Raw genomic sequence first — 111,067 nt, 5'->3', positions numbered from 1 at the left:
AACCATTGAAATGGACACCAGTTTTCCTATGTGACACCGCAAGAGCTGACATCGACCATTTTTTTAAATTTAAATTTTTTAATGCTTTAATTTTTCTTTTCTTTTTCCTTTTCTTCTCTTTTCCTTCATTTCTTTCTTTGTCTTTTTTTAACTATGGCCGGCAAAGGCCGTCAAGCCCTCACCAGCCACGAGAGAGGATCCAAGCTCTTGCCCGCCTCGCCAAGAACTAAGCGAGGCCGAGCGAGGGCCATCTCACTAGTCATAGAAAAAGAAAAGTAAACAAGGCAATCAAAAGGGAAAAAAAAGAAACAATTAATAATAATTAATATAAAATTTTGAAATTAAGTTATAGTATTATCAAAAATTCTTCACGTCAGCGATTTTTGGCTAAACTTGACTAGATGGACTCAAATGGTAAAATATGAAAAGGTTTAAGACTAAATTGGTATAAGTATAATATATTTATGACTTTTTTTCCCAAATTATATCATAAAAGCATATTTGTTCCTACTATAGTAAGTCTGCTATGCTGCTTTTCTCCCCAGGTGATAAACATGATCGTGATTTTGAGAAAATCTGGGCAGAAGCTCGAAGGAAAATCTGAAGACATGCCTGGACACACATAAAGCATGATCGTTCTACCTACAGTATCAACTTTTTTGATTGGTTGTCAAACTCACAATTATATAAGAAATAGCTCCAAAAGTACGTGTTTATGTTATAAAACACCATGTGATCACACGTAACTGTGGACGAAAAAGATATAATACAAGTAATAAATAAATAATGGTTAAAGTAAAAAATAATTGTCAACTATTTCTTTAATCTCTCATTTTTCATTTTAGGATGATCGACATTACCTACAAAAAACTTATCAAAAAATTTTACAAACAATTATTTGTTTGTACATACAAGTTGCAATGCATTTTCTGGTTTTTTTTTTCAATTATAATTAAGGAGAAGAGAACTTACCCATATATGAAACGCACAGCAAAAGCCTAATAACTATATCCGGAGAAATCGCCAAGGAAAAATCCAAATCCTTGTCTATCTTGACTCACATTCACTTTGAAGTTTAAGTCAATAAGTTATAGGCCAATTAAGATATATGAACTACTCAACACTGTATCAATTCTTCAGGGTATAAATTTTTTAACACAACTCACACATGTGCCATAATAATCTTCTCCTCATGTTTGAGCTTAGTATTAGGTCTACTCCCATTTTATTCATGTATCATTCGCATCAAGAGGTCTCAATTTGAACCTCTACTTTGTTGCGTGTGAGAACCGCAACAATAATACACATGTTCATTATTGGTATCTTTTTATAGACATAACCATGAAGATTGCTATCAGAATAATGCAGACGTTCATTATTGGTATCTTTTCACAGACCAAACCATGAAGGTTGCAATCAGACCGCATTGCAACACCACAACACTCTCCTTCATCACATGTTTTTTTTTTTGCCAGATCGAAACATGAAGTTGGCCCATAAAACCTATAAGTCACGAAATTCATTCCTTGAGCTATTCACCACACGTTGAAATAGATTGTGGGCTCACTATTCTACCATCGACTTTGATACCATATATTGGGAGCACGCAGCAAAAACTCATTAACTTCACCAAGAAGTCCAACAAGAGGAAACCAAGTCTTTGTCTATTAACATGTAATTGAACCCGCTTTTACTGAAAATTATTCTACACCATACCAATTACCCAATGTGAGACTTTGATAACACGTCACAAGTACATCTCAACAATACTTGCCATAATGAAAAGAACCACTTTACATTATCAAAGCATTTATGGTAATGGTTCCATCTAAAAATAACAAGATTGTGAACTCATTTATCAAGAATATAATAAAAATTAAAGATAGACAAACCAATTGACGTACTTTTCTCGATTGATTGATGCTGAAGCAATCATGCTTAGCTGGCTGCTTAATTAAATAGATCTATAACAATCATTTGAGGATTAAATAATGTTGATAAGTTTTCTCTGAACATTGATTAATCCATTGCTAGTTTTTACATGCGCTCATTTTACTTTTAAGATAGTTCTTGTAGCTAACAGTATCACCTAGAGGAGGTAAATAGGTGATTTTAAAAAACTTGATAAACTAATGTAGAATCTTAACTATCAAGTTCGGATTCAAATCAAAGTCTGAACAAAAACAATAATAGAATTATATTCAAGTGTGCACAGTAAACTATCATATGCAGTAAGTAAGAGTTAAGAGATAGAAGATTTTGCACATGATATTTATAGTAGTTTCGCTTAGATCAAGTATACGTCCACTCTCCACGTTGATAGCCTACTAGCTAGATTTTACTAATCAATCAATCAGATGTTACAAAGAGTGATGATACTCGAGCTAATATATCACACTATCTCACATTTAATCACTCTAACAAAACCTCTCAAGGATTACAGCTTATTATAGCTCAAGAAAGACAAGTATAAGATCGAAGCTCTCTTTAGACTTTGGAATTTTAGATTCTGGGTTCTCTCCTTCAGCTTCTCGGGCTCTTTTTATGTTCCTCCACTTCCAGTCTACCCGTTGAACAGTCTCGGAAGATTAATATTCAATCAACTCGTTGGAAAGAATTGGCAAAAGAAGATTAAGTAGCCATTGAGAAATGTGATCAAAATCGCCTCTTGATTCAGTCACCTATATAATCAAATCTAAGTTTTCATAAGTTTAATTCTTCTTTTGTAAATAATTCTCGTCTTTGCCAATCGGTCGGGATGTCTTGCAATAAGATTTCCTTCATGAGACAATCTTCATGATTGATGCTTTTCAAGATTGAAATCCAAGTTAGATTACTGACCGTAAAAATAGAAACAAATTTCGAGACAATCTAAGTCTTAAAATTAGTAGTCTATGGTTGAGTCTAAATATGAGTCTTACTCCGAGTCTGAATACTTCTTGATAGACGTCAAATGTAGATCATTTGTTTGAGTCTGAATGCTTCTTGATTTTGAGGAAATTAAATGCCTTGAAGAAGGTCGTATTCTAATTTCTTATCAATAAAATATCCATGCGACATTTAAGATGATATCTACGAAGATATTGCTTTAGACCATAGTTGCATATATAATTCAACTCATAGAGTTTGAAAGCATAGACAACATCGAAATATACTTCTTTCTCAAGTATCACATGCAAACAAATACTCTGAGCATTTATCAAATTCGGATAATGTTTTGTCATCTTCAAAATCTGTTAGGAAGTATTCCCAACAAAAGTATAATAACTTCTATTTACTAAACATATTTAGTGTCATCATTTCAGGGATTAGATGAGCTAGACCAATTGAAATGGCTTAAATTAATCAAGAAGGAGGTGAATTGGATGTTGGAGGATTTTTAAACTCTTTCATGCAAACCAGTTATAGAGGATGAAACAACAGTTTTAGAAGAAATATGTTATGCAATTTCTATTAACAGAAAAGTAAAGAGAGTAAAGGATAGAAGAGATTGCTAATCAATTTATAATGGTTTAACCTCTCTACTTGGCCTACTCTGCTCTTCCAAATCTAAAAGCTCAACATAAGCGTAACCTTTGAAACCTTTGACTGCATTTAAAGAGTGAATTTATCTCAGCACAAGGCACTGTAGCTTAAACTGTTAGTACATACACTTTCACGGAGTTCACTCTATGCTCAAAGCACTCTTTACAAAGATTACTATAACACTCTCTCATATAATTACAATCAAAATCACAAGATTTTTCTCAAAGAATAAGCAAGAGAAGTAATAACAAGCATTGAGAGAGTTTTGACTCTTATATATAGCCCTCAAAATTTTCTCAATATGTCGGAGCCGTCAAATAGGTCAAAGTAGCCATTGCAAGGTCTATTTTTTGCTCACGATGTTACCTGAAGTTAGTTAAAATGCGATAATTAAAATGCAATAATTTCTAACCGCCATGTCTTAGGAAAATATAATTACGATAATAATCTTGCTTCTAGTCTTTAGCTACGAGTAAAGTATTGCGATAGCTAGCAGTTGAGGAATTCATAAGGCTAGGGATAAATTTGAGTAATAAATTATAATTATAAGCTGTCAATGGCGATGGTAATTTTGCAAAATATGTACGAAAAAATGCTGTTGTCTCCATGCTTTGCACAAATTCTGTCCAAAATATAAAGTGCAATAGGTTTAGGATTATTTGATTAATTCTCTCGTTAAATTTGTCACATGCTTTGTTAGTCTAACTAATAGCTAAGCATTAGCGTATGGAAATGGGCTTAAGACATGAAATGCCATCCATAATCTCTTGTCTATGGAAGATATCAATCAAGAATATATCATAAATAAGCGCAAACGAAACAAAGTAACACTATCACTCAAACTAGTCCTTCCTTATGTTCATATCTCGGGAAGAAATTTGAAGAAAGTACCATAATGCAAGTTTGTCGCCAAGGGATTATATCTCTGACTTGTGTCCTTGAAGGATGCGGATGCCTACCCTCGAGTATGTTCAGTGATCGACCTCAACAAGTTCCCCCGAAGGTCCTCCATTCCCACCTTCATTTGGTAGAGCTCTTCTAGGGGAGCTTCCCACCATGCCACATCGCCTTTTCCTTAGGTCAGGCGCTTCGACACTTCGCCTCGTGCCTTCTCAGCTTCGATTTGATTAATGAGCTCATCGTGTTGTTGGTTGAACTCGTTAAACTGGGCTTGGCGATAGGACTTGAACAAAGCATGAACCTCTAATTGGGCGGAGGGTTTCGGTTGAGAATTCGATCGGCGATTATATTGATGGATGGATGAGCAAAAGACAAGGATTTTCCATTAGGAGAGAGTGCTACAAGTAGCACCTCCCGCTCCATAGCGGGTCACAAGCTCGCTTGCTTTTCGTAGATACTGGATCTATGCTTTGAAAATGCTGTAAGCCTCCGATTGTCATTTTCGATTTGTTTCATCTCCCTTCTTTGACTCCCTCTTGTTTGTCTTCCTGCCATATTCAAAGAGAATGTAATCTAAGACAAAAGCAAACAAGTAAATTGTGATATCGGTTAATGCAGAGACAATAGAGAGGAATGCAAGTATGTGTACGTGAATATGAATGTCAATTTTAGCAAGAGCAGTTACGCGATAATCTCTTCCGGCTGTCACCTTCTGTAAGAAACATAAAATAACAGTAGGTTATTTATTGTTGTGGCTATAGATATCTTAACCATGATTTAGATACCGCTTTTATATTAGGAAAAAGAACCAAAAAAGTCACAAACGAATTGCAATTATGTCAATTCAGTCCTAAATTTTTCAATTGTGCCAATCTAATACTAAACATTTTCACATTTTGCCCAATGAGTCTATCCGGCAGATTTTGACTGAAAATTGCTGACGTCGATGCCAATCATCTTACGCGGCATAACTGGCGCTAATGTGGACATTTTTAATATTTTTTAATAATTTTTTCAATATAATTTTTTCTTTACTTATTTTGTTATTGAATTTTTTTTTTTTTCCGTTCACTTTGGGCGGCGAGGGTCGCCGGCTACCCTCGCCGGCCATTGGGCAAGGGCCAACAGGCTCAGAACCAGCCGTTGCCCTCACCGTCGGCCAAAGAGGCCGTGATAGCTTAGAAGACCCTCGCCTCGGTCAGAGGAGCCGCAACCCTCGCCAGTCAAAAAGAAAGGGAAAAAAAATGACAATAATTACAAAGATAATAAAAAAAAGTATAACTTTTTAATAGGGTCCCTAGTTTGCCACTATTATGAGGAAGTGATAGAGACATCTTGACACTTGAGAAAATAATATATATTTCTTGTTGCTAACTTGCTAATAGTTATTCTCTGTCCGCTCCAACGGCTCGGGTTCTCTTCCTAGTTATTACATTATTTTCTATGTCAGTCTTATTAATGATTTTGCATATGCACGCTTGTCCTACAAAATTCGATCTTGTATTCCATCCAAACTATTTTCTAAATGGGTCAAGCTATTCTTTTTTTTTTTTTTTGGGTTCATAGTTTCTCTTGGATCTGTAGTTCATCGAGTGACGAGACAATTGTATGACTCTCGCGAGATGTGAGTTCAATCTTTCGTCAGTCCTTTCTCTTCAATGTATCATTGATGTGTACGAAGGAGTCCGCTTCGCGTGACTAATTTTTAAAGGCGCGTGGATGGCTGAAATTTTTAATATGTGCACCCAAGCGCTTTATCGATGGTAATGACACAAATAGTCTCCGAACTTTTGCCGATTGTACAATGCGATCCGTGAACTTTTAACTTATTCAATGTGATTGTTGAACTTTTAGTGTATGTTCAATTTAGACTCTGAACTATATAAAAATATTCAATATTATTTTTAAATTTAATATAATGGAAGAATAACATTGGACATTTTCATCTCTGCTATGGATGCGAGCACCAGCTTTATTTGTTTCACCCCACGACAACCGCCGTCTCTCTCTCTTTCAATGTGCGAAGTGGACAAGCTCAGATCAACATCTGCCACCTTGACTTGTTGGAACCCTTGCATAAATTAGCTACAATCGTTCTGAGCAGGTCTCCACAATCAATTGCGATCAACAGACCCTTTCGGATAACCATGGTGGTCCTGGGCGTTTGCTTTGACCCACTCCCCCCGGCCATAGGAGGCCACATTGGATCATTGCGGATGGTTACAGGAGGAGCAAGGCCAATCTCTTAGAAGATGAGCAAGCCGTCTCGGATTGAAGACCACATTCCCAAACACCATGCTTGGTCTTAGGTAGAACCGTCAAACACCGCGTCGGGCTTGGATTGAAAATGTTATGGTCTAAGCTGAACCATTTAACCTGATCTAATCAATTTCCATACAATACAAATCTAGCGACTCATACTCAATCCAACCAATATCCGACCTGACCTATGTTACTAAGATACTTGTATATTTAACCAAATTGAGAAAAACTTATAATTCAATTGAGCTGAGAGAGTGGAGTGAGCGAGCGCACGGTAGAATGAGGGCGTGCGAGAGAAGATAGAGCATCCAAATGAGTTGGGTCTAAATAAGTTGTAAATCCATTCTGAACCCACTTATGATCCATTTACTGAATGTAACTAACTCATACAACAACCCAAACTATCAAATATCGGTTAAGAAATTGGGTCTATAACCCATTTTGACAGGCCTATTCCGAAGTTTGTACCTATCATTAGCATTCAAAACACTCTCATTTAGCACCACGCGTCCCCTTTCGTCAAGAGGACCGGCCGAGCAAACAGAATAAAACATGGAATAAGCAGGCCTCAACCGGCCTCGTCGGAGGACTAAACACAGAATGAATTCCTCACACCACGTGCAGAGAGCATGTTAGGACTGAACATAGGATAATAACAAGTTATTATAATTTTCACAATTTTTGTCTTCTTTCTTGAAAACTGTCTTTCCTGATAAAATCAAGCACACTAGCGCCAAAAGTCCGCGACACATAAGCCAATACGTCACACTCGCACAAACGGTAGAAAAAAGTACTTGTTAGGATCTTTTCATGTCAGCCGAACGCCTTCGTGTTATCTCAAATCTCAATTCATGATTTATTTAATTAATCATGGTCATTGTCGGCCATAATTACAATCCCAGGTAAGCACCCTTTCCGTGAGCGTTCCGCTACCATTGTGCCAATTGAAGTATTAACTAATAAGAAGAAAATTATCGGCACGACATCAAGGAAAAAATATCAAAATATTTCTAGACTTATTACATCTATACTAATTCAGTTTTAAATTTTTTCATTTGGCTAATATAGTCATAATTTTTTGACAATTTATCAACATAATACATCCACTCAATTGTGCCTGGAAATTGCCGACGTGGTCGTTAGCCGCTCTATGTGGCACCTTAAGTGCTGATGTGGATAATTTTTTCAATTTTTTTTAAAATTGAACTTTTTTAGATTTTAAAAGTACTTGTTTACTTCTTTTCTTTTTTATTTCTTTGTTGAGGCTGGAGAGGGCTCGACGACCCTCGCCGGCCACTAGGTTTGCAAGCCTTCGTCGACCAGTGTTGAGGTTCACGGCCCTCACCGGCCGCAATAAGGTGATCCTTGCTTGTGGCCGTTGAGGGTGACCTTGCCCAAGTAGGTCGAGGGCCGCCCCTTGCATAGCCCTTTCCGGCATCGTTAGTGGTCGCCATAGCTTGAGACCGGCCACCAGCAAAAAGGAAAGGATGACAAAAGAAAAAAAAATCGAGAAAAAAACTCAAACTTTTTTAAATAGTTGTTCACGTTAGCGCCGACCCTCCAAATAGGACGGTCGATGGTGATTGGGCTGCCATGTCATCGTTTTACAATCAAAATTGACTAGAAAGATTATACTGACACATTATCAAAGGGTTTAAGGTTGAATTGAGACAATTGAAAGATTTAGAACCGAGTTGGTACACGTGCGATATGTTTAAGAATTTTTTTTTTTTATAATTTTATCAAATATAAAGAGAAGAACACTTTACCATTTGAACTTTATCGGTAGAGTTAGTGCTATATGATAAAAGGAAAGATTCAAAATTCAAAATTTAAATGCATAAGAGAAACAATAGATACATTGATTTATGTATTTGTCCTAACTAATTGAGGGTATTTCGGGAAAGAAAAATATGATAATTGTTGTGATTGATGATAATTATGCAGGTACAATGTTCAGACATTTCATAGGACAGGGACAGGAAGAGGATAATGCTAGTAGAATGGCTGTCTCCGTCAATACCTCCCACCTAAACATCACAATCAAAACAAGACATACACAACAAAAAAATCATCCCCCCACTAATTATATATGCCGACCCATGAAGCAAGGCAAATTAGTCAATGCCTCCTTGTTTTTCAGCTTAATTTTCCATCTGATGAGATGTTTGTTGATTACTTTAAGGTTGTGGCCTGAGATCGAGTTGAGATGATCGATTCACGTTCGATGATATCCGGCAATTTCATTGTCAATCGCTCGGTGGCCTTTTCAATGACATGTCGTGTCTTTGAACAAAACATTAAATTGGTCTCTCTCGATTTCGATTTTATAAAGTTTACTAGTTCTTTTCTGTAGTCGTGTCATGCACGCAATCCGTAAGATCACTTCTTTAATTTACATCCCGTTTTGCATCATCCACCACACGCATGTGACATAACTTAGGGTGATCAATTTTTAGGACAAGTCGATTATCTGCCAAGAACCGAGAACCTATCTTTTGATGCTTGGTTTCAAAAGATTGGAATTAACCTGAAAATCAGACCGGTTGAATCGGAACCGATAGTTCCGACCTTGAAGCAGAAATTGGAATTAGTCCTACGCCGAATCTAGGTTTGCCGAGTGGGGAACCAAACAGATTATCCCTAAACCTGAGCTTGAACCGATCAATCTAGGCCGGTTCGATCCAGATCCGATGCTCACCCCTATTTTAACCCCTTGAAGTGCAACTCCCTGTATAGTGAAAAAATCATCAGGAGAAAATGCGCCCAGGTGATAGGTCTTTAAATTCGAAGCTTGAGTGAGAAGAGACAACTAGTGCAAGCAATCTGAGTGTAGAATAAAATTTGCAAATAAGCGTTTTTGGTAATGCCCATACACAATCTTTTTTTAGGCATGCATAATGACCATTTTATAAAGCTACATAATTTTTATTCTACATATTTAAATACGACACTCTTTAAATATTCCATTTTTATTTTGTAGGGGTGTACAAAGGAATCAATAACCTCCCGAAACAGGACAGAACCCGCCGATTCTCGGCTCCAAAAAATTAAAACTGGTGGGTACCGGTCCGATTTCCCGTTTCAAGTGTGGAACCACCTATTCGGACTAGATCGCTAATATAGTATATATCATTTAATTCGTAATTTTTTAAAAATGAAATATTTTAAATCCCTAATTCGAAGCTCGCTTATCTCGTTTCAAGCTCTCACCTCGATCTTTCCATTTTCGTATCTTGACTCACGGCCTTAACTCCCATCGACTCATAGCCACGCCTCCGGCCTTTCATAGCTTCCCTCGTTTGGTCCCCTCTGTTTGCTTGGTGGGATCGGATCGGCGATCCAGTTCCAAGTGGATCCATGAAAGTAGCGGCAATTCTCAAATTTCAATTTTTCGGAATCGGATTTTAGTGGACGGTTTTCGATTCTAGGGTGGGAATCGCCCATTCGGACCATGCTTACTCCTAGTTATATGTGGGGTTTTTTTTTTTTTTTTTTCGGGTCGAGATTGTTATTATGCGGTTGAGGTGTACAGCAAAGCCTCCCAAAATCCGATTACCCAAAAAAATCTATAAATTGATTCCCCTCTTAAAAAAACCCTAGAAATCTATGCGGGATTGTTTGTTCCATAAACAGAATCCCAAGATTATCAATTTAAAACAGAGAAGAGAACGGGAAAAAAATTTAACAAAAAAGACAGCGGACGCGCACTCAGTTGATGATTCTCCATCTCCTCCTCGTCTCCGCCGCTTCGTCCTCCTTTCTCCCTGTTTCCTGGGTCGCGGTCATTTTTATTCCGCGGCACGTAAAGAACATCTGTGAATGTGAAAGGTACTTTGCCCTGTTTTCCAACTTCGATTTCTTGAAGCTGATGATTTTCTCTTTGCTTTTGCGGCAAGTTTTTTTCACCATCGTTTTCTTTTCATCTTAAAAAAAAAAAGTGGGTTCTCGTTAAATTTTGTTTTTTCGTTGAATTTTCGTCACTCGCGGTGACTTCATCAAACCCATGTCAAAGGTTTGATTTTTCTTCCAAAAACGATAACAGAAATGAACTGTTTTGTGCGTGTTTTTTTCTGATGTATCTGGGAACAGGTATGTGTACGTAAAATACAGGCTACTGTCGTGACTTTCTGTGGCCGCAAGTTTTCTTGTGGGTTTCGCGGAAGGGGGTTGTTCTTTCCAAAAGCTTCGAACGGGGATTTCTGAAATTTCTGGAAGAACCTGATCCAATCTTGACGTAATTGCGTGTTCTTCGAGAAGGGTTTCACTTTCGTTGTTGAATTTGGGGATTCGCGCGTGGCTTCGTCAGCTCAATTCGTTTGCGATTGGTGGAGGGTTCTGGTATATTTAGGAGGTGTTGTGCGGTTTGTTCGAAGTGGGCAATGTTTGGGGCTCCTTGAAGCTGATTCATTGAGGCTTTTGGTTGTTTGGGAATTAGAGCATTTCATATTGTTTTGCTTGACGGTGATGTGCTCTGAACACCTGGGGGTTCTTTAATTTAGAGCTAAATTAGAGATTCCCAGGTGCAGATTCATTATCTGGGTTTTTGTTCTTGCGCGAGATAGTGTGATTGAGAGTTTGGGTGGAGGAGCAGAAGGTGGGGTCTGTTTGGCAGCTCTGGTTGTTGTGTAGTTCTGATTTCGAGAGTGTTGGTGGCATTTGCAATGGACGACTCGCCGAGCGGCTCGAATTCGCTGCCACCATTCCTGATGAAGACTTACGAGATGGTTGATGACCCCTCCACTGACCCGGTGGTCTCGTGGAGTCAAACCAACAAGAGCTTCATTGTGTGGAATCCGCCGGAGTTTGCACGGGATATGCTGCCGAGATACTTCAAGCACAACAATTTTTCCAGCTTTATTAGACAGCTAAATACATATGTAAGCTGAGACCTTTCTACTTGCATTTCTGCTTGCTCGTCTTCTGAAGCCATTTGGCTTTCTAGGGAATGATCATTCATTTGTATAACTCGCGATAAATGTGCATTTCACTTTTGGACAGGGTTTTAGGAAGATTGATCCAGAACGATGGGAATTTGCCAACGATGATTTTATAAGAGGTCAGCCGCAGCTTATGAAGAACATCCATCGCCGGAAACCTGTCCACAGCCATTCCCTTCAGAATCTCCAAAATCAGGGAAGTTCTTCTCCTTTAACTGAAGCGGAGAGACAAGGACTGAAGGAAGAGGTAGAAAGGCTTAAAAGCGACAAGGAATCACTTCAGTTGGAACTACAGATGCATGAAGAAGAGAGGAAGGGCTTTGAACTGCAGATGCAGAATTTGAAGGAGCGGTTTTTGAAAATGGAAGAACGACAGAAGAATATGGTGTCTGACTTAGGTAATGTTCTGCAGAAACCTCGCCTCGCCTTTAATTTGTTGCTTGAGTCGGAGTTTAACGATAAGAAGAGGAGATTGCCTCGAATTGGTTACTTTCATGATGAGGGACATGGTGAGGATAATCAAGCTGGGACTCCCCAATCTTTGACGAGAGAAAACATTGATGGAGCTTCATCCTTACCATCGATACTGGATTTATATGATCAGTTGGAATCATCTCTCACAATCTGGGAAAACATTGCGCGTGATGTTTCTGAAAACTTAATTCAGCGCAACTCAACCCTAGACTTTGATGAGACTACTAGTTGTGCTGATAGCCCTGCTATATCCTGCATTCAGTTGAATATTGACGCACAGCCTAGATCACCCACGATTGACATGAATTCAGAGCCCGCTACTGCTACTGTTTTCGAGCCTGTCTTGGCTACTACTTCCGAGCCAACTTCGACTGTTGCTTCTGAGCTAGTTTCTTCTAAAGAACATGCCGCATCTGCAGCTCCTAATGCGCCAGCAGGGGCTAATGATGTCTTCTGGGAGCAATTCTTGACAGAGAATCCGGGTTCCTCTGATGTTCAGGAAGTTCAGTCTGATAGAAAGGATACTGATGGCAGAAGGAATGAGAGCAAACCTGCTGATCACGGCAGGTTTTGGTGGAGTCCAAAGAACGTAAATAATCTAGCAGAACAATTGGGGCATCTTACCCCAGCCGAAAGTACTTGATGTTGGTCGATCGTATTTTCGGGTATTGATGGCTCAGTGAGGGCGTTGTAATATAATAGTTATGGTATGTTGGGTCTTCCAATAAATAGGTAATACATAGTTAGGGCGGCAGGTTCGCTGCAATAACGTTGATGAGGTCTCTCTTGATTATTTGTCCATCAGAGTTTTGTAGCATTTTGTTTTGTTCCAGTTAACATAGTTATATGAGGGTTGTGATCTCCCACACAGTGTTACATGACAGTGGTACTGACTTTCATTATGCATCTTTTGAGGAGTTACCCATGATTTCTCGCGTTTTTGCTTTATTGCAAATAATGTTATGCCCTATGCGGGTGCTTACTTTGCATATGAATCTTAAGGAAAAAGGGGAACACTCTTTCAGCTGTAGATTGTATCAAGAGCTCTGCAGATCAGGCTTCTGTAGTTTCATTGCTGCCTTTCTGTTGTCATTACTCAGCTAAAAACATCACCATATTGTCTTTGACTCAAATAAGCTGAGGCATTATGTTTCCCTATAGAATATGATGGTCTCTGTCCTGCTCAAGAATAGCTAAATGGGAGGCAGTTGGACATAAGGAAAGAGAGAGAAATACAGGGAACCTTCTCGCTCCAATTTGTTTTTTCCTCCATTTGGTTACTGGCCTGGGGTAGATTTTATGCCGATATGGGATTAGCCCAATGCCCAAAGGCAGACATGCATTCGTTGCCCGTATTTCGTCAGGAAATTTGGGGTCGGGATCACAATCGTGTCCTCTGTGCTCTGGCGGATGTGCACCTACGCTTGCATAGAGAATAGTCTTGAAGTTCCCTCTATAGTTTGTGTTGTGCTTTTCCATCACATATCTGCAGCACTTAGATAGAAAACGCAGAACACTGAAGCATGATATGCTGAAGAACGTGTCCATGATCCAGGTTCTTGTTGGCTCCAATGTGTCGAGATCATCAAGTACACTGCGTTTGGTCGGAGAGATTCAGAGGAAATAAGGAAGGGAATTGAAGGGGGTGATTTCAGTCTCATGTTATTTGGTCTGTTTTAGTGGAGGAAATAGGAAGAGATTGGGAATTTCCATCTTAGTCTCTTCTAATCTCTCCTAGTTAATATTATTGGGTACGTATTAAATCACTTCCCAAGTGGTTTTCCCAGTGATTGGTCAAACCATTTTGCCTATTTTTGCTGGTTGTTTTGGCATTAGTGTGCCTTTTTATGTTTGATGTGAAGAAGAAGACATGAGTTATGTGAGCTTTCAATGTATCATCTTCAGTAATTGAACTTTTGGTTCTGGAGTTGATTAGCTCTGGCACTCGGTGCGTTGCGTTGAGCCTTCCGAAAAGAGCTGATGCTGCAGATCCGAACTGAAAACTCATTAAGCTCGAGCACGAGATTTGACTGCTGCAAGAATTCAAGCCGATGCTCATTTGACAAATCCTGCACTAGAAGCCAGATTTGATGATGTGAGCAATTTGTCGACATATTATCAGCATTTTGTTCTGAGATAAGTGAAGGTCAATGTTAGATTCTCGACAAGAGAATATTTTCATTCCAGAAGGAATAAGGAATGTGCTATGCAAAGATGGCCACCCTTATCTTCAGACCAAGCATCAATCGACGAAAGAAAATAGCAATTTATCTTTTTACAGACTAATCGAAAGCATCTCAAGAGAATAATCAGGATAATCCGAGCGCCGGACTCTAGTCATCGTTTTCTAAAGATCGGAAAATCAGGAAAATGTTTTTCTTCGCGAAACAGAAGGTCCCCCCCTGAGAAGTGTGTCCTGACAGTAAAAGTTCAAACATTCGATGTCCAAAGAAAATTAACATGGTTTAACTATTTTTATCTAGTCAATAATTTATACAAGAAAAACGTGTAAGAAATCAAATTAACTTATCATGGAGGTACATAGCGTACCCTCGTTTAGATAGATAGATTGAGTTAACCTAAAATTTTGCTTTTGGTATTAAAAAGTTATCAATCAGGCCTGTTAGATTTGAGGTCAAGCTCTTCCACGAGGATTCTAGGAACTTGAAGGAAGGTTTTAAGTCCAAACAAAACTTTAAAAAGAGATTATTTCAAGTTGCCCTAACTGGATAAATCTTTTATTTTTTATTTATTTTAGGTTAAGTAATCCTATCAAAAGGGTGAGTCATGCCGGATTTAAATCGAGTCGAAAATAGTCTAATCGAAATTAACCCATTGAACGTGTTTTACTCATTTCAATGTGATACAAATCTAGTGATCCGTACCGGATGCGACTCATAACCGACCCGACCCATATTGCTAAAATGCTTCTGTAGTTAACTCAATCTAGGAAAACTTAAACCCAAATGAGAGCGGGGGGTGAGAGAGAACAAGATCGAATAAGCGCGCTAAAGAACCATAGAGGGGAGTTGGATCGAAGTATGTCGTGAACCCATTTAATACATATATTATTTTGGGTTCCATAACTAACCCATATAACAGGATCACGAATTGCATCTATGACCCGTTTTAACAGGCCATTTTCTAAGAAATTTTCACGAATCAAAATGTCGAGACATCTAGAAAAAAATGGAGTTTTAATGCAAACATATACAACTATGTGAAAACGCAAAACTTTGTGTAGGGAGCCCATCGACTTTCAAGTTTTGTTGTCTAATATTGCCCTAATCTTCTTGGATTTCCTGGACAGTATGGCCCCTACTGGCGCCACGTGTATTTGCAATCTGATTTCGTCTTTGTAAATCCCGATACTCATTTCCGTCCGCTTCGCAACATGATCTGGCGAGATGCTTTGAGAATTTCGTCTATTTGAGAAATACTTTCAGAACTAGCTCTCCTTTCTAATAATTCTAAAAAAAATAAAAATAAAAATAAAAACGAGGCCGGCTAAAGAAACCTTTCTAGGAAACTCAAAAGTGAATCAGGACATGTTTCCTCTCTCAAACATGTCCTCATCGGCTGCGATGATGATTAGTCAAAGTGAAGGAGACTTTCATTGATCGGGGTGCTTTGAGAGAGGAAACTCTGAGGCAAAAATACTCGCGAGAATGGACATGGGAAAGAGCTCCGAGTCCGGAACGAGCGGCGGTGAGTCGTCGGAGATTGACTACGAGGTCTTCTTGAGTTTTAGAGGGCCGGACACTCACCACAAATACTTTGATCTCGATTTTTTTACGATTCTTAATGGTTGCGTATGAAATTATAGATAACTGCTGTGTGTCCAGCTCATTACAAATCTTGTTAGTTCTGGCCATTAGTTGATTGGGTCGAGCGCCGTTTACCGACGCCCGTGCTCCGGGACTTGGTTATTTCACTTCATGTTTTGGGTTGGCTAAAAATAGTTTCTTTGTCGGCTAAACAAATTCGTCGATTTTGACCCAAAAAAAAAAAATTTGTCGACAGGAAGCTTTCAGCACCTAGCGGAGATAGACAGCCCCTCGCTTCGTCTCGCTCGGACTCTTTTAGCAGATCAAAAGTCAGAGACTTGGGCATCTTATTATCGGGTCGACACTGATTCAATTTTTGGCAAAAACAACATTTGGCGAATATATTATCTGGGGAGACACTATTTACTTATCTGGGAATATATCCTCACGGGAGATCATTTATGTCAACATTATTTGTTGTTCCACGTGAACTTTGATGTATAGAGTAAAGATGTTGGGGGTGTAACGAGAGGAGGCGAGCATATTCCGGTTCCCTCAAGAACCGTGGACCACCAATCTGGTTTGGTTTCCGGGCGGTCCAATGAAACCGGGTAAAATGAAAATAAAAAGTAAAACTAAAACAAAACTGGGAAAAGGATATGAGGGTCTAGATCATCCTAGATGCTGAGGATTATATATGAGAATTTTATGAGAAAAGAAAGCTGAATGTTGAATGCAACAAGACCAACAACAGGGAGAGAGAGAGAGAGAAAGAGAGAGAAGGTGAGTAACTCAAAAGCGTCCCCATCGACCGCCCTTTTCACTAGATTAGTTCCGAGCCAGGTAATAATGATGACTTGTGCATGTCTTGCAGTTTTTCCTAGCTACTCAGGAGAAATTCCATAAAGAGGCAGATGAGCAATACTGGAAGGCCATAGGAGAGCTGATCCCTCACGAGGTTCCAAAAATTGAAAAGAGGCGAGGGAAGAAGGAACATGAGAAAAAGCCAGGAATCACTGTGGCCCAGGGTCCGAAGCCCGGAAAGCCTTAAAAATTAAAAATATAATTTCGTCGGTTCGGGTGAGCGGTTCATTGATCCAGTTCCCCCTAGAACCTAGAACGCAGCTGCCGGTCACTTGGTTTCACCTTGAGAAACTAGGGACCAGACCGGTGACCTTAAGAATAGGACCAAACCCGTCGATCCGAGCGGTCCATTTTTGCTTATCCCCGGTAACGAGGTCTACACTCTCAAGCCGCCAGAGAATTTTTATAATTTGAGCTCGTATTTTGTTGGTAATTTGGACTTGAGCCTAAAAATAGCTACTTGCTTTATACAATCGTTTTTTTTTAATTGAGAGTTGTAATCGAGAGTATGAGGTGCTAATTGGAGTAAAATTATATATAGGATGTAACCCTAGTTTGAGGGAGAATCGGGATAAATCTTATATCTCAATTTCTATTTCTCGCTTTTATTCTTTACTTTGTTATGTTTGTGTGTCGAATCCTACCCGAAAAGACTATTTCATGTGATGCCAACACAAAGCAATCATTCATTGTGCCACATTTATAAGCATAAGTACTATCTATGTTACAAATCTTGTTATAACAAGGGCCACAACGGCCCATGATTAGGATTAGGATTAGGATTCTAAGAATAAACGAACTCCGTTAAAATGCCCTCTCCCACACACATTGTCACACCTCCGCGGTGGCATGCAGAAGCAGGTTGCTGTGGAGGTTTCTTGATTGTAGATTAGGAAGATTGAGCAACAATTACTACAAAAATCTTAAATTTATTGTACTTGTGCTAATTCATATTTAACCCCTTTAATTGTGCAAATTTAGTTCCTAACTTTTTCATGTTTTGTCAATTGAATCCATCCGAACAATTTTTGCTGAAAATTGCTGACGTGAATGCAGGTCATTCTATATGGCACAGCCACGGGAAGGGAGTGCAGCCCCTCGGTCAAATTTTGTGAGGGCGCATGACCCCTCATCCAAATCGGGAACAAGCGAGGACACAACAGCCCTTGTCTGATCTGTTTAAATCAAGCAAGGGTTGGGGTACCCTCGACTATGGCAGGAGACCATTGCCGGCCCACAATAATAATAATAAAAAAGGTAAGGAAAAGAAAAGAAAAGAAAAGGAAAAAAAATCAAAATATCATTGAAATTTTATTATCTCCGTCATCGCCGGTCATGCTATGTAAGACAAGTGGTATCCATGGATCTTCTTCTACATTGATTGGTGGACTCAATTGACAAAATATGAAAATTTTTAGGACCAAATTTGTATAGTTGAATGATTATGATTGAATTGAAACAAGTGAAATAGGCTTAAGATTTTTTTTTTATATAATTTTTTCGAAAAATTGGTATGGGATGTTTCTAAAATCCCACAAGGGTCACGTGACATGCGTTTGTCATCACATTATTAAACTAGCGCAAGCTCTTTCCTCAACACATCTGGCCAATTCATAACCAAACTACAGTCGCATCGTGAGGAGCTTAAAGACTCGTCCCTCATAGCAAATTAGTTTTGGCTACAGTGAGAGTTGGAGGTGGCCCGAGCCAATCACAAGCACAACATAAGAAAAAAAGGCAGGGAAAGGAAAAAAAAACAAAAATAAAAATATTAACATTAACATTAATATTAATATTAATATATTATTAAAAATTATTTGCATTAGTACCGGTGATACCACGCTAGCATCGGCGAGTAAAATGGACTGAATTAATATAATTGTAAGAGGTTGATGACTCAACTTGTAAAAAAAAAGGCTTAAGATCAAATCAACACAATTATAAAATTTGAGACTTTTTTTTTATAATTCTCCCTAATTTTTAGGCGCTTTCACAAGTTGAAAAGAATCTCATTATAGTCATATCAACATATTATCATTAATTAATGTTATTTGGTAGCAAGTTATTATTACAACCGGTACTTTTCGTGTCCGGCGTGGACACACAAGATTGAGCAGGAAAATTTCCAGCAGTTGTCTGAATTTGATGGTCGGCGTTATTAAGGATTATTCGACTAAAGGGAAAGTTCTAGGAAAGAGGCTTCAAGCGCGATTCGGACGAAAGTCCGTATTGACTCCGCGGTCTATTTCTTAAGGCAAAAAATGGTTGGCATTATTCGAAGACTGTTCAACCAGAGAAAGTTTTAGGAGAGAGGCCTTAAGCCCTAAGTAGTATCGATACTAAAGCAGAGCAAATCGGACCACTCGAATCGGGACCGTCCGGATAAGATCGGGGCTGGTGGTCCGGTTCCCGGTTCTAGAGGGAGCGGTCCGGTTCCCGGTTCTAGGGTTTGCCAGGATCGGACCGCCTGCACCGGACAGATCAAAAATTTTTTTTTTTAATCAAGAAAACTCCATCCGTATGGAGTTTTTTCGATCTTGCCTTTTTAGTCCCCAAACGAAATCTCCATCTCGATCTTGCCTTAGCTAGTTCCCGGCCCATTTTTTACTCGAAAGGAGATCGTTTACGCTTAAATCCCACGTGCATTTTGGAAACAATCTTGTAAAAAGTTCTCAGCTTTACCTTGAAAGACCCGTTTCAGGGAATGAACTCGAAATTTTTTGTATGTCCAACCTCTATATTTGCTGGACTGGGACCGTCCAGGAATGGTTCAAATTTTTTTTTTGACATGTGTTCAATCCAATGAAACCGTCCGAGAACCGGACCAAACTAGGAATCGATCACCCCTAATCGATACGGACACACAACACGACACTACACGTCATTTATAAAAAAAATAGAGAGTTCCGATATATTATGACACGTTGTATATTAATTATATATTTTAATATATATGTCAACAATTTTTTTTTGGCATTTTAATAACCTTCGAATCAACCGATAGTGATGATATTGGATTGCAAAAGAATAGATATCGATCATTTTCAAAGTATTTATGCAGAAAATATGATAAAATGTATTTCGGTGTGAAAATATTACAATAATGTTAATAAAAAAAAAACCCCTCAGTTTTTAGGAAATTATTTTACTTTTATAGAATTCTAAATAAAAAATACACAGTACTTCCGCCCACAACCCCACCGGCGCTCTTTCTCTCGTCAAACTTGCAGAGAATCCTCTGCATCTTTCATCTCTTTCTCTCTCCACCGATTTGGACTCCATCGGCCGGCGAAACCAAGCTTCCCTTGCCTCTCCCCACCCACTTGGATTCCACCGGCCGGCGACAACCGGGCTTGGAACTTCCGAGTTCGTCTGCCGTTTCGTTCTTCGGGGAGCCTCCGCGCACGCTGTCGCTCGTGTTCATTTCGTCTCTGCTTTTCTCATTTCTCAGGCGAAACCCGGATCTGGTGAACCTTTTCGTTGAGGGGTCTGCCGTTTCACGCCCTCCTCTCCACCACCGCCTCGGATCTGGCTCAGCGCTCCACCGTCGCTGTCCTCACCGTCCCCGACGCTTACCTCACCTCCTCCAACCTCACGCCTCACGCGCCGGCTCTCCCCCACCTCCCTCGCCGACGTCCTCCTCGAGTTCCTCTTCTCCTTCTCCTCCGGACTCGCGTGTCGTCAGCGAGTCCGGGTCGTTGACCGCGTGTCCGGACGCCTCCGAGCGTGTCGGACGCGTGTCGACGACTCAGTCTGTGTTTTATGCAAACATAAGGTGAGCGTTCCTTTCATTGATCAGAAGGTGCTTTTGGAGAGGAAACTCTCAAGACAAAACACTTGCGAGAATGGATGTGGGAAAGAGCTCGGAGGCTGAAAGAGGTGGTGGTGAGTCGTCAGTGATTGACTATGAGGTTTTCTTGAGTTTCAGAGGGCCGGACACTCGCCAAGGATTCACAGATTGCCTTTATCAGGCTATGCTAGAGGCGAACATCCGTGTTTTCTTTGACGAGGAAGAGCTACACGTCGGTAAAGCAATAGCTAATGAGCTACCGAAGGCCATCGAAAAGTCGAAGATCTATGTACCCATCTTCTCTAAAGGTTATGCGTCTAGTCCGTGGTGCCTTCGCGAGCTTGCGGACATGGTAGAGTGCACGAAATCCAAACCATCCGAGAAGGAGATTATGCCAATCTTCTACGACGTGGAACCTAACGATGTTAAGCTCAGGTCTCAACTATATGTCGGCGCTCTGAAGAATCATGAGAAGAAGTTTGACAGCCAGACGATCCTAAAGTGGGCGGATGCCCTCAAAAGTGCAGCCAAAATCAGAGGATGGGAGTTGAAAAAGCAAGGGTATGTAATGTAGGTGTCCTGAAGTACTTTGTTTTGGACTTTCATTACGTAGAGAAACTCTAATAAGATCTCGTTTAGGCAGTTTAAAATTGAATGAATACCATCTGCGATCTGGAAACTAATCAAAATTCGTGTGCTTGGGAGTCCCTGATGACTAAACAAACCATTCATCTACTAAACGGTATTAGCCATGTTGATTGCAACCACTTGCTGAGTTTCTTGAGGTTATCTTTTACGATTTCGACTTGGATGATTCACTAATGTGGCAGGTACTGGAAATTCACGAAATCGGTGATACGAGAGATTGTGATGAAGCTGAAGACAAAAGACAAATATGTCGCCGAGCATTTGGTCGGAATGGAGGATCGAGTGGAAGCCGTTTTGAAGTTGTTGGACGTGGACTCGGGGGGCAAGCGCTTTGTGCTAATCCATGGAATGGGCGGAATTGGCAAAACGACTCTTGCTAAGGATGTGTTCAACAAACTAAATTCTCTCTTTAGTCATTGCTGCTTCTTGGGAAACGTCCGGGAATCGTTAGTCAGCGTTGGCCTCGTAAATTTACAGAAACAACTATTGTCTAACACGTTAGGTTCGGCCTTTCAAGACGACATAAACGATGTCGACGATGGGATCAAGGTGATTGCGAGGCGACTTTCTAATAGGAAACTCTTCATTGTTCTCGATGATGTGGATGATGAGGAGCAACTCGAGAAACTAGCCATCAAGTGGATAGCGTTTGGCTCGGGAAGCAGAGTTATTTTGACAACTAGGAACAAAAGCATCGTCGAAGCTGACCAAACTTTGGAGTACGAAGTAAAGCCGTTGAATTCCATTCAATCAGTTGAGCTTTTTAGTAGACATGCTTTTGGAAGAAATCCTCCTCCAGATGATTGTGTCAGTCTATCGAGACAAGTAGTTTCTATGACCGGAGGACTTCCGTTGGCTCTCGAAGTCGTAGGCTCATTACTTCGTCGGCAAAACAAAGCATCGTGGATAGATGTGCTGGACAAACTGAAGGAAATACCTCATGAGAAGGTCCAGGACAAGCTGAAGATCAGCTACAATGCCCTGAGTCACGAGCAAAAACAGATCTTTCTCGACATAGCCTGTCTCTTTGTGAACAAAGACAAGGCGAATGCTTTCTACATGTGGAAAGATTGTAGGTTTTTTCCGGATTATTCGATTCAAGTCCTTATCTGCATGTCCTTAATAAAGATAACTGATGACAACACGTTCTGGATGCACGACCAACTAAGAGATCTCGGGAGGAAAATTGTACGTGGAGATACAGGGCTGGTGGATCCAAGAAAGCAGAGCAGGTTGTGGGTTAACGAGACGGCCAATGATATCATAAGAACAGAAGAGGTGAACGATATGTTTGGTCATCGAATTCTAGACTTTTCTCAATATTTATGAATTAGGAGGCCCTTTTATGAGAGAGAGTTTGAAATCTTTTCTTAATTTACTCTTTTGCTACTTTACCATTGAATGGCAGAGAAAGGAGGCCATTGAAGCAGTCCGCTTATATGGATATGAATCAGCAGCCTATACGAGCGAAGAGTTCGCAAGGCTTCCAAACATAAGGTTCCTCGATTTATCATGGGGAGGATTAGATGGAGACTTTGAGAATCTGCTTTCAGAGTTGAGATACATGTCCTGGCATTTTTGTCGTCGAGAGCTGTTGGCCATCAATTTCCACCCGAGCAATCTTGTAGTTCTCGACCTGTCTTGGGGTTCCATCACGGAGGACTGGGCTGGATGGAGTCAAATCAAGGTACCATCCATTGCTATATTTGTTTGTCTTATCTCCATTGAATTGTCTCACGCATTCATTATGTTTTTAACTGAGACTGACTATACCGTAGCTATATATAGGCCACAACCTTTAGGAAATAAAACGGGTCATGAATGGATTAATCAAGGCCATTCCACCAGCAAAACTAAGCTGTTCTTGTAATCCAGGCCCTTTACAATTATTGTATTGATAAAACGTATAGGTGGATACAGGGAAAATTTTCAAAAAAGTCCTAAACCTATTGCACTTTTGTCAATTCAGTCTTAAACCTTTTAGTTTTGTCAATTCAATCCCAAATATTTTTTTTTGTACCAATTCAGTCCTAAATTTTTTTTGTTCCAATTTAATCACAAACCTTTTGCATTTATGCCAATCCAATCCATTGGGTAAATTTTGGCCCGTCGGTGTTCACGTGACGCCGACGTTGCAATTTTTAATAATATTTTAATATTTTCTTCAATTTTTCTCTTTTTTCTCTTTTCTTCATTTTTCCTTTTTGTTTTGGGTCTTCTCCTTCCTCCAGCCATGGTCCTCTCCTTCCTCTAGCCATGGAGTCGCCGACCAGTGGAGTACATAGCCAGCGGACCATTGGTGCTGCCGCCGGGAGAGGCTGAGCCACATAGGCTGTAGGGGTGCTGCTGGCCTGCCAGCACCGCTGTCGCTGGGCGAGCTCAGCCTTGCACAGTGACGGCGATGCCAGCTAGATCTAGGCGAGCTCGCGCAACCATGGCGTTGCATGGGCGAGGCCGAGCTTGCTCTGCAGATTATCTCTTTCACTCACCTTCGTCTCAATCCTACTCTCTCCTCTTAGATATTCGAACTTGTTCTTCACTCGCAAAATCCAAATTCGGAACCGCAATTTGTAACTCCACATCTTGCGAGCTCCTCCTTCGTCGCTGCTTCGGATATCTCGAGCTTTTCCTTCGATAGTTTCAGCTACGTTTTCTTTCTTTCTTTCTTTCTTTCCTTCTTTCCTTGGGTTTTGCCGCTATTTATTTGCCCAACTCATGTTCGATTCTCTCCAAAATTCTTCTATTCAGAGGCTGCTTCATAGAATATGGCTTCCACTTCTTCAATGTCTGGAGGAAGAAGATGAACCGAAAAAAAAAAAAAATTCAAAAAAAAATAATAATAATAAACCATTAAAATTGCTCCGTTAGCATTGGTCGGTGTCCACATCAGTAATTTCTAGTAAAAATTAGCTAAGAGGACTACAATGGCACAAATGCAAAAGCTTTAGGACTGAATTGGTATAAAAAAGAGGTTTAGGATTGAATTAGCCTAAATGCAAAATGTTTATGACTGAATTGACAAAATTAAAATGTTTAGGACTGAATTGACAAAAGTACAATAGGTTTAGTACATTTTTGACAATTTTCTCGATAGATATATGTGGATCAGGTTGGATATGTGTTAGTGCCAGATGAACGTATCTATGTGGATTAAGTGAGGAAAAAACCCCATTACATCTAAGTTCCAGCACAACCATTTATTGCCTCTGGATTTGCACGGAATTCTCCCTTTACTCTCTTTTAGCTATTGTAACAGGTTGCCAAGAAGCTTAAAGTTCTGAATCTCTCACATTGCAGCCGCATGACGAGGACGCCAGACTTGTCTGATTATTTGAGTTTAGAGAGATTGATCCTTAACGATTGCACAAGCCTGGTTGAGGTTGATGGTTCCTTCCAAAAGCTTAAGTGCCTGATTTACTTCAATGTGGGCTGGTGTACAAGTCTTAGGAAGTTGCCTGAAGGAATCGAAAGACTAGAGAAGCTCGAGTACTTGTATTTCGGCCATTGCAAAAAGTTGAGGAAGCTGCATGAATCATTTGCGAGAGTGGCCTCATTGGTAGAGTTGGATCTCTCATATACGGCTATCACAATATTACCGGACTTCATCGGTAACCAAAAGAGCTTGTCAGTACTTAATCTAGGACATACAGGAATCGATTGTCTTCCTTGGTCTATCGTCAACCTGCGGGAACTTCAGTCTCTCGTTCTAGCGTATACTAAAATAAGGGAACTCCCCTACTCGATTGGTAACTTGGAATCGCTGCTCAAGTTGGACGTATCGGGAACACAATGTCTACAGTTGCCCAAATCCATTGGAGACCTAAGTAGATTAAAAGTCCTCGACATTTCGTATTCTTGGATAAGGGAGCTACCCCGGAGCACTGTCGAACTAAAAGAGTTGGAAGAGCTGCATGCCCAGAAATGCTGGGATTTAGAGTGGGAAATTCCCGAGGGCATTTGGAAATTGTCACTTTTGAGGGTTCTTAACTTGGAATTTACCCCTATTATAAATGTTCCGGAGACGATCAAACTACTTCCTCGCTTAGAGAAATTGGGATTATGCGGTTGCTTCGAACTCGAAGTAATGCCCGAGCTTCCCACAAGTTTGATAAGCCTAAGTTTGGGATCGAGTTCGCTGCGGTGGGTCCCGGATCTCTCAAACCTAACGAAATTGGTGGATTTGAACTATGGTGGTCAAGATGAGAACTGTCGGCCTTTGTTCTTCCAAGATGGTCAATGCCGACAATCCCTCGGGGTCCTTTTACCGTCCGTGTCAACATTGTCATTGAAATATCATGGATCCATAACCAGTTTATTTTTGCATTGCAACTTGAGAAATTTGACACGTTTGAGCATTTATCAATGTTGGTGGAAGGAAGTTCAACTCGATGGGCTTGAACAGTTGGTTGAATTCAAAGTTGAGGGATTAGAATTCCTCGAGGGAATTGCGGGTCTTTCGAGTTTGAAGCGGTTGAAGCTGTTGAGGCTGTTCAATTGCCTAAATCTAACCACGATCCAAGGTCTTGGTTCAGTGGAGTCGTTGGAAGAATTGAGCTTCATAAATTGTCCTAAGATTACAAGTTTGGATGACCTATCGGATTTGAAAAAGCTGGAGTTCTTGAACTTTGAAGAATGCGAAGAGCTTCAGGCAGTTAAGGGGCTCGATGAGCTAGAGAATCTGAAAGATTTGATCTTGATCAGTTGCAGATCATTGAGAGGTTTCCCTGACGTTCTCAAGTGGAAAGTACCAGACGAGTGCTCCCTGACTATTGAGGAGTGCCCAAATTTAGGAGATGAATCGTTTGGCGACAGAGTCAGCGCGTACAAGCAACGGAAAGTCCAGGAACAAAGAGGGACAAAACGAAAGAGGAGTGCAAGACGAGGCGGTCCCGGCCCTTCTCGCCAGCTCGCGTGATTCCTGGATCTCCACAATTTCTCAGCTTGCCCAGAATTCTTCCTGTGTTATGGTCAATTGACTTTGGTTTTGCAGCTGTTTATACTCCTCGATCGGGTTTTGTTTTGCCCATTTTCCCCAGTAATGCAGCTGTGTTGACTCATGTTGATAATGAGGATACTGGCAAATGTGGTATAGGCTCATGTTGATAAAGAGTCATTCGTTTAATGACGGTGAAGTAACCGAATTCATAGATGTTTCTGATGAAGCTCTCTCATCGTTTGCAACTAGACAAGAGAAGACACCGTGATGAGGGACATGGCGAAGATAATCAAGCTGGGATCCCCAAACTTGGACGAGAGAAAACATCGATGGAGCTTCTTCCTTACCGTCGATATTGGATTTATATGATCAATTGGAATCATCGCTCACCATCTGGGAAAACATTGCGCATGATGTTTCTGAAGACTTTATTCAATGCATCTCGTACATAATTCGTGATTTTTTTTAAGAATAAAAAAAAATTCATCATCTGAAACTCGCTTATTTCGTCTCTCAAACTCTTACTCTTATCTCTACCTCTGCTCTCTCTGGTCGTTGACTCTTAGTGCCTCAGTCTCACATCGATCTCTTCATTAGAGGAGTTATGAACAAAAACGAAGATTGGACAGTTCAAATCGCTCACTCAGTTGCCATCTTTGTATTGTGGATGAGGGAAGTCGCTCTGTCTAAATAGGCCGTTTGCCGACTCTTAGCAGAAAATGTCCAAGAAAAGCCGATTCATTAAAACATTCAGACCAAAAGCAATACATTTCGGCAGCACTTCATCAAGCGATAATGAGTTGCCTGCTCCATTTTCATGCTAATAGAACGAAAACAAAGAAAATTGAGTCACTAGGTTCATATGCCATACCGCTTCACATGACAAAAGCACGAAACTGGAAAGAAAACTCCAGATTTTCACATCTAAATTAGAATAGGCAGACTTTGTTACCAATCAAACCACAGGCAAGGAGCGAAGCCCACCGGGACTAATACTGCAATTTCCTCAACATCTGTCAAAAGTCAAGTCTACCAGAAGCGGAGCCCACCGGGAGTAAAAGCGAAGCGACGCGGACTGGTTGCGCGGTTTAGGAGTTGACGTAGACTCGACCATACGAAGACCACGCAACTTGGGAAAGTCATTCGACCAAAACCGAGGGAAAGTACGGGAGCCTTTCTTTATCAGGTGGCTCTGAGAGAGAGAGGAAACCCTCAGGCGAAAATACTTTGTGAGAATGGACATGGGAAAGAGCTGGGAGGCCGGAAGGAGTGGCGGTGCGTCGTCGGTCACTGACTTCGAGGTCTTCTTGAGCTTCAGAGGGCCGGACACTCGCCAAGGTTTCACGGATTGCCTTTACCACGCTATGCTAGACGCGAACATCCGTGTTTTCTTGGACGAGGAAGAGCTCCACGTCGGTAAAGAAATAGCCGATGAGCTACCGACGGCCATTGAGAAGTCGAGGATCTACGTACCCATCTTCTCTAAAGGTTATGCTTCGAGCGCGTGGTGCCTTCGCGAGCTCGCGCACATGGTGGAGCGCAGGAAATCCAAACCATCCGAGAAGGAGATCATGCCGATTTTCCACGACGTGGGATCTGACGATGTTAAGCTCAAGTCTCCACTTTACGTCGGCGCTTTGGATGAGCACGAGAAGAAATATGGCTGCCAGACGAGGGCAGAGTGGGAGGATGTCCTCAAAAGCGTTTCCAGAATCAAAGGATGGGAGCTGAAAAGCCAAGGGTACGTATGTGTCCATTGACCTCCCTGTTTCGGGACTTTCACTATATACCCAAGCATGGATAAGATCTCGTTTAGGCGGTTTGAAATTCTCTCTCTTTGGTAAGTCGGGAGGGTGTGAGGGGATTGGGTTAATAAATACAAGGAGTATGTCTTTTGTAATTTCTGTGTTTTTCCTCTAATTCTTTCATTTGTAGATCTAATTTATCCATCTTTGTGTTTATCACCCGTTGGAAGTGTCAGTAGTTTGATTGCAAATCACTTCCTGAATGTCATGAGATTATCCTTCACAATTTCGACTTAGATGATTCGCTAATGAGGCCTGGCAGGTACTGGGAATTCATTAAATTGGTGGTACGAGAGATTTCGATGAAGCTGAAGACAAAAGACAAACACGTCGCCGAGCATTTAGTTGGGATGGATGATCCAGTGGAAACCGTTCTAAACTTGTTGGACGTGGACTCAGGGGGCGTGCGGTTTTTACTAATCCACGGAATGGGGGGAATCGGTAAAACGACTCTTGCTCAGCTTGTGTTCAACAAGCTGAATTCCCTCTTCAGTCATTGCTGCTTCCTGGAAAATGTCCGGGAATCCTCCTCACACAGCTCCGGACTTGTAACTTTACAGGAACGATTATTATCTGACACGATTGGTTCAGGCTTTCACTACGGAATTAACGATGTCAACAATGGGATCAACACGATTAAACAACGACTTTTTAACAAGAAGGTTTTCATCGTCCTTGACGATGTGGATGATGAAGAGCAACTTGAGAAACTAGCCATGAAGCATGTTTCGTTTGGCTCGGGAAGCAGAGTTATTTTGACAACCAGGAACAGAAGCATCATAGAAGCCGACCAAACTTTGGAGTACGAAGTGAAGCAATTGGATTCCATTCAATCACTCGAGCTTTTCAGCAGACATGCTTTTGGAAGGGATTCTCCTCCAGATGATTTCGTTGATCTTTCGAGACAAGTAGTTTCTACGACTGGAGGACTTCCGTTGGCTCTCGAAGTGGTAGGCTCATTACTTCGTTGGCAAAGCAAAGCATCATGGATAGATGTGCTGGACAAACTGAAGGAAATACCTGATGAGAAGGTCCAGGACAAGCTGAAGATCAGCTACAATGCCCTGAGACTCGAGGAAAAACAGATCTTTCTCGATATCGCCTGCTTATTTGTAGACGAAGACAAGACGAATGCATTTTACATGTGGAAAGATTGTAGGTTCTTCCCGGACTGTTCGATTTCAGTCCTTGTCTACATGTCCTTGATAAAGATAACTGGTGACAACAAATTCTGGATGCACGACCAACCGAGAGATCTCGGTAGGCAAATCGTATATGGAGACAAGAGGCCGGTGGATCCAAGCAAGCAGAGCAGGGTGTGGGTTCCTGAGACGGCTGATAAGATCATAAGAACCGAAGAGGTGAAAAGATATGTTTGAGCATTCAGTTCTAAACTTTTCTCAATATTCCATTTATTGATTAGGAGCCCTTTTTTTTTTCGATCGAGAGAGAGAGAGAGATCGAAAACACTTTTCATTTGCTCTTATACTACTTTACCATTGAATGGCAGAGAAAGAAGGCCATTGAAGCAGTATGCTTAAGAAGAGGAACCTATACGGGCAAAGAGTTTTCAAGGCTTCCAAACATAAGGTTCCTCAAATTATTTGGGGGACATTTAGATGGAGACTTTCAGAATCAACTTTCAGAGTTAAGGTGCCTGTCCTGGTATCGGTTTGATAAACACATTGAACAGTTCTTGGCCATCAATTTCCATCCAAGCAATCTTGTAGTTCTCAACGTGCCTGGTAGTTCCATCACGGAGGACTGGGCTGGATGGAGTCAAATCAAGGTACCATCCGTCGATATAAATGTTTATCTTTATCTCCATTGAGTTGTCTCACTTAATTTTTATGTTCTTAGTTAGAACTGAGTATACCATAACTATATAGGCAACAACCTATTGTACATAAAATGGCTCGTAAAGGGGTTAATCAAGTCCATTCCACAAGTAAAATTTGGCTGACTAAGCTGGTCGCGTAATCAAGGCCACTAAATTAGATTGTATGGACTATTGATATATAGGTGGATATATGTGGATCAGGTTGGATAGGTGTTAGTACTTGATGAACGGTTCTATGTGGGTTAAATGAGGAAAAATTAAATCTAAGTTCCAGCGCAACCATTTATTGCCTCTAAATTGGCAAGCTATTGTAACAGGTTGCCAAGAAGCTTAAAGTTCTGGATCTCACACGCTGCTACCGCATGACTAGGACTCCAGACTTCTCTCATTACTTGAGTTTGGAGAGATTGATCCTTAAAGATTGCAAAGGTCTGATTGAAGTTGATGGTTCCCTTGAAAAGCTTAAGTGCCTGATTTACTTCAATGCGCATGGGTGTGAATATCTTAGGGAGTTGCCAGAAGGAATCGGAGGGTTAGAGAAGCTCGAGTACTTGGATTTAGGCTATTGCAGAAAATTGAGGAAGCTGCCTGAATCATTCGTGAGAGTGGCATCACTGGTAGAGTTGGATCTCACACGTACGGCTATCACTAGATTACCCGACTCCATTGGTAACCAAAAGCGCTTGTCGGTACTTAAACTGGAAGGTGTAGAAATCGATGAACTTCCCGATTCTATCGGCAATCTATGGGAACTGAAGTTTCTCTTTCTATCGAGAACTAAAATAAAGGTACTTCCTGTCTCGATTGGGAACTTGGAATCGCTACTCGAGTTGGATGTCTCGCATACAGAAATTGAGTGGTTACCCGAATCTATTGGAGGCTTGAGCAGATTGAAAGTCATCAAAATTTCGTGTTCTCCTATGAGGGAGTTACCTCAGAGCATTGTCGAGCTAAAAGAGCTAGAAGAGCTACATGCTGAGGATTGCCTGTATTTGGAGTGGGAAATTCCAGAGGGCATTTGGAAATTGCCGCTTTTGAGAGTTCTTCTCTTGGAATTTAGCCCTAGCAGAAGTGCTCTTGTGACGGTCAAACCACTTTCTCGCCTAGAGAAATTGTGGTTATACGATTGCGACAAACTCGAACTATTGCCTGAGCTTCCCACAAGTTTGACAAGCCTAAGCTTTGGATCAAGTTCGCTGCGGTGGGTCCCAGATCTCTCAAGCCTGACTAAATTGTCGGATTTGACCTATAGCGGTCACGATGAGAGCTATAGTCCTCTGTTCATCCAAGAGGGTCCATGCCGACAATCCCTCACGTTCCTTCCACCGTCTCTGTCATCGTTGTCGCTTCATTATCATGAATCCAAAACCAGTTTGTCATTCCGTGGCAGCTTCAGAAAATTGACGCGTCTGCACATTTATCACTGCCTTTGGAAGGAAGTTCAACTCGATGGGCTTGAGCAGTTGATTGAATTTGAAGTGGAAGGGGCAGAACTTCTCGAGGGATTCGCCGGTCTTTCGAGTCTGAAGAGGTTGAAGCTGTTGAGACTGATTGATTGCCCAAATCTGACTGCGATCCAAGGGCTTGGTTCAGTGGAGTCGTTGGAGCGACTGAATATAAACAGGTGTCCTAAGATTGGAAGTCTAGACGATCTATCGGATTTGAAAAAGCTGGAGTACTTGTCGATTTGGAGATGCCGTGAGCTCGTGGCCGTTAAGGGCCTGCGTGAACCAGAGACTCTCAAAAGACTTGAATTTAACAATCCCAGATTAGTGACAAGTTTCCCTGACGTATTCAATTCGACAGAACCAGCGAAGAGCTTGCGAATTGAATTCTTTTGTTCAAACATCGACGGTGCAGACCGCCATTATTTCTACTCCTTTCCTGGACGTCCAAGGCTGGTCTTCATCTATAATTTCGAGAATGAGCAGCTTCCCCAAAATTATTCTCGTATAGATCAAGCGGAGGAACGAAGTTTCCTAAGATCGTTGAGGAGAAGGCCGGCACGCCACATCCGTTCCTGAGCTGAATGCTCTTTATCAGTGTAAAAGCCCAGAGAAAAGGTAGCTTGCCACGAAATTGGATATCAAATCCCGTTTGGATTGGTTTTGGCCGAAAATCGCTAACGTGGACCACAACTGTCTTGCAGGGTATGACTCACGCTAACATGTACAATATTTTTCTTTTATTTTCTCAAATTTTCATTTTTTTTCTTTTCTTTTATTTTTTTTCATTTTCTTTTATTTTCTTTGTTTTTATTATAACTATGGCTCGCGATGTCGCCGGCTAGAGAGATAAGGGTGTCGGCTCTGGTTGGGATTTGGGCAAAGGCGCGGAGGCCTTCGCCTGTTGGGCGGTGACAGTCGCGATGCCATCGCCTAGTCTAGGCGAGGGTCACGACGCCCTGGCCGACCATATATGAGGGCCGCCATCCCACCGAACGGGTGGTGATTAAAACCGGAGATTTCTTTACTTCATCCCGACCCTCACCTTCGATAGCTAAACATTGATAGTTCTTTGGCAACATATAATCAGTCTCTTTTGAAGTAGCATGAGCCTATTTTCAAGCACAACATGCTTGGTTGTTCCCGAGCACTTCCACAAATTGAAAACAATCTCAATAGAATCATATCAGCAGGCTATCATTTATTAATCTTATCGACAATATTAGTAGCAAGTTATTCTTACTGACTTTGAGGACGAAGATTCGCACCAAAAGAAGAGGAACGTTTCGGCAATATTTCATTGAAAACCAGTTACTTGCTCTAATACCAAACTAATACAGTAAAGACGAATATTACTCAATCGCTAGATTTATATTATTGGGGTTATTCTACATCGGTTATGAAATGGCAATTGGTTATACGAACTAGGCTTAGACATCAAATCGTCACCACATCGGTAATCATCGATTTAAGGGCATCAATAAGATGGTTCACGACATGATTGGCGAAATCATTTTGGTCTTCCTCCAGCACCCTTTTAATGGTGGCTATCATAGTAGGGTCCGGCACCTGCTCTCTCCTTTGTCCGTGGCTGAGCTCTCTTGGTATATCACCCGGAACTCCACTCGGAAGAACATTGACATTATCCTAGCCATCATTCGACAATCGCTGAGGAGAATGACTCTCGCCGGTGATGCCAACCCGATTTCTATTTTTTGCCATAGCACTTCCTCAAATCGAACCACAAATAGTCCTATCGGGCGTGCCAAAAAGATGTTTCGCCGGAAATGGTCCGTGATGAAAGACCTTTCACCGAAAAGCTTAGAGCTCTCGTATTTATTGTTCGAACGGAGTCTTGTGACGATTATGAATAATCAGGAAGTAAAATAAATGTAAAACGATAAACAGGACGATAAAGGTAAATGCTTGATAAAATAAATTATAGAGCAAAAGATAAGTATTTGATTGTTGATTGATTGGCTCGTCACGTCTCTAACAATTCATAACCCGGTACAAGGTATAATCGTCACTTGCGGTTACTCACGTGCACTTTATCCTTAGATTGTCGGTTCGATTTTCGTAACTGCTCTCCTTATTCTTTAAACGGTTTAAAGTACTAACTTAACTGCTCCGCACAATTATCGCCGAGACGTACAGGCATCATGGTGTCGTTGACATTTCCATCCGGCCTGCTGTTGATTTACCGTGTTTTCGGCTACCAATGTGAGTCTTTTCGTGGGCCTTGCGACATCCAATGGGCTCCGCAATCATTTAAGGCCCAAATCGATTTTTGGTGTCAACACCAAGAATCGGACTGACTCCCTAGAAATTAGACCAAATTGACCGATCCGATAAGGATGGTTCCGATCCGATCAATTCCTTTTTCTTACCCTTACTTCAGACCTCTATTCCTAGAACTTTCCCTGGTTGAATGGTCTTTAATTTCTCCCGGTGGGCTCCGCTTCTGGTGGACTTGACTATCAAATAGTCGACTCTACGCCAACTCTAATTTATAGGCAAGTCGTTCTCAATGGATATCAAATATCCAGGAAATTACAGTGTTAGTCCTTGGTTTTCCCAAGATTTCATTTTCAGTCCCCAGCTGGCAGCTATGCTTTTTTTTTTTTTTTTTTTGGTTTTCCGAAGATTACATTTTTATTTTACTTCCTTAACTCTAGGAGTTTTTCAGATATTGTTTTCGCATTTAGGTGATATTTTTTAAATGGATTTAGATTTCTTTTACTTGGACAGAAATTTTCCAGCTTTATTGGCTAATTCGTATTCTAGATCTGTTTGTACTGGCTCTATCTTTTATGTTTTGGTTTTTCATTTTTTTTTTTAAATTTTGCGGTACTCGCACTTTGACTTTTTTTAATCTTAAGCAATTGAAACTCTCATATAGAAATGTCGACATGTATATTAACTTTCTAAAATTTGGATATGATGCGAGAATATGCATACGATGACTCGAATTGAATAGTCTAGAGAAAACCCGCAAGCGCGAGCTCATTCTTCAATACATCTAATGAAGTTCGTTTGTAAGAAAGTTTGGAACAATCTTAGAAAACCTACAATCTATAATATATCTAGCCAGTTCGTAAGAAAGTACAATCGCGATGTCAAGTGTAAAGACTCGCCGCTCATAGTGAGTTAGCTTTGGCTCCAGTGAGAGTTGAAGTAGTCCGAGCCTTATTACAAGCACGACATGCTTGGTAGTTTTCGAGCACCTTCACAAGTTTGAAAAGAATCTCATTATGATCATATCAACAGGTTATCATTAATTAATGTTAGTTGGTAGCAAGTTATTATTATGACTTACTAAAAACATTTGATTTTTCGGGTGACCTTGACGCAGCAAGAGAGCAAAAACTTGGAACAAATGATTCCAAAACTCAAAATTCTTATTCAATGATGCTCCCCAATTACGTAGACGGATATCCTATATAGCGATAGGACTCCTATTGGAAACCGAATAAGTAAAGATTACATCAAATAAACTGAATCTAATCTAATCAAATAGAATATTTAAAATAAGTAAAGATAACATCAAATAAACTAAATCTAATCTAATCAAACAGAATATTTAAAATTAAAGATAATTAAGAATTTCCTAAAACAGAAAAACTGCCGAGATTATTTCCGACGATCCCGATGATCACGTAATTCTAAATAATCGCACGCCAACTGTTCTACATCATCCCCTCCCTCTGCGGAAGAACTCGCCCTCGAGTTATGATCGGGATAGAGGGGAGTATCGGGAGAACGATACTCAAATAAGTCGGCCACATTAAACGTAGGAGAAATGGTGAGATCATCAGGGAGGTCAACCACATAAGCATTGTCGTTGATCTTCTTCAATATTCGGCAAGGACCAACCTTCTTGCGCTTCAATTTATTATAAGCACCAACAGGGAAACGCTCCTTTCGCAAAAAAAACATGACCTCATCGCCTACTTCAAAAATCTTCGCACGGCGCCGTTTATCAACATCTTCTTTATACTTTGAATTCGAAGCAGCTAATTGGCGAGTAACATCCGCTTGGACTTCCTGAATTTTGGTCGCCAAATGCTCTGCCGCAACACTATAGCCTGGAATCTTGGGCAAAGGAACTAAATCCAAAGTATGCTGTGGAGTACGCCCATAGATGATCTCAAAAGGAGATTTTCCAGTGGAACGGTTAACAGAGTTGTTGAATGCGAACTCAGCAGGAGCCAAATACCTATCCCACTGCTTAGGCACATCACTACAGAGGCATTGAATGATATCCGCCATAATACGGTTCACAACTTCGGTCTGACCGTCCGTTTGGGGATGAAAAGAGCTACTATATTGTAAATCCGTCCCAAACAAACGCCATAAAGTACGCCAAAAATGGCTTAGGAATTTCGTGTCACGATCAAAAGTGATGGTCTTTGGAACCCCATGCGGACGGACTACCTCACGAAAAAACAAACTTGCTACATGTGAAGCATCCGAAGTCTTCTTGCAAGGGATAAAGTGCGCCATCTTGGAGAACCGGTCAACCACCACGAATACAGAATCCACACCTCGCTGGGTGCGAGGAAGTCCCAACACGAAATCCATTGAGATATCAACCCACGGACCAGAAGGAACCGGCAAGGGGGTATAGAGGCCGGTGTTCTGAGAATGGCCCTTAGCCGTCCGGCAAATATAACACTTGGCGACAAATCGCCCCACATCACGCTTCGGTTGTGGCCAATAGTACCGTTCCTCCACTAAGGCTACAGTTTTATCACGGCCCAAATGTCCGCCAAGAGTACCTCCATGAAGCTCTCGAATAAGTTGTTCTCGCAAAGAACTTCGAGGAATACATAATCTATTGCCGAAAAATAGGAAACCGTCCCGAATTATCATATCACCATGGGAACCCGCTTCAGAACACTTCTCCCATATAACACCAAAATCATCATCCTCGGAATAAAGAGAACAGAGTTGATCAAAACCAACCACATCGGTGCGCATAGTCACAAGTGTCGTAGCACGTCGACCGAGTGCATCCGCCACTTTATTTAAGCGGCCTTCCTTATGACGAAGTACAAAATTAAACTGCTCCAGAAAGGAAACCCATCGTGCATGCATCCTATTCAAATGCTTCTGACTCTTAATGTATTTAAGAGCTTGATGATCGGTATTAAGAACAAACTCTTGCTGGTAAAGATAGGGCTGCCAATGCTTTATACCACGCACTACAGCATAATATTCTTGCTCATATGTAGACCAGTAACGACGAACTTCATTAAGCTTCTCACTAAAAAAAGCAACAGGCTTACCTTCTTGGGAAAGAATAGCGCCGATTCCTACACCCGAAGCATCGCGATCCAACTCGAACACTTTCTCAAAATCTGGAAGCATCAATACCGGGGCTGTTGAGAGCTTTTCTTTGATAAGTCGAAAGCTGGCCGAAGCTTCATCACCCCAATGGAATTTGCCTTTCTTTAAGCAATCGGTGATCGGGGCCATGATTGTACTGAAATTTCTAATAAAACGTCGGTAGAACGTCGGTAGAACGTCGCAAGGCCATGGAAACTTCGAGCCTCGCCAACATTCCGTGGAATTGGCCAATCACGAATCACTACCACCTTTTCTGCATCAACATGGAGACCATCCGCTCCAACAATAAAACCCAAGAAAAGAAGTCGCTCGGTCATGAAGCTGCACTTCTTCAAATTAATAAATAATTGATTTTTCTGCAAGGTCGCCAGAACATCCCTCAAGTGCTCTAAGTGATGTCGTTCGTCCGGACTATAAATGAGAATATCATCGAAGAAAACAACCACGAACTTGCCAATAAAAGGTTTAAGTACCCGAGTCATCAAACGCATAAAAGTACTAGGCGCGTTAGCGAGTCCAAACAGCATGACAAGCCATTCATACAAACCCGCACTCGTCTTAAAGGCTGTTTTCCACTCGTCGCCGGGACGAATGCGAACTTGGTGGTAGCCGCTTCGAAGGTCAATCTTCGTAAAGACCCGTGATCCAGCAAGTCTATCCAGCATATCATCAAGCCGGGGAATTGGAAATATGTACTTGATAGTTATCCGATTAATAGCACGGCTATCAACGCACATACGCATACTGCCATCTTTCTTCGGCGTGAGAAGTGCGGGTACGGCACAAGGACTTTTGCTCTCGCGTAAGAAACCTTTGCGGAGAAGCTCTCCCACCTGCTCTTGTAAATTCTGGTTCTCCTTTGGATTCATCCGGTAATGCGGCGAATTAGGGAGACTGGCACCCGGTAGAAAGTCAATCTCATGCTGGATATCCCTCAAAGGAGGTAATCGGTCGGGTAAATCATCCGGCATTACATCATAGAACGCCTTTAACAAAGGCTTAAGGGCTTCTGGAATACGAGCCACGGTCTGTTTGTCACCCTTCTCTACCAGCATGTACATCCCTTCACGTTTACAAATATTCAACATAACCCCCGCACGTTGCACAACACCGGAACCAGAACCCGAACCCCGTTTCTTTGGAGCCTGGGGAGTATCACCCCTCGGCTTCAACATGATTCTGATTTTATTCCATACAAAAGAATACGTGTTCTCCCTAGCTCGATGTGTAATATCCACGTCATACTGCCATGGTCGCCCTAATAACACATGACATGCATCCATTTCCACAACATCGCACATAATAGTATCATGATACGACTTTCCAATAGAAATAGGTAAACGACAGACATGTGTTACCTTAAGCTCGGGTCCTTTACGAATCCACCCGATTGTATAAGGCGTGGAATGTGGTTCCGTCTTCAACCGTAAGTGGTCCACTAAAGCCTTTGACACTATATTCTCGCAACTCCTGCTGTCAATTATAACATCGCATACCTTACCGTTTACAGTACAACGAGCGCGGAAAAGCTGATTTCTCTGGGTGTCTTCTATCCGCGGAGCAAGTAATAAACGACGAACAACACAATTCACTTGCTCGCCCACCTCATCTTCCACTTCTTCTTCGTCCACCCAATCTTCCTCATGCTCCTCCTCTTCATGCTCAATGATATTGGCCATTCTCCGAAGGGGACAATCGCTCGAACGATGGCCCAATTCGTTACACTTATAGCACCTGATCGGTTGCGGCTTGGCATAAGGATTACGGACGTTTGGAGCACGGTTATTTGCTGCGACCGGTTCCTTAGGTATTCCAGCAACACCTCCCGGCGCTCGGTTCATATCACCGATTTGCTGAGTTGAGGAACCCGAAGCATCGATCTGTTTCCCTTTTCCGAAAGATCCACGACCCGAATAATTGCTTCCACGAATACTAGGGCTAGTCCTCTCCAATTGCATCTCAATTTTTCGCGCCATCTCCTGGGCATCTTCAACAGAAAATACACGATGCAAAGAAACACGATCTTGAATATTCAATCGCAAGCCGTTTATGTACCAAGCGGTTTGTTGCACTTCCGATTCAGCTAGGTTATTGCGGGCGGAAAGTCGGAGGAACTCTTCCGTATAGGCTTGGGCTGTTCGGTTCGTCCGCTTGCAATTCCGAAATTGCTGGAACAGCAGCTGCTCATAATCGGTAGGGAGGAACCGGGACTTCAGCATCTGCTTCATGCGATTCCACGTTCGGACGGGAGCCTTTCCTTATCGACGTCGAGTTAATTGCATTTGCTCCCACCAAGCCGAGGCACCACCCTTCGGTTTGTACGCAACTAACTTAACTTGTCGATCCTCTTCAATCTCCATGGCGTCAAAGAATTTTTCAACTTCCCACAACCAATCCAGGAAATCTTCGATATTCAAATTCCCGTTAAAGGTTGGTAGATCTACCTTTAACTGATATTGCTCCGGATCCCGCCGATGTCCTCCATAGCGCCGACCTCCATGGACACGATCATTTTGAAATTCTCTATTCCGCCGTCCTCTTCGAATAGGCTCGTCTAGGAAATCTTCCTCGTCTTCTTCTTCCGAGTCTTCGACATAGTCTACCCGTCTATGTCGGATATTGGCCCCACGATCCACAACAACTTCGGGATCACGACCGACGGGAAGTCGATCGGCCGGAAGAACGCCAAGTGCGGGGTTTGTGGATAAACGCCGTATGGCTTCAAGGATTTCTTGAAACCTACGATCGGTTTGATCCACGAACCGGGTGAACTCAGCCCGTGTAATAGGCTCGCTTTCATGGCCCTCGAGAACGGGGAGATTAACGTTCGCGTTATTGACCATCGTCACAGGAGATGCCCGCTCCGATACCAAATGACACAGCAAGAGAGCAAAAACTTGGAACAAATGATTCCAAAACTCAAAAATCTTATTCAATGATGCTCCCCAATTACAGAGACGGATATCCTATATAGCGATAGGACTCCTATTGGAAACCGAATAAGTAAAGATAACATCAAATAAACTGAATCTAATCTAATCAAACAGAATATTTAAAATAAGTAAAGATAACATCAAATAAACTGAATCTAATCTAATCAAACAGAATATTTAAAATTAAAGATAATTAAGAATTTCCTAAAACAGAAAAACTGCCGAGATTATTTCCGACGATCCCGACGATCACGTAATTCTAAATAATCGCACGCCAACTGTTCTACATCGGACCTTCTCCTTCCGGTCCACATAATCTAGATTGATAGGATCATACGTAAGGCGTTTGACATAAGCATGTGTCCGAGCAACTTGAAGTGACAAGAAGTTTCCCTCAAGACTTGTCATACCACACAATAATTTCAAAAGCAAAAGAAAGGTTGTCTCATCCCCCCTCGCTAAAAATTAGGACAAATTGGTGTGCTTTAGCTTCAGACATGAATTCGGTCGGAAAATTGAGTTGGGAAACCCCGAATATTAGGAAAATTATAAAAAAAAAATCTTAAATTTATTATAATTATATCAATTCAATCATGTATGCTTTAACACACTCTTAACGAATAAATTTCATTTGATTGCATGTTGTTAACAAGGATCAGGGTACCCATCATATCCAAATAAGTAAACACCCTTAACGAAAAGTACCGGTTGTAATATGAAATTTGTTCTTTTGCCGGTGACATGATAGGTACCCTTAACCAATTTTTCTAGGCTCGCATGTTACCGATAAGTAAACACCATTCTTGTGGTATTCAAGTGAAGAGACGATCGACTCGAAGACTAGTTATCCTCGGATGATTTTCGAATTAGGCACAGTTATTTGTGAATGCTATATTTAACAAGTTTTTCATGTTGAACTCATGTGATGAACACAAAGTTTAGAAGTTGATTCCTATTGAGGAGCAATTGACCTTCTATTTAGATCATCACTTTCTTCTTTTCCGATTGAAGAACGATGACTTCCGAACCCTTTTCGGTATATCAGCCTGTCTTCTCTTCACACAATGTCAAAACTCTCGAACCCCAAAGTGACTTCTTGATCTATGAACAGACACAAGCTGGTGTTGACGTTCAAGTTCTGGGGGTCACATGAAATGAAATGGGGGTCTTCCAATTTATAGATGGGAGTTCAGGGTGGGTTGCTGGAGGCGGTTCTTGGATGGAATGGACGGCCATGGTTGATTGAAACGACATTGGTAGGAAAGTTGGAAGATTTTATCTTTAATATCTCATAGTATAATGGTTGGGAAACTGCGATGAAGCATAAGTGCTATTGTCCTCTGCTTTGAATTTGACCGTGAACACTTTGTTTCCAAGGTGCTGCGGTGCCGACCCACTGCTTTATCTTTTAGTTGATTAATATCAACTGTTACTCCCAAAGGAATCTCCCTGAAACAACAACTGAAAAAGCTCAAAAATGAATTAAAAAAACTCTCAACTTTCCAAAGAGGAATTTTTTTTTTACAAATCAAACCGTTCAAATTTATGATTGAATGCTACAAAACAACCTAGAGATCAGGGCCTTTTCGTCTGATCTTACAAAAAGGAAGAACAACTTTTTTTGCTATCTCGCCAGATTTTGCAATTCTACGCAAATTTTATAAAGTTCTGAAGAATTGTAGGCGAATGTACATGTCAACATTTTTGTATGAAAATTTCAATTGCTTTACACTTTTAGAAAGTCGAATACTTGCAAGTGCCACAACAAAATATAAAAATAAACCACTCCAAACAGATCTAGGAAACAAATTAGCTAATAAATCAGGCAAATTTACTGTTCAAGTAGAAATCTAATCATAAATCTATTAAAAACTATCGCCTTTCCAAAAAAAGATCTGAAAAACCCTCAAAGTTAAGAAAATAAGACAAGATTCCAATCTCGGTTTCTCGGTGCCCCTTCAAGAAATCAAGGGTTATATCCACAAAAAAAAAAATTACAAATCGGTGTATCTGTGTCACATTTACCCTAAACTAGCTTTTGTGTTACAAAAAACAAAAATCTCGAAGTTATATATCCACGCCACATTTAATTCACGGGGGGAATAGCTAGGGGGACCGATTACGCCATTCTATAATTCACGTATGTAGCAAAGGGGAGGAACTATTTCATTATTTGGAGACGAAATCATGTTAGACACAAAGGTAAGGGGTCTATACTTCTTTAGCTTGAAACTTCAAAGGGCAATAAAGGTGTGAAATTTGGAAACGAGAGGTAATTATACGCCTACCAGCCTGCTTAGACCCTCCCAAGCTCGAAGTGCAAATGGGCATGCGCCTTCTTTCTTGATCTCAACCTGTCTAGACCCAGCCGGATTATATATGTCAAAGTTTATACTTTCTTAATCATGAAAAAGATCATGATCGATCTTGGGCGGATTTTTAGGATCAACACGCCCGTTGATCTTCTGCTCACGCAATGTGTTGGTGAGGTCAATGATCGATTTTCAGTCGCATTAAGGTTAAGACAGATTGGCACCTTATTAAAAGAAAATATGATTGCTTATTTGAAGGCCACATTGGTGAATCGCACCTACATTATATATTCTCCACAAACCAACAACACATCACCAACAATATATATATATATATATACCATAGGTCTCTGGATCGATAGACACATGCATAAAATACAAATTAAAATCGAAGATGGATGAGGAGAATGATGAAAGTCTATAGAAGAAAACAAGATATGGAAGTCAATTACGTCTGAAATACAAAGAGTGTATTAAGTAACGTGTGAATTCTGTAGAGTCAAATAAGTCACAAATAGCAGTAACTAGTTCCCATATCAAAGTCATACATGTCAAAATAATTACAACATGTAAACAAATAGAATATATAAAAAGAAATAAAAGATAATGCATGTGAGGGTCAGGGGATCTTCAACCCAAGCTCAGGCTTCGTCGCTCAAGCTTTGGAGAATGTTCATCGCTCGGACAAGAAGTACTTAAACCTCAATTGTCTGGATGGGGCTCCCAGCCGGCATCACACGAGTAACTCCAAAGAAACAGAGCTTCACCCTTACTTGAATGTCAGAAATATGTCAAAGGGCATGAGATAAACCACCGGTAGGAGGCACGGCCTTCCGATTCTGGGGTATAGTCTAAAATGCAGAAAATAAACTGCAGAATATAAGAACACAGCTTTGAACACCACAAGTAGGAGGCAGAGCCTCCCGCGATCTGTGGGTATCGAGCTATAAATGTCAAAAATTCACAATGTATATTATAAAATCAGAAGAATACATCAAAAGATCCGTAGATCCGTGTCTAAAAACTCCAAAAACAGAAAGATCCGGAGTAGATCCGAGAAGAAAAGATCAAAATCAAAAACAGATCGGGGAAAAATCCGGGTACTTACTGGAAAATCTTCCGGGAAGTATGAGAGGGAGTCTTCAAGTCGAAAGGGTTAGCTCCTTACTAGGGTCGGCTAGGAAGGATGGTCGTCAAAAGGGTTAGAAAGGAGAGAGAAGGGTCCGAGCTCCCAAGGAGAAGAGGTTGAGAGAGGTTACGGAGAGGGGAGGAGGTGTTACGAGGGATTCCGAAAGATGTCCTTCGCAACGTCTCTCGCCTTATAAACACAAAAATTTACCGTAGCTACGGTGCTACAGTTTAAAAATTAAAGCCGCTACGATGTACATTGTACAGTGAATGTCTACAGTACAATGTACAATATACGGTAAAGTATACATCAAAATACTAAGAATCTGATGCCAAGTCTTCAGCATCTTCATCTTCTTGGTCTGCAACATCCGCCCGCTTGATTCCGGGCGGTATTCCGTAGCGATCGTCTTCATTGGTATTCCCACCGTGATGGGAATCTGCTTGGGAATTCCCGGAGTCTTCGTAGTCTTCAACAGCTTGTTTCATCATTTTCCAGAAATCACCTTCGGTAGATGCTCCGGCTAACTTAGAAACAGCTATCGATCTGTCATGAAGAAAGGTCGTATTTGTGGTAGGAGTGATGGACTTAATCTGTCGTGATTGAATCCATCTCTGTACACTTTCTATAGAACATTTTTCCCGAAAAGTGAAGCCATCCCACCATTTGACTTTAAATCTTCCGGAAAGAATCACAAAAGTAGACCCTGGGGCGCCTACTTGGTATTCAAAATCCCGGGCGAGGACCCGGGAGATACGAAAAGTGGCTGAGAAAAGAAGAAAAGCTGGGTAAATCTTTTCTTCCGGGGTCGGTGTATAGGAAGATTTAAGGGGTCGGTGTATAGGAAGATTTAAAAATTCGGTAAGACTCAAAAACATTTTGGGGTTTTTGAGGAAGGAGGTCGGTGAATGGTCCGAAATGATCCCACCACCGTATGAACCAAAATGGTAGGCTTGTGATGTCAAAATTGTCTTCAAAATAGAACAACCAAGTATGTGTTCCATTAAGGTTTTGTCTAAAAAATGCATTCCACCAAGCTTGCTGGTAGTCAAAATATGTGAAGGTAGGTCCGTGAGAAATTATCTCGGTAAGCTTGGCGTTGAACTTGATAGGAGTTCGGGGAGAAATGTCCCGGTCAGAAGGGTGAATGACCCTTGTAATTTTTGCGATCGAATAATTCACAACGTCGGGATTTTTATTATCAGCAAAATGTCCGAATTTTACTGATTCGATCCGTGTCAAAATCCTTTCATAAAATTCCACTGTCTTCAAATTGTCATGGGGAGTAAAATATTGGTTTTCACCAAACATTTTTCTTGCAAAAACAAAGGGGTCTTTGTGATAGAATCCTTTTTCAACTGTCAAAATTTTTTCTAAATGTCCGGGAAACCATTTAGATTTAGTCTTGGCAAATTTTTGAGGGGTAGGCGATGCCGGAATAACCACCTCGCTGGAAACATTTTTTGGTCTTAAAGGTGAAGGGGATTGTACCTCTTATGTAGTCAAAATTTCGAATCCCATCGCTGTCAAAAGTTCCGGCGGTATCATGGCCGGTTTGTCATAAGGTAGAGAAACAGATTTTGAGTCCGTGGGTCTAAGAAGTTTGGTTGAGGATGATTGTCCCGGTCCCGAGGTCATCTTAGGTTGAGGCTGTTGGGTCAAGGTTTTTTCCGAAGATTTGGTTGCCTCGAGCCAACTTCGGATTGGGGTCAATTTGGCTGGAACTATCCGAGTTTCTGGCTTGGCCGGAGCCTTACCTTTGTCTTTTCCGGGGGGCATGATGAAGGGTTTTTTCCCCGTAAAAATTCTCGGGTCGGGAAATCGGGAAGAGAGTTCGAATTTCCGTGTATGAATTCAATATCAAAGTCAAAAACAGATAAGATGGCTTGCCATCGTGCAAAAACCTGTTTAGAAGCAATATTTAAAATGTCTTTACGCAAAATGTCCTTTGCAGATTTGCAATCAATCCTCAGAAGAAATTTTTGATTTAAAAGGTCACCTTGAAACTTAGAAATGGAAAGAACAATGGCAAGAATTTCTTTTTTAATTGTGGAATAATTTTTCTGTGTATCATTCCAATGTTTAGAAATAAATTGCACAATCTGTTCTTTTCCTAAGTCATTCTTTTGTTTCAAAATTCCGCCATAGCCTGTGTCGGAGGCATCGGTTTCCACAATTTTAAAAGTAGAAGGATCAGCAAGATGTAAACAAGGTATTTCTTTGACCAGGGTTTTTATCTTGCGAACCGTGTCTGAATGCAAGTCTGTCCAAGGGACTGGATTTTTTCTTAGTCTCAAATGTAACGGTTTGCAAATGATATTAATATTAGGAATGAAATCAATAACATAATTCAAAGATCCAAGAAATCTTTGTAATTGAGTTTTGTCTTTAATTTCGTTTGGAAATTTCTCAGCAAATTGAATGGATCTCTCAATTGGTATGATAGTACCATGTTCAATGTAATGTCCAAGAAATCTGATCTTTGTCCGAAATAGCAAAATCTTTGTCGGGGAAAGAGCTAATCCATTTTGTCTGTAACCTTCAAAAATTGGTTGACATGTTTAAAATGGGAATCAATGTCAGAAGAGAAAACCAAAACATCATCAATGTAGACAATGATGTAATTGGAATAAGGATTAAAAATGTCATTCATAATTCTCTGGAATTCAGAGGGTGCATTCTTTAGTCCAAAAGGCATAACATTCCATTCAAATTGGTCAAAAGGAACAGTGAATGCTGTCTTATAACGGTCTTTCTCGGAAATTTGAATTTGCCAAAATCCAGATTTCATGTCGAATTTAGAAAATATCTTAGAACGGCATAATCTGTTCAAAAGGTCTTTTTTGTTGGGAATTGGATATCGAATCCATTTCAAAGCAGAGTTCAAAGGTTTATAATTCACAACAAGTCCGGGTACTCCACGCTCTAATTCCGCATTCTTATTGACGTAAAAAGCAGAACAACTCCATGGAGATTTACTTTTTCGAATTAATCCTTTTTGCAAAAGATCTTCAATTTCTTTTTTGCATAAAGTCAAAAGTTCAGAATTCATCTGTGTAGGTCTTGCCTTAGTCGGAATGTCTTTCTCGGAAAAATCGGGTTCATAAGGTAAATCAACAATATGACGCTTCCTATTCCGAAAAGCATTTGGGAGTGTGGAACAGACCTCTTTTTTCAACTTATTTTCCAAAAGAAGGATTTTCTGTTTTATATCGGGATGGACTATCCTTCGTTCAATCCTTTTATAATCCAGTTCTTCTTTTAAAAATAAGAGGTGAGATTCCTTATCTCCGATGAGACAATTAATCTCCTTGATAGACTGTTCCCGTAAAATATTCAAATTCCTCGTCCGAGGTTTAGAAATAAAATGGAAAATAATTTTATTTCCCAAAATGTCTGTCTCAATTCCTTCCCGAGTCACCATGAAAGGTTGAATTAGGTTGATAAAAGGGGTTCCCAAAATAACATTTTGTTTTAAGTTTTTGGCGAGTAAAAAGGATGTCTTTAAAGAAATGTTGTCTTTAATAATTAAAACTTCCGGAAGTTTGTAACGAATGTCTAAATATCCTCCCGGCGCAGTTTTCAAGGCTTCAGTGGTTTTGTCAAAATATTTAGTTGGAATTAATCCTTCACGAATACAGTTTAAGTCTGCTCCTGTGTCAAAAAGAGCAGTAGTGTTTAATTCAAAATCATGGATTTTAATAGTCACATTAATTATCCATTTTTTTGAAGTTACTTCAGAAAGTAAATGAAGAAAAGATGAAGGGTCTGTTTCTTCGCTTTCTTCAGATTCAGCTTTATTATTTGTCAAAATTTGTTTTTTAAATTCTAAAAATTCTTGATGTTGTTCAATTTGGTTGATTTTGAGAAAACAAATTTCCTTTTTTAATTCATTAATCTCAAATTGCAAGTCATTAGAATTTGTTGGTCTAGAAAATTGTTTCTTTCCTCTGTTTAAAATATTTGTCAAATTGTAAGGATTGTCAAAAGGTTTTGAAGTAGAAATTTTTGTTTTTTGAAAACGATTCATGGCTATCTCGAGAATCGAAAGGTTTTCAATTTTATCTAAAATCTCTTCTTCATCTTTAGTCAAAACACAAATATCCTTTGAATCCTTTTCGGGGTTCTCGGGCTCATCAATTTCTGAATCAAGAAGGTTGGCTAATTCATCAAATTGGAGGCCATCGTCATTATCCTCCGGTTCGGAGAAATCGGAGGTCTCGCTTTCAGAATCAATCATGAGTTGATTTAATTGGTCAAGGGCTTCCTCATCTAAATTCAACTCATTAATCTTTTTGAAAACTTTGCAGAATTTGCGAGTATGCCCCTTTTTCCCGCAATTGAAGCAAGTAAATTTAGAAAAGTCTCTTTTTGTTTCTTGTTTTTTATGGTCAAAATTTTTCTTTTTAGAAAATGTTTTGGGTCTTTTGGAAAAACTTTTCCTTTTCTTCTGGTCCGTCTTTTCAGGTGGACAATTTCCTTTACACTTTGGATTTTTCTTAGAAGAAAAGTCATAAGAAGGGTCATATTGTCTGCAAAAGTCTCCAAGTCCTTTGTTACCAAGAGATTTTTCTTTTTTAAGTTGTTTTTGCAACTTAATGTTATTACACATTTCAGAACCGGTCTTAAAAACATAAGAAACAAGTTCACCGTAAGAAATAATGTTAAAAGGAATTTCTTCGCCGAACCGCTCACGTATACGCTTTCGGACCTGATTTCCGATGAGGATAGGGAGATCGGCAAGGAATTTCTCTTTCCGAAATGGTTGGTTGCGATCTGGTCGGAGCAAAACACGTTGAAAAAACTCGTCTTTATATTGTCGGAATTCACCTAAGGATCTACACTTTAAGTTTGAAAGAAGATCCTGATTGTGATCTCGAACAACGTAAGGGTCACCAATGAAATGTTGAGAAATGGAATAGATCAAAGTTGAAACGGCGTCTTGGACCATTTGTCCTTGGTCATCAAAAACAGTTTGGCCATTTTCTTCGGTTTCAACAGCGTTTAAAATCTGGTTTCTTTGGTCTTCAGTGAGATAATTATCCCACCATCCTTTTAATGTGCTTGAAAAACCGGCTATAATCATAAAAGCAATTTGTTGATCGATCGTGTCTGGAATGGTCTTGTAAGTCGTAGCAAGCATAACCATCTGATTCAAAACTTGGATTAAATTAGCTTTAGAAACACCGTCAATGTTCCATTCGTAAATCGCGTCGGCAGAATATTTATTCTAGAATCTAGTCGAAGATTCTTCCTTGACGAGATCTGGTGGAGTTGCACGGGAATAATAAAGTTTCTGAGGTTCTTTCCAAGATATCCCGTTGATCCGAGGAGTATCTTCGGAATCTAAGGTAGAAATTTTTGGAGTGTCTGAAATTTCGGAAATTTGGTCACAATCTAAAACAGCAACTGCCTTAGGACTAGAAATTGTCAAAGGTTTTTCAACCTTAGGAGTACTCAAAATTGGTTGAGGGGTCTGAATATCTGTGGTCTTTTGTTTTCTTTCCTTTTCTCTTAAAAAGAAGTTTCTTTTTTGTTGAAGTGCTTCATAAAATTCTTCACTAAATTTTTTAGGCATTTCAAAATTCTTAAAAAGGGGTTGTTTTAAATTGAAAGAAGAAGAAGTCGAAGGACTGGAACTATCATGAATAGGTCCGGAAAGTGAACGGGAAGAAACCGTGGAATCGAGAGTCGTTTCGATCCTATTTAACTGTTCACCTATCGTGTAAATATGTTGATTTGAAAAATTATTCTATTCAATAATTTTTTTGAATTCCTTTTCTTGTCTGAAATCCTTGTCTTCGTCACAAGGTTTTTTGAAAGATGCTGAGGGGATAATCTGAGTCCTATAATCAATGTTGATTTTTCTCAAAGGAGGGTGATTAGATTCAATCTCATGACCATCGTCTAATCTCCATTTCAAAATTTTGTTAATGTTGAAAAGTTCCCTTTGTTCAAGGAAATAATTTTCAAACCAATCAAAGAAATACATATGTTCCCCTATTTGTCCTAGGAATTCATAGTACTGTTCTTTGATTTGTAAAACATGTTTTTTAAATTTGTCACAAAACCAGTTTCTGATTTCAGTGTTGGCTTCAGAATTAAATTCCTTGTTTAAAAGAATACGGTCTGGTTGAAAATCTTTTTCTAAAACAAAAACTTCAGAGTCTTCGTCTTGTTCCATCCGGGATGGAGTAGGTTCAGGAGATCCTGGGTCTTGCTGCTGATAGACGGGTCTTGCAATACCAGCACTCGTGTCTAGACCGCTAACGTTTAAGTCAGAATTTAAAGGAGGAGCACTTGGAGTTGTATGTCCTTGTGCTTGAGTAATGGGACCACCTTGACTGTTTCTTGGGATAGTAATAACAGGAGGTAGATTCGGTCTCAAATCTACAGATCTGCGAGAAGAAGAACTAGAAAAAGAAGGTCTTGAAGTAATATGGGATGAGAAGTCAAAAGATCTCCGAGGAAATTGGATAGTCACTCTTCCTTCGGGATGTTGGACAATGTTTGTCGGGTTCTCATTACGGATAATGGGACGCGGTATTGGGTTGTCAATTTCCCATTGTTCCGGTAGAACAACGTCATTCCAAGAAATGGATTTCGGAATTATGCAATTTGATTTTTTAATGTCGGTTGTCAAAAGAAGGGTTTCACCCTTTGGGGCTGAGTTTAAAGAGCGGACGTCAAAAGCCGAACTCATCGCTTTATAATGGACTTTATAGATAAGAGAAAGCGGAATCGATCCGTCGTCTATTGCGTAATTATGAGTCTTAATTTGTAAAACAAGTGACTTCAAAATGTTCTTGTCTCTTAAAGAAACTGAGAAATTAGGAAAACAAGTGAATTTTTGTGTTTATAAGGCGGACGAGAGACGTTGCGAAGGACATCTTTCGGAATCCCTCAGAACACCTCCTCCCCTCTCCGGAACCTCTCTCAACCTCTTCTCCTTGGGAGCTCGGACCCTTCTCTCTCCTTTCTAACCCTTTTGACGACCATCCTTCCTAGCCGACCCTAGTAAGGAGCTAACCCTTTCGACTTGAAGACTCCCTCTCATACTTCTTGGAAGATTTTCCAGTAAGTACCCGGATCTTTCCCCGATCTGTTTTTGATTTTGATCTTTTCTTCTCAGATCTACTCCGGATCTTTCTGTTTTTGGAGTTTTTAGACACGGATCTACGGATCTTTTGATGTATTCTTCTGATTTTATAATATACATTGTGAATTTTTGACATTTATAGCTCGATACCCACAGATCGCGAGAGGCTCTGCCTCCTACTTGTGGTGTTCAAAGCTGTGTTCTTATATTCTGCAGTTTATTTTCTGCATTTTAGACTATACCCCAGAATCGGAAGGCCGTGCCTCCTACTGGTGGTTTATCTCATGCCCTTTGACATATTTCTGACATTCAAGTAAGGGTGAAGCTCTGTTTCTTTGGAGTTACTCGTGTGATGCCGGCTGGGAGCCCCATCCGGACAATTGAGGTTTAAGTACTTCTTGTCCGAGCGATGAACATTCTCCAAAGCTTGAGCGACGAAGCCCGAGCTTGGGTTGAAGATCCCCTGACCCTCACATGCATTATCTTTTATTTCTTTTTATATATTCTATTTGTTTACATGTTGTAATTATTTTGACATGTATGACTTTGATATGGGAACTAGTTACTGCTATTTGTGACTTATTTGACTCTACGGAATTCACACGTTACTTAATACACTCTTTGTATTTCAGACGTAATTGACTTCCATATCTTGTTTTCTTCTATAGACTTTCATCATTCTCCTCATCCATCTTCGATTTTAATTTGTATTTTATGCATGTGTCTATCGATCCAGAGACCTATGGTATATATATATATATATATATATATATGATTGCTTATTTGAAGGCCACATTGGTGAATCGCACCTACATTATATATTCTCCACAAACCAACAACACATCACCAACAATATATATATATATATATATATATATATATATATATATATATATATATATATATATATATATATATAGATTAGTCTACACCAGAAACCAGGGATTCATCAATTACTTTCGACAACCTCCCACTAATTTCGTTTCTTCCGATTTAATTTTTACGTATGATGCTTATTCTATTGATGTAAAACAAGACAAGGCAACTGCCATGTGGCTCCCAATTTATTGGACCGACCACTTTAGAAAGAAGTGAGGATACCTGAATGCAGTCAACTAAAGACTTGAGTTATTTAAGAATATGAAAAATAAAAATAAAAATAAAAATACTCCAGACAGATCTAGGAAATAAATCACCTAATAAAACGAGAAATTTACGGTTCAAGTAAAAGAAATATAATCATAAATCTGTTTAAAATATATCGCCTCATTATAAAAATGGTATCTGAAAAAAAAAATTCCTAGAGTTGAGGAGATGAAATAAAGTTGCAATCTCAATCCCGTCAAAAACCAAAGCATAGCAAGGGACCAAAAATGAAACAGTCGAAACACTAAGGACTGATATTGCAATTTCCACTGAGAACGAAACTTGCATGTTGTGAATTAGTCAAAAGTCAACTCTACAAGGGGTGCAGCCCACCACTAATCATGCCATGTTAGGGTTGATTTGTTTTTGGTCGAAATGTTAGGGTTGATGTATCTAGGAAAAGGGGAGACATTATTCCATTATTTGGCGAAAACATTATCTGGGGAAGTGGGGAGGCATTATTTCAGGTAAACTATAACTAACGTTATCCTATATCTTAGTCCTAAATATATCTCTAACACCACACTTAAACGTCTAGATGGATATGTCTTGGTGAAGATGTAAGTACTCTAATCAGCGAATGCAGTGGATACAAGTCGAAAACAACATGACAAACGTGGTATTAGATAAAATGACAGTCGACTTCAATGTGTTTAGTGCATTCATGAAAAACATCACTCTACGCTATTTGGATAGCATTGCAATTGTCGCAATGGATGATTGTATTGCTGTTATAGCGCACTCTCAAGTCTTCCAGTAGTCATTGCAACCATAATAACATTGATGCCGTATCAATAATAGCCCGATATTCTATTTCTATACTAGAGCGAGTGACAGTGGTTTGTTTCTTGGTATGCCATGAGGTAAGTGAGTTGCCAAAAAATAAAAAGTAGTTGCTCATAGTGTAGCAAAGGACCAGAAAAAAAAAAATTAGTGTACCAAAGATCATGAGGGTCACTGACTTAGTTAGCATCAGAATAAGCTGTCAACTCCAAAATACTATGGGTAGAAAAGTGAAGGCCACTAAAATATTGTACTCTTGATGGAGCGAAGAATTCAAAGGACTGCAACAAATGAGTCACATTGGGCGCAGTCATGTACTGTCAAACAATATGAACAACACAGGCAATGTCAGGTCCAAGCAACAGTGAAATATACAAGATTGCTGATCAATTGTCGATAAAGTATAGGATTTGAAAAAGGAGTCTCATTTTGGCATCAAATTTGACATTGGTCTCAATAGGAGTTGTAACGACTTTATTGTCGGCGAGTCCTACTCGAGAAAGAAGATTATTAGCTTATTTTGCTTGTGAAATATAATAATCGAAGGATTACTTGCTGCCACGCTGAATTACAAGGGAGTGTACGGAGCCAGTATACGATAAATACTAAAGCAAGGGATAGGATAGATAAATAGGTTGAAGCCTTCCAATAGCTACCAATGCCAGGAGGCAGATCAAGATTCATGGGAACTAGAAACTTTTCCGATCTCAGCATACATATGTGAAAGCAGAACTAGCGTGTAAGGTGCGTAGCGGTCATTAATTCCTCAAAAGGAATTGAATCATCCGGATGCTACAAATCGTCTGTTATAGAATTCTCTGCTAATCTTATCTTCCTCTTTTTTCTCTTGATTGAAGACAGAAGCAATAGCCTTTTTACCTCTTAAGGCAACGAGTGCACTACTAGGTTATGCAAATAAAATCAATTACCATTCTATGCGATAAATGCTTCAAGCCTAAAAGGTACCCAAGTCGCCCAAGTCTTTCATTTCAAACTGTTGACTAAAATATTGCTTGAGTTTTGAAATGCTAATTTGACCATACTAAGGGTGTCAAGGGTCGGGTTTCCGTGATACTCGACTCAACCCGAAACATTAGAGGAATATGCTTTGCCCGACCCGAACTGGCCTGAAACATTCTAGAAAATAACCCAAAGCAGTTGCAGGATGGGGTAAGTTTTCCTTTTTAAAATTAACTATTTGTAAAACCTCATTTTACATACAAAGCAGGTGGAAAATGGCATATGGATTTAGTTGTTGGATGGCATATGAGGGCAAATGAACTCATCCCTCATCTAATAAACTGAAAAATAAGCATTGAAAATGGATGTACGTGATATTAAGTGCTGTGATTTTTAAATCTAGAAATGAAAATAAGGAATCATTCAACAATACACAAACACGAACCGACTTGACCCATTTGACACCATTGTTCTTTTAAAAATATTAATTTTCTTTAATAACAAAAAATGTGTGTTTTAAGCTTTCCACTTGGTGAATCATTTTCTTTAGGGGTGAGCATGGTTCCGGGGTAGAACCGAGAACCTGGAACCGGAACCCGTAGGATCCGGTCTGGTTCCAGGTTCCAAGGTATGCAGGGTAGGTTCCAGGTTCCAAAAATTTAGGAACCTGTTCTAACGGGTAGGTTCTAGGTTCCACTATCTAGAACCTGGAACCTGGAACCTAGACCATAGATTCTGAAATAAATTTTTATATATTTTTTTGTATATGTTTTTGTACGATCATATAATATTCTATGGCATCCGATGATGAGTGTATAATTTGGAGCCAAACAAATTTTTAGGTTTCGAGTTCCAAAAAATGATAAACGTGTTCCAATAGATTGGTTCGGGTTCTAAATGTAACTTGTACAGAGTCTAAAATCACTCACATCTACTTTATCTTAGATGTTGTAGCGTTCATTGTCATTTTGCTTAACTAAAAATGAAAAAATAAAAGAAAATAACAGAAATTGATAGGTTCTCGGGTACCTCGGAACCGACCCTAGAACTTGTGATAGGGTAGGTTCCAGGTTCCAAGGTATGACGGGTAGGTTCCAGGTTCCAAAAAATGAGGAACCCGTTCCGACGGGTAGGTTCCAGGTTCCAGGTGGAACCTATAAGGAACCCGGAACCGCTCACCCCTAATTTTCTATACATTTTGCCAATTTATACCCAAGCCAAAACACTAATCAACTTGACCCTAAATCTTTATAATACCCAGAATTTCAAGTGATTACCCAACCCATAAAAGACCCAAACCGAAAGTACCTGAAAATTCTGGTCGGGACGGTTCATATTTCGGTTCGGATATATTATTCGGTTTTGACACACCTAGTAAGAACCGTGAAGAGCAGCATTATATACCTTCAAAATGTGCGCCCAAGAAAAAGAGCATTGTCATAGGGATTGGATTTGACCAAGCCGAAAAAGTTTAGCTAAACTTGGAATACCATCGACAAGGTGCATGTTTCAAGCCATATAACGCTCGATGTAATCAACACACTACGCTGGAAGGATGAGTGTATCAAAGGGGAGGTACCATATAAGGCTCTGCATGATAACACTTCTCTGTTCCAGAAGTCATTCGGGCAAGAAGTGAATTTTTCAGCTTCTGCTTTTTAGCAAAAGTAGTTTTTTCTATTTCTACTTCATAAGTTGATTTCTGATAGAGAAATGCGTTTGATAACCGAAACAAATTTTTACTTCTGACCGGCGGGCGGCGGCCGCCGCCGCCGCCGGCGGTGGTCGGCGATGGGTGGCCGGCGGTGGTCGGCATGATCAAAGAAGTAATTCTAAGGTGGAGAAGTAAAAAAAAATTGCTTCTCAAAGTTGGCCAAAAATCTTGCCGGAAGTTAAAAATCTTGCCGGAAGTCAATTTTTTTACCAAACAGATTTCTACTTCGGCAAAGTTTTTACCAAACGGATTTCCCCGCCGGATTGACTTCCGGCGGAGAAATCCAAAAAAAGAAGTGTTATCATGCAGCACCTAAACTTCCTCATTGAGATCGTGGTTTAGGAATGCATTTTGACATTAATCTAGGACTGATTGTTCCATCTTAGAGTTGACTTATATGGAAATGGGGAGACACTACTTTGATGAAAACATTATCTGGAGAGTCACTATTTCGTTACCTGTAATTTCAATTTGAGACTCTCTTCATAAAAATTTGTACTTGACACTATTTACTTTCGATAAGTGTCCCGTGCTTAACTTTGAAACTTTAAAGCTTAATTATGGTGTGAAATTTGCAACAAGAGTGGTAATTATAGGGCTAGCAGCCTGCAAGAGCCTCCCGAGCTCGCAGTGCAAGTATGCTTAAAGCGTAATTAAGGTGTGAAATTGTGAAAAGAGAGTTAATTATAGGCCTAGCAGCCTGCTAGACCCTTGCTAGCTCAAAGTGCATGTGGGCGAGTCTAGGCATGTGGATCATTTCTTGATCTTAGCATGTCCATAGCCAGCCGGTTTTATATGCGAAGATTGTTATTTCTTTAATCAAGATCAATCTTGGGCAAGGATTTCCAGGTTCAATTTGCTTGTTGATCGTCTACTATATAAAATTAGATCATGCAAAGTATTGTTGAGGTCAATGACGGATTTTCGCAAGCATTAAGGTTAAGACAGGTGAGAACCTTTTTTGAAGGAATAATGTTTTCATAACTGAAGACCACAACATTTGAATTGCACCTACATTATATATTCTCCGCAACTTACACACTACAAAAATATATATATATTCTAAGTACTTATTCGATTGGAGTGAAAGCACAAGCATATGATTAAGTAATTATCTTAGACAATAACCCATTAGTGTCTTCACTCAATTTTTTTTATCTGTATCATTCTCGTTCTATGGGAAGAAAACAAGACGAGGTGCCCCTATTTGCCACGTGGCTCCCTATTTGTTGGACCAAACACTTTAGAAAGTAGTGCGGATACATGGAACAAAAGTTGTCGGGCTAGCAATAAGGCTATTGTTCGGACGAATGTAGTCAATTGGGATGTAAAATTCGAAAATGAAGAGGGCGATCTCTATTCTCTAAAGATGGAAGATGGGAAACAAACGATCCTCAACTCAAAGACCAACTTATTTCCAAAGAATAGAAAATAAAAGTCACTTCAAATAGCTCTAGGAAACAAATTAGCTAATAAAATTGGAAAATTTACTGTTTGAAAAGCATAAATTTATTTGACAAGATATAACCTCATTCTGAAAACAGTGTACAAAAAAAAATCATAGAGTCACATTATATGTTGGACCAAAATTAAAGGATTATTTGTTTTATTTTTCGTTATATGAAGAGCTAATTATTGGGATAAAAGAAGATGAAGTACCGCTATTTGCCATGTGGCTACCCATCCATTGGACCAATCACTTCTGCGCATGCATTGTATAAAAGTTTTCGGGGATTAGACAATCGCTAGGGTGAATGTAGTCAATTATGATCTGAAGTTTAAAATGGAAGAACGCGGTTTCTATTCCCTAATTAAATGCAAAAAAAAAGTGGATAAGTTAAATAGATTATAGATAGAAATAGGGGAAGAACCAACCACTTGAAGGATCACTCAAATAAAGACTAACTCTTTTAAAATATAAAATAAAATCACTGCAAGCAGATCTAGGAAATAAATTAGCTAACAAAACAGGAATATCTATTGTTCAATTAAAAGAAATCTAATCATAAATCTATTCCAAAAGTATCGCGTAATTCTGAAAATAGTAACCGAAGAAATTCTAGAGATAAGGAAATAAATTGGAATTGCAATCTCGATTTGTCTGCGCCCCGTGAAAAAACAAAGCATAGCCGTGGACCAAAAATGAAATCCTTGAAATACTATGGACCAATACTATAATTTCCTCAATATCTTATTTCAACTGAGGACCAAACTTGCATATTCTTTAGTTCGTAAAAAGTCAAGTTTACAAAGAGCGGAGATTATTGATACAACTTTTATCCGAAATCGCCACAGAACCTCATCTCCTCTTAATAAAAATCGAAAAACGAAAAAACCAATTTCAATGAAAGGTATTTCGTCGACCATCCAATTTCAGCGAAACATCTCTCTTTCTTTCTTTTCTCTATTATGTCACCGGCAAAAGTAGAAATTTCATATTGCGACCTCCGAGCAAAAAATAAAATAAAATAAGGGAAAGTTCCAGGAAAGAGGCCTCAAGCTTAATTTGAACGAAAGTCAGTCACCACTCCCCAGTCTATTTTTTATGCAAAAAACGGTTGTTTTTATTATTCGAAGACTATTCAGCCAGGGAAAGTTCTGGGAAAGACGTCTCAAGCCTAATATAAACGAAAGTCAGTTTTTATGCATCTCGTGACCGACCGTGAGCTTGACGCCACTCACCCACCGGTGAGTCTTGAGTTTCCCTGTAAAAGGAATCTTTATCATTTTTTTTTTTTGCTTAGTCGGTAGTTCCCGATTCTAGGGTGAGAACGGCCCATCCGAACCATGCTCACCCCTAATGCCAAGAAGATTCGCAATGTGTATCAATTCAAATGCATGTTAGATAGAAGATTGGAGGAGCTATGAATAAAAATGAAGATTGGACATTTCAAATCGCTCACTCGGTTGCCATCTTTGTATTGTGGACGAGGGAAGTCGCTCCGTCTAAATAGGTCGTTTGCCGACTATTAGCAGAAAATGTCCAAGAAAGACTGATTCACTAAAACATTCAGATCAAGAGCAATACATTTTTTGCAATACTTCATTAAGCGAAAGCGAGTTGCCTGCTCCATTTTCAAGCTAATAGAACGAAAACAAAGAAAATTGAAGCGCTAGGTTCATATGACATACTGCTTCACACGTAAAAGCGCGAAACTAAAAAGAAAACTCCAGATTTTCACATCAAAATTTATATAGGCAAACTTTCTTACCAATCAAACCATAGGCAAGGACCGAAAATGCAATCTCGATTTGTGTTGTGCTCGTTAAAAAAACAAGGCATAGGCAAGGACCGAAAATGCAATATTGGGAATGCCGAGGACTAATACTGCAATTTCCTCAACATTTGATATTGATTGAGTTTGTCAGAAGTCAAGTCTACTAGAAGCGGAGCCCACCGGGAGAAAAAGCGACGCGAACTGGTAACGCGGTTTAGGGAAATTTCTTTTCGTCCCAAAAAAAAAAAAAACCAGTTAAGGGAAAGTTCTAGGAACATAGATCTGAAGCGTGATATAAACGAAATTCTGTAACGGCTGGTAAATTATAAAAATAATCTCTTAATTTCTATGTTATCATGTAACGTGATCATCGAACTTTAAATTTACGCAATATGATCACCGAACTTTAGTTCAATGTGCAATGCGGCTCATGAAGTTCTAACCCTGGACTTTTTGTGCATATTCGGTTGAGTCCTCGAACCGTATGAAAATATTTAATGTAGTCTCTAAACTTGAATTAATGGAAGGACAATATTAAATATTTTCATACGATCGAGGAACTAAAGTAAACGTGCACCAAAAGTTCAAGGATAATATTGAACAAATTTAAAGTTGAGGGATCACGTCGCACATCTTGAAGCAAAGTTCAGGAATAATTTTTGTCACTGTGCCTAGTATAAATGAGATTGTATCATGCAAAATGTTGGGGAGGTCAAGGACGGATTTTGTCACTCGCAATAAGGTTAAAACAAATTAGTTAAAAGAAAATTGTTTACACATTCGAAGAGCATAAACATTTGAGTTGCACCTTCATTGCATATACTCACCAACCTAAACACACTGTAATTTTCTATAAAGAAATATTTATCCAATTACAATGACATCAAAATCCAATGATCATGTATTTTTTTCAGACAACCACCCCCATGTTTCGTTTTACCAAGTCCCATTTTATTGGACCAATCAGTTTAGAAAGAAGTACGTGTAGGTGGGATTAAAACTTGTTAGGGTAGTAATTGGACTATCGCTAGGCGTGCTGGGATTGTTAGGGAAGGGAGAAAGTAAGTGAGGAAAACATTTCTTAAAAAGATCTAAAATGCGGTACCATTAGACACGTATTATTTAGTGAATGGACTTGGGTTGAAATGGGGTGGTGCACAATTATTTTCTCATGGCTAGGATTAGTACAGTAATTGGAGGAACTTTGAATGTGTTGAGGAAGTATTTACAAAATTGTAAGCTCATGATTTGTCAGTGCTCTTCATAAAAACAAAGCATAGCCACTAGCTCTTTATATTCACAAGACAGTTCTTACGTCGGTCAGCCAGCGTAAGCTTTTGAATTGTACTTTTTCATATCTCAAATAACCTTTTCTCCGCTAGTGAATGAAATAAGAAAGGCAAAATGTTTGACTTCAGGCTCAATTCACGTGATTCCGTTTCTTTTTTTTTTTTTTTTTTTTTTTGGGTCCTTTCTCTTACCTATTTCATTTCAACCTACGTAGACTTTTTAAGTGTTAGGATCGAACGCCGCCGCAGGACATGCATACAACGTAGACGAGCCCCCTTTTGTTGACCAGAAATTGAAAGCCTAATCGAGTCTTTGGCAGTTAAATGTGAATCAGCAAACATTAGACTCGCACTAACCGAACTAGGACCATATGATTGCTAGGTGCCTATCTATCTGCTTTAGGCCATGTACTTTTCTGAATGCCGTATCCAACTTCAATGCCGTATCCAACTTCAAATATTTTTGTACGCGGCCCTCATTTTGGATATGAAGTTATCATACGAAATTCGCTCGCCGATCAATTCGGTAACAAGATGCCTCGATTGATTTCATGAAAATTAAAAAAAAAAGTCCTAAACCTATTGTAATTGTGTTGATTTAATCTTAAATTTTTTTTGGTCAATTTATCGTACGAAATTTGCTAGCCAAAAATTGCTAACGTGGACGTCGTGTCGGGTGTCTTACGGGATATGACCAGTGTTGATGTGAATAATTTTTAATAATAATTTAATTTTTTTGAAATTTTATTATCTTTCTTCCTATCTTTTTTTTTTTCCCTTTAAAGTGGCTGTCAGGGTCGTTAAGCCCTTGTCGATTGCGAGCGAAGGCTGGTTGCCCTTTCCGGCCGCCGGCCCTTGCTCGGCTCAGGGCAAGGCCATCACGGCAGCGAGCGAGGCTAGCTATAATGACTCGATATGACAAGCGCAGGGAGTAGTCGCCGAGGTTAGAGGATCTAGATAAGGAGTTGCCTTGGCAGACTTTTAGTTTGGCGAAGGGGATAGGAATGAATCGAATTGTGCACTGTATGGGGGATCGCGATTTTATAATATATATATATATATATATATATATATATATATGTAAAAAACTGGAATTAATTCAGGAATGCATCTTTTGACGTGATGGCAATGCTTAACTTTAGAACTCCAAATTAAGCATGCTCAGGTGGAAGCACTCTCGAAATAGGTAATCGCATGTAAAATATACCTCGGTAAATTGATCCCGGGTGTCATAATGGCATCACCGAGGGCTGCGATGCCCTCACCGGTGCCAATGGCCCTCATCAACCAAAGCTAGAAAAAAAACAATAAAAACATAAAAATTATATTAAAAGATTATTAAAAATTATTCACGTCAGTGCCATTTGTACCATATAGGATGACCGATGTCCATATCAAAATTGATCGAGTGGACTGGATTGACATAAATGCAAAAGGTTTAGGATTCAATTAATAAAAAAAAATTGAGATTGAATTGATACAATTGCAATTCATCTTGAGGTTTCCGCAAATTTTTCAATTGATTCTGCATTGCCTATATATACTACCTTATAATTGGGGGACCCAATTTTCAAGGTTCGTGGAAATTTCATGGGGGCAATCATTTGTCATGTCATTTAACAAATGAGCACAACCCTCGGCAAGATTTCGGGACGAAGAATGCATAAACAGATATGCTACGAGCCTAGGATAATGTACAAACCAGGAATGCCCCCACGACAGGTAAGTCTAATTAGAACCGGCGTTTCTTGTTGCATCAAAGTCATCATTAAACTTGTCTTCTTCTCCTTGGGGGACCTAAGTCACCTCATCTCCAATTTGATCTCGCTTACATCATGCGCAATGAACCACGTACTCTTGTTGCATGTGGCGATGGTCCAGGACTCAAGAATCATAACAAAAAGCCAGGTGATGTGTCCTAGCCACCAGGGTCCTCTTTAGAAGGATAAGGGGACCATCTTAGAGATACCCGAACAAGAACAACTAAGTTCGATTTCTTTAGTAAGTATGAAATGGGTGGAGACGGCCGGTTAGCAGTGATCATACCTTGAAGTCACTATAGAATTTCTACGTCCGCTAGGAAATGTTCTGATTGAGATATAGCCATCAAATATCAGAGGCGAGCATTATTTCAGGGTAGAACCGGGAATTTCCAGTATTATAGTATGCATATAGCTGGTTTTAGATTTCAAAAATTGATAAATCGGTTCCAACAGATAGGTTACGGGTTCCGGAATGCGGAACAAGTTCTTGTTTTTTTCTTGTTCCGTATGTTCGCACGATCCTACAGTATTTCATGGAGTCCGTTGATGAATGTGTAATATGAAACTACTAATCCGAGCTTTCATTTCTCGCGATATATCATGATTGGGACTTTTTACTTTGCTAATGTTTCATATTCTTGATGTGTTTAAATATGAGTTGTGGTCATTGAATTGTAACAGCAAATCGTAGTCATTACGGGTGATGTTTCACCGCAACCATGCAACCATTCAATTAAGAAATACTAATGTCCCGAGTAGACTCGGAAATCGACCTTGGAACCAGTGACATGGTAAGTTCTAGGTTCCGAAAATTGAAGAATCGGTTCCGACGGGTCATTAATGATTCCAGTATGAAAGAACCGATTCCGAAACCGCTTACCACTATCAATTATCACCCTTAACTTAAATTTCAATGATGGCAAACCCACCCGGTGATAATCAACAAGTTGGAATTTGTGCAAACCTAGATATTTTTGTCGGTTGAATTGAGGTATCTTCAGGATTATTTATTTATTTATTTATTTCATCTATTTCGATCCATGTAGCAGCAGTTCTTTCTCCAAAATCCCATTCAATCTGAGCTGCAGTTACTGCTATCTTACAAGCTTCCAAAATTTTATATTTGCCTCCACTTGGACATCTTTTTCACAGCACAGGCTCTGTTCTGGGAGGTCCCCCAGAGAATAATGAGCATACCCCACGCTTTTCTTCTTTCTTCTTTTTGGCCGAAGAGAATCCTCCAATCCAATATAGATACTTCTGAAACAAATCACTTTCGATTGAGTCGTGCTGCACATTCTAAACATTCAGAGGAACAATTTTGTCCTCGATTCGAATAGGCAATACGTGAATTACCATCTTCTGGGCCAGCAGGGTTAAACTTCCCTCACCTACTGCGATGCTGGGGATGTCATCAAAACCGTGGCTGATTTCAACCACCCTTTCGAGTACAACGCATTGACAGGACAATTGCCAAAAAAAAAAAAGTTACAAACATATTACATTTCTGTTAATTCAGCCTCAAAATATTTTCACATTCTCTCAATTGAGTCCATTTAATCAATTTTGATGGGAAATCATTGACGTGGATGCCAAACATCCTACGTGACACGACCAAGATTGATGTGAATATTTTTAAATAATATTTCAACAATTCTTTTGAATATTTTATGATTCTTTTGGCTTTTTTTTTTTTATACAAAGGACCGGCAAGAGTCACCGGTTATATACGAAGGCCCCTCTCACCCCATTCATTAGCCAAAGCGAGGGCATGCAACCCCTCGCCGAGTTTGGGCGAGGGCAATGACACCCAAATCCGAAGAGAGCTGGCTAGTGACCCTTGTCGACCCTCAATAAAAGAAAAGTGAAAAAAAGGATAAAAATGAAAATAAATTGTATAAATGCAAAAAAACGGAAAAATATTATTAAAAATGTTCATGTCGATGCCGATCGTGTAATGTAAAAAGGTCGACATTTACATCAATAGATTATGATCATAATTGACCGGATAAATTTAATTGATAAAATGTAAAAAAGTGTAAGACAAAATTGATACAAATACAATAAACTTAAAACGGATTTTTTTTTTTTTGTGTTACTTTCCCCAAGCATTGACTGCAATTCTCATGAATTTGTTTACGTAACCATCACCCGGAGTTGTGTAATGCAAATACAACAAAGAAGTAGCTGTTAAGCGCCACGTGAGAGCATTATTGGGCAGTCGACACGTCCAAGTCGAAATGAATCTAACCCTGTCCCTGACCCAGATATATAATAACGCCATGTTAAATCCCTAACTGTCGAATTATATATGCATTGCCATGTGCTCTGTGTGAAAAACTATTGCACAGTCTGAATCTAAGATCTCAGTCCATCGTTTGAATAATCCGATCCACCGATGCAATGTTTGCCGACCAGAAAGCCGGCAGTGCCAATTCTTGGATAACTGATGATCAATGCCCCAATGAAAGTTTCTCAACCAATAGATCTAATCTCAAGATATACTACTTGAAAAATTGAACCTCCAAGTAAACCAACTTCAGATACACTCATGATATGCATTCATCAGTAATTCAGAAACGGGTAAAAAGAAGAAAGACGACATGTGCTTGTATGATTGGATTTCACTGTTAATCTTTAGCCGAAGTGAAACAAGTGACTTTTTCTTCCCATACGTGTCTCCGGCTTATGTACCGAGCCAAATTTTCTTTCCCCTCACGAAAATAACTAATTCCAGACAAGGATCATGACTACAGATGAAAGGGAAAGACAAACATGAGATGACAAGACCATCACAACTGAAGTATTCTGTGTCCTTAGTCAAGGGCCTTCACCCCTCCATTACCATGTGGTCTTCCAATAATTGCGGATGATGGAACCAGAAGAAATGTGCAGCTCAAGATCATGCGTAGGTCGGTACCCTGTCGCCCATCGAGAGAATTGACACTTGAAAGGAGTACCTTTACAAAGAGGCTTTGAGACAATTGTCGCAAGGATTAGAACCGTATTTGCAGTGTTTCCGATCCAAAGACTCGTCAAAGTGTGCAAGTAAGGTTTGCCGCCGACACTCGTCCTGAAAATTTCACACATTAGAGAGGAAACACATGTCTATAAATAGACTTTGCTCCATTCAGGTACATGGAATATGAGTTTAGCCCAAAGGTTCCATTATGATTTGAATATGTTGCCAACAGACCCATCAAATGATCCAGCACCCAGACTGGTCAATGCCAGACTAACACTAACAACAATCAATAGAACAAAGTGGAAACACGAAACAAAAAATAGAAGCATCACTTAGTTGAGATCGTTAGAGAGTAGTTGAAAACACAAATTGGATTACCTTGAGTTCACAGTATTGCTGCATTTTCCTAGCTTGAGCCATTGCAGCTTTAAAGATATTGGTTTTACATCCTTGACCACTCCTTAACATGCACACAACCCGGCTGAAATCCTTCTTGGCATATAGAACAATGCATACTGCTGGTACATTATCTCTTCCTGCCCTCCCTGATTCTTGGTAATAGCTTTCGATTGACTTGGACATTGTGCTGTGGATGACAAAACGCTGACCACATGCAACAACAAAATAATTACTGAACATGACAAAAACATTATAACTGAAGGTCAAGTTTGATCATTCATTTGCCACTTTTACAGTAAAGAAAAGAACTTTCTGCACGTTTAACTTAATTTCAGCACACCAAGGTTCCATGCACGGAAGAAAGAATTTGACTTGAAAAGGTACATAATTTGCTAGTTCCTGCAATAAATAGCCCAAATGACAATTTAGCAGGCCACTGGACCATGGAAACAGCAAAATTTACTTCCAAGCACACTAAGAAACCAATTAGTGAAACTAAAACATTAGAAGAAAAGTGGATTAGTCAAGTATTTGCCAGCATGTCAGCTTGATTCTAAAACTTAAAATAGGCAAAGGACAAAAGTCCATTTCAACTTACAACATCAGGTTTGTCTATTCCCATACCAAAAGCAATGGTAGCACATACAACCTGGACCTCTCCGGTATGCCATTTCTTTTGAACAGCTATTCTTTGACGGGCTGCTAATCCAGCATGATAATACACCGTCTTTATACCGCACTTATCATTCAAGTATTTTGCAACATCAACACATTCACTCTTCGAGAGGCAATATACAATGCCACAAAAATTAGCAAAACGATTCTTTAGGAGCTCTCCAAGCTGCTTCAGTGGTCCCTTGGTCTTAGCTATGACCTCATACTTTAGGTTTGGTCTGTCAAAGCTTGTCTCAAGAACAAGAGCACGAGGGATCCTGAGAGCCTTTAGGATATCCTGCAATGGATGCAGATTTCAATCAATCCCATGATTATTTCAGCATAATCTGGTGGTTAATGTGCAAGTTTCGTACCTCATGAACTGGCCGAGTGGCAGTTGCAGTTAAGGCCATCACTGGGACGTATGGAAAGTTTTGCTTGAGACATCCCAGTCCCCTATAATCTGGACGAAAATCATGTCCCCATTGACTGCAATAATGACAACAAAGAAAGTAATGATCAACAAACTTTACTCATTTACAATCATTCAAAGATAGGAGAAAGCTCAAACCAGCAGTACGTTCCTTTCATGAGATGGCACTGGCAGTGAAAATCCAGTAAAAACCTCATAAGAAACACAATCAATGATCACATGGGCAAACTTTTGCCTTATAGCTTAAGTTGTCAATATATAGTATAGAGGTTAAAAGAATAAAATAGGGACACAAGAACCAGCTTGAGACCTGACTATCATGCCAAACATGGACACTTCCAATTACTTCCGAAATTAATTTCCATTGGAGCTTATTTTAGTTGTGTGCATTTTGCTTAATATTATTAATGATGTGCCACTGACCTTTCCCAAAGGAAGGAACTAGATCATTTCCAGAATTAGTTATCTCAACATTGCATTCTGTCATACTAGAACTTCACAGAAGGTTCAGTGTAACACCGAAAATGTAATTAGGCTAGAGACGCAGAAAATGCAAAAACATCCGGGAAAAGAGTTTGAGTGAGCATATATAACATTAACTTGCTTTTCTTTATCTGGAACGAGGAGTAGTTTAGCAATGGCAACAACATAAATACTTATTCCTTTTGAAGTAACTCTAGCATGATCTTTGCTTCAGATACAAGGATGCCACCAAAGAGCATACCTCACACAATGTGCCTCATCAACAACAAAACCTGCTAGTTGTGCCTGCAATGTGTGATGGTCGAGTATCAAAAAGTTAAAAAGAAACTCTCAGAAAAAGTTACAGTGTATCAGAAATAGTACCTTTGTATGCAAGCATTTTAATATCTCGAGAAATGATGGGTTTCCCACAATCCTTTCAGGAGTTACATACAATAGCTTGCATGATGGTTTATCTTTCCTGAAAAGGCAGGAAAAGCAGTGGAGATTAATGGCTTGACAATCACAACACTCAGCAAAAAACAAAAGGTTTTAGAAGTCCAATAGAAACCCCATTGCAGCACATGGAGAATAGCCCAAAATTTTATGGCGGGATAAAGATTGTATGGTATGATATAATTCTCTAGGAACACTAAGATCCCAACATTTGCTTTTAAGGCAAACACCTCAGGCATGAATCTTTTCATTAACTACATAAAAAATGTGCATCCACGGCAACATATGGAGAGAGAGCCGTTTTATGGCGGGATAAAGATTGTATGGTATGATATACCTCTCAAGGAACAGAGAGAGAGAGACAGAGACAGAGAGACAGAGAGACAGAGAGACAGAGAGACAGAGAGACAGAGAGAGAGCGTTTAACCTTGCCTTAGTTCCTGGAGGACAGCCGCTGCTTGGGCAGCAGTTTGCTGAGAGTTCAAGAAAGTTGATGGTATTCCATACTTGAGGGTTAGAGTAATTATTTGATCCTGGATGAGAGATAGCAGGGGTGATATAACAACTGTGACACCTGGTTTAAGAGTTGCTGGCAGCTGAAACGAAGGGTAAAAACATCAGAAGAGCACATTAAGAAAGGAAGGGATGAGGGAATTATTCTTTTGTTCACCTTCAGCTAATCAGAAAGCACCTGTTGTCACTGTATGTCTTACAATTACTTCAGCTAGAAACATATATCAACCAAGTACTTCAAGACTGAACAGAAACACTTCAGGATAATTCAACATAATAAAATCAGATTAATATCTTTCTTCGTGATTCAGTAGATCAAATGTTTTGCATGCTACCAAGATCCATCTTATATTAAAGTACATCAATTTCAAACCAATTCTTGGAGATGATCACGCCTAGTTGAGATCATGACATAGCAAAGACAACACTACTTAGGACATACAGACATCTACAATCTGTATTTGGTGCAAGTAATTTGAAAACTTATTCCTCTTTGACTCAATAACCCTTTTGAATTGGACCTGAACTATGACTGAAAACAACACTACATGCAAAAACAAGATAAATTTCCCTGTAAGTAATTAAAGGTCCTCGAAGCATAGCAAAAACCTTAAAATTCTAGAAATTACGGAATAGATAGAAATGTGCAAAGGCAGAACGAGATTGTCCTGTATTTCCTTCATTTCCAACTTAGTCCGATCCAGTTCATTGGAACCCATGGTTATGTACCTGAATCACTTCGTATCGCTTACTTTGCAATTGGAAAACATTTTCTTCCTTAAGTTTAAGCACAAACTTCTCAACAGCACTAACAAAGCAGATTACAAGATCATTTTAAAGCTTAAATTTCAACATACAGGTCTACTCGTCTAGTATTTAATTGGTGGAACCATTGAGCAAAGTGCGCAGGGCTTGTGCTCTAAACATTGTCTCCATACATCATGACATTACACATATGATATAGTTGTTAACATTCACGAACCTGGTAACATAAACTTTTACCACCTCCAGTGGGCATGAGAACGAAGCAATCTTGCTTGGCTACAGAAGCTTTACAAGCCTGATGCTGATTTGGTCGAAATGCCTTGTTTCCGAATATTACTACATTTGCCAATTCTATGTCATCCAAGGCTTGCAATTCCTCAAAACTCAGAGTCCCTTGTTTGCATGTTGGAATCCAAGAGCAATGTCTTTTATTTGAAACTGATTTTATCGAACCTTGAGTGACAGTGCTCTTACAGTCCTTCAACACAAATAAACCTCTTCAGCACCGTAAATAGTTTCTGACATGGAGGGATGGAAAATGAAATTTGTGCACAAAGAAATATTTCGCAAAACATTCCTAAGAAAGACGCTGGATGCTAATTCACACTTCGATGATGTACTATACTCTCAGAGAATTTGAGACATATAGATATTATTACATCATCCAAAACAAAAATCCACTGTTTTTATTGCCCAAACAGTTCTAATATAAGTCATTTTACATCTTAAAGACTCTGGAAGTAACTAGCCAAAGTTCGGAGTGTCTATTATACATTTGATCGGATGAGAGCCCTCATGAGCAATTTACTAAATGCTTTTGTACAGGTACCCCACATAAGGTCCTTTGCTGTAAGCAGAATTACAAGCAAACTGGAACTGATAAAGGAAAGACATAATTTACGAGCAAAGAACCGTAACACACTAATTTAAGGGGTCGGGCAGTTTCATCTACGTCAATGGGGATTGTTCACAATGACCAACAGGGAATTACAATAAGAAATAATTCAATTTCTCACTAACCAAAACCCCAATTGCAAATGTCACTAAAAAACGAATGGGACGAGTGGAAAGCATTTCCCAAGAGTTTTCTGAAAAGGACACTCTAACCTCTCCCAATCAAAAACCAAGACAATCTCTTCTCAATTCTTGTCAATTTCCTTGTTGGCCCCAACATACCTCAGCAACAAAAATATATAAAAATATGGGTTGCAGAATCGTCATTAAAAGAATAAAAAGTCGTGCCGAGATCTGCCAACTTTTTGTGAACCTCCTAAACAACTGGACCATGGCCAGACTCCTGGGATTTGCCCGGTAACTATTGTGGCTTCTTCAGGTGTCCACAGTCACTTCCCCTAATGGCCAACCCTATGCAATACTCAGACATTCTTCAAGCTGCGTATTTGGTCCATGCAATTACATGGGCCAATCCCAAGCCTAATCCAGGTCCATGTAGCAAAAACTTGAGCCACAAACTTAACAACAATCAACCAAATTAGTTTGGGGCATCGAAAAAAACATGCCAAGCCACCCGGCTTTTCTTTCTTTTTCTTAATCCCTTCAAACTGGTGGGGGCAGAAAGGGCTGAGACAACTTCACAGTTTTCAGAAGCATACCATGGATTCTAACGATCGTCTCGCCGGAAACTGAGCGGATGAATTGCTCATAGTACCGCTTTGATCAGGAATATAGCATGTGGATTTCCTGCCCATTTTATTGCCAACTATATCATCTTCATCTTCACTGTCAGTAGAGGAATCAACCTCAAGAAAAGTTCGATTTTTCTCAGGTTGTGGAGAATGTTCTATGATGTTAACATCGTGCACACAATTGCATTCACCGTTATTAGGGATACCTTGGCCAAACATGTCAGCCAAAACTCCACAAGCTTCTGATTCCGCAGTTTGCAAATCATCCCAATCCTCAGTATCTTGCATAGTCTCGGCAAGTTCTGCAAGAAACTCATCGCCACAGTGCTCCACAGTGATAAAGTCTCGACCTTCGTCACCTTAAGAAAACCAAATGAAGAGAAAGATGATTTTGCAAGTCAATAAAATTTCTCCACCAAAACCACAAAGAAATGAAATTGACATTAACGCTCAATGAACAAAATTTAACCAGCTCCAGTTCATTTAAATACAAAATAGACCATTTCACAGCCATCATCAGAACACGGATTAACCGCAATAAATCTCTTTATAGGAATGCACAATCAATCAATTCCATAATTATCCACGCAACACAAGCAATTACGCCATTCCCTCATCACCAGATATCACCCAATTTGGCCAATAACCAAGAAAAGCCAACATCAAAGTAACCTCAAAACATCAAACAGGAACCGCGCCAGACATTTTGCTCGTCAGTAAGACAACTTCGCGAAAACAGCTCCGACCTATTCAAACCTACAGCAGACTATTCTACACCCATCCTCATCTTGGGTACGAGAAATACCTACATAAATCCTTACAACGCTAACACGCATAGAGAAATGCGTGACGAAGTAACGATTCGAGTTACCGTAGAGCGAAACGAGACGGTCCAAGCACTTGCTGGCGGACTGCTCATCGAAGCCGAACTCGAGAGCCAAGCTCAGTAACCGAGCTTTCTCTACCTCCAAGCCCCGATCCTCCATGGAATTTTCAACCTGTTCAAGCGATTCGATCGATTGAGGATGCACGAGTCGGAATCGAATTTAGCCGGAGTCTTTCTCGAGACGCGCGCGCGCTCGAAGTGCTCTTTTCGAAAACCTTGCCAACGATGGCGGGATTGATGTTTTCGGACCTGAAATTTGTTGAATTTCTATTTTTGCCCCGTATAAGTTTTTCTGGTTTCATTTGACTCCCTTGGATCTGTTTGAAGGCTCCTTTGCAAAAAGAAAATATTGACAAGGTAATACTGTTTCCAATCCACATTTTCTCCTTTGTATATGTTACTGTAAATATAGCAATCGAATGTATTTCGTCGGAGATAAACCCGTGACGAAATATTTTTATATTCCATTCCGCAATAGAATGCAACCTTCTTCGATTTTTAATTAAAAGAGACCGGTATTATGGATATTTTGAACATGAAATTTTACACAGCTAACGTGACACCCTAGAATTTATGAACTATAAGATAAGTGAAATGATGAAAGTGGACCCACCTTATCAATTCAGCCCCCTAGTAAAAAAAATATTTCTGGATTTTTCTCTCTCTCTCCCCACGTTAGCTGCTCTGCCGACTCTCCCGTGCCCCCTCTTCTTTTTCTTCTTCTTTATCCTTCTTTTCTTCTTCTGTTTTCACTTCGTGCGACGCCTCCTCAGCCACCGAACACCACCACCACCTCACAGCCCATCAACCACCGCTCCCTCCACCGTCTGCAGCCATCGCCGCCGCCGCGGCAGCCCCCGAGAGCCTCAAATCGGCCCGACTCCCTCGTTGCAGCCCTGTTTCTGTTTCTGCTGTATTGCTGCAGCTGCTGCCCTTGCTTTGTTTTCGCTCCTACTGCAGCTCCGATCCTTCCTTCGATCACCCCTGCACCTGTCCCATCCCCGTTGAGCCGCCTCAGTCCCGTGCCGAACCCCGAACAGCCTCAAGAAGCGAAGCTTCTGCTTTGTTCCCCTGTTTTCTGCTCTATTTTGCTCGCTGCTGCGCCGCTTGGTTCCGCAATTGTTCCGACCACCAAGAGCCACTAGCCACATCCCTCAGTCCTCCTTAGACCACCATCGTCAGCCCCACGAAGTTCCACCACCATCGGAACCCCGAAACAGCCCAAACCAGAGACCTTGCTCTGCCCCCACCTGTGCTGCTATTCTGCTTCTGTTTTCAGCTCTCAGTCGCTGCTCCGCCACCCACAACTGTCCTTTAACCTTGTCCTGACCACCTCACACCCTCACTGTCAACCTCGAAGTCATTCACCGCCCAAAAGAGCCACCACAGCCGCGAACATCCCTACCCTGCCTTCGCCTGCCCTGTTCTGTCTCCGGTGTGCCCCGTTCGCGGGCCAGTTCCATGGACCGTAGCCTGTTTTGACCTGGGCCGCGCCTGGCTCGTGTCTGGCCAAGTTGGCCAAGAGCCTGGGCCATGTGCCAGGCCGTGGCCGAGAATTTTGGCCCATGTGACCGAGGATTTGGGCCGAATGGCAAAGTTTGTGGGCCAAAAAGTCCGAGCCTCGCCCGATGTTCGTGCCGAGGAATTCCCGTGGATCGTCGCTGGTCTCGCCTCGAGTTATTAACGGTGAGTTAACCTCTAATCCTTGGTTAGGTCGTTAATTACATTTGAATTAGTTTAATTAGATTATTATGGTGTTTAAGTAGATTAATTAGGGTTGGTTTAGGCTAGAGACTCTGTTTAGTTTAAATGGTCATAATTAGTTAGGTTAATCTGACCGTGGCTAGTTGGGACTGAATAATTGATTGATTGATTGGCCTTGTTTGATCGCGAGTGAACAATAAGTCAAGGATGAACGTATGATTGATTGACGATTTGGATTTAATTACGTACGATTGAATTGAATGTTTGTCATTGAATTATTTATCTACGCTCGATTATAATCTATATAGATTAATTGATGAAATGCCTTGGCGGATGGTTAGTCAAATTGATTGATTCGTTGGAGTTTGATCACTATATAGATTAACTGATGAAATGCCTTGGCGGATGGTTAGTCAAATTGATTGATTCGTTGGAGTTTGATCACTTGATTTATGGATACGAGGTCGCATGGATAACATGTGCATTTGTGTGATTACTCAAGAGTTTTGCTGTGTGAGCATATCGGTGAGCATTTGACTAAATGCGGATTATAAACTGGCTATTTGCTGAGTATGCTTGAGTGGTCACACGATAGATTATTCATGGCAAGTTCGTACCGTGCCGGTCATACGGAATCATACGACTTGTCGGATGCACGTCAATCTGTGCCCGTGCCGGTCGTACGGATCATATGGATTGTCGGATGCCGGTCACAGCTTGTGACGGACCGAAACCCCTACAGGGATTCCCGATAGTGCCGTATCGTGCCGGGCGTACGAATCACACGGGATATCAAATGCCATCGCCGGAAGTAAGGGACGAAGTCCGGTCTCGCTAGTAGACACTACCGGTCGTAGTGTAAAATCACACCAATCGTGTACAATTGGGCCGGATGGCCGTTAATAATCGGACCATGTGTGGTGTCTGCGTATGCGATTGACATGATATCTATAGGTTGTTATGTGTGGCATATTATGTTGAGTATTACATACCATGTGATTTTCAACAAGTGAACTGCATGTGATTGGGATATTTATATATCAATATGTGATTGACTGATAGGATCCTTCGCACGAATCAACGCCTTAGCGGGGCTTAAGCGTTGACTCACCGAGATTTATATATCACCTCATCGTTGTTAAACCATTTTCGGGTTCTAAGTGATAGAGCTAGTAATTCTTGAAAAGGCGATAAGGATGAAAGTGACGTAGCCCTATTTGGAGTAGGTACGAAGTTGATCCTACTCCGTCTCGAAGTATGGGACCAATTAGCGTGTCATTTCGGTTGACTCATGACGTGACTATAAATAAGATCATGTTTTTGAATTAATGCGTTTTTCCTACTGATCTATCCCTATCTTATATTTTTGTCCAGGAATATTGTACGTTTCCACATTCGTAGTTAATCTCATGGGTTGGTAGCGTGCCCGAGACGAGATCTTTTTAACCCAAGGGACGAGATGGCATGGATGCCGCGCACTCGACGATCGGGGCGTGACATCTAACTTTACCAAAAAAGAAAAAAATATTACACAACTAAATAAGGAAATGTGCAAATACAAACCATGCCCACAATTAATAAACGACAAAGTTTTGGAAAATATAGTAACTACAACTGAACCAAAAGTCAACAAACCTCATAGGAATTTAATTGACGACAAACTTAATAAAGTAAAGATGCTATGTCGGAAATTAGTCGACCACGTAACACCAGGATAGTACACATGTCAAAATTTAATCGACAACAAACCGATCTGAATACTATCGCTAAAAAAGCATGCCATTGTGCAAAGACAAACCATGCCAGCAATTAACAAACGACAAAGCTTGGAAAATGTTGTAACCGTAACTAAACCAAAAGTTAACAAAACCTCGTCGGAATTTAACTGACGACAAAACTTGATGATAACGTAAAGATGCTATACCGGAAATCAATCGACAACGTAACACATGGATAGATACGCATGTCGAAATTTAATCGACAACGCCAATCTGAATACTATAGCTAGAAAAACACACTGTTGTACAAACAGAAACCTCACGATCCGAACAGTTCTTCCTTTAATAACGCGTGCTTGTTGCTCCAAGATCTCAATCACTTTGTTCTTCAGCAACTTCAAACTTGTAACTGCATCTTGATGCTCTTCATGCGTTAAACTTTCTCCCGACGCATTGGCAATTGACGAATCTCATTAATAAATACATTTGTCGACCATCGCTAACCATACGGTACCGTGGTACATCGACAACCGATCAACAGTTCAACACTAATCACCTATATGCACCAATATTGATATCGACTTATCATCAACAATGGGTCACGGGCTTGATATTGTTTGCTTTTAATCACGTGTCTATCCATATCATGGAAAATTTTCAAATAAAAGGTTGAAGTGCCCTCATTTTTTCAAATAAGGGACGGAAGTGGACGTTGTTTCAAATAAGGGCCTAAAGTGTCTTTATTATTTCAAAAAAGGACCCGATCAAGGGTATTTTTGTCTTTTGTGATTATATTCCAAAATAGAACCGGTACGGTAAACATATAAGATATTTTAGGAATAGTTCACCCGTCTAAACATTTTGGATGCATGTCTAAAATATAATCTTTAGTGAAAAATAGGCAAAAAAAATATTAAGAGTGCTAATATTTGTGTATGGGGCTCACTTTAGTGCCAATAATTTTTTTTCGGATCACTTAATCGTCAATTGTTTTAAAAAAAAATTATTTCAGTGCCAAGTTCCGTGAGCTTCGCCGAAAATCTGACGTGACATTTACATGACTCGGCAAAGCTTCCAAGTCAGCAAAAAAAAAAAAACCAAAAGTTAAAAACATTAAAAAAACTAAAAAATAAGCTAAATAAACTATATATATAAAAAAAAAAAAAGCCTTTGTTGCAATGGCTAGGGCTTGGAAGGCCTCACCACCGTTCCCCACCGAGGCCTCGCTTGGGTTGGTGAGGCCCTATTGTGGCTGACCTCGTAAACCCACGGTCGGGCCTCGCCGACCTTGGTGAGGCCTTGGTGGGGGTCACCGGGGCTTAGCGACCCCCCCGGGTCATTCCCCACCCCTTGCAAGCCATTGCCGACGATGTTGGGGTAGTGGCGGCGACGAGGACTATGAGCCCACGCCATTGCAACTTTTGCTTCCTTATTATTATTTTTTATTTTTATTTTTAGGCTATTTTTCTGTTTAATTTAAATTTTTAAAAAAATTTAACTATTTTAAGTTGAACAGTCCACGTGGATGCCTCGTGGGGTGAGGGTTGATTTTTTTTTTAAATTGACACATAATATTAAAAATTGATAAAAAAAATATCACACGTATTTTTTTTTATTGGAATTGGCACTTAAATGATCATTTTTTTGTTGAAATTGTCACTTAGGTGATCGTTTTTCTCCAATTTTTTTTTTCAATTTGGCACTTAAGTGATCCAAAAACAATATTGGTAATAAAGTGAGTGTTGTACACAAATATTGACACTCTAGGTATCTTTTTACCGTGAAAAATCTATTCAAGATTCAACTTTGAAAAGTAGGATTTCGCCATAAAATGAATAGGTTTTTCCCTTAATTCTCAAAGTGCGTGGGCTGAGGAAAGAGTCTTTCTTTTCTAATTTCTTTCATTCACTTATAAAAATAAAAATAAAAATAAAAAACAACTTCGTTGAGTCTTTGAAGCCTTGGGCCCATTTGCAACTTGTGAGAGTTACCTCGTGAATCTAAAATAGGTCCAATATAGGTCGAAAATGGGTTTAAGTGTGTGACCCATTTTTTCCCCATCTGATTCAATTTAAATTTTTTTGGATCCATTTTCATCCAGCCCTTTGAAAACTTAGAACCCATATATAATCCATTTGTACAAAATATGGGTCAAAAATGGATCATTGACCCATATTCACGGCTCTAGGAAAAACGTGGTTTGCCGAAAGGATCCTATGTCATGGACGGAACGGGGATTAGCATCTACTCGCCCTTTTCTTCCGCAGCCAGCAAGTGGACAGTTAACGAATGTCGACCGATAAAACATTTCTGAGAACCAATTACTTTATTATTCTTCTTATTTGCCCTTTTTGTCACAATTGCAAGAACTTTCCATGGTCTTTCGAGCGTTGGCTTGGCTGCATTCCAGCGCAAAACATCAGGAAACATTGATTCGACTTAGCAAGGTTATGACTAATAGTAATAACAATAATCTAACGAGGGTGTTGCATAATTACATTCATAAACAAAAGTTGTCTTCCTACCTAATTTTGTTTTTTTCAATTGAAATAACATTATAGTTGTTGTGCTTCCACGATACGCTAATCAATTTAATTAATAGCCAATCTCCCTATCATTACCCACGACCTATTTAAAAAGGAAATTGTTGATTCTTAACCTCAGGGAGAATGTCACTATCATAAGGTTCCATCCATGTCATTTAGCCGGAAGATGTAACAAGGACCAAGACTTACCCCACAGTAAAAGACCAAGACAAATAATTCGTGAATAGTGATGCAGACCTAATTGGATCTTTCTAAGGACCAAATTAAACAATTGCTTTATTTCCATTTGCCTATGCAACATAAGCCATGTGTCAGGGAATTATAAGGATAACATTAGGGCGACTTCCCAGGCTAGTCATAATGTTAAAGAACTTCAAAGCCTCTGCCACCAGTCTTACCGTTCGATAACTAGGGATGAATAAGACGGACCAACCGAATTGGAAACCACTCGGACCAAATTGAACTGGCCGGTTCGGTCCGGTTCCCGATTCCAAAGAGAACCCGACCGATTATTTTTTATTTATTTGTTTTGTTTCTTAAATGTAAACCTAATAATCTCCAGGTTAGTTTTTATTTCTTAAATATAAACCAAATTTAAATTAATATATTAGAATTAAAGTCCATGTTGCTTACCCCAACTAATAATCCATCGAGTTTCATACAACTACCCGGAAACCGGACCGGTCCGGTACCCAATCCTAGAAATCGGGAACTAGTCATATCGATCCGGTTCTCGGTTCTCGAGTGGGATCGGACCGGATCGACCGAAACCGATTATCCCTAAGTGTATATGACAACGTCTAGTTCCCAGCCATGGCTTCAGCAATTTCTTCTTCTCCAACAAGCCCATTGATCAAAGTGTTAAAGGTCACAGTTGCGTGTTCAAGTCCAAGATTGGATCTTTTCAATTGGCAGAGGCAATTCATCAAAATGCTAGGCTAGAAACGTCGGGAGTCATTCCCTTCGAATTCATCGGATCAACGGCGGGGGCGCAATTCTGCTTCATCTTCTCCATAAGGACCACAACCCCGGAGAGTATGGGTGAAAAAGGGAGGTGAAGGCAAAGGGCTCATCCTAAATCCTAGTCATCCTCTTCAAGTAGAATAAAGCATCGTCGCCGTTCTCGCAATCCCCCACTTTTGATGTTAAGCTAAAGACTAAAGTACGCGCAACCTTATGATATGATACAATTAATTGCAAATAATAGGAAAAATAGGTAAGGAATTTCGGAAATTTATGGCTATATAAAGGAGTCTGTAGATGCATAACACAAAAACAAAAAAAAATGATCAAGTAAAACGCTCTACACCCAATGGTAGTGAAAAGTGTCCAAAAAGTCTTAAATCTGATGAATTTATGCTAATTGAGTCCATCCAGTAAATTATTGCTGGAAATCGCCGACATGGGTAAGGGTGTACAATGGATGGGTAGAACCGAAAAATCGGACTAGACCGCTCGAAAAACAAGTCGAGTTCTCGATTCCAACGTGAACAGGCTCGAGTCCCTGTTCCAATTCCAAATTTTTGGAACCGGTTTGAATAGGTCTAGTTTCCCGTCCCAAGTGAAGACCCACTCGGGAACCGGACCAATTTTGGAATCGGTTCTTAGCTACATTAAAAATAACATAATTTCTCCAATAAGTTGAGTCTAATTTTGTCTTGCCTCATTTGTTTCTTGTCCACTTTTTTTTTTTTTGGTCTCTCTCTATTTTATGGATGAATGGAAAATGGAGTTTAAAAATTTATTTTGACGAATTAGGAACGAAGTTTTATAATTTATGATTTATGTCACGTGTTTAAACTTTTTATTGTTTATAATTATACGTGACTACATTTTTGAGCTCTTCATTGTTCATAATTATACCTTAAACTGGTCTGAAATATAATCGGTACTCGCATGCTCGATGAAGTTTATAACTTAGAAGAAGATGGACAAGAATCACTTAACAAATTCGGGATTAGCATCTACTTATCGTTCTATTCCCGCAATCAAGTTCAAGAGTAACGTTTGTCAAACAATACGACATTTCCAAGATTTAAACATTTAATTATTTCCTTATCTGCCCTTTTTGTCACAATCCCAAGAAATTTCCAGAGTCTTTCAAGTGTTGGCTGCATTCGTAAAGATACACATGAAAGGTCGGGAAATATTGAATCATATTACAATCAATAACAAAAGTAATCTAATGACGGTATTATCCACAAACAAAAGTAGTCTTCCTACCTAATTCTGATTTTTAAATTTGAGATAATATTATAGTTGTTGTGCTTTTACCATACATTAATTAATTTAATAATAGTATATTTCTCTGTCATTGCCCACAACCAAATTTTAAAAGGTAATTATTGATACTTAACCTTAGGGAGATTCTAATTATCAAAGGTTCCATCCATGTTGCCTAGCTGGAAGATATAACAAAGACCAAGACTCGTACTAGCCGGGAAAAAAAAAAAAACAAAGACCAAGACTCACACTATAATAGAAGACCAAGACATATAATTAGTGACTAGCCAGGCAGACTTATTAATTTTTTTTTTCGGTCTAATCAGACTTATTAGCTGTCCTCGGCCTAGATAGATAAAAAATGAAAGTGCGACGAAATTTGATTATGATCGGCCAGCAAAATCATCATCGTCGTCGTCATCATCATGATCGTCTTCTTCTTCTGCTATTGAGGATGAACATAATTTCTTTGTTTCCACATTCAACAACCAAATCCAATTGCTAAGCCATACTACAGAAGACGAAGGCCATATCTTCTCATCTTCATGCTTATAACAACCCATAGATAATTAACAAGAAACTTTTCTTGCATTGAACCGAATTAAAACGCCAGCTTCGAATTTCTGTATCCAAGTTTTAAAAATTTGAGATGTTTATCATTACGTCAAAACCCGATTTCAAAATCTAAAAATTTTAAAAAATAAATAAATAGAAAAACCTAAATTTAAGAGTAAAAATCGTACGAGGCACTCATTTATCCGACAAAACTACCAGCCGAAAAGCCGCCTTCAAATTAACAACCCAAATCTGTTCAATTGTAACATCTGATAAAATATAATGATTTATGAAAGGGTTAATACCACCGAAAACTTTAAAGTAGTACATATGTAACAAATTTATCATCATTTAGTTTGCGTTAAATTGGGTAAATACCACGAAAACCCCCAAAACCGATATACGTGTGACAAACCGAGGGTAAAAATTCCGAACTAATACAACCGGCAACTATCACATGTCATCCAACTCATCAATTTGATGGAAAAATTTAATAAAAACCAACGGAGGGTAAATTTATCGCTGCAAGACCTTGAGTCGTTCTTAGGAAGATAATGTTAGCATCAATTAACCACGCCAACCATGCCTAGGCCGTGCCGGCCTAGGAATGCCCCCGCGCTCGATCCTAGTCATGATTTGCCAAGTGATAAGGCTTGAAAACTACATCAGCTATTGTTAAGCTCGAAAATCACATCAGACGTTATTAAGCCCAAAAGGAAATAGGCCTGTGAATATATATCATATCTCAAGACTTAATTCAACCATGAGCACCGATCCAATTTCCATATATCGTAATCCAACATGCCGAAGGTCGCCGGCCGCCCTCGCTGGCCATAGGTGAGGGCCGGACGTGGCCACCCTCGTGCAACCCTTGTCTGCGGCCGGTGACCTTCACCAGCCATGGCGATTGGCAAAGGGAATAAGGAGAAAAGAAAAAAGAGAGAAAGGAAAGAAAAGAAGGAAAAGAGAAGAAAAGAAAAAAATATTTAAAAATTAGTAAACATTCTGTCGGCGTGAGCCACGCCACGTAAGATGGCTGGCATCTACCTTAGAAGTGTCCGGCCTAAATTGATTGAATGGATTGAATTGTTACTAATGTAAAAATATTTAGAACTAAATTAATACAATCGAAAGGTTTATTATTGAATTGGTACTAATGCAATAGGTTTAGGTTTTTTTTTTGTGTACTTTTTCCCATAAAATACACCTACGTGGTAGAGGGGCTACTTAATCTTTCAGTTGAGGATCTTTATTTAAAAATGAACATTGCTGCAAACGTCAAAAAGTAAGAAGTGCATTTGATATAGATTGAAAGTTTAAGAGTCCGGAAGTTTTCTCTCATATGATTAGAATAAGGAAAAGCTCAAAAGACATCCTTAAATTCCATTTGATTTGGAAATTGATGTTATGATAGTCTTTAGGTGACTTTTATTCTAACAGTTTGTTTTGAGTCACAGAAAATAAATAACAACTAATTAAAAATTATTGTGAGGTCCACACTTTTAAGAATTTGTAACTCATAATATATTGTTACTCTCATAATCACCAAAAAACCATTATGCTATCAAAGTCCTTTCAATTTCACTCTATATCCTCTAACTTCAAAGCTATAAATTGTGATTTTGTGCCGTCACTTTTGTAGCTTTTACTATTCTTCATATTTTAAAATTTTGTTACTAAATGAACGGGACAAGAAAACTTCTAGGATGACAGCACATTGATTCATCTTTAGAGGAATCTCACTTATCAATTGGTCCGAAGAATGCACATTTGACGAAGTTTTTTACTCCGACCTGGAAGAATCACGAAGTTTTTTTAATCTGAACTTATTACTTCCTAAATTTGAACCTTACATGCAACGCTCTGATTGGACTGCCCTCAATATGTCTCCTTAATTATCATTGGTATTTTGCTCCTCTTCATGACCTTAAAATCTTATCAGGAGTCTTGTTCCAACACTCATTGGCAGAAACAAATGTTTGAGGAAGTGCAATCTTTAGAAAAGGACTCATATGTAGGATTTGGTTGATTTTCCGACGGGAAAAAAAGTTACAAGAGGTTACAAGTGGATTTTTACATTAAGACTCACAGTGATGATTCTATTAAGCAATATTAGGCTTGCTTAAGCAAGAGTATGATATTGACTATTAGAAAAATTTTGAACCAATTGCTCCACTTATATTTATTCACACTCCATTGGTTGGAAAACTGTCAAAAAATGTCTTAAACGTATTGCATTTTTGCCAATTTAATCATAAACCTTTTAATTTCACTAATTGAATCTATTTGGCCAATTTTGACCGGATATTGCTAACGGCATAGGACAGCCGGTGCTGACTATGAAATTTTTTTAATAATAATCGTTATTTTTTATACTATTCCTTTTTTTTTTTTCCTTTTCTCATTTTCTTTCCTTTTTCCTTTTCCATTTTTCTATCCACCAGCCTCGGGCGAGGACCGGCAAAATCGGCCTCGAGCAAGGGCTAGTGATGGCCTGGGTGTCCCTTGCTCGAGGCTGGCAACCTTTGCTAGCTAGCGACGAGGCCCGACAATGGTTGATGGGGGAAAACGGAAAAAAGAGAAAAGAAACAAAGAAAAATAAAAAATAAAAATAAAATAGTAAAAATATTATTAAAATTATCCACGTCGGTATCGATTGTGCCATGTAGGACGACCGATGTCCATGTCGGCGATTTCAATATAATATTGGCTGAATGGTCTCAATTAGCAAAACGTGAAAAGATTTAGGATTGAATCAACAAAACTAAAAAGTTTAGGATTGGATTAGTGAATGTTTTTCACTAATGTTGATTATGCTGGTAATCTCATTGATCGTCTCTTTATCGATTTCGTTTTTCTAATCTTGAAAACACTCTTTTTTCATATTGTCAAAAGTAGGGATGTCAAAATTGAATCGAAAAACTAAAACTAAACCATCAATCGACCTTAACCGAACAAAAATTTTCTACATTTTGGTTCAGTTCGGTTTTCGGTTTGGTTAATTAAAAATTAAAAATTATTTTTTTTTTCGGTTCGGTTTGTTTCGATTAACCAAATCGAACTGAAAGTCTCTTTCTTTCTTTTTTATTGTCCTTTTTTGGTGGCCAACCCGATGGAACTGGACAAGTTATACAGAAAGACCAAACAAATTAATTAAAAGACGATGGGGCATCCAAAGCAAAAATAAAAAATAAAAATAAAAATAAAGGAAGAAGAAGAAGATCATTATTGGATTGACTCGAGGAATATTCCAAGTCAGTTGCCTTATTCCCTACCCCCGTGATGCCTGAGAGTCTGAGACCCAGAAGTTACTGTATTGAGAGCCCTCGCTCAGATGCAACTGCAAGCACACCCAAAGCAAATCTCTCCTGAGAAAAAGAGAGGATTCGACCTCTCTGGTGTTTACAGATCCTACAATGGAGAAAGGGGCGAATTCACCGGCATCCTCCGGACATTCATACGACGTGCTCCTAAGTTTTCGAGGGCTAGACACTCGTAACAAATTCACCGATTGGCCTTACCGTGGTATGGTGGAGAAAGGGATCCTCGTCTATAGGGTCGAGTTTGCCATTGTTCGAGTGAACGTAGCATGTACTGCCAAAAACCCTCAAATGCGAGATATTAAACTTCCTTCTATATAAAATTTCTATCGGAATCTTGTAATCAAGCCCTCGGCTAGGGATCCGATTAATAATATAGCAACCGGTGAGAACAGCGTCACTCCAATATGTTTTCGGTATATTCCCTGAAAAAAGTAAGGCTCGAGTAACTTCTAGAAGATGACGATTTTTCCTCTCTGTTGTGCCATTCTGTTGGGGCGTCCCGACACATGAAGTCCGATGGATAATACCCAATTTATGCAAATACGCTTGAAATGCTTGATTGGTGTATTCCGTCCCATTATCCATGCGCATCACTTTTATGTTTGTCTTAAACTGATTTTGTATCATAGCACAAAATTCCTGAAAAACAATAAGAACCTCACTTTTGGTTTTGAGTAGATACAACCATGTAGTGCAAGACTTATCATCAATAAAGGAGACGAAATATCTATAGCCATCTCGAGACTCAATGGGAGAACTCCGGACATCAGAATGAATTAAATCAAATAATTCTGAGGAGAAATGTGTACTCTTAGGAAAAGGAAGTCTATGTTGTTTTGCAAAATGACAACAATCACATGAACTAGAATCATGAGATAAAGATTTATCAAGAATGCGTAAAATCTTATCGGATGGATAACCCATGCGTCTATGCCATAGTTCCGATATCTTCTTAATATTCCGGATTGCACTCAATGCCTCCGGGTATTGATATATGACATAGAGTCCATTCTGCAGCCTCCCTTCACCAATCGTCCTCTTAGTGATGCAATCCTGAAATATTACCTTTGAAGCAGAAAAAATGACATTGCAATTCCATTCTTTTGTATACTTACTAATAGACAATAGATTTGAAGACAAATCAGGTACGATCAATGCATTAGAACTCTTAGACAACATCTTGAATTTTCCTATTCCTTCTGTTGGAACCTGTGCTCCATTAGCAACAGTAATAGGAGAGGAATCATTGGAGAAAATTTTAACCATCATTTGATCAGAATTAAACATATGGTCAGAGGCACCCGAGTCTACAACAAACTAACTTTTGAACCGAGTCAAGAACACCTTACCGGAAGTTTGTACCATGTGGCTTGATTCAAGAGATGAGCCGGTTGATCCAATTGTCCTAATGTTGGATCTTTGACTCTGCAAAAGTAACCGAAATTGATTCGCAAGATTCTCAAGTTTGGCCTGGAATTCCATCGGGTTATTTGGATTATTTTGAGCAGCAAATTTTGCTTCTGGCCCCTTCTCTTTGCCGACTCGCAAATGAGGATGAAGAATCCAAAGCAACGATTCTTGGTGTGACCATCACGATCACGAGTGTTCACAATGGAAACGACCGGTTTTCTTCGTCTTTCCCTTGGCAAATCTAGCGACAGCCTATGCTGGTTTGTTGGCTATGACATTGTGAGCCGAGATTTCAGCGGTTCCTTTTAGGTTTGTCGGTGCTGGATTCATGACCCGACGTCGGGTTTTATCTCCCTGAATCGTGGCACAGACTTTGTTGAGAGACCGAATCGTGGCACAGACTTCGTTGAGAGATGGTAAGTGATGTCCCATTAGGATCTGCCATTTGAGATCATCATATTCTAGCCGAAGGCTAGCCAAAAGTTGAAAGGTCTAATCTTCCTCCTCTCTACGAACATAATCAACCACGGATTGAGTGGCGGGACGCATCTGTCGGAGCTCGTCCCACCTCTTTTTGAAATTTCCAAGATGAGAAGTAAACGACTAATTCTCTTCTTGTCTTGAATTTGCCAATTCTTGATGGATTTCAAAAATCCGAGAGGCATTTCTAAGTTGCCCATACATTTCAACTAACGCGTCCCATAATGCTTGAGTAGAGTTGGAGTATGTAAAAATCTCGTAGATTCGGGGCTCCATGGAATTGAAGATCCATGACATAACAGAATGGTCGTTGGCTAACCACTCTTCATAGCTGGGATCATCTTCCTAAGGAGCTTTAATCTTACCATTGATGTGGCCGAGTTTTGAACGGCCTCCGAGAGCTACTGATTCTGCTCGAGACCAAGGAAGAAAATTCCTTTCATTCAGAAGCATGTTGGTGAGTCGTTAGCTGTAAGAATCTTGTGGAGGACCTTTGGTAGAAGAAGAAGAAGTTGGAACAATCGACAATTTCTTGCCATCATCCGATCCTTCCATGGTGACAACACAACAAGAAGGCGACTAGAAGAATAGTCGAAACAAACAATAACAGGTTAGAGTTGAACCCGCTCTGATACCATGATGAATTTAGAAGAAAAGAACTCAAACGCAATTTTAACGAGGTTTGGCTTAAGCAAGCCTACGTCCTCGGGAATCCTCTCTCAAGGTTATGTCGTTCTTTGAGAGGGGGATTGCCCTTTTATTGATAGAGGTTCATAATTAATTCCCGAATATTCGGGAAATATACAAAGTAACAACTATAACAATCAAATTAGGAAAATCTCCTATAATCTTCTACTACCAAACTAGGAGGATCCTGTTGATTTGGTCAACAATCATATCCTGAAACTTGAAACTTACCTTGCCACGGGTTTTAGGAGTCGGTTTCAAGGGAGTTGGGACTACGCCAATTTCTTTTTTTTAAAAAATTTTTAGTTAAGCAAAATAAGAGTGAATGCTATGACCACTAATCGGAGGTAGAGATGAGCATTTTCGGGTCCCGTATATGATACATTTAGAATATAAAGCCAACGCTCTGGAATAGGTTCTTCATTTTTTGAAACCTGAAATTTAAAATTTTTTTTTTTTTTTGGGAAGGTAAGAGTTTTATTGACTTTTGGCAAAAGCCCAGTTAAACATCAAAAGAGAAGCCGGACACTACAAAAGCTTGCACTTAAGGCGATCGGGATAAGTGCAAGAGTGACTCGGTGGTCAAGTTAAAAAACAGATAACGACAAACAAGCAATCAGAACGACCCTTTAGCTAGGTAAATATACTAGGATTGATGTCCCAACTCGCCTGCAACCTCCGATTGCGAGGAGTGTCTTGTACATGGTTGAAGGTAAGCGCCTTATCTCTAACAACCTTAAGAAGGTGCTGTTTGATGGCCGGTAAGTAGAGAATCTTGTTGCGAAACAATATACGATTCCTCTCCCTCCATATGATGTGACAAAGAGCCCCGAAGGAGAAGCGGGCGATCCGGTGGTGGAAGGAACGACCACCGATATGGTGAATAGCCCAATGGAGGTTGTCCTCCCAACATCGATTGTACCAAGGGAGGTTACATTTTGCAGCCCAAAAGGACGCCAAAGAACCGGTGTGATGGCAGCCAAAAAACAAGTGATCTATGCTATCTGGTGCGGCTCGACAAAAAGCACAAGTAGCTTCAGCAATTCTATTATATGTGAGGAGTAGTACCTGGGTAGGAAGGCGCTTCAATGTAATGAGCTAGAGATGAAAAGAGTATCTCGGGGACATTACACTACTCCATACGAAGGAATGCCATGGCATAATTGCTCTACATGGCCGAATGGAGCTCCATGCCGAGGCAATTGAGAACGTCCCCGATGTATGGCCGAGCCACCGAAATCTGTCGAGGCGGCTTTGATCAAGTACCGGGAGCTGCTCGGGCCAGGATTCAATGATGGAACGTACCTCGGAGGGAGATCCCGAACCCAAGAAGTAGTCGGCCACCGTAGCTTTTCGAGGGATGCCCGATCTGTTAATCTGGGTATTAGAGAATACCTTATCGAGAGGTCCCCGAGGATGCCATGGATCGGACCAGAATAATACCGTATCCCCTTTGCCCGGCCGCCATCTGAAGAGATGGGAAAATTCCTCCCGTAGGTCAAGTATTTTCTTCCAAGACCACGAGCAGAACGTCGGTCGTTTGGCATTCCAAAAATTAGCCTTCTTCAGGAAGGTAGAGTGAATCCACTTGCACCAGAAAAAAGGAGAAGAGAAAGACCATCAACAAGTGATGATCCCCACTTGCACCTGTGAAGTGATTCACCTGTGCAAAACCCGGAGGTTTTGACGGGCAAGCAAAACCCAGGACGAAGCCTGTGTATTGCATCAAGGGCACAGGTCGACTGAAATCCCTTGGAACCATTCGCAAAGACAAGCAGTTGTCACATTCGGGGATCGAATGTAGCCGTATCCTAAAAGGACGAGTCCTAAAGGACCATAGGTTGACCAAACCTATGACTTTTACTATCTCGGCTTCGATAGGGGCGGATACCGCAATGGCTCCATCCGTTTAACGTCCGTCCTGATACAGGAGACGGGAGGATGAGACCATATACTCATCGCACTCCATGCCCTTTCGGACAGAGGGTTACAGGCCGCCTTATAGGTCACGACCCAGTGTAACAGTGTTTTTGGCACTGTTCTCTGAAATTTAAAAAGTTTTATTTGACTTTAGAATATATAATCATCATCGGACATCATAGATCATAAATAGACATGTACTAAGAAAGATATAAAAATTTATTTCATGATTTAGGTACTTGAAACCTACTCGTTAGAATAAGTTTCTTAATTTTTAAAATTTGGAACGCACTCTACATATCGTGAGATCTGAATAGACTTAGATTTTATTAATTTCGGATTTTAAATTTTCGATTTTATCTTGAAGCGTGCTCATCCCTGAGGTGGAGGTCCACTGCAAAGTAAAGAAGTGCATCGAAATGCTCCATGCCGACAAATTCTTAACACCGTCCAGCTGGAAGGCATGATCTCCACCCAAAAAGCGTATGCTCTCCGTCCAGCTTTTTCATTTTGTTTTATCTTTAGACCTTTTTGTGCAGCTGGAAGGCATCTTCTCTGCACTCATTTATCAAAAATGTCGTGGATCTAGAATCGTTCAGAAAGCATGTGCTCATCGTTCATTCAAAAGAGCAGGTTGCTCGGATCCATCTCTCGATACTCGTGACTCGTGAGTATCCTATCATCTCAAGAAGAAGACAAAGAAGCGGGCAGAAAAAAGAGCGCACTTCGGGAGCATCCGCTCCTCGTTTGGTGTCAAGTAATAAGTAATTAATATCAAGAAAAATTTCAAATTAATTTAAACACCCAATAAATTTATTTCAAATTATTTTTCAGTCACGATAAACCCTATACTGGTAAACTGATTGTAAAATTATTCCAAACTAATTTTTTGACCATAAAAAATCTCAAACTATTACACTTATGATAAATAAAAGGAAAAAAACTCAAACTAGTATACCTATCAATATTAAATATTATCTAAATTAGCAATTTTACGATAAAATTTAATCAAAACTAATGTAGGGTAAATTTACCACATGTAAACCAATTTTGAGTTTTTAATGGTTAAAAAATTAGTTTGATGTAAATTTGTGACGTGTGTACGTAGAGCCAAACTAAGAGCAATTAATTGTCTTTTGCTGCGGATTAGGCTATGAAAATATTGATGGCGGAAGAAGAAGGAGGCAACCGCTCAAATAATGCCAGAGCTTTGTCGAATTTTGATCAACTTTTGCACTTAGGGTGCATATGATAACACTTCTGGAGGTGAATTTTTACTCCGAAAATGCTTTTAGAATAGAAATCCATTTCGCAATAATTTCTGAAGCAGAAATCCGTTTCATAAAAAATTTTACTTTAAAAAAAAAAAAAATTCACTTCTGAAGCGAATTTTCATTTATAAAGTTGTTTTTATCAAACTCAAGAAGTACTTCTTACCTCACTCTCTTTTCATTACGCTCTCACTCTCTTTTCGATCATATCCACCTCCGTCAACCTTCGCCACCACAGACCATCATCAACCGTCACCTATCGCCACCACTACCGGCTACCGCCCACCGCCTTTACCCACCGATCGCCCCCGGTAGCCAACCACCGCCGACCTTTGCTAGCCACTGCCCAGCGCCGTTTGCGATTGGCACTGATCGTCATCGACTACTGCCAACGGTCGACCACCCTCGCTGCCGACCTTCTCCGGTCGCAATCGCCACCAATTGTCAACTTTCGCCGATCGCAACCGCCGCTAACTACCTCCAACCATCGACCACCGCGCCGACCACCACTACCGAGTTGTCATGTCCTATTGTCAAAGCAAAAAATAAATAATAAATTTTTATTTTTAAAAAGTAAATAATCTATTTAATAATAAAAATTATTTTTAAAGAAATTTAAAAAAATTTAAAATGAAGTAGAAATATTTCGACCATCAATAATAAATTTTCATAGAAGATTTTGTGTTAATAATATTTTACAACTATAAATTTTTAATTGTCACCAAATAAATTTATCCGACCAAAAATAACTTCCGAAGTAGAAGCGGAACAATCAACTTCTACTTCTAAGAAGAAGTAGAAAAATTAACTTCCGGTCAGAAGTTGATTTACGAAGCAGAAGTATTACTATGAGCGCCCTTAATTTCTATCAATGAAGGTCTTTCAATTTCAATGACTTTCAACTTAGGTATTTGTCTCAAGTTTAAGAGTTCGGTTCACTATGTGTCTTCTGATTATGAATTTCTTGTTTTGCTTAGTGTTTTCATTTGAGGATCTACAAAAACTCTACATTTCATGCAATTTCATTAAGTTTATTTAATTTACTTTCCAGCATCTATATGTCCTTGAACCTAACATCTCCTTACGCTTTGGTTTACTCGAATGTTACTCCTTATAGTCTAATTTCGGGAACAAGCAACACAAAAGTCTTAAATCTATTGTATTTGTACCAATTCGGTCATAAAACTTTTCATTAGACGAATTTAGTCCTTAACCTTTTTGCATTGGTACCAATTCAATCTATCCAGCCAATTTTGAACAAAAATCGTAAAAATAACATGGATGTCGGCAGTGCCACATAGATGGCCGATAATGACGTGGATATTTTTTTTAAAAAATATTTTTAATTATTTTGTCCTTAGACTTGGTCGTCGGCCCTTGGCGAAAGCCGCCCAACCCTTAACAGCCACTAGCGAGGGTTGCGGCCTCGCTAGGGCCGACGAGGGTTGCCGGCCAAAGCAAAGTCTTAAAAAAAGGAAAAAAAAATGATAAATCTTATTTGAAAATATCTATCACCGGCCATTCTACGTGGCATCGTCGGTGTCTACGTCGGCAATTTTCAGCCAAAATTGGTTGGATTAATTGAGTTGATATCAATATAAAAAGGTTTAGGACTAAATTGGTTCAGTTGAAAAGATTTAGCGTTAAATTGCTACCAATGCAAGAAATTTAGGACTATTTTAGTACTTTCCCCATCTAATTTCTCCATCATTTTAATTCAAAGCCCAGAATGTTTTTCACATGAAAATGCCAAAACAAAATTTGCGAACCCATGGACAAATACATATACGATTCAAAATGAAGAGTTCAGCACTATTTTGAAGTTGAATTATCTTTGTATCTATAGTGAAGAACCATTTGTTTTGCATTTGCGATCATCTAAAGGAAAATTGTGTATATTTCAATAAGTTTTCAAATATTCAAAATATTACTTTTGCAATGACTTTTTACCGTCATCAATTCATAACGGTGTTTGTTTGCCATTAATCTATATTGATTTTGTAATGTTCTTATGACCGTTTTGTAGCAGTCAAGCACACAATCAATTTGTAACGTTTTTCAGTTAAATGCAAGAACTGATGATGGAAAAGACTCTTTCTTTTACCTTGAAATTGTTACTCCAAACATAATTGAAAAGTTTTTTTAGCTGAAATTACTCTAAATCTATTTCGATATTTGATGAATGAAGTTGGGTGTAATTTTCGGGCGGTGAGTGTTGTGATGTAGCAATGCAAATACAGTGGCGAACTTTCATATTTATGGTATTTGGTGGATGAAGTTGGGTGTAATTTTTGGGCAAGGGTCAATGTGGTGTAACAATGTAGCCCCCGACAGTAGTCTTCATATCTTGATGTAGAAAAATACTTGAATTATGGGAAGCACACATAATATTGTAGGAGATGTGAAATCTATTAGCTAAATCCCATATCAAAGAATTAGTATGGTGTACAACAAGTAATATATTTTAGTCAGCCCATAGCTCTTTAGTTTGGAATTTTGGGTGAAGGTGGGTCTACAAGAATATCTTAATAGGCTCGAACTTGATCTTTCTGATCTTTCTTCTGATGATTTCCTCAACAAAAAAATATCGAATTTCTGTTACGCGCTTTCTAATAACATACTTGATATCACACGATCTCTCTAATGAAAATGTAGGTCTACATGGAGACGTGTCTTGTTGGGTTTTTGATTGATCGCAATAAACTCACTTTCCAACAAGTCTAAAGAATATTCGCATATTCGATGAAATTTTTAATACAACTTAGGAGAAGACGGACGAGAATCATTTGTCCTTTTGGGGCACTAGCATTTATTTGTCGTTTCCTGAATTAGAAAATTTAATCTTTTGGTCTATTAAAAAAATCTCGTGAAACGCGTTCTGCTTTTCGGCACATCTTTTAATAATGGACCACAGTTTCGAAAGCAACTTCTTGACCGCGTGCCACAAGTAAGGATGGATGCAATATGCTTGTCCTATTAATCAATTAAGAAATCAAGAAACAAAGGTACCCGTTATTCATGGAAGACCAAGCCGACGACTTTGAATTGACTGGAGACTGAGGTCGAGAGGAAGATAAGATAAGGCTGCCTTTTTTTTTTTTTTTTTTGTTTGGTCGAATAAGACAAGGACTTTAATGCATCAGCAACTGCTCTTAGTCAATCAATTACTAATTAATTGGAGATTCCTTATTAATTTTTTCTTGCTTGGTAACATATTTCACGTCGATACTTGTTCATGGAGACCAGTTATCAATCCTTTTACGAAGCAGAAAAGCTTATTTCGTTTCAACTTTCCTCCTCCGGTTGCCGGGGATAAAGGGCAGAGTCGGACCCAAAGGCACAGTTGGAGCAAAAATGTGGAATTCTTTTCTGATGATTTGTATACGTGTGAGTGAGCATAATTAATCTGAACCATTAGTATTGATGGGTCAATGTGAAATTCACACGATCTAAAGATTGCGATGTATGTAGCCCATGTGCACCGAAGAATGTGTCACAAAACATAGCCATCACCGATTGTAACTTCAATTAATTTCACATCTCAGCAATTTTTTTTTAATAATTCGTAGCTCACCAATCAAGGACAAGGTTGATGAGAATTTCTGCCAATTGGGGAATTGAATGCATCAGAAATAGGGACGAACAATTCCTAATTCTTTACAGATTCCACTTGAAATGCATCTGTTTGAAAATGTTCCTCATTTTTTGGAACCCGAAATCTACCCGTCATATTTTGGAACTTGAAATCTGGAATCTATTCCGTCATAGGTTCTAGGATCAATTCCGAGATAGCCGAGACCTTGCCAATTTATTTTCTTTTCTTTTTTCATTTTTAGTTACGCAAAATGAGAGTGAACACTATAGCCGCTAAGGGAAAGTAGAGATGAGCGGTTTCAGATTCTATACGAATTATTTTCAAAACTTGAAACCAATTTATTAGAACAAGTTTATCATTTTTTGAAATCTGTAATCTAAAAATTTATTTGGCTCTAGAATATACTCTAATCATCAGACCTCATAGAATATTGTAGGATCATTCGAAGACATATACCAAAAAAGACATAAAAATTTATTTCAAGATCCAGAGTCCAAATTCAAAGTTCTAGATGGTAAAACTTAAAACTTACCCGTTAGAACTGATTTCTCAATTTTTAAAATCTAAGATTTATTTTGTATACCTTAAAATATGAAATTGAATCAGTTTCCATAGATTTTGATTACTGATTTTTTATTTTATTTTGAAATCATCCCCACTGCTCCATGCTGATAAATCCTTAATATTGTGCAGCTGGAAGGCATCTTTTCCGCCCGAAAAGCATATGCTCTCCGTCCAGCTTTATCATTTTGTTTATGTTTAGACCTTTTTGTGCAGCTGGAGGGCATCTTCTCCGAAAAGCATATGCTCTACGCCTGAAAATGAAATCTTGCTAAGACCAAGGACTGATGCTATAATTTCCTCAAATATTGGGCATCCATTGAGAACGACTTGGATAGTGTGCTGTGAGTTGTCCGAAGTCATTTCCACCAGAAGCGGAGGCTGCGGAGCCCACCGGGGGAAAAGGCTACGCGGACTGGTTACGCCTTTTAATAGTTGATCAGGTGCTCCGAGAGAGGAAACCCTCGGTAGAGAAATACTTTGTGAGAATGGACTCGGGAAAGAGCTCGGAGGCCGGAAGCAGTGGCGCCGGCGGTGCGTCGTCGGCCACTGACTACGAGGTCTTCTTGAGTTTCAGAGGGCTGGACACTCGCCAAGGATTCACGGATTTCCTTTACCACGATATGCTAGACGCGAACATCCGTGTTTTCTTGGACAAGGAAGAGCTCCACGTAGGTAAAGAAATAGCCGGCGAGCTACCGAAGGCCATCGAGAAGTCGAGGATCTACGTACCCATCTTCTCTAAAGGTTATGCTTCGAGCGTGTGGTGCCTGCGCGAGCTCGCGCACATGGTGGAGTGCTGGAAATCCAAACCATCCGAGAAGGAGATCATGCCGATTTTCTACGACGTGGGATCTGACGATGTTAAGCTCAAGTCTCCACTTTACGTGGGCGCTTTGGGTGAGCACGAGAAGAAATATGGCCGCGAGAGGAGGGAGAAGTGGGAGGATGCCCTCCAAAGCGTTTCCAGAATCAGAGGATGGGAGCTGAAAAGCCAAGGGTACGTATGTTTCCATTGATCTCTCTGTTTTGGGACTTTCACTATATACCCAAGCTTGGATAAGATCTCGTTTAGGCGGTTTGAAATTCTCTCTCTTTGGTAAGTCGGGAGGGTGTGAGGGGATTGGGTTAATAAATACAAGGAGCATGTCTTTTGTAATTTCTGTGTTTTTCCTCTAATTCTTTCATTCGTAGATCTAGTTTTATCCATCTTTGTGTTTATCACCCGTTGGAAGTGTCAGTATTTTGATTGCAAACCACTTCCTGAATGTCATGAGATTATCCTTCACAATTTCGACTTAGATGATTCGCTAATGTGGCCTGGCAGGTGCTGGGAATTCATTAAATCGGTGGTACGAGATATTTCGATGAAGCTGAAGACAAAAGACAAACACGTCGCCGAGCATTTAGTTGGGGTGGATGATCCAGTGGAAGCCGTTCTAAACTTGTTGGACGTGGACTCAGGGGGCATGCGGTTTTTACTAATCCACGGAATGGGGGGAATCGGTAAAACGACTCTCGCTCAGCTTGTGTTCAACAAGCTGAATTCCCTCTTCAGTCATTGCTGCTTCCTGGAAAATGTCCGGGAATCCTCCTTGCACAGCTCCGGACTTGTAACTTTACAGGAACGATTATTATCTGACACGATTGGTTCAGGCTTTCACTACGGAATTAACGATGTCAACAGTGGGGTCAACACGATTAAAAAAGGACTTTTTAACAGGAAAGTTTTCATCGTCCTCGATGATGTGGATGATGAAGAGCAACTTGAGAAACTAGCCATGAAGCATGTTTCGTTTGGCTCGGGAAGCAGAGTTATTTTGACAACCAGGAACAGAAGCATCATAGAAGCCGACCAAACTTTGGAGTACGAAGTGAAGCAGTTGGATTCCATTCAATCACTCGAGCTTTTCAGCAGACATGCTTTTGGAAGGGATTCTCCTCCAGATGATTACGTTGATCTTTCGAGACAAGTAGTTTCTACAACTGGAGGACTTCCCTTAGCTCTCAAAGTCATAGGCTCATCACTTCGTCGACGAAACGAAGCCTCGTGGAAAGGTGTGTTGGAACGTCTGAGCAAAATACCTCCTGAAGAGGTCCAGGGCAAGCTGAAGATCAGCTACGATGCCCTGAGTCCCGAGCAAAAACAGATCTTTCTCGATATCGCCTGTTTGTTTGTAGACCAAGAGAAGACAAATGCATTTTACATGTGGAAAGATTGTGAGTTCTTCGTGGACTATTCGATTTCAGACCTTGCCTGCAGGTCCTTGATAAAGATAACTGATGACAACAAATTCTCGATGCACGACCAACTAAGAGAGCTCGGCAGGCAAATCGTATATGGAGACAAGAGGCCGGTGGATCCAAGCGAGCAGAGCAGGTTGTGGGTTCCTGAGAAGGCCAATGAGATCATAAGAGAAAAAAAGGTAAACTATACGTTTGACCATAAAATTTTAGACTTTTCCCAATATTTCAGTTATTAATTAGGAGCCCATTTTTAATCGAGAGACACAGAACTTGAACACGTTTTTAATATACTACTTTACTATTGAATGGCAGAGAAAGGAGGCCATTGAAGCAGTCTGCCTAGATGGAGGAACCTATACGGGCAAAGAGTTTTCAAGGCTTCCAAACATAAGGTTCCTCAAATTATATGGGGGAGATTTAGATGGAGACTTTGAGAGTCAGCTTAAAAAGTTAAGATACATGTCCTGGCAGCACTGTCCTCGAGAGCTCTCGGCCACCAATTTCCATCCAAGCAATGCTGTAGTTCTCGACCTGTCTTTCGGTTCCATCACAGAGGACTGGGCTGGATGGAGTCAAATCAAGGTACCTTCTATTGCTATATTTGTTTATCGTTATCTCTAACGTATTGTCTCACTTAATTTTTATGTTCTTAGTTAAAACTGACTATACCATAACTATATAGACAATAACCTATTGTACATAAAATGGCTCGTAAAGGGGTTAATCAAGTCCATTCCACAAGTAAAATTTAGCTGACTAAGCTGGTCTCGTAATCAAGGCCACTAAATTAGATTGTATGGAATTGATATATAGGTGGATATATGTGGATCAGGTCGGACAGGTGTTAGTACTAGATGAACGGATCTATCTGGGTTAAATGAGGAAAATGAGTCCAACTCAATTACATCTAAGCTCCAGCGCAACCATTTATTGCCTCTAAATTGGCAGGCTATTGTAACAGGTTGCCAAGAAGCTTAAGGTTATGGATCTCACATGTTGCGACCGCATGGTCAAGACTCCAGACTTCTCTCATTATTTGAGTTTAGAGAGATTGATCCTTCAAAGTTGCAGATGTCTGATTGAAGTTGATGGTTCCCTCGAAAAGCTTGAGTGCCTGATTTACTTCAATGCGCGTGGGTGTGAAGATCTTAGGGAGTTGCCAGAAGGAATCGGAGGGTTAGAGAAGCTCGAGTACTTGGATTTAGGCTATTGCAGAAAATTGAGGAAGCTTCCTGAATCATTCGCGAGAGTGGCATCACTGGTAGAGTTGAATCTCTCAGACACGGCTATCACAAGATTACCCGACTCCATTGGTAACCAAAAGCGCTTGTCAGTACTTAAACTGGAACGTGCAAAAATCGATGGACTTCCCGATTCTATCGGCAATCTACGGGAACTGAAGTTTCTCTTTGTAGCGGGAACTAAAATAAAGGAGCTTCCAGTCTCGATTGGGAACTTGGAATCGCTACTCGAGTTGGATGTCTCGGATACAAAAATTGAGTGGTTACCCGAATCTATTGGAGACTTGAGTAGATTGAAAGTCATCAAAATTTCGGGTTCTCCTATGAGGGGGTTACCTCAGAGCATTGTCGAGCTAAAAGAGCTAGAAGAGCTACATGCCGAGGATTGCCCGTATTTGGAGTGGGAAATTCCCGAGGGCATTTGGAAATTGTCGCTTTTGAGAGTTCTTCTCTTGGAATTTAGCCCTAGCAGAAGTGCTCTTGTGACGGTCAAACCACTTTCTCGCCTAGAGAAATTATGGTTATACGATTGCGACAAACTCGAACTATTGCCTGAGCTTCCCACAAGTTTGACAAGCCTAAGCTTTGGATCAAGTGCGCTGCGGCGGGTCCCAGATCTCTCAAGCCTGACTAAATTGTCGGATTTGACCTATAGGGGTCATGAAGAGAGCGATTGTCCTCTGTTCATCCAAGATGGTCCATGCCGACAATCCCTCACGTTCCTTCCACCGTCTCTGTCAACGTTGACACTTGATTATCACGAATCCAAAACCAGTTTGTCATTCCGTGGCAACTTCAGAAAATTGACGTGTTTGCGCATTTACCACTGCCTTTGGAAGGAAGTTCAACTCGATGGGCTTGAGCAGTTGATTGAATTTGAAGTGGAAAGGGCAGAACTCCTCGAGGGATTCGCCGGTCTTTCGGGTCTGAAGAGGTTGAAGCTGTTGAGACTGATTGATTGCCCAAATCTGACTGCGATCCAAGGGCTTGGTTCGGTGGAGTCGTTGGAGAAACTGGATATAGGGTGGTGTCCTAAGATTGGAAGTCTAGACGATCTATCGGATTTGAAAAAGCTGGAGGAGTTGTCGATTGAAGAATGCGATGAGCTTGTGGCAGTTAAGGGCCTGGGTGAACTGGAGACTCTCCAAGGAATGAGCTTTAAGGGTTGCAGATCATTGAGAAGTTTCCCTAACGTATTCAATTTAAAAGTACCAGGCGAGTGCAGTCTATGGGTTGAGCGATGCCCAAATTTGAAAGAAAACTCGTTTTTAGGCAGGGTCGACCAGTACAAGGAGATAGGAAGGGTTCCTAAACGCGAAATCAGTGGTCCCTCACTATTTGAGAGCTTTCTCGAGGATCGAATTACCAGAAGATCGGTCGTCAGGCGGGGCCACACAAATTGGCGTCGGGACCTGTTAATTCTTTGTGCCTTTGACGGCTGGAGAATCAGAACAGGGTAGCTGATTGGGTTGTAAAAGCCCAGAGAAAAATATTGCTTTGCCACGAAATTGTATGTCAAATGCACCCTTGGGCACTTTGGGAGCAAACTATATATGAAAATGTGCAAGTTATGCATCTCAGTGCAAATACCAGAATGCGCTCCACATTGATGCAACTTTGTCTGTTTTTTTTTTTTAATCAAATCCTTTTATTGGCGAAATCGTTTTGGTCTTCCTCTAGCACCCTTTTAATGGTGGCTACCGTAGCTGGGTCCGGCACCTACTCTCTCCTTTGTTCGTGGGTGAGCTCTCTTGGTCTATCACCCGGAACTCCACTCGGAACAACATTGACGTTATCCTAGCCATCATTCGACGATCGCCGAGGAGAATGACTCTCGCCAGTGAGGCCAACCCGATTCCTATTTTTTCCCATAGCACTTCCTCAGATCGAATTGCAAAAAGACTTATCGGCGAGAAGTACGGACATTGTGGTGTGCCCGACAATTTCATCCGGCCTGCTATTGGTTTACCGTGTTTTCGACGACCAACATGAGTCTTTTCGCGAGCCTTGCGGCATCCAATGGGCTCCGCAACCATTCAAGGCCCAAGCTGATTTTTGGTGCCAACGCCAAGAATCGGACTGGCATCCTCGAAAACCGGATCAAATTGGCCGATCTGCTGCGATCCGCATAGTTCCCAATTCGATCAATTCCTTTTTCTCACCCCCTACTTTCAGACCTCTATTACTAGAACTTTCCCCGGTTGAATGGTTTTTAATTTACTTCCGGTGGGCCCCGCTTCTGGTGGACTTGACTATCAAACAGTCGAGTCTACGTCAACTCTGATTTATATGCAAGTCGTTCTAAATGGATATCACATATTGAGATTCGACCCAAAAAAGGAGACATCAAATATTGAGGAAATTACAGTATTAGTCCTTGGTTTTCCCAAGATTTCATTTTCAGTCCCCAGTCGGCAGCCATGCTTTGTTTTTTGATAGGCACTGCTCAAATGGAGATTACATTTTTATTTTACTTCCTTGACTCTAGGAGTTTTTCAGATATTGTTTTCGCATTTAGGTGATATTTTTTAAATGGATTTAGATTTCTTTTACTTGGACAGAAATTTTCCAGCTTTATTAGCTAATTCGTTTTCTGGATTCTGTTTGTACTGACTTTATCTTTTTATATTTTGGTTTTTCATTTTTTTTAAGTTTTGCGACACTCGCACTTTGACTTTTTTTAATCTTAAGCATATCGAAACTCTCATATAAAAATGTCGACATGTATATTAACTTTCTAAATTTTGGATACGATGCGAGAATATGCATACGAGGACTCGAATTGAATAATCTAGAGAAAACCTACAAGCGTAAGTTCATTTTTCAATATATCTAATGAAGTTCGTTTGTAAGAAAGTTTGGATATTACCTTAGAAAACCTACAATCAATAATATATCTAGCCAGCTTGTAACAAAGCTACAATCGCATTGCCAAGTGTAAAGACTCATCACTCGTAGCGAATTAGCTTTGGCTCCGGTAGGGGTTGTAGTAGACCGAGCCTATTACAAGCACAACATGCTTGGTAGTTTTTAGGCACTTTCACAAGTTTAAAAAGAATCTCATTATAATCATATCAATAGGTTATCATTAATTAATGTTAGTTGGTAGCAAGTTATTATCATGACTTACGAAAAACCTTTTATTTTTTTCGGCATGACCTTTCGGTCCACATCTTCTAGATTGATAGGATCATACGTAAGGCGCTTGACGAAAGCAAATGTCTCAGCAACTTGAAGTGACAAGAAGTTTCCCTCAAGACCTGTCATCCCACACAATGATTTCAAAAGCAATGAAAGGTTGTCCCATCCCTCCCTCGCTAAAAGTAAGGACAAATCGGTGTGCTCTAGCTTCGAACATGAATTCGGTCGGGAAAGTGAGTTGGGAAATCCTGAATATTGAGAAAATTATCTAAAAAAAATCTTATATTTATTGTAATAGTACTAATTCGGTCTTTAAGATACTTCTAATGTACAAATTTCATTTGATTGCATATTGTTAACAAGGATCGTGGTACGAATTATGTCACCGGCAAAAGAACAAATTCCATATTACAACAGGTACTTTTCGTGTCGGATGTGGACACGCATAAGATTAAGCCGGGAAATTGCCCGTAATGTTGAGGTTGATGTCTTGTATTCTGTTATTGAAGAGATTATGAGGCGGTTCCGAAAGGCCCCCTACGACCGGACAAGACGGGGGTCCCGCTCACCGGGCGGGGGTCCGGGGGGCCGCCCGGTGGGGTCGCGGGGCGGCGCCCGAGCCGCCGTAGGCGTTTTATGTTCGGTTATAGAATGTTTTCTATGGAAAAATTAAATATTTTAGGCTATGTGGGCAATTTTGTAATTTGTGCCATGTAGGATTTCGCTATATATGTTTAGCGCGAAACAGATCTCTAATATATAGAGAGGGTGTGAGAAAGAGCGGTTGTACACTTTTCTACGTTATTAGTGAAACAGATCTCATCTCCCAGTGGACGTAGGTAGGCGGAACATCTTCGCCGCCGAATCACGTAAATTCTTGTGTTGTGCGAATTTTCATTACTTTCTTGCATCGTTGATAGGATCGAATTTAGATATTCGACACGTAATTGGTCTGAATTTGATGGTTGGCATTATTCAGAGATTAGTCAAGTGAGGGAAAGTTCTAGGAAAGAGGCCTCAAGCGTAATTTGAACGAAACTCAGTAGTGGCCCCGCAGTCTATTTTTTATGCAAAAAAAAAAAAAAAACAGCGGTTGGCATTATCGAAGACTATTCAACCAGGGAAAGTTATGGGAAAGAGGTCTCAATCCTGGCAAGTATAAACGAAAGTCAGCAGCGACTCCTCAGTCTCTCTTTAATGCAAACACAAAGTGAACGTTCCTTTCATTGATCAGGTGCGCTTTTGGAGAGTAAACTCTCAGGCGAAAACACTTGCGAGAATGGACATGGGAAAGAGCTCGGAGGCTGAAACGACCGGCGGTGAGCCGTCTGTGATCGACTATGAGGTCTTCTTGAGTTTTAGAGTGCCGGACACTCGCCAAAGATTCACGGATTGCCTTTACCATGCTATGCTAGAGGCAAACGTCCATGTTTTCTACGACGAGGAAGAGCTCCACATCGGGAAAGAAATAGGCAATCAGCTGCCGGCGGCCATCGAAAAGTCGAAGATCTACGTACCCATCTTCTCTAAAGATTATGCTTCGAGTGCTTCGTGCCTTCGCGAGCTCTTGACAAATATTGACATTTGCATATTGGTATTCTTTACATCTTGACAAATGATGATATATCGAATTGGTACCCTGACTACTGGCACAATCTATCTCAGCTCCACAATACAAACATTCACCCTTTTCTTTATCAGGAATCTGTTTGAAGTGTTCCCACACCACTGAAGATCTCCTCTTTTTTTTTTTTATGTGATATTTGAAGCACTCGTTTCAGCCATCTAACAAATTGAACATTCAAAGGTAATTATCAAAATCTCTCCAGTCACAAACAAATTTCAAAATAAATTTAGTTAAAGATGAAAACTGCCAAAAAGATTCTTATACTTGATTGTAAAAAATGCAGTTTTTCACTTTTCTTAAGCTACCCTTCATCACTGAGGTAATTGAGAATTTAAAAAAAAAAAAAAAAGATCAGCAGAAGCTCAAGTCATAGATCCGCAAAAAATGGTTTCGCATATCAACAAGACATTGTATAAGCAACAGCTTTCAGGTAAGAAAGTCAAGAAACAGTCACAGACTTATGCAAAAAAATAGAGCATGAAACTGGCTAGATTAAAAAAATAGGATTTACAAGAAATCATGAGATCATTGGGATATCTTTGCAGAGGAGCATTTACAAAAATCATACCCTCTTCCTTCTTCTTCTTCTTCTTCTTGAGTTTGCTTCCTCAATCGAACTTGAACCAATGAAACTTTCCTTGCAGTTTTCGGAAAATTCCACTTCACAGCTCAGATTACTACGGGATTCTCCAAACTAACAGAGCCAAGGGAAAGAAGGAGAGAATGTTTTGAGCGATTCTTTTTGAAAGAAAATAAAAAGCCCTTTGAAAGTTGAAAAGGGAAATGACTACATTACCTAACATAGCAGCGCGCCAAATAACAAGGGATTGACAAAAGAACAAGCTTTCAAACAAAGGATCAAGCAACAGACTTGCAATGACGAAGCGATTAGTAGCGCTCCTCTTCTGTCATGACAATCTTGCCCTTGAACTTGTGGGTGATCTCATCATTGCAACATCTTTGTATTGTGGACGGGGGAAGTCGCTCCGTCTAAATAGATCGTTTGCCGACTCTTAACAGAAAATGTCCAAAAAAAGTTGATTCACTAAAACATTCAGATCAAGAGTAATACATTTTGACGACAGTTCATCAAGCGAAAGCGAGTTGCCTACTCCATTTTCAAGCTAATAGAACGAAAACAAGGAAAATTGAACCACTTGATTCATATGACATACTGCTTCACACGTAAAGGCACGAAACTAAAAAGAAAACTCTAGATTTTCACATCGAAATTAAAATAGGTAAACTTTCTTACCAATCAAACCACAGGCAAGGACCGAAAATGCAATATTGGGAATGCCAAGGACTAACACTGCAATTTCCTCGGCATTTGATATTTGATTGAGGACTTGCATATTGTCAGTCTGTCAAAAGGCAAGTCTTCCAGAGGCGGAGCCCACCGGGAGTAAAAGTTACGCGGACTGGTTACGCGGTTTAAGAGTTGACGTAGACTCGACTATTGGAAGACCACTCAACTAAGGAAAGTTCTTTTCGTTTCAAAAAAAAAAAAAACATTTAAGGGAAAGTTCTAGGAATAGAGGTCTGAAGGGTAATATAAACGAACTCCTATAACGGCTGGTAAATAATAAAAGTGATCTCTTAATTTCTATCTCTACATGTAATGCGATTACTGAGCTTTAAATTTGCACGATGTGATCCCTAAATTTTAGTCCAGTGTGCAATGCAGCTCATAAGCTTCTAATCCTAGACTTTTTGTACTTATTCAGTTGAGTCTTTGAATTGTATGAAAATATTTAATGTAGTCTTTGAACTTAAATTAATGAAATGATAATATTGAACACTTTCATACAGTCGAATGATTAAATTGAACATGTACTAAAATTCTAGAGATTATATTGAACAAATTTAAAGTTGAGGGATCACGTCGCACATTTTGAAACAAAGTTATTTCGTCGACCATCCAATTTCGGCGAAACATCTCTTTTTCTTTCTTTTCTCTATTATGTCACCGGCAAAAGTAGAAATTTCATATTGCGACCTCCGACCAAAAAAAATTAAAATAAGGGAAAGTTCTAGGAAAGAGGTTTCAAGCAAAATTTGAACAAAAGTCAGTCACGACTCCCTACTCTATTTTTTATGCAAAAAACGGTTGGTTTCATTATTCGAAGACTATTCAACCAGGGAAAGTTCTGGGAAAGAGGTCTCAATCCTAATATAAACGAAAGTCGGTTTTTATGCATCTCGTGACCGGCCGTGAGCTTGACGCCACTCACCCACCGGTGAGTCTTGAGTTTCCCGGTAAAAGGAATCTTTATCATTTTTTTTTTTGCTTAGTCAGTAATTCCCGATTCTAGAGTGAGAACGGCCCATCCAAACCATGCTCACTCTTAGTACCAAGAAGATTCGCAATGTGTATCAATTCAAATGCTCGTCAAATAGAAGATTGGAGGAGCTATGAACAAAAATGAAGATTGGACATTTCAAATCGCTCACTTGGTTGCCATCTTTGTATTATGGACGAGGGAAGTCGCTCCGTTTAAATAGGTCGTTTGCTGACTCTTAGCTGAAAATGTCCAAGAAAAGCTGATTCACTGAAACATTCAGACTAAGAGTAATACATTTTTGGCAATATTTCATCAAGCGAAAACAAGTTACCTGCTCCATTTTCAAGCTAATAGAACGAAAATAAAGAAAATTGAATCTCTACGTTCATATGACATGCCGCTTCACACGGCAAAAGTGCGAAACTAAAAAGAAAACTCCAGATTTTCACATCAAAATTAATATAGGCAAACTTTATTACCAATCAAAGCATAGGCAAGGCCCGAAAATGCAATCTCCATTTGTGCTGTGCCCGTTAAAAAGACAAAGCATAGGCAAGGAGCGAAAATGCAATATTGGGAATGCCGAGGACTTATACTGCAATTTCCTCAACATTTGATATTGATTGAGAGCGACTTGCACATTGTGAGTTTGTCAGAAGTCAAGTCTACTAGAAGCGGAGCCCACCGGGAGAAAAAGCGACGCGAACTGGTAACGCGGTTTAGGGAAATTTCTTTTCGTCCCAAAAAAAAAAAAAAAAAACCAGTTAAGGGAAAGTTCTAGGAACATAGATCTGAAGCGTGATATAAACGAAATTCTGTAACGGCTGGTAAATTATAAAAATAATCTCTTAATTTCTATGTTATCATGTAACGTGATCATCGAACTTTAAATTTACGCAATATGATCACCGAACTTTAGTTCAATGTGCAATGCAACTCATGAAGTTCTAACCCTGGACTTTTTGTGCATATTCGGTTGAGTCCTCGAACCGTATGAAAATATTTAATGTAGTCTCTAAACTTGAATTAATGGAAGGATAATATTAAATATTTTCATACAATCGAGGAACTAAAGTAAACGTGCACCAAAAGTTCAAGGATAATATTGAACAAATTTAAAGTTGAGGGATCACGTCGCACATCTTGAAGCAAAGTTCAGGAATAATTTTTGTCACTGTGCCTAGTATAAATGAGATTGTATCATGCAAAATGTTGGGCAGGTCAAGGACGGATTTTGTCACTCGCAATAAGGTTAAAACAAATTAGTTAAAAGAAAATTGTTTACACATTCGAAGAGCATAAACATTTGAGTTGCACCTACATTGCATATACTCACCAACCTAAACACACTGTAATTTTCTATAAAGAAATATTTATCCAATTACAATAACATCAAAATCCAATGATCATGTATTTTTTTTTTTAAGACAACCACCCCCATGTTTCGTTTTACCAAGTCCCATTTTATTGGACCAATCAGCTTAGAAAGAAGTACGCGTAGGTGGGATTAAAACTTGTTAGGGTAGCAATTGGACTATCGCCAGGCGTGCCGGGATTGTTAGGGAAGGGAGAAAGTGAGGGAGGAAAACATTTCTTGAAAAGATCTGAAATGCGGTACCATTAGACACGTGCCATTTAGTGAATGGATTTGGGTTAAAATGGCGGGGTGCACAATTATTTTCTCATGGCTAGGATTAGTACAGTAATTGGAGGAACTTTGAATGTGTTGAGGAAGTATTTACAAAATTGTAAGTTCATGATTTGTCAGTGCTCGTCATAAAAGCAAAGCATAGCCAGGGACTGAAAATGAAATCTTGCTAACACCAAGGACTGATGCTATAATTTCCTCAAATATTGGGCATCCATTGAGAACGACTTGCATAGTGTGCTGTGAGTTGTCCGAAGTCATTTCCACCAGAAGCGGAGGCTGCGGAGCCCACCGGGGGAAAAGGTTACGCGGACTGGTCACGCCATTTAATAGTTGATCAGGTGCTCCGAGAGAGGAAACCCCTCGGAAGAGAAATACTTTGTGATAATGGACACGGGAAAGAGCTCGGAGGCCGGAAGGAGTGGCGCCGGCGGTGCGTCGTCGTCCACTGACTACGAGGTCTTCTTGAGTTTCAGAGGGCCGGACACTCGCCAAGGATTCACGAATTGCCTTTACCACGCTATGCGAGACCAGAACATCCGTGTTTTCTTGGACGAGGAAGAGCTAGACGTCGGTAAAGCAATAGCCGACGAGCTACCGGAGGCCATCGAAAAGTCGAAGATCTACGTACCCATCTTCTCTAAAGATTATGCTTCGAGCGTGTGGTGCCTGCGCGAGCTCGCGGACATGGTGGAGCGCAGGGAATCCAAACCATCCGAGAAGGAGATTATGCCAATCTTCTACGACGTGGAACCCAACGATGTTAAGCTCAGGTCTCAACTATATGTCGGCGCTCTGAAGAATCATGAGAAGAAGTTTGACAGCCAGATGATCCAAAAGTGGGCGGATGCCCTCAAAAGTGCAGCCCAAATCAGAGGATGGGAGCTGAAAAGCCAAGGGTACGTATGTTTCCATTGACCTCTCTGTTTTGGGACTTTCACTATATACCCAAGCTTGGATAAGATCTCGTTTAGGCGGTTTGAAATTCTCTCTCTTTGGTAAGTCGGGAGGGTGTGAGGGGATTGGGTTAATAAATACAAGGAGTATGTCTTTTGTAATTTCTGTGTTTTTCCTCTAATTCTTTCATTCGTAGATCTAATTTTATCCATCTTTGTGTTTATCACCCGTTGGAAGTGTCAGTATTTTGATTGCAAATCACTTCCTGAATGTCATGAGATTATCCTTCACAATTTCCACTTAGATGATTCACTAATGTGGCAGGCACGGGGAATTCATTAAATCGGTGATACGAGAGATTTCGATGAAGCTGAAGATAAAAGATAAATACGTCGCCCAGCATTTAGTCGGCATGGACGATCGAGTGGAAACCGTTGTGAAGTTGTTGGAAATGGACTCTGGGGGCATGCGCTTTTTACTAATCCATGGAATGGGGGGAATCGGTAAAACGACTCTCGCTAAGGTTGTGTTCAACAAGCTCAATTCCCTCTTCAGTCATTGCTGCTTCCTGGGAAATGTCCGAGAATCGTCGTCGCTCAGCTTTGGCCTCGTAAATTTACAGAAACAACTATTGTCTAATGTGTTGGGTTCGGCCTTTCAAGACTACACAAATGATGTCGACGATGGGATCAACGTGATTGCACGACGACTTTCTAACAAGAAAGTCTTCATCGTTCTCGACGATGTGGATGATGAAGAGCAACTTGAGAAACTAGCCATCAAGCATGTTTCGTTTGGCTCGGGAAGCAGAGTTATTTTGACTACTAGGAACAGAAGCATCATAGAAGCCGACCAAACTCTGGAGTACGAAGTGAAGCAGTTGGATTCCATTCAATCACTCGAGCTTTTCAGTAGACATGCTTTTGGAAGGGATTCTCCTCCAGATGATTACGTTGGTCTTTCGAGACGAGTAGTTTCTATGACTGGAGGACTTCCCTTAGCTCTCGAAGTCATAGGCTCATTACTTCGTCGACAAAGCAAAGCCTCGTGGAAAGGTGTGTTGGAATGTCTGAGCAAAATACCTCCTGAAAAGGTCCGGGACAAGCTGAAGATCAGCTACAATGCCCTGGGTCCCGAGCAACAACAGATCTTTCTCGATATCGCCTGTTTGTTTGTAGACGAAGACAAGACGAATGCATTTTACATGTGGAAAGATTGTGAGTTCTTCCCGAACTATTCGATTTCAGCCCTTGCCTGCAGGTCCTTGATAAAGATAACTGATGACAACAAATTCTGGATGCACGACCTACTAAAAGATCTCGGTAGGCAAATCGTATGTGGAGACAAGAGGCCGGTGGATCCAAGCGAGCAGAGCAGGTTGTGGGTTCCTGAGATGGCCGATGAGATCATAAGAACCGAAGAGGTGAACAGATATGTTTGAGCATCGAGTTCTAAACTTTTCTCAATATTCCATTTATTGATTAGGAGCTCTTTTTTAGCTGATCGAGAGAGAGAGAGAGAGAGAGAGAGAGATCGAAAACACTTTTCATTTGCTCTCATGCTATTTTACCATTGAATGGCAGAGAAAGAAGGCCATTGAAGCAGTCTGCTTAGATGGAGGAACCTATACGGGCAAAGAGTTTTCAAGGCTTCCAAACATAAGGTTCCTCAAATTAAATCGGGGAGATTTAGATGGAGACTTTGAGAGTCAGCTTAAAAAGTTGAGATACATGTCCTGGCATTTTTGTGGTCGAGAGCTGTTGGCCATCAATTTCCATCCAAGAAATCTTGTAGTTCTCGACCTGTCTTATAACTCCATCGTCACAGAGGACTGGGCTGGATGGAGTCAAATCAAGGTACCATCTATTGCTATATTTGTTTATCGTTATCTCTATCGTATTGTCTCACTTAATTTTTATGCTCTTAGTTAAAACTGACTATACCATAACTATATAGGCAATAACCTATTGTACATAAAATGGCTCGTAAAGGGGTTAATCAAGTCCATTCCACAAGTAAAATTTAGATGACTAAGCTGGTCTCGTTATCAAGGCCACTAAATTAGATTGTATGGAATTGATATATAGGTGGATATATGTGGATCACGTTGGACAGGTGTTAGTACTAGATGAACGGATCTATATGCGTTAAATGAGGAAAATGAGTCGAACTCAATTACATCTAAGTTCCAGCGCAACCATTTATTGCCTCTAAATTGGCAGTCTATTGTAACAGGTTGCCAAGAAGCTTAAGGTTCTGGATCTCACATGTTGCGACCGCATGGTCAGGACTCCAGACTTCTCTCATTATTTGAGTTTAGAGAGATTGATCCTTAAAGAATGCACAAGTCTGATTGAAGTTGATGGTTCCCTCGAAAAGCTTAAGTGCCTGATTTACTTCAATGCGCATGGGTGTCCTCAGCTTAGGGAGTTGCCAGAAGGAATCGGAGGGTTGGAGAAGCTCGAGTACTTGGATTTAGGCTATTGCAGAAAATTGAGGAAGCTGCCTGAATCATTCGCAAGAGTGGCATCACTGGTAGAGTTGGATCTCACATGTACGGCTATCACTAGATTACCCGACTCCATTGGTAACCAAAAGCGCTTGTCGGTACTTAAACTGGAAGGTGTAAAAATCGATGAACTTCCCGATTCTATCGGCAATCTACGGAAACTGAAGTTTCTCTTTCTATCGAGTACTAACATAAAGGAGCTTCCTGTCTCGATTGGAAACTTGGAATCGCTACTCGAGTTGGATGTTTCGGAAACAAAAATTGAGCAGTTACCCGAATCTATTGGAGGCCTGAGTAGATTGAAAGTCATCAAAATTTCGAGTTCTCCTATGAGGGAGCTACCTCAGAGCATTGTTGCCCTTAAAGAGTTAGAAGAGCTACATGCCGAGAATTGCCTGTTTTTGGAGTGGGAAATTCCTGAGGGCATTTGGAAATTATCGCTCTTGAGAGTTCTTCTCTTGGAATTTACCCCCATTAGAAATGTCCCTATGACAGTCAAACTACTTCCTCGCCTAGAGAAATTGGAGATATATGGTTGCGACAAACTCGAACTATTGCCTGAGCTTCCCACAAGTTTGACAAGCCTAAGCTTTGGATCAAGTTCGCTGCGGCGGGTCCCAGATCTCTCAAGCTTGACTAAATTGTCAGATTTGACCTATAGCGGTCATGATGAGAACTATTGTTCTCTGTTCATCCAAGATGGTCCATGCCTTCCACCGTCTCTGTCAACGTTGTCACTTGAATTTCATGAATCCAAAACCAGTTTGTCATTCCGTGGCAACTTCAGAAAATTGACGCGTTTGCACATTTATCGCTGCCTTTGGAAGGAAGCTCAACTCGATGGGCTTGAGCAGTTGATTGAATTTAAAGTCGAAAGGGCAGAACTCCTCGAGAGATTCGCCGGTCTTTCGAGTCTGAAGAGGTTGAAGCTGTTGAGCCTGATCAATTGCCCAAATCTGACTGCGATCCAAGGGCTTGGTTCGGTGGGGTCGTTGGGGCAACTGCATATATCCCTTTGTCCGAAGATTGAAAGTCTAGACGATCTATCGGATTTGAAAAAGCTGGAGTACTTGTTGATTAACAAATGCGATGAGCTTGTGGCAGTTAAGGGCCTGGATGAACTGGAGACTCTCAAAAGAATGAGCTTTGTCGCTTGCAGATCATTGAGAAGTTTCCCTAACGTATTCAATTCAAAAGTACCAGGCAAGTGCCTTCTAACCGTTGTGTGTTGCCCAAATTTGAAAGAAAATTGGTTTCGAGGCAGTGTCGGCGAGTACGAGGAAAAAGAAAGGAGTCCTACAGCCGCAGTGCATTTTCTCCCATTTTTTAAGAGCCGTCCCCGGACTTATTCTCGTCTACATGAAGCAAGGGAGCGAATGGCCAGAAGATCGGACTTCAGGAGGGGCTACACACATGGGTTTTGGGAGCTGGATTCTCTTCTTCTCAGTGACGACCCGACACTCAAAATGAATCCACAACATCGCCCGTCAGGGAGGGCTACACAGATTGGGGTAGTCAGAAGAGGGAATAACCGGAAGATAGCTGATTGGGTTCGAAAAGCCCTGAGAAAAACGATAGCTTTGCCACGAAATTGTATGTCAAATCCCCCCTTGGGCACTTTGGGAGCAAACTATATATGAAACTGTGCAAGTTATGCATCTCAGTGCAAATACCAGAATGCGCTCCACATTGATGCAACTTTGTCTGTTTTTTTTTTAATCAAATCCTTAATAACAATTCACAGGATTTACACATTAAAACTACAGTTGTTTCACGGAAAATGAATAGATTTGAAAGCTATTCCCTAAGTATGGAAGGGGATATATTGCTTGCGAGAAAAAAATATTTATCCATTATGAACAACAATTTTGGCCTAAATATTTTGATGGGCGATGGGCATATTGTTCGTTCAGTTGTTTTCGTATACGACATAAACAATCAATTTTAAGGAAATATTTTCTAAAATGTGAATTTCTCGTGAAACATATGGAACCGAACCTAAGCCAGGGTAAAATCCACCCGCCTCTCATTTGTCAATTATCATCAAATTAAAGGGGTTGGCACGCTCAAAACGTACTTCACACCTGCAACAACCATCGTCGCTTGTATTAGATTACCGGACAGAAAAATAGTTATGGAAAAGATTTCTAGGTGGTGGTGGGCGAGAAGCGGGCAGGGGAACGGGAGAATAGATGAATATTAACACCCCTATTGCCATGGGAGAATAGACAAATATTAGTAGCAAGTTATTCTTACTGACTTTGAAGACGAAGATTCGGACCAAAAGTAGAGGGACGTTTTGGCAATATTTCATTAAGGGAAAACCAGTTACCTGCTCTAATGCCAAACTAATACAATAAAGACGGATATTAATCAACCACTAGATTCATATTATTGAGGTTATCCCACATTAATTGTGAAATGGCAATTGGTTAGACAAACTAGGCTTAGACACCAAACCCATCACCATATCAGTAATCATCGATTTAAGGACGTCAATAAGATGATTCACCACATGATTGGCGAAATCATTTTGGTCTTCCTCCAGCACCCTTTTTAATGGTGGCTACCGTAGCTGGGTCCGGCACCTACTCTCTCCTTTGTTCGTGGGTGAGCTCTCTTGGTATATCCCCCGGAACTCCACTTGGAACGACATTGACATTATCCTAGCCATCATTCGACAATCGATGAGGAGAATGACTCTCGCCAATGATGCCAACCCGATTCCTATTTTTTGTTATAGCACTTCCTCAAATCGAATCCCAAATGATCCTACCGGGCGTGCCAAAAAGATGTTTCGTCAGAAATGGTCCGTGACGAAAGACCTTTCACCGAAAAGCTTAGAGCTTTTGTATTTATTGTTTGAACGGAGTCTTGTGATGATTCTGGACAGGAAGTAAAGTAAATGGCAAAATAATAAATAGGATGATAAACATAAAGTGCGATAAAGGTAAATGTTCGATAAAATAAATTGCAGAGCAAAAGATAAGTGTTTGATTATTGATTGATTGGTCAGTTATAAAGAGTCGTCTCGGACTATTTATAGCATAGTACAAGGTATAACCGACGCTTGCGATTACTCATGTGTACCTTATCCCTAAATTCTCGATCTGGTTTCTGCAACTGCTATCCTTATTCTTTAAACGATTTAAAGTACTAACTTAACTGCTCTGTATAATTATCAGCGAGAAGTATCGACATTGTGGTGTGCCCGACATTTTCATCCGGCCTGCTATTGGCTTACCGTGTTTTCGACTACCAGCATGAGTCTTTTCGCGAGCCTTGCGTCATCCAATGGGCTCCGCAACCATTCAAGGCCCAAGCTGATTTTTGGTGCCAACACCAAGAATCGGACTGGCATCCTCGAAAACCGGATCAAATTGGCCGATCTGCTGCGATCCGCATA

At 40.0% G+C, this 111,067-nt stretch overlaps 5 protein-coding genes and 1 long non-coding RNA gene across 10 annotated transcripts; 4 read left to right on the top strand and 2 right to left on the bottom strand.

Moving 5' to 3' along the window:
- Positions 1–10,352: 10,352 nt before the first annotated feature.
- Positions 10,353–13,026, top strand: LOC115727620 (heat stress transcription factor A-4a-like). 5 transcript variants are annotated; one of them, XM_030657870.2, is made up of 3 exons: positions 10,353–10,518; positions 10,780–11,567; positions 11,689–13,026. In XM_030657870.2, exons 2-3 carry the CDS (start codon positions 11,352–11,354, stop codon positions 12,742–12,744), a joined length of 1,272 nt encoding a protein of 423 aa, XP_030513730.1. In that variant the 5' UTR covers positions 10,353–10,518; positions 10,780–11,351; the 3' UTR covers positions 12,745–13,026. The 5 variants fall into 5 exon arrangements, with proteins under 5 accessions (XP_030513730.1, XP_030513731.1, XP_048132307.1 ...); XM_030657871.2 differs by lacking the exon at positions 10,353–10,518 and adding an exon at positions 10,663–10,702 and having other exon boundaries at positions 10,801–11,567; XM_048276350.1 differs by lacking the exon at positions 10,353–10,518 and adding an exon at positions 10,669–10,702.
- Positions 13,027–15,704: 2,678 nt separating this feature from the next.
- Positions 15,705–97,014, top strand: LOC115727613 (disease resistance protein RPV1-like). Its single transcript, XM_048275562.1, has 5 exons — positions 15,705–15,835; positions 20,644–21,083; positions 21,353–22,448; positions 94,626–94,895; positions 95,275–97,014. Exons 1-5 carry the CDS (start codon positions 15,770–15,772, stop codon positions 97,012–97,014), a joined length of 3,612 nt encoding a protein of 1,203 aa, XP_048131519.1. The 5' UTR covers positions 15,705–15,769.
- LOC125314330 (disease resistance protein RUN1-like) lies at positions 22,455–26,274 on the top strand. The gene is made up of 2 exons (XM_048276344.1): positions 22,455–22,857; positions 24,427–26,274. Exons 1-2 carry the CDS (start codon positions 22,516–22,518, stop codon positions 26,083–26,085), a joined length of 2,001 nt encoding a protein of 666 aa, XP_048132301.1. The 5' UTR covers positions 22,455–22,515; the 3' UTR covers positions 26,086–26,274.
- LOC125314339 lies at positions 30,585–42,266 on the bottom strand. Its single transcript, XR_007197849.1, has 3 exons — positions 42,257–42,266; positions 38,482–38,486; positions 30,585–30,726 (listed from the first exon to the last, which is right to left on the bottom strand). It is a non-coding gene; the product is annotated as an uncharacterized LOC125314339 (long non-coding RNA).
- On the bottom strand, positions 63,569–70,281 carry LOC125314335 (ATP-dependent DNA helicase Q-like 1). Its single transcript, XM_048276371.1, has 10 exons — positions 70,059–70,281; positions 69,155–69,546; positions 67,759–68,019; positions 66,691–66,859; positions 66,192–66,283; positions 66,070–66,113; positions 65,287–65,401; positions 64,857–65,210; positions 64,238–64,462; positions 63,569–63,967 (listed from the first exon to the last, which is right to left on the bottom strand). Exons 1-10 carry the CDS (start codon positions 70,171–70,173, stop codon positions 63,857–63,859), a joined length of 1,878 nt encoding a protein of 625 aa, XP_048132328.1. The 5' UTR covers positions 70,174–70,281; the 3' UTR covers positions 63,569–63,856.
- Positions 97,015–104,642: 7,628 nt separating the features above from the next.
- LOC115733881 (disease resistance protein RUN1-like) lies at positions 104,643–108,177 on the top strand. Its single transcript, XM_048275561.1, has 5 exons — positions 104,643–105,154; positions 105,477–106,575; positions 106,736–107,008; positions 107,388–108,110; positions 108,157–108,177. The coding sequence occupies exons 1-5, from the start codon at positions 104,643–104,645 to the stop codon at positions 108,175–108,177; spliced, it is 2,628 nt and encodes an 875-aa protein (XP_048131518.1).
- Positions 108,178–111,067: the final 2,890 nt, after the last annotated feature.

This window comes from Rhodamnia argentea, chromosome 3 (genome assembly GCF_020921035.1).
Source record: "Rhodamnia argentea isolate NSW1041297 chromosome 3, ASM2092103v1, whole genome shotgun sequence".
NCBI classification, from domain to species: domain Eukaryota; kingdom Viridiplantae; phylum Streptophyta; class Magnoliopsida; order Myrtales; family Myrtaceae; genus Rhodamnia; species Rhodamnia argentea.
This window is presented reverse-complemented; position numbering and strand designations above follow the sequence as displayed.

Excerpts from the sequence above, each read along its gene's own strand:
- LOC115727613 (XM_048275562.1), top strand. The coding sequence starts at position 15,770 with ATGGACATGGGAAAGAGCTCCGAGTCCGGAACGAGCGGCGGTGAGTCG. Across the intron at positions 15,836-20,643 it reads CGTCGGAGATTGACTACGAG|GTTTTCTTGAGTTTCAGAGG; the intron begins GTCTTCTTGAGT and ends ATTGACTATGAG. Across the intron at positions 94,896-95,274 it reads CTGGATGGAGTCAAATCAAG|GTTGCCAAGAAGCTTAAGGT; the intron begins GTACCTTCTATT and ends CTATTGTAACAG.
- LOC125314335 (XM_048276371.1), bottom strand. The coding sequence starts at position 70,173 with ATGGAGGATCGGGGCTTGGAGGTAGAGAAAGCTCGGTTACTGAGCTTG. Across the intron at positions 66,860-67,758 it reads GTAAAAGTTTATGTTACCAG|CTGCCAGCAACTCTTAAACC; the intron begins GTTCGTGAATGT and ends CCTTCGTTTCAG. Across the intron at positions 66,284-66,690 it reads CCTCCAGGAACTAAGGCAAG|ATAAACCATCATGCAAGCTA; the intron begins GTTAAACGCTCT and ends TTTTCAGGAAAG.
- LOC125314330 (XM_048276344.1), top strand. The coding sequence starts at position 22,516 with ATGAGAGAGAGTTTGAAATCTTTTCTTAATTTACTCTTTTGCTACTTT. Across the intron at positions 22,858-24,426 it reads CTGGATGGAGTCAAATCAAG|GTTGCCAAGAAGCTTAAAGT; the intron begins GTACCATCCATT and ends CTATTGTAACAG.
- LOC115727620 (XM_030657870.2), top strand. The coding sequence starts at position 11,352 with ATGGACGACTCGCCGAGCGGCTCGAATTCGCTGCCACCATTCCTGATG. Across the intron at positions 11,568-11,688 it reads TTAGACAGCTAAATACATAT|GGTTTTAGGAAGATTGATCC; the intron begins GTAAGCTGAGAC and ends ACTTTTGGACAG.
- LOC115733881 (XM_048275561.1), top strand. The coding sequence starts at position 104,643 with ATGGACACGGGAAAGAGCTCGGAGGCCGGAAGGAGTGGCGCCGGCGGT. Across the intron at positions 106,576-106,735 it reads AGATCATAAGAACCGAAGAG|AGAAAGAAGGCCATTGAAGC; the intron begins GTGAACAGATAT and ends ATTGAATGGCAG. Across the intron at positions 107,009-107,387 it reads CTGGATGGAGTCAAATCAAG|GTTGCCAAGAAGCTTAAGGT; the intron begins GTACCATCTATT and ends CTATTGTAACAG.